General features: G+C 33.4%; 2 protein-coding genes across 2 annotated transcripts in view; both read left to right on the top strand.

Annotated features, from left to right (window-relative positions):
* LOC114349424 (transcriptional activator cubitus interruptus) overlaps window positions 1-47,503 on the top strand; it is a 660,730-nt gene extending 613,227 nt beyond the window's left edge. Inside the window, exons 3-11 of the mRNA XM_028299796.2 lie at window positions 14,708-14,806; window positions 17,695-18,056; window positions 20,846-21,076; window positions 24,843-24,992; window positions 34,946-35,110; window positions 36,658-36,949; window positions 38,395-38,688; window positions 39,602-39,990; window positions 42,713-47,503. Of these exons, the coding sequence (XP_028155597.1) occupies window positions 14,708-14,806; window positions 17,695-18,056; window positions 20,846-21,076; window positions 24,843-24,992; window positions 34,946-35,110; window positions 36,658-36,949; window positions 38,395-38,688; window positions 39,602-39,990; window positions 42,713-44,620 (3,890 nt within the window). The 3' untranslated portion in view covers window positions 44,621-47,503. The remainder of the gene's footprint in view (window positions 1-14,707; window positions 14,807-17,694; window positions 18,057-20,845; window positions 21,077-24,842; window positions 24,993-34,945; window positions 35,111-36,657; window positions 36,950-38,394; window positions 38,689-39,601; window positions 39,991-42,712) is intronic.
* Window positions 47,504-54,197: 6,694 nt separating this feature from the next.
* LOC114349422 (structural maintenance of chromosomes protein 1A) lies at window positions 54,198-121,635 on the top strand. The gene is made up of 16 exons (XM_028299795.2): window positions 54,198-54,452; window positions 62,436-62,556; window positions 64,137-64,236; window positions 67,451-67,599; window positions 71,029-71,197; window positions 75,547-76,011; window positions 76,380-76,594; window positions 79,009-79,454; window positions 83,812-84,077; window positions 89,596-89,727; window positions 93,095-93,416; window positions 98,431-98,735; window positions 106,528-106,652; window positions 109,598-109,959; window positions 113,184-113,509; window positions 120,305-121,635. Exons 1-16 carry the CDS (start codon window positions 54,341-54,343, stop codon window positions 120,365-120,367), a joined length of 3,678 nt encoding a protein of 1,225 aa, XP_028155596.1. The 5' UTR covers window positions 54,198-54,340; the 3' UTR covers window positions 120,368-121,635.
* The last annotated feature ends 261 nt before the right edge of the window (window positions 121,636-121,896 follow it).

The raw sequence follows: 121,896 nt of genomic DNA on the forward strand, positions 1-121,896 counted from the left end.
ATTTTTCTTGAATGTTTGCTGATGGTATATAGAATGCACACCCCGTACCGTCATTTTGTTTTGATGCGTCAGTATATATTTCCAGAAAATCTGGCAGATTTGCTATGCAAGCGCTTAAAGTATTTTTACTTATCAACAAATTTTCATGGTATACGGGAATATTAATTTCTAGTGGTTCCAACATATCAAAAAATTCAGATTTATCGACCGAAATAGGTCTTTTTAAAGCACTATTATGAGGACTGGTATTTCTAAAAGCCATACATAATAGAGGAGAAGGTTTTTTTGACCAATATTTGTTTGTTAAATCGTGGTTATTTAATAAAGCTATTTTATGTAACAGAGTAGGATTTTTAAAAGAAGACTTAATAATAAATTTTTCTGACAACCATTCCCTCCGCAAAAATAATGGTGGCTCTAGTGCTTCAATCCGAAGTGGTTCCACAGGCGTTGAACACATTGCACCCAAACAGAGTCTTAGAGAAGTATTTTGAATTATTTCCAATCGTTTTAGAGTGTAAGGACTGGCTGATCCATACAACGTACATCCGTAATCCAGGATGGACCTAATAAAGGCTTTGTAGAAAGTTAAACACGATTGTGGATCTGCTCCCCACCAAGTTCTTCTTATGAATTTTAAAAAATTTATACCTTTTAAACATTTTGATTCTATATTTTGTATAAATGGTTTCCAGCTAAGCTTCCTGTCGAGAATAATTCCAAGATAAGTTACCTGATTTGATACCGGGTATAGTGTACCATTTACATTAATATGATCGATATTGGGCAGATTATGTCTTGTAAAGATGGTAACATTAGATTTTTGAGGGGTTAAAGAAAAACCTAACGATTCAAATTTCAAAGTACTTAGCTGTATATGTGACGTAAGCTCAGTGATGCCTGCTTCTAATTTTTTATTCGTGTTATAAATGACAAAATCATCAGCGTACTGTATAATATTACAATTATTATTTCCATCGTGTATTTCTTTTGTAAAAATATTAAACAAAAGGGGAGAGATAACAGAACCCTGTGGTAAACCTGTGGATGATCGTCTAGGACCTATTATAGAATTGTTATTCGACCTTACATAAACTTTTCTTTGTGTGAGAAGATTACACAAGACATTGCACACTCTTGGAGGAAGATCTGCCTGAAGCAATTTTTCTCTTAACATAATGATATTAATTGCATCGTAGGCACCTTTTATGTCAAGAAAAGCAGCACCTAAGTAGTAGTTATTTGAAAAACATAACTGAATGTCTGTTGTTAAATAAGATACTGCGTCAATAGTACTAAACCCTTTTTTAAAACCAAATTGTTCCAAAGGGAAAAAAGCAGTGCTAGTCAAATGAAATTCTAACCGGTGCTTAATAATCCGTTCAAAAGTTTTCATGACACAGGATAATAAGGAAATGGGTCGATAAGATTCTGCAAGGTTGGGATTTTTCTCCGGTTTTGGGATTGGTACAACTACAACATTTTTCCATTCCTCAATGACTGCGTTGTATAACCAAATATCATTAAAAATTTCTAAAAGAAATAATTTACCGACAGTTGGTAAATTCCATATCATATCGTATGTAACTTGATCCATACCTGGAGCTGTATTCTTGGTATTTTTTAATGCAAATTGTAGTTCCGTAAATTTTAAAGGATAATTAAGTATATCATTCTTCACATCTGCATTATCTACTAAATCCTTTACTTCCTGATCTGCCGAACATGGGGTGATATTTTGCAAAAAAGTGTCTATCCATTCATAGTTGGTACATTTAGGGGAAGGTGAAGGAATTCTTTGCATCTTTTTTGCCTGTTGCCATATTTCCTTAGACGGAGTATTTTTGTTAAGTTTAGCGCAGTAGTTAACCCAGTACTCCTTAGCCTTGTTCTTTAAAAATTTTTTTGCTACTGCCATTTTTTCTTTAACATGTATATAATTTTCCATATTACTATTGTTGATATATTTTTTTAATGCTTCTTTTCTATAAAAAACGACTTTATCACAGTCACTACCCCACCAGGGCGGGGGTGGCAGTTTAGCTTTTTTGAAAGGCTTATTGATTGGGATTGAACATGCAGCGGCATATTCAATGCCTTCCATAAAATATTTATATTTATCATTTACATTTAGTAGTTGGGGTTTATTACTGAAATATATAATGTAATTTCGTTCGTATTCCATCCAGTTAGCTTTTTTAGTGTTCCATTTAGTTTTTGGTTGTATTGTATTACTAAACTGTTCCCTCAATATGTTGATTTTCATAAGAATGAGAAAATGATCCGATCCAAGAGTATCTGTCACCACGCTCCAGTTAGTTTTATCAGCGATGTCCGGAGATACTAGTGATAAGTCGACAGAAGAGTTTTGACCCGACCGAGATATTTTTGTAGGTGACCCATCATTTAAAATTACCAAATTATTTTGATTTAATGCATTTACCATATTTTTTCCAGATTGATTGATTTTATATGAGCCCCACAGATCGTGGTGCGCATTAAAATCTCCTCCAATTATTAATGTACCATTTATATTATTAAAAAGATTGGAAAAATTGTGCACAGTAACTGCGATATTTGGAGGACAATACACAGAAACACAAGTAATGGATAGATTTTTAGAAACAAAAATTTCTGCCGCACAGACTTGCATACCATCTGCTACATTATTAATAGATACTTCTTTGAATTTGATATTATTTTTTACAAGAATAGCTACACCTGTCGTACCATCTATCCTATCTTTACGCACAATAGAATATCCATAAAATGTATAAGTGACTTTTGGTTTAAACCATGTTTCTGATACCAGAGCAATATCAACATCATAATCTGATAATATTTTTACTAAGCTATGTTTATTGGATACAGCGGAACGTGCGTTCCACTGACAAATTTTCAATTGATTGAGGTTAGTATTCGTCATCGTCACATATACTTTCATTACAATTATACGCAATATTTTTAATATAATCTGCATCAATGGCTGTAAGTTCTTCAAAAGATTTTACTTCACTTAGTACTTTCTGTAAAACCGCGAAGAATCCTTTAATAAATTCATCTGACATATCAGATTCAAAATTTTCTCTTGGTGGTATATTAATAGGTTTTTCGGGTCCAAATTTAAATGGGAACATTGGAGGGGAATTTGATATTTGAATGGGAGAATTGGGTTTTCGCTTCTTGTTAACTGTTTCGATCTGAGTTGAAGCATTGCGATTTCGAGCTGTTTGTAAGGTAACAGAATTAGTTGACTGAGATGACACTGGTTGTCTAGGATATTTGATATTATGTCTTCGTGAAGGCAAAGGGGGAAACTCTTCCTCTGATAAATAAGATAGAGCTTGAAATTTATTGTTAACTTTTAATGTAGAAGCATATGATGTTTTATTTAAATTTTTTGCTTCCGTAAAAGTTAAATTCTCTTCAGCCATTTTTTTCTTTATTTCACTTTGTTTTATATGTGTTGGACATGATTTAGAGATTGATTTATGTGAATTAGTTTTACAGTAAATGCAACAATTATCCTGTGGATCCCGACATGAATGAGTTTCATCTTTTGTTTTACCACAGTTTATGCAAAGAGCCACTGTACTACGACACTGCTTCGCTACATGACCATATTTAAGACACCGGTAGCATTGGGTAACACTGTGAATATAAGGTTCAACAGGGCAAGATACCGAATTAATGAAGATGTTTGAGGGTAACATGTTACCCTCGAAGGTGACTATGACTGTTTGTCGAGGAACAAATATTGCTTCTCCATCAGAAATGACCTTTCGCTTGATTCTACGAATTTCGGTAATAGTTACGGCAGATAGAAAATTTGTAAAAAGATATTGCTCATCAAAAGAAGTATCAACATTTTTAACAACCCCCTTCCTCGATAATAAATTATTTGGTATATAAGCAATTAGATTTTCGTTTTTTAACTGTTCATTAGCTACTAGTTTATTAGCATCTTTAATTGTTTTTAATTGAACCCTTATTCTGTTTCTGCCTACTCTATCAATTCGTACAATATTCTGAACATTCAATTTCTTATGGAGCACATGGCCAACTGCCATAGGATGTAATTTTCCTATTGCAAGCTCATTATTGGTGCTTTCAATAAAAACATAGACAAAATCTGAATACAGGTTCGGTTTTTGTAGATTGAAAACCTTACTTTTTTGCTTAGTATCTGAAAGTGTCAACTTATCTGTATCAGCTGCGGTTTTACCATCTTGATTTCTGGTTGTCGTAGTGTTGTCTATGACCATATCTACATTTTCTCCTCCATTATCCACTGTTCCCCCTTTGTCAAGGGGTGGTTCATCGGCCATGTTTACACCTTATTCACCGCACTATTTGTTTATTTATTAAACGTAAATATTATTATTTTATGCTTTATAAAGTTTAAAAAGTTTTAAAGTAATTTAACCAAAATATGACCTTATTCACCGCACTATTTATTTATTTATTAAACGTAAATATTACTATTTTATGTTTTATAAAAGTTTAAAAAGTTTCAAAATAATTTAACCAAAATATCACATTTTTATTCGGATCACCTAAAATACTTATTAAGTGATAATTAGTTTCTAATGTGTATTTGATAACGGTAGGTAATTATTATTTAGCGAAAGAAATATTTTAAACACATCCGCTCACCACAGAAGTTTAAATGGTACTGAAAAAAAAAAAAAAAAAAAAAAAAAAAAAAAGGAATTATATATAACTAGTAAAAATAAATTATTTAAATACTTGACAACACACATGTTAGCAAGTTGTTCACGTACCCACTACGCTATTATATAACATGCCTGTTAGCAAAATGCTCAAATAACACGATATATTTAGAAAACGGAAAACAGCCGACTAGTTTGACCCATGTGGTAGTCGTGTTGTATCACTTTCGTAAATTTTGAAGCCAGGAAATGCGTCTTCTTCCCGGTCTCCTTTTACCATTTAACTTCCCTTGGAGAAGCAGTTTGAGAAGGCTGTAACGTTTGTGATTTCTCATTAACATGTCCTAGATATTCTAATTTTTTTGTTTTGATGGTTATGAGAATTTCACACTCTTTCCCCATTCTACGCAGGACTTCCACATTAGTAATTCGGTCAACCCAGGATATACGTAAGATGCGCCTATAACACCGCATTTCGAAAGCTTCGAGCCGATTCATAGATGCAACAATTAGTGTCCACGCTTCCATTCCGTAGAGCAGAACTGTGAATGTGTAGCATTTCAACAGACGATATTTTGTTTTTAATTATATGTCTCGACTGCTGAAAATGGGTCTCATTCTAACATATTTAGATACTGCCACATATACATATATACTGCCATTTAGCTGTTTATATCATACGTTTCTAGACCCGCAAGTGCTTGAAATTTTTTAGGATAAATAAGAATTTTTTTTAAGTTACGTTAATTTAATTTAAGTTAAGACAATTTTGAACTCTTTGTCTAATCTATTAAAATGACTCTTTATGGCTAATTTAAAACTAATTGTGTTCCGAGCGCTAATGTTTTAAATGGGGAATATTTAAAATCACTCTCATTGTGACGTCATGCGCGAACTCGTCCCAATTTCGGACTATCGTACCTGTCGTCTTTGTACAGCTGATTCCAAAAGAAACTGATACGACTCTTCAACAGAGATATGTCAAGAATAGATCTGGCTAGGGATATGCTAATATAGCTATCTTTGTCTGTCGTTCGAGTGTGAGCGTATCTACCAAGAGGTGGGAGTAATGGAACGACAGTTACACAGAGGCGGCAGCCATCATATGCTAGTGCTAGAGAGAGAAAGCTAAGCACCAGTAGAGAGAGATAGATAGACCACCGACCCGAACTGCTCCGCGTACGCTATTTTTCGGAGGTGGCCAAATCTATGTGTATAAGATCTTTGCTCTTAAAGCGTATTTTGTAGAAAATTGAGCAGTGTACTTTCTTCTTTTTCTTCTTTTTGTTTTTGATCTCGCTGCAAGGCAATTACCAGCACAATTTATAGGGGATCTTGATGTAGTCTGACTCTAAGCCATGTCAAAATCGCTGACTATGTTCTTGTAAAAAGCTTTTGATGAGGTGTGATATAATGAATATGAGTTTAATTATATTTAATTTATTATATTTTGAAGGATAAATACTTATTATTTACATATTGTCACTGTCACTGCCAAATCTTAAAATTTGTCAGATAACTTCAACCTCAAAAAATGACTGTTTGTTTATTTTATTATTTGTCTGTCATAATAAATATGTCACACCAATCATACACTGCTCAAAATGATCAAATCTTACTAAGAGTCGTACAGTTTTTTTTAAGAACCAGCTGTACCATGAGTTTGATCTACGAACGTACTGTATAGGATTGTGGGAGGGTTAGTCAGAACTGCGCCACTTCTTTTATACGAACAATAGAATTATTTTAAGAATTTTAAGAATAAACAGTAAAAACCACAATACTTAACAAATTAGAAGCATTCGAATTATGCTTATGCTTCTTTTCATGAGCATTTTTCAGTGCGTCACAAATGATAGAAAAAAAAGGTAAGTCCGTGATAATATACATTTTAGTGACATGACATTTTAGTTAAATCTGACAGTTGTCAAATTTTATTTGCAATTTGGCATAAAAACAAATCAATTCTGTTTATTGCATTTATAAAATGGTATTTTCTTTGATTTGTATAGTCTTATAAATTGTACAGATTATATTCGTAGATATATTATATAATTCGAAAATAATTTTTATTTCGATTATAGCGCCATCTGTTGACAACTAGAATAAATGTTATAAATGTCACCGACGAAATGTAATCAGCGACGTGCGTTTTTTTCTGTCACATGCAATTTAACGCGCTAGAAAGAAATCGAAAAACTGTGACGCACTGAAAGATCCTCATGAAAAAAAAAGCATACTATCGGAGTCCTAAAAGTATCGTGGGTCTCATACACTTCTAATGAAGATGTTCTTAAAATGATGAATTTAGAACGTCTGCTCATAAACATCTTAAATAAAGAGAAGAAAAAAGGAATAGGTACTTTGACCATATAATTAGAGGACCGAGTTCACCTTATAATGCAAGGAAAAGTGGAGGAAAATAGATGGATTGGCCGAAAGACAATATCAGACAATGGTGTGGTTCCACAGTAGAAGAATTATTTCGCGCAGCAGCCGATAAAAAAAAGGTTTCAGGAAATTGTAAACATGATGACGCCGATGACGGCCAACATCTGAATACGGGCACGGCACCTAAAGATTGTCGCCATTCCGCAATTGCCTATAATACGTCGAATTAACCGTTTTGACAAATTAGCGAAATTATTAACGTTTTACTTAATGACGATTTTACTTGCTTTTAACACGTTTTTTAACACGCAAGAAAACTACTGCATGTTTATCCATAATTTTGTATTTTTCACTCTTTTTCTACATGTGTTATAACAGTTAATATTTATAATTATAATCATCTTCTACTTAATACATAAATAATAATATTCAGTCCGTGAATTGTGTGAAACTGTCATATTTTTTACAATTTCTCTTGTTTAGCCCTTGGCAAGACGTTTATGTCTAATTAGTGACAGGTTTTCACACTCAGTGACTAATGACATATATTGTTAAGTAGGTACAGGCATCTTGTATTTATGTTGTTTTTTTTTAGAAAAATTGGGTTTTTGCTCAAGTTAGCTTCACCTTGTTTTCTTCCTATTTTAAAGATGTTTTTAAAAATAAGTGATTTCAGTCAAGGAACTCTAAACAAGATTTTGAAGCAAAAAGACACACTGAAAAGACAGGTTAATAAAAAACGGAAATGCTGAAAGAGAGAATGAAGAACCTCAACCAAAAACTGCCAGGAATTATTCTTCTGTTGTTCATAACTCGATTGTACAAAAACGACTGAAGAAAAATAATCAGACCGCAAAAAAACAGTTATCGATTAGTCACATGATAAAGGAATGATACGATTGGGCATAAAAATATCTGAGCTGGATTGTTGAAGATTGAAGAAGTGTTATTCCTAAATAATGGCCTTTTTTTGGGACAATAGTCCATTTACTCACGGTTTTCTTTCTGAATTTTAGAGAACCGATTGGATTGACAATGAAATTTGGCGTACACCGGACACATAGCTAACATGCCAAAAAAAAGTGATGTGACGATGTGTGGTTTTGCCCTGGGGGTGTGTATCATCCCTTTTTGGGGTGAGAAAACATACGTTCAAAATTAGTCCGGAAGTGGATAAACTGACTAATTCTAAGCAACTTTTTTTGTTCTATAGAGTTTTTTACTGTCAATACTTTTCGAGTTTTTTGCGAGTGAATATGTTAATTTTTCGACAAAACAACACGTTTTTAAACGTTTTTTTGCAAATAACTTAAAAAGTAAGTATTTTATCGAAAAAACTATTCTTAGGAAAAATATAGCTAAAATAAAAATGGTGTATGCATGAAGTCTGTAGACCCAGTAGAAACAGAGTTGTAGCTAGTAGGTTATTATTCGTCAAATTATTTCAACGTGAAATAACGAAAAAAGCACTTTTCAGGGAAAACTCTTTAGCAACCTTTTTAACCCTTTCATGGAAAAGCAACCTTTTAAAGTGTTTAAAAAAATACTTAAGAAAAGTGTTTAATTTTTTTTGTTTTTAAAAAGGTTTCTAGCATATAAGTTAGTATAGCAAGGTATGCTCAAAATAAAGTTGGTCCTTTTTTAGTAAAATAAAAAACGTGAAAATCACCCCCTAATTAGCACCCCAAATGGAATTAATCGTTACCGCTTCACAACTTAGCTTATTTACCGATGCGTAGTTTATAAATGATCCGTAAGTTTCATTGAAATTGAAATTAAAGTTGAAATTAATCGTTACTGCTTTACAATATACTTTATGTATTGTTTATATTATCTGTAAGTTTGACCGCATCAATGTGCTAATTTTTGAAAAAATTGGTTTTATGCCATTAATAAAAATGCCGTTTTTTCAAAAAACTTAAAAAGTATTAGTGATACGAGAAATATCGAAAAATAAAAAATGTAGGTTTTACTTTTCTGGACAATTTGGTATTTTTTTTTTGTTTTTATGTACAAAACCGTAGATCAAAAAAAATTAATTGGAGTAAACTTTGACGGATAAAATGAGTGGTGAAAGGGGCAAATGTCTGGGATAAAAACTTTGGGGTCACCTCAACATAATGACATTTCATTGACACGAAAACAATTTCGGAATTAATTGTGATTTGAGCGTAATATTGGATTTAAATAAATTTTCTATAAATTTTATATAATAAAATTAATAACACATTAATAATTTCTATAATTAAAATAATTATAACTACCAAAATAGCACGATTATATTCTTCTTTTTGAGGATTTCGTAGAGTACTTCAATCTTTTTATAAGCTGTTATGTGGTAAATAATGCTTGAGACTGGTATTTAAACTGCCTTTTGGTACTTAGTTAAAGAAATTCATAGTCAACATCTTCAGTTTAACATTATATGTATAAAAACGGTGACGACCCACAACTATAAACAAATAACAGTACTGATCTATCTAACACTATTTCGACATCTCACTTCTAATAACAAATACGAATGCCCGATTCTGGCCCGTGTTTTATACACATGAAAACATTGCAACATCACGAACATTTCACGGTCAAGTAATGTTTTATGTTTACTTATGTTCAGTAGCATTGGATAAGGTTAATAACATTTTTATTCAGAATTAGGCGTAAAACTTATGTTATATTAATTGTATGAGTGGTTAGTAGTCTACCACAGTTAGATTCAGATTATTAAGCTCAGTTCCAAAATTATATGGAGCTGAGAGTTCTACGACGTCATAAATTTATCATTGTTCTCGTACTTAACAAAGGAAGAAAAATATAATTAAAGTTATTCAAATTTTAATAGACTACGGAAAATTACAGAAGCATACGTTTGTGTTTTACAGCACATTTCCTACAATCCTCATAAAGCATTAAAATTAGAATAAGCGGAAGAGTATGGCTCACTAAACTGTCAAAAACATGTACAGAAAATCAGTTGATGACTATTTGCTAAATGATCCGTTGCACCGGCTTCACCGGCGCTATTTTCAGAACTAAAGAAAGGCAAGGAAAGAGATAACTGCCTTAGGCTATATTTATCCCAACTGTCTTTCGGCCAAGAAACACGTGATGTGCGTGCTAGCCTGTATGTAGACAATAATGGGACTATGAATGATTTTAAATATTTGAATACTTTTGTTTACTTTTATTAGGTAGTTCATTTTATTTTAACTGTTATTAAAATATTTCTTCTTTGCGTGTTTGGATATTTTAGTGGTGTGTGTTTAACTTTCTTAACACGTCACTACACGCACCCGCGGCAATTTACCGCAGTTCCAAAAAGTCTCAAAACACGTCACATCATTTATCCCGCCACATAAAAGGAAAAAAATAAACAACAATACTCGGAATACTAAAAGACTTTTGAAAATAGAATTTACACAATTTAATAATACGGCTTTTCAACACTATTCTCGTTTGTTTCGAGCTTCAGTCATGTGTTGTATAATCTGTGTATATTATTAATATATGTAGGTACACAGATTATACAAGATATATGATACAAGCTCGAAACAAATAAGAATCGTTGAAAAGCCCTATATAGTGGATCCCAACCCCTTTTTTCAGTGCGTCATTAATTTTGACGTCATATAAGATTTTAAGAATGTCGCAAATCATTACATGACATTTTAGTTAAATCTGACAGTTGTCAGAATATTTATATTTTTATAAACATCAATGTTTATACAAATATTTGTCAGAATATTAATATTTAAAATATTTTAATGTAAAAATAAATAAATATAATCAAATTTCACTATACAATGTCCGAATATACCAATGACATAAAATATTTATATTTACGTCGCTGAAAAATACTAACCTAGAAATTACAATTCATTTTACCCATAGAGGTATATATTAACATAGAGTGAGCCTACCTTCCGCGCTTCCTGACGACAAGATCTCATGAACTGGTTTGCGGCATCTCTTTCTAACACATTGTATCGAAAAACTAAGATTACATTAACCCATTAACGCCCAAGTTTTTTTTATTTAAAAATCTTTACTTTTAGGCTTAATTTGATGAAAATGTTAATAATTTAATCCAAAAAACAAGTTTTTTGGTTTCCTGTCTTTTCTTAAAAAAATTATATGGTGTTACCATATGGTAACGCTGGGCGCTTAAGGAATTTTTAGGATCGTTGAAAATAAAATTTTTTATTTTTTTTTTAAATATATTGATGTGATCTTGATTATTGATATGAGATAATATTCTTATATGTCATTTAATTTAATCAATGCATTAATCATAATCTAATTAATTTACCAGATCACATATCAATATGTTTTCAATCTCAGGGCGAATTATAAAATTAATTACTTACTCTCGTGGCTTCTAAGTATTTCTCAATGGTTCCTAATCGGGATAGGAAAGAAAAGAGTAAAATAATACACACATATGGGTTACAATTATAATCAAAATATTGTTTATTTTATTTAAATGGCAATCACTGCTTAATATTTGCTAGATCTTATTTTTCTTAAACATAACATTTACAAATGGGAATCTTATTTCCTTTTGGTTTCCAATTGAAAGTTTTTATTAACATTTAACTATTAGGATTTATTAGCAACAATTCTATTTAAGTTTGATGAAGCTTTTCTGATATTATTTATTATGTTCTTCAAATTTATAATGTGGTATTTAATACGAAAAACCCATACATTCATGTCCAAACAAATGAGACTGACCTTTTTCTGGTGAACTGAGAATGTCTTCACACAAGACCCGTTTCCTGCTATCCTTGGCTGCGTTCAAAACCTCGTCCTGGCTTTCAGTAATGTTCTCCTTTGAAAACTAGCTCGTATAGCTCTCGTTCCTGCTTCTGTCGTGATGCTGTATTCTACCTTTTTCGAAACTGCAATCAGCTACCGGGACACTCTTGGCTCAAGGAGGTTCTTTTACTCTCAACCTGGCCTACCTCTCGTTCCACGATAGATACTCCACACTCACGGAACTACACCGGCTTTCTCACTCTCCGCACACTACCGTCTACTACTGGCCTTCACTTCTCGACAGCTCAAAACATTCTGATCTCTATTTGTCATTCATTCCCCTACTTTCTAAATATCCCTTCCAGATTCACAAATCAACCTTCCACCACCAATTCTCATTCGCAGTATTCCTCAAAACCAATTTTTAATCTTTCTAAATATGCTTAATGGATTTCAAAAAAGAAATAGTTAATTCCCATTCTAAAATTACTTTCTACTATTTACAAAATTTAATGACCTATTCTCTATTTCAACTGAGTCTTATTTAGCATCCGGCTAATGATCGAACCTTCCGCGAACAACGATAATGACCTATTATCGATTCCAACTAAGTCTTATTTAGCATAGGCTAATGATCGAACCTTCCGCGAACAACGATAATGGTACGCGCCATTCACTTTGTTTATTCTAAGCGCATTTTCCCGAGTTTCGTTTAATCACTTCTTAAAATTAAATATAACAATTTGTTGTATACAGGTTGTTCTAAATTTATATGCCCGTGGTTGAGAAAATTGAAAATATTTTATATTAAATTGAATTCTGCTTATAATTATCAAAATTTAATTTTCAGATCAAATAGAAATATAACAATATATTTGAGAATATTTTCATCGTCTGGTGTGGTATCCTATAAAACAATTAACACACAAACCAACGTTGCATTTTTTACACATTGTTCTTCCAGATGTTGTACATCTGTCTCCAGCACATCGCCTTCTACTGCTTGATGTAACAAATGGTCGAAGCGATCAAAACGAAGATCTGGCAAGTTCTGTCTATGTAGACTAGGTCTTCCTGTATAGTGTATATAAGGGACGACTTCCATATCTTGCGAGAAGAACTTGGGCCAATTCTCTCCTAAACGATAGCAAGGATATATTTTTTTTATTTTTTTTGATATAAATGCCATGAATTATGGACTGCAACATCCAACAACCATGTTACAATTTGCCAGTACCATTTTTTACTGCAAATTGCTACTAGGTAGGTTGAAACACCTTGATCCATCCAGTCGGTACCCACCATATTTTGTTGTATTCAGCAATATAGCGAGCCCGACTTACTTGAATGTGGCCTTTTTCTTCATGAGAAAATCTTTTTACCGTGCCCAATGCTGAACCATCACAACTCGTAGATGCTATTGTAACAACAGAGTTATATTTTCATCGCACGACTGAAAAAAAAAATAAGATTATGACTCCGTAAGCGCCCACCGCAACCATATGGTAACGGCGTACTTTGACTATTCCTACCGAATTCGCTACATTTAATTGTTGATAAAATACAACAATTTATAATAAGTTGGGGTATAATAAACTTAGTTTTTTTTAAATATGCAAATATAGTTACTAGAAGACTATCAAAAATTGCTTACGCAAAACGGACGTCCATCTTTTTCTATAAATTTAAACCACACTGTCATATCATTGTCTCTCGACGGTTGAGAAAAGGCTAAAATACGAATCCGTTACGTTTTATGGGTGCCTGAATTATTCCTAGAAACGATAGTTCTCAAAATATGTGGCTAACTAATTCCATGGGCATACCGCAGAATTTTTAAAAATCATGTGTTTTACGTTACCATGTGGTAACGCTGGGCGCTAATGGGTTAAGTGTGAGTATAGGCACGGAAAGGGAGGACTACTGTCGCAGCTTTACTATGCGCAAAGTGAGTGAAACAGCACTACTCCAAATAAAAAAGATGGTGTCGGCACTTCGCTCTGAATGACACTCTCTCTATGATAATATATAACTATGATTTTACCATATGATCGATTATTTTTGTGTCAAATTATCTTTATTCGCCTCCTTGATTGGTTATCTATTTAGAGTACTGTAATCGCCAACCAATTATACATCTATAAGTAAAATCCCTTTTAATATGCAAATACCCGTCAAGGAATAGGTTCATAATTTTCTAAGTTCAATATATAATAATCACAGAGGTACGTTTTTCTGTCACTTCCAACGGTAATGCGTTAGCGTTAGAGAGAATTCGATAATCTGTGAAAAAAGGGTTTGGGACGATCTATATTTGGTTCATTTTAAGCCGCTTTAGTATAAGGCGGCAAATTGCTCACGAGGGTGTACTTGCGTAACAAACGTGGCGCGTTACGTGCAATGACGTGTTAAGGGTCTTATGTTACTGTTATATTTATATTACCTGCTATTGTATTTAGCAAGAAACCAAAGCAAATGCGTTTTTCTAATTCCTCGGAGAAGCCAAAATTTTTCCTCTTTGACCTTTGACGCTGAATCCGAATTCTTCTTATGTATCTTATCTGTAATGGTTTGCAGATTCGGCATTAATCCGTGCATGAACAGATGAAACAAAAACTAAAATATCGAAATTTTTGAAAGGTTTTATTTTGATCTTAAGTTCCTAAAACAATAGGTTATAACATCCACAAAAATGTAAAAATAAATAAATGTTATATTTGCTATTAGTATGTATTTCCATAAAATCTCTATTTGATGAAAAATCTTCAAAGAAAATTTAATTTCTTCTTTCTTCCTTCTGTCTTCAATTTTGATTTTAATTATTATTGCTTTGGAAAATAGTAAGGTACATAACGACAAGTGACTATCATTTTTATTCGTTTCAGGATTAGGCTTGAGTCCAGAATATCTGAGTGCAAGGGGTCTTACTGAGGTGCATCCTTCATCTACCTTAGGCAGTACCGAATTCCCTTTCAGTATAGATGGTAAGTAAACTGGTACTTTTAAATAGTCATTGAAATTTTTATATTATATGATTGTTGTAATGTTATATGATGTTTATAATGGCGTAAGTATATGATATCGTATGCAGATGACGCAATACTAATCTCTCAAAGTGAAGATGATCTACAACGTATGCTGCACCAATCTAACATAACCGCTAGAAAATTTATCATGTTAATTTTCCCAAAAAAAATCAAATGCATGGTTATAACAGCAAATCTACTAACTGCCGGTTTCACAAAGTAAAGTGAAGAAATAACCAGAAGTTACCCCAATATATTATAATGGGGGAACTTCTAGTTATATTTTAACCACAAGTTAACTTTAGATTATTAGTTAGAGTTAAGATTACTGTACGGTAAGAAATCTACTAAGATTTAGAGCTGGAGGATCAGACAATAGAACAAGTCATGGAGTTTTAATATCTAGCCATTACACTATTTAGCTACGGAAAGCTCGAAGCAGAAGTGGCAGAACAAGTGAATATGTAAAGCGAATAGAGCGGTAGGTTGCCTGAATGAAATAATAAGGAGAAATAAAAATATCGGAAAATAAATGAAAGGCAGAATTTACAAAACAATCATCAGACCAATAATGACATACCCTGCAAAAACACGACCTACACAGAGAAGACACTGTGGGATAGAGCTAGAAGTGCAGATATACGACGGAGATGCAAGGTAAACAACGTTAATAACTGGGTAAAAACAGAATAGTAGAATGGGACGATCACATAGGCCGAATGGACAACAAATCGACTAGTAGACCAGGGCGCATCTGTTAAAATATTAGTACATTTGGATGTTGAGAGGTGACTCATATTTTTTGCAGAAATTGCTTGAAAATAACTCATATAATAATAATTGAGTTATCCTCCCAATCAAAAAGGTCCGGAACATTGTTTAAATAATCAAAATGTCAAAAAATTAACGAAAAATTAGACTTTTTTCTTCGTTTTTTGATTATAACTTCAAAAGTATTCATTTCCGAGAAAAGTTGCGCTGACATAAAAGTTGCGTCCAGAAAAACTTTATGATATAATAAAACAATACTGTTAATTTAATTAAGATCGGTTCAATCAATTTTGCAAAATAAATTTTGCTATCAAGCTTTCGCAAAAAAAATTCATTTTTTCTAAATGTTGCAGGACTGAAAATAAAGCAGATAGCAAAATGAATTTTTTTTTACATATAGAAGAGCACTGTACCTTTCATTTGAAATTTTTAAAATTAAAATCGGTCAACTACCACGGCGTCAGGAATTTTTTTAAATAAACATTAATTTTTGGTGCTACATGCAGGACAGCGGATATTTTTGCTCTGATTGGGCATTCCAATGACCTTGATAATGATTAATAAATTTTAATTTTTAGTATATTTCAATATAAATGAATAAATTTGATTATAGCAAAATAAAAACATATACTCTGTCCTTTGAAATTACACTTTTTTGGCAAAAACTTTCTTTGTTCATATATTTTAACTTAGAGAATCAAAGATTATTATTTTTAAACATATGCAATTGTTTAAACAATATTTCACAAACAACAATCAAATTATTTTGATTTTTGTGGAATTAAAATATTAAAATACAACAAAATATAGATTAAGAAAATAATATACATTAGATAAAGATTGGACGAAATTTTGGTGGAGATCAACTTGTGTGAATCGAACACCGCTGTCCTGCGCGAAGCACCAAAAATTAATGTTAATTTAAAAAAATTCCTGACGCCGTGGTAGTTAACCGATTTTAATTTTGCAAATTGAAAATGAAAGGTACATTATTCTTCTATATGTAAAAAAAAATTTACTTGCTAACCGCTTTATTTTCAGTCCTGTATCATTTTGAAAAAATGAATTTTTTTTGCGAAACCTGGATAGCAAAATTTATTTAGCAAAATTGATTGAATCGATCTTAATGAAATTTACAGTGTTGTTTTATTTTATCATAAAATTTTTCTGGATAAAATATGAAGATCTTAGTGTAGCATAAATGGCTGAAAAACGTAAAATGCGAATACTTGTTTTTAATGGTTTTTTCGCAATAATTGCTATTTTGCAACAAGGGTGACAATTTTTAAAAGTTTTAACTATTCTTGTATTGTAGTAAAGTTAATTACGCAACTTTTATGTCAGCGCAACTTTTCTCGGAAGTGAATACTTTGGAAGTTATAAACAAAAAACAAAGAAAAAATATAATTTTTCCTTCATTTTTTGACATTCTGATTATTTAAACAATGTTCCGGACCTTATTGAGTGGGAGGATAACTCAATTATTATTATATGAGTTAATTCCAAGCAGTTTCTGCAAAAAGAAATATGAGTCACTCCTCAACGTCCATCTCAAAACAGATGCGCTATAAAATAGATGGACTATAGTAAGGACGGCGAGAGACGGTTCCCCAATAGGAAGACGATCAGTGGGAAGACCACGAAAACTATGGAATAACAACTTACTGGAAGCACATTGAAAAAACAGATATGCCTACACAAAAAGAAAAAGAAGATGATTGTCGTAGGGTCGTTATACAGGTTTATTTTCCTTTTCACTCAGTTTTGTTACTGGTTAATTTTTAGTAAATGTTTATGTTGTCAAAGAATTCAAATACTTGAGAGCAGTGATAACAGCCGAAAGCGAAACTCCCTAGATAAAATCTTTATCTCAAGATCACCCAAGAAAAAGATGGAAGAATGCCGTAAGAAAATATCTACGTAAGATGATAGTACAATAATGAGAGATTATTGCACATTGTGCAAAGATTGTGATTTTACACTAAGATAACGGTATAATATGTTTATCATTTCCTATGTCTTTGTTGAGATTATTTATTACCTGTATTATAGTATAGTGCATATTTTTTTCGTAGGTTCCAGACTCAACAGTCCGCGTCCGGGCAGCATCCGAGCTTCAAGAAAACGAGCCCTCTCGTCTTCCCCCTATTCGGATTCTTTCGATATCAACTCCATGATACGATTTTCTCCGAATTCCCTAGCCTCCATCGTCAATGGATCCAGGTCGTCGAGTGCAAGCGGCTCCTACGGCCATCTATCGGCGGGAGCCATCAGCCCGGCATTGGGGATGCATCCCATGCACCTTCAGCAGCTCCAGGCGCATTTGATGCGCAGCTCTGGATCGCTACTGCCTTTGCCTCCGGCTGCTCCACCTCCCCACCCAATGTATTCTTTGGGACACCATCCTCTTCACGTATCACACAACATAAAGACTGATGTAAGTTTTTAAAAATTATTTTAACATTAAAAGGGAAATCCATCTAGTTGGTTGTATACCATAGTTAAAATACTGAAGTAAAAGACTCTTTGTAAATGGTATATGAATTATTCTATTAAAAAATTTTCTTTAAAAATTATCCAAATTGGATTAGTAAATACATCACAGAACGAACTTTTTCGGTCGTGTCAGACTATTATCAGGTTACACCAAGTTGATTTTTTAACCAAGAGGAGTAAACTAAAAAGACAGATTCACACTCAAGAAAGTTACTAGAAAAGTCACTAAATTCATCTTCTTTTTTCGTTGATCATATTCACCTTTCGATGATAATCCATACGGGTCTACCCCAAAATCCCGACAGCCAACATCCCGACAGCCAAAATCCCGACAGCCAAAATCCCGACGTCCAAAATCCCGACACGCCAGAATCCCGACAGGCCAGAATCCCGGACACACCAAAATCCCGACAGGCCAGAATCCCGACAAATTAAAAATTCTGTCAGATCCTTAATTTATTTGAAAGTGGATATTGGTACTAGCTAAAATATAAATAAATTTCATGTTTGAAATAATACTGTAACGCAGGGGTGGGCAAAGTGCGGCCCGCGGGCCGATTGCGACCCTTTATACATTTTTTTGCGGCCCGCGCAAAAAAATATATTATTTTCATTTAAAGATTTTTTTTAAATTATTGCTAATATTAATAAATAAATATAGATAATGCAGCTATTACTTGACACTTTCGCAGCGGGTGATTTTACCGCTCGAAGAGACTCGTTCATAAATCTTCTAGTTATAATACAAAAAGAGATAATATGGTAGGTGAAAAGAGTTTGTTTTTTGGTGCATGCTCAAATCAGTGTATTCAACTTGAAATAACAGAGAAACGGTCGATTTTAGGTGTATAATGCTACCAATACCTTTTGTAGTACTTGAAAAGATCTTTAAAATGAGCAATATTAAATATCGATTACATTCAACCTAAGTGAGATAGGCTGCAAAAGTATATTTACCTCATCCACCATAATTTAAATGCATTGTTTTCCTTATAAAATACTTTTTATTACAGTATTATTTCTATGTTCAAAAAGTTGGACGGGTTTAAAATAAATGGTTTTTGAAAAACATAAGATCAAATTATAGAGCACATTTTAAATTTTCTTAAAAATCTTCATTTTTCTCCATGTAACTTGTGAATGATAAGAGATACAGTAATGAAAAATAAAAACCAAAATTTTTATCTAAAAAACCCTACATTTTTGTAAAGTATCTTGTTTTCGTATCTCTTATTATCATTTTCGAGTTATATGGAGAAAAAGGAAGATTTTTAAGAAAATTTAAAAATGCGCTCTATAATTTGATCTTATTTTTTTCAAAAACCATTCATTTTAAACCCGTCCAACTTTTTGAACATAGAAGTAAAACTATAATAAAATGTATTGTATGTACAAAAAAAAACGATGCATTTAAATTCTGGTTGATGAGGGGTTAAATATACTTCTCATTTTTTTCTTAAAATACATTAGTCATCAATTTTTTTGCAGCATATCTCGCTTAGTTTGAATGTAATCGACATTTAATATTGCTCATTTTAAAGGTCTTTTCAAGAACTACAAAAGGTATTGGTAGCATTATACACCTAAAATCGACCGTTTCTCTGTTATTTCAAGTTGAATACACCGATTTAAGCATGCACTAAAAAAAAAACAAACTCGTTACCTTCTCTTTTGTAAATTACTCTGCGAATCAAAAACATATTCCGATGTGCATCACTTTACGCTTTAACAGACAAAAAAGAAATTGGAAACAAAAGTTGTAAAAACTTTTAACGAGATTTTCTCAAAACTACTTTTTTTTAAGGCATGGACATTGTAACTCAAAAGCTACTTACTTCACAGATCCACCTGAAATTTTTCATAAATTTTCTTTAGGCATTTCGTGAGGTAACTCTGTCGAGATATTTTTTTAGGCTTATTTTTTGGTTTACGATAATAAATATGTTGATTTTTACTAGGTTTCTAGGTGATTTAAAAATCTCAAAAATCGTTAAAACTAAAAGACTCGAGAGCTTTACCTCAAGAAGAAACTCATGTTAATAAAATATTTTTAAATTTTTTGTTTCATATGATCCAATTACGAGTTCTGATGTTTATTGTAAAAATTTTTTTGAGGTGTAAAAATTTGCCACTGTTGGCCTATTTTTCAATATTTAGTCTTGAATTTTTTGAATATTCTTTAAATTATACTCACTATGTTTATTTAATTTAAAAATAAAATAATTCTACCATAGTTTCAAATTAAATTCAATAAAAAAGTGCTTGAATTATTGATTTCAAGTAAAAAGTTAAAAATACGAACATGTTAAGGTAACAAATATTGCGGCCCTCGGTAATAGACCAAGAACATTTTGTGGCCCTTTCTAAAAAAAAGTTTGCCCACCCCTGCGTGTAACGTAACAAAAATAGATGGATGGTAAGTTTGAATCACTCCTCTTGGTTAAAAAACAAACAATAGAAATAAGTAAGCCACTGTAAGTTAAAACAAAGGGGTGAAATTTTGACTGTTGAAAAAAGTAAAACAATCCGTTTTTCAAAGGTTCTCCCAGTTTGACCGATGAAGTTTTTGGATGGTCACCGCAGTCATGTCAGTTTGTAAACACCACTCTGTAGTTGCTTTTTCTTTCGGCTCTTATTGTTCTTAATGTATATTAATTTTTTAATATCAAGTTTTTTTAAGTTTTATAATACTATGATTTATTAATATTAAGTATTTTTCCTTTTTTGTAGATATTAAATGACAGAAAGAAGTCTGAAACTAGTACAATAACCCAACTTGATATCGATTCAACGAGTTCAAGAAGGCCCAAAGTAAAAAAGGAACCATCTCCGAACTCTTGTGGACAAGAGGGACAGAGTGATCCTACTGATCTCAAAGATGAACCAGGCGATTTTATAGAAACAAATTGTCACTGGAAAGACTGTTCGACTGAATTCGGGACACAAGAAGAATTAGTTAAGGTAAGTTGTTAAAGCAATCTTAAACTTGTGTAAAGATTACGTTTTGTAATTTCAATTTAAAAGAGAGTTGGAGATTAATTAAAATATGAGAACTAATAAGAAAAAAGACGTTATATCACCAATAACAACGGAAAAATGGGAAGAATATTTCAAAAAATTACTAACAGAACAAAGACCAGAATTTGTTAACATAGAAGACAACACGATAGGTATACATATAAATTCATCACCATTACAAATAAGTAAATCAGAGATGGAAGAAATAACCAAATCCCTGAAAAATGGAAAGTCCCCTGGTCCTGGTGACATCCCTGCAGAATTAGTGAAAACCGGTACAGACAAACTCCAAGAACAGCTAAGAAAACTCTTCCAAGACTGCTTAAATGGTGCCGAATTACCAAAAGAATGGAAATTATCTATCACGTCAACCATCCACAAAAAGGGCAATAAAGATCAATGTGAAAATTACAGAGGAATTGCGGTAAACAGCACAATAAGTAGGATGTATGGGAAACTTATTAAGAACAAAATAGAAAATGACTATAGAGATTACGAAACAGAGGAGCAAGCTGACTTTAGAGCTGATAGGTCCACAGTAGACCACCTGTACTCTATTACGCAAGTTATTGAGAAAAAACAGCCGTCAATAAAGAAGTTCACCTGGTATATGCAGACTTACAAAAGCATATGACAGTGTGCCCCTCAGCAAATTATGGTCAACCCTACATCAAACCAACATTAAACATGGTCTTATCAAAGCAGTCCAAAGTCTGTATAATGGAACGACTGCAAAAATTAAACTGGATCAAGGATGTCTGAGGGATTTAAGGTCACGAAAGGATTGAAGCAGGGTTGTTGTATTTCGCCTACCCTTTTTAAAATTTATCTGGAACATGCACTCAAGCTGTGGAAAAGAAAATGTAATGGCATGGGAATCCCTCTCAATGACAACACAACACTATACACCTTATGTTTCGCTGATGACCAAATTCTGATTGCTCAGGATCATGAGGACCTTTGTTACATGACCCGGAAGCTAATAGAAGAATATAACAAATGGGGTCTCGAAGTCAACATTAAGAAACCTGAAGCCATGTGTATTGGAGGAACAAAGCAGTCCATTACATTAGACGATGGGGTAGAAATTAAACACTGCGATGAATACAAGTACCTGGGCATGAAGATAACTCAAGATGGAACACTCGATGCTGCTATAAAAGACAGAAACATACAGGGTAGAAAAGCCATATCCATCATGAACGGCATTCTGTGGGACCAAACAATATCTAAAGCGAACAAACAGCTCATATTATACAATACCATACTTAAAAGTGTAATCACATATGGCAGTGAAGTTTGGCCACTGAAACAAAGCACGGAGAAAATGCTACTAGTAACAGAAATGGACTTCTGGAGAATAGCAGCAGGCAAATCAAGAAGAGATCGGATACCAAATGAGAGGATACGAGAAATGATGGGAGTCACACATACAATAATTGATGACATAAAAACAAAACAACTAGTATGGTACGGCCATGTACAGAGAATGCTAGATGACAGGATCCCTAGCAGATTTTGGCATGGACACCACAAGGGAGAAGAAAAAGAGGAAGGCCGAGAAGAAGCTGGAGGGAGGGAATTGAAAAAGAACTAGAGGAAAGAGAAATCCCTCCAGGTCTATGGTTAAACAGAGAAGAATGGCGGTTAGGAGTCGGAAGGCGTCGGAGAACGCTGTAAACCGATAGTAGTAGTAGTAATTTCAATTTGAATCGTTGATGGCTCTATGGTGTGATGAATAGTAATTATTACAGAAAATTTGTTTCTCTTTGAAGTAGTATGTTCTACACTTAGACATTGATATTACATACTGACAAAGTCACTAGTAGGATATTGGTAAGCGTTGGGTTAAGGAATAGTTTAAATTTGAGGATGAAAATTACCGAAATCATACAGCGAAAAATATAAGATTATTTTTTGCATGTGGAAAATTGAGCACCTAGTTTTTGTAACTGTTTTTAGGTAATTGCTTCTCCGTATAATTTTGTTTAGAACTTCCACACCACTGTTCGTCTAATTCACTCATTACACTTCTTCTTTTTTCACTTTTTCGTGGCTAGAGAATTTGATTCTTAAATATTCTACGGGTTGCCACAGGGCACAGGGCAGCTTCCCCCTCATGTATTTAACATTCAAACTATTTACTTATAGCTTCGATGAAGCAGATTGTAAATTAAAAAATGTAATAAAAAAATATTCTACTTTCTGGACTTGTTTTAATATTTTGTTATTACAACTAGTTTACATCTTTTTGTTTTTACTGGCATCACTAGCTTTTTGACAAATGGGGAAATTGAGTCTCTAGTCAGTGGACTTATAACAGCAATTCCAATGATTTATGTACTTCTGCTTTGTAAGTGAGTCATAAGCCATCCCTCCCAATTTTGATCAGATACGCGTATGCTTTACATACCTATTTCACTACATCATCATCATCATCAAAGTTTCTCCATGTCTCCTTGTCTTGATCTATCATCATCCAGTTCCCGCAGCTATGCTATCATCACTCCAGCGCATTGGTGGTCGTGATGATGTGTCACAACAAACGAAGCACCTCTGCTTCGTTTGTGCGCTCGCGCCCGCTGTCGCCATTCCAATATTCTTCTAATCCACCTGTCGTCCGGTGTTCTTGCCACATAGCCTGCCCATCTCTATTTCTTTTTTAGTATGTTCTACTATGTCTGTGACTTTTGTTCTTTGCCTGATGGTATTATTTGGTATTCTGTCTCTTCTTGTGATTCCTAGCCTGGCTCTCTCCATGACCTCTGGGACACTCTGGGTCACTCTTAGAGTTTCTCCTCATGCATTGTTCGTACACTTTTCTCTTAAGACATAATGGGAATATCATTTTTACATATTTTGTATCTCTGTATCTCATGTCCAAGCTGTCCATACACATGTGTTTCTAATATGATGTCGTCTATTCTGATTTTGTGCAAGCACTAAATTTGTCATTATTTGAGTTTTGCTTACGTTTATTCGGAGACCTACTGCTGATGCAACTTGTGCCATTTCTTGAAGCATACGTTTCGCCTCGTCGATGTTATCCGTGATCAGAACGATATCATCTGCGAATCTAAGATGTGTCAATCTTTCGCCATCAATATTATTAGCTCTATGATTTCAGACAATGATTTCATTGAATATTCAAAGACAGCTGTGAAATTTTTGGGCGAAATGGTGTCCCCCTGTCGAACCCCTGTGTTCACTTTAACTAACCTAACCTATTTCACCACAAATGTAGCTTATTATACGAAATTGTATATTTTTTTTGTGAATTTGGTGGCCTTGGCTGAGCCAATTAGCAAGACATTTTATTTTAAAAACAAACATTTTTTTTAATGAGAGGAATTTTTTCTGTATTTCTAACTCTAAATATATGTACGTAACAAACTAACATACATACTAGTATCTAAAAAAATACACTGTTTTGGATGTAAATATTTTTTTGTATATATTTATTTTTTTGTATATTTTTTTTATTATATTTTTAATTTGTCTTTTTTTTCTTTTTTTTTTTAATTGTTTTTTTGCTACGCTAAGACATAAACCCGATTCAACATCTAGGAGGTTTTCATCTTCTTAGTTTTTTTTCCTTTTTTTTTCTATAAATTGTATATTTGTTTTTTTTATTTATTCTTTTCTATGTCTATGTTTCATGATAAAAATTGAAAATTGAGTTGTATAATATGCTAATATATTTTTGCAGCATATCAACAATGACCATATACACGCAAATAAGAAGTCCTTTGTATGTCGATGGGAAGGTTGTTCAAGGGCAGAAAAACCATTCAAAGCTCAATACATGTTGGTGGTTCACATGCGGAGGCATACTGGAGAAAAGCCTCATAAGTGCACGGTACGTTTTACTTTTATTATTATTTACTACTATTGCATTTTGCATTGGTTACTTGAGCCACTCTCCACTCTGCATCTGAAAATACTTAGATAAGGGATAACTTTAATGTAGTAAAAGCTTTTTTGTAAAATTGTGGGTTGTGGGTTAGGCCACTTTGCATCTCGTAGCGTCAACTGTAGATGTATTGTCGGAATAAAAGATTATTCCTCTTTCTAAAGGGTATTTATTCTATCTAATAAATAGTGGAATCACTGAAGGTGGATATGAGCTATTACCTCCGATTTCGTTGAACCTCCATCGATTTGCATGAAAATTGGTGAGTGGTTAGAAGATATCTCAAGGAACAAAGGTGACATGGTGTCAACTTGCGCTTTTACCCTGGGGATGGATGCCACCCTTCTCGGGGGTGAAAATTATTTTATTAAAAATAACCCCATAATTCGATAGAGACAAATTTCAAGCAAAATTTGTTATATAAAATTATTAAAATACCTCAAAAGTTTTTGAGTTATTAAAAATCAAAGATTTTATTTTTTCTTGAGAAAAATGCATGCTTTTAACCAGTTTTTCATCAATAACTCAAAAAGTTTAAGTTTTTGCAAAAAAATTACTATTATCAAAATTGAAGCTAATAAAAAATGAAATAAACCCCTTACTAGAAAAATCTTTTAATGATAACTAAAAGTGAGTTATAGGTAATTGAATGTATATTTTTTTCGGTGAGTAAAAAACTCGTAAGTATTCAAGCTGAAATAACGGGAAATTGATGCATTTTGTAACATAATCTTATTAAAAATTTGTTAAAGTACTAAAAATATCTATTAAATGAGGCCCCGAACATGTTGATAGCGTTAAAATTTATGTTCCAAAATTTTTTCAAAATTTATCTTTTAAAAATTTTTCCAAAAAATGCTATGGTTTCTTTTTGATAACTCAGTTCGTGTTTACGATATCAGGTTCATCTAAAAACTGTTTGAAAGTTAATTCCAAGTGATATTTAAGCACGTTGAAGCTAATCTTTTAAACTCCTTACTTTTTTTTTAAATAAAAGGTTAAATGACCTCGGTTGCATGGTTCCCACAACAAAATATAAGATTTAAACGTTTCTATCTCGGTTATTTTTTACCCTATAGAAATAGTAAAACAGATAAAATATTTGGCACAGAAAAAACTAAAATGCGGTTATATATAATTTTTTACATATATTAAGTATTTTAGGAGTTATTATCAAGAGAATATGATAATTACAATAATTTTAAAAATTATGATTTTTTTAAATTATACCTTTTTTTCAAAAATTTGCATTATAAACCGGTCAAAATTATCGAAAACATTACTTATGCTAACATAAAGAAGTTCTTGTAAGGATTACTATAAATTTTAATGTTTGTGGAAATGGCGTATGTTTTATTTTTCACTTTTTCCTAAAAAATTCGAAACGGTTCTTTTATTTTCATTATAACTTGCTAAATTTTGACGCTATTACCTTGTTCTGAAGCTCATTTGATAGGTATTCCGAAGTACTTTGATAAATGTTTAGCAGGAATATTTTATACATTGCATCGTTTTCCCGTTATTTAAGCTCGAATACTTAGATTTGAGGAATCGTCGAAAAAAAATACATATTCAATTGCCAATAACTCACTTTGAACTAACATTAGTTTAGTTCTTTATGTGAGGAATGTATTCAGTTTTTTATTATCTTTAATTTCAGCACTAATAACTTTTTTGTAAACGCTTATAGTTTTTGACTTATACGTGAAAAACCGATTTAAAACATGCATTTTTTTACGAAAAGATAAAATCTTTGGTCTTTAATAACTCAAAAAGTGTTGATTTATTTTAATAACTTTATATAACAAATTTTGCTTATAATTTGTCCCTCTATCGACTTATGGTATTATTTTTAATAAAATAATTTTCACCCCCGAGAAGGGATGGCATCCACCCCCAGGGTAAAAGCGCAAGTTGGCATCATGTCACCTTTGTTCCTTGAGCTATCCTCTAATTATTCACCAATTTTCATGAAAATCGATGGGGTGTGATGGTACACGACAACCCTCACGGAATTTTCCTAATTTATTTGTTATAAGAATAAGGTCAATATTATAGTTGCAATTTGTATAATTTATTACGATAGTAGCAAAGTTCAAAGTATTCAACTCATTCGCAAGACTGCAAACACAGCACACGTCATTATTGAAATACGTATAGCATAACCATATATGGTAATACATATGGGCATTGTTTTTAATATAATAAGATATAAGTGGGAAGGTCGAGTACCTGAGACATTCATTGTTGTATCAGTGTGTTCGCTGAACTCTGCTGGCGCGTGGTCAGGGGATATAGTTACCGAGATATGGGTCACCTTGACCTATCCTAACTATAATGTCGGTCGACGTAGTTGTAACTGTACCTTTAACCTTGTAAGAATAAAGATATGTAGAAAGTTTAAGTTTGTTTGTTCGGGAGTGTCTTCGTCCAGCAACCCCCAACATCACATGGCGACCCGTGCCTTAAGTTAAAGAATGGAGTTTTCTGGTTCGCATATAGATTGAGGTATGCAGCTCTACACGTAAGATGGGAAACAACCAGAATAAAGAAAAAGAGGAACAGATCTTCATAAACCAAGCAGGCAACAGCGGAGGTGTGACAGCTGAAACCGGCGAAAACGAGAAGCTATCAATCCCGGGAGTTTTGGGAATTGTATCGTTCAGCCTGGCCATAATCATCGTCGGATGGCTACTGTATCGACGATGGAAGAAGCAGCTTCGACGCCACATCCGACAGGAAGTATCTAAATCAATGGAGATGCTGAGGTTAGACGCCCAGAATCCAGGACCAAATGCATAGACACATGAACCCATATTCGTGAGTAATTTTTCTTTTTAATACAATACAGTTTAACTGCTTATGAAGTAAGTTTGATGACTATTTTTTTTATTTTCATATTGAAATTTTGATTTTTTTTTTATTATATAATTACTCACTTACTTATTTACTGACACTTTAAATATTGACGGTTATCCAATATTATTGATCCTTTTATTTTACTTACATTTATGTTTTATTATATTATTTTATATGTTACATTTTGTTATATTTGATAAACTTAACGGCAATGATAAGCTTTACGAAGTAATTGAGACTTCGAGACACTAGGCCATATACTATTGAGTAACGTAGTCAGGCCAAGCCGAATTTATGTTCGAGGAAAGATTTCAACGTATTCTGGAAGATATAACTATATTAAATAGGAATCTCACAAAAGACACTATAGAACGAAGGAAAAATAAGCTAATCACAGATAAATGGGTGGAAAAACTCAGGACTATCACGGAACAGTTTAGGACGGTGCATAAAATATACAAAGGTGACAGCTGTAAGGCAGCAGAAGACAAATTCATTGCAGATATTATTGCAAAAATTGGAGAAAAGATCGGAAAAGTCCAAACAGAACTACGGAAAAGACAAGTTGAACATAACAACGACAAGATGGGAGAGGAATTCGAACTGAAAACAGCAGGGAACCTGATCCCTCACATAGGAAACACCGAAGAATCAATTAGAGCATTCATAGACGCAATTGAACTGTACGATGAATTTTTAGATGATGAAGGAAAACCGCAACTAACAAAGTACCTGTTGAAGGTGAAACTAACGCAAGCAGCAAAATTACGACTGAAGACCACTTACAACTCAAACGCGGCACTAATAACCGATATTAAAGAAAAGTTTCTAGTAAAACAATCTATCCCTGTTCTGTCAGCGGAGATCAACTCAGCGAAACAAGAGAATAGGTCAATAGAAAAATTTGGAAGAAGTTTAGAGGAGCTCATGGCTAAATTAACAATAGCACAAGCAGAGGGAAACAGAGATGCAGAAGAAGTGCTGGCCAAAGTAAACGAAAAAATTGCAATAAGCGTGTTTACTAACGGTTTAAAAAATGACAAGATAAAGACAATTTTGAAAGCCAAGAACTTTAGCACTTTAGCGGAAGCGATAACAAGCGCAAAGAACGAAGAATCGCTAACTCGAACGGAAACTGCAGGAATGTACCACATGAATAAAACATATAGAGGCGGAAGAAGAAATACAACAAACGGATACAAAAATAGTTTTGACAGGAGAAAAGAAGGTAACAAGACATATAATAATAGAAATACAAATGGAAACGAAGTAAGACAATATCATAACAGAGGTAGGTCTCAAAGAAACAGAGGAGCAGGACATCGTCATCGAGGGAGAAATAATAATTGGTCGCAAGGTAGAAACCCCAGCAACAGAAATTCACCAGGAGCATATTTCGCAACAGAGGAGCAGCCCCGCCAAGAGCAACCACACACAAGCACAATACAAGAAGTAGATTTTTTTCGTGGCCCATCAAATGGAGGCAGATAATTCCACAGCAAGTGGATTAAATTATATTAATGTTTATTACAGAGGAAAACGCAAAAAACTATTAATTGACACTGGCGCAACAGTCAGCGTTTTATTTGAAGAATGTTTAGATAAAAACTACACCGACATAAACAAAACCCGACGTATTAGCTTGCGAGGTGTTACCGGAAAAACTATATATACAAGGGGAACCTTATTGTGTGACCTTGAAATATTAGATAACTCAGAGAAGATAACGTTGACACAGGAATTTGCAGTTATGAAGAGTTTCACAAATAAAGTCGATGGGGTTATTGGTAGCGATTTTTTATACCAATATTTTGCTACAATAGATTACGAATCCTTAAAATTATCGTTACATGTAGAAGGAATGAGAAGAGATTTTAAAATGCTATCTATGGGAGAAATTTATACGATAATAATACCTAGGAGATGTGAAAAATTATTTTTTTTCGAGATCGGGACACACTACGGAGATTTTGTAACTATACCACAGGAGATAGCGGAAGGAATTTTCTCGGCAGGAACAGTCTCAAAACCAGTCGACGGAAAAATACCAATAAGGATATTAAATATCAATGATAGAGAAATAATTGTTAAGAATTTTAGACCGAAGGTCGAAAGATTAGACAAGTTCGACGTTTTCCACATGGGAGAATCAAAACAATCGGTGAGTCGTGCCGAAAGACTTTTGAATATAATAAACACAAAAAATTTATCGCTAGAGGAAAAAAGAGCAATAGAAAAAATATGTGTAAAATATTCCGATGTGTTTTTCTTAGAAAACGATCCATGCACAACGACGGACGTATACAAAGCAAAAATAAAATTGCAAAAAGGAGTATCACCTGCTTATACAAAACCGTATAGATTACCACACGGACAAAAAACGGAAATAAATAGACAAGTAGACAAAATGTTAAAAGACGGGATTATTGAAAATGCAATATCAGAATTCTCATCTCCACTACTTATAGTGCCAAAGAAAAACGATGAAAATGGAAACAAGAAATGGAGAGTTGTGATAGATTACAGACAACTAAACAACAAAATTGAGAATGACAGATTTCCATTACCATGCATAGAAGAAATCCTAGACGCTTTATCAGGAGCAACATATTTTTCACATTTAGATTTATACCAAGGATATTACCAAATACAACTCGATTCTAAGTCCAGACCGTACACAGCATTCGCAACCGATAGAGGTCAATATCAAATGACACGACTTCCGATGGGGTTAAAGACAAGCCCAGGATGTTTCTCACGAGCCATGACTATGGCAATGTCAGGTTTAAATTATGAAAACATGTTTATATATCTTGATGATTTGATAGTCTTTGGCAACAGTCTACAACAGCATAATCAGAATTTAGTGAAGGTATTAGAGAGACTAAGGAAAGTAAATCTGAAATTAAATCCAATTAAATGCGAGTTTATGAAAAAAGAACTATTATATTTAGGACACAAGATTTCGAATAAAGGTGTAGCACCAGATCCGGAAAAGATCACCGCATTGGAACAATATCCAATACCACAAAATGCAAAAGAAGCAAAAAGATTCGTAGCCTTTGCAAATTATTACAGAAAACATATCAATCATTTTGCAGAAATAGCCGCACCTCTAAATAGACTATCAAGGAAAAATGTAAAATTTGAGTGGACAACAGAATGCCAAAAAGCTTTTGAAAGCCTCAAGACGTCATTATCAAACCCCCCCGTAATGGAATTCCCAGATTTATCGGAGGAGAACACGTTTATTCTACGGACAGATGCATCTGGCATCGCACTAGGAGCAACTTTGTCAAACGGGAATGACAAACCGGTAGCATATGCCAGTAGAACACTTAATAAAGCGGAAATGAATTATCCTACGATAGAAAAAGAATTACTGGCAATAGTATGGAGCATTGCTAAATGGAGACATTACCTTCTACAGAAAGAATTTATTATTTTGACAGACCACCGACCATTGGTGTACCTATTTGGTATGACAAACCCTTCCAGCAGATTAACCAAATTTAGATTGAAGTTAGAAGAATACGACTTTACAATTAAATACGTGAAAGGAGCTGAAAATGTAACAGCTGACGCCTTATCACGAATAGAAGTTACATCAGAAGAACTAAAGCAACTAAATAAGGACTCAGAGAAAAGTATATTAGTGATGACGAGAGCACAAACGAAAAAGCAGGAGGAAATCACCGATTCGAAGAACGAATGGACTGATCAACCAGACGTAGTCGAATTGTTGAAATTCCCGAAAAGTGCGGTAGAGGTAAAACTGATAGACAAGGACGATTGCAAAACAATGAAGCTAGATTCGGCTGAAGAAAATACAAATAGTAGTATATTGTACAATGAAGAAGACGATATTATTTATCTGATTCGAGATTTTCGATCAACGTCTGCACTACGAGCGTCGTTGAGAAACTCGACATATCAAGAACCTCGATCAACGTCTGCGCTACGAGCATCGTTGAGAGCCTTGATTCAAATGTGCGCACAAAAGAATATAAAGGAACTAGTACTAGTAAAGAATAATAAGAATCAGCCAATTATTGAAGAGATAAGAAAGGATCCTAAAATATTTAAAGAAAGAGATATCAAAATATGTATAGTACAAGACAAACAGAATATAGCAGATGAAAAATTAAGAAGAATTATAATTAATGATTTTCACATGTTACCAACAGGAGGGCATGCCGGAATAAATAGAATGTACAAAAATATAAGGAAATATTATTTTTGGAATAGTTTACGAAAAGATATCGAGGAATTTGTGAAGAGATGCGACGATTGTCAAAGACATAAGCATTCTATCATAACCAAACAACCTCTAACTATCACATCGACTGCCACCTGCGCATTCGACACAATATTTATAGATCTAGTAGGACCATTTGAGATGGATGACAGTGGGAATAGATATATATTGACACTGCAATGTGAGCTAAGTAAATACATAGAAGGATATGTAATAAAGAACAAAGAAGCCGAAACAGTAGCCAAGGCATTGGTAGAAAATTTTATTCTGAGGTATGGAGTACCCAGAAAAATAGTCACAGACCAAGGCTCAGAGTTTATGGCAAGAACATTTAAGGAAACATGCTCATTATTGCAAATAGAGAAACTAAACTCAACAGCATATCACCACGAAACAATAGGAGCTTTAGAAAATACTCACAAACATTTAAATGCGTACCTTAGGATACAACTATCAAAATTCCCTACAAATTGGAGTACATGGGTGCAATATTTCTGTTTTTCGTATAACATTTCAGTACACTCAGCAACGGGTTATACTCCGTTCGAATTAGTGTTCGGAAAAATATGTAGACTGCCGACAAATGTTCAAAACGAAATAGAACCCCTGTATAATTTTGACGACTATCCCATGGAACTGAAATACAGACTACAAGTAGCCGCAAAGGAGGCCAGAGAAACACTAACACATACAAAACACAGCAAAAAAAAAAATATATGATGCCAAAACGAGTAAAATAACTTATAAACCAGGAGATAAGGTATTAATAAAAAAGGAGCCAAACACAAAACTTAACTGTTTGTTTTCGGGTCCATATACCGTAATTAAAGATGAAACGCCTAACGTAATTATTGAGAAAAAGGGTAAACAAGTAGTCATACATAAGAATAACGTTAAGCTGTATAATATATAAAAAGAATAAGTACTGAAAAGTGTTATAGTGTAAAAGTGTAATAATAGTCCACCATAAGACTTTTACTAGTACTTAAGGTTCAGTGTAAATATTTATATATCTCATTTTTTTTCTTTTCTCATTTTCTTTAATATGTTTGTTTAATTTTCTTATAAAGGAGAGACGTCAGTCAGCATAAATAATATAAAATAGAGATGAAAGGAAATTGTTACTGAAATTCCCTTTCATCTTTTCCCCGCCCAGAGAGATGTGATGGTACACGACAACCCTCACGGAATTTTCCTAATTTATTTGTTATAAGAATAAGGTCAATATTATAGTTGCAATTTGTATAATTTATTACGATAGTAGCAAAGTTCAAAGTATTCAACTCATTCGCAAGACTGCAAACACAGCACACGTCATTATTGAAATACGTATAGCATAACCATATATGGTAATACATATGGGCATTGTTTTTAATATAATAAGATATAAGTGGGAAGGTCGAGTACCTGAGACATTCATTGTTGTATCAGTGTGTTCGCTGAACTCTGCTGGCGCGTGGTCAGGGGATATAGTTACCGAGATATGGGTCACCTTGACCTATCCTAACTATAATGTCGGTCGACGTAGTTGTAACTGTACCTTTAACCTTGTAAGAATAAAGATATGTAGAAAGTTTAAGTTTGTTTGTTCGGGAGTGTCTTCGTCCAGCAACCCCCAACATCACAGGGGGTTCAACGAAATCGGAGGTGAAAACCTTCAGTGACTGCACTAAAAACTGATCAGATCACTTCAATACTTACACTGTTCACTACTCATAGGAAAATTGAAATTGAAGAATGAAATCGGGATAATATACTGGTGGTTAACAATTTAAATACAAAGACTGACAAATTGTGCTCATACGAGATATACTGCCTTAAATACATATAAGGTACAAAAAGCTCTTCTGGCAATAATATTTTGTATACAGAGTGGGCCAAAGAAAACAGTCCATCTCGATATTCGGCAGTATTTATTAGATTTTAGGAAATGACGAAACAGGTCGATTTTTGATCAAAGGAGGACACATTTTTACGGTACATAAATCTGTCATTTGTCAACCCCCTCCCTTCCACTTCCCCACCCCTTATTTTTAAATAGGGAATAGGGGTTGTGTGCTAGCTCATTTGAAAGGATAGTCAATTCTCTATTCAGTAATATAAACATTAACATAATTATTTATACAGGATGTCCAAGAAAAATTGTTTAAAATTAAATTAATTGACACAAAAAGAAGAATGTATGTAATTTATTTAATTCAAAATACATTCTAATGCTGTCACAAAACAGAAAAAATGTTTTTTGATAAATAAACATTACTTTTCGCTTAATTTCAATGTTCAAGCGGCCACCCATCTGCCTCTTGGTAGGTTGAATATTGAATTTAAGCAATAAACAATGTTTATTTATCAAATAAACATTTTTTTATGTTTTCTGTCAGCAGTAGAATGTATTTTGAGTTAAATAAATTACATACATTCTTCTTTTTGTGTCAATTAGTTTAATTCAAAATAATTTTTCTTGGACACCCTGTATAAATAATTATGTCTGATATTAATGTGAATATTACTGAATAGAGAATTGAATAACCTTTCAAATGAGCTAGCACACGACCCCTATTCCCTATTTAAAAATAAGGGCTGGGGGTTGTGGAAGGGAGGGGGTTGACAAATGACAGATGTATATACCTAAAAAATATGTCCCCCTTAGACCAAAAATGTGTTTCGTCATTTCCTTAAAATCTAATAAATACTACCAAATATCGAGGTGGACTGTTTTCTTTGGCCCACTCTGTATAAGTATTATCATTTATCGGTTATTAAAAATTGTTGTCTTTTATAGTTCGAAGGATGTGCAAAAGCTTACTCAAGACTGGAAAACCTCAAGACTCATCTTCGATCCCATACTGGCGAAAAACCGTATACTTGCGAATATCCTGGATGCGCTAAGGCGTTTAGCAATGCTTCTGACAGGGCTAAGCACCAGAATAGGACACATAGTAATGAGGTAAACGTCTACAAAAGTACTTCTTTAAATACCAATATGTACTACTCTTTCTTCTTATTTAACCTTCCGATGACCAACCGTTTTTTGTTACACGGATGACCAAGGGGGGGAAAATGACCCCAGGTTAAAAATGTCAAAAATGACAATTAACAAAAAAATGAAGTTTTTTTTTATTTTTTTTTTTTTAATTTTTTTTATGGCATGGACTTTATGTCATTCAGCCAGTCACAACATGAGTATTAGTGTCGTGTGTAGTGTGTATGTTGAGTAAGTGTGTTGTTACTTTGCAAAGTCGACGTCATTAGCGTAAAACTACTTGGAATTACACATAATAGACGCTATTTTACTAAAGATCAACTTGGAATATATTTTTTATTCGTAAAATATAGGGAATTTTTTTATTTCAAAATATGAGGATATCTAGAATGATATTAAAGTCAAATAAAAAAATAATGAGTTAAAAATTGAAAATACTTTTGAATTTATTAAAGAAAAACATACGCTGGGGTCACAATTTCCCCCGCTTGGTCATCCGAAGGTTAATACATTATGTACTATCATTTTTTTTATATTAAAAATTTTTTGCTTCAATTTTGATTGCTTGGCTACATTTATTTATTTTCTTTATAAAACTTTTTGTTTTAACGCTCAGCTTGAGGTATCAAGGAAATGAGATATAATGCCTCAGCGCTAAAATTGCGCGGAACCTTTTTTTAATCACATAAAATGAAACAAATTAATAAAATTGAAACATTAAAACATTAAAAGGGTAAACCCTGTAGTTGGCTGTATACCTTTGTTAAGACAACGTAGAATGAAGTAAACACTTCTGTTGTATATAGGTATATGACCTATATACAACAGAAGTGTTTACTTCATTCTACGTTGTAATAAAATTGAATTCTGGACATTTTGACTGTCTTAACGGGGTACCCTTTATATTCTCCATTTTATGTTGGTTGCTATTTGTTGTTGTTTTTTTTCTTTTCGATGCTTTGGAATCTACTCCATTCATTTCGGATTTAGTTATCAAACTTGGTCGTTCTATCTACAATACTATAATCTTTAAATTACTAAAAAAATAGTAGAAATTCAACAACGGTAATATTGTCCACGAGGAAAAATTTCCTGTAGTTGGCTGTATACCATTACAAAAACATAAAATCCTTTATAAAAGGTATATTTGTTAAAATCCCTATACAGGGCTACATCAAAGCCCTGTATGTAGCCCTTGATGTAGCCCTGTATAGGGATTTTAACAAATATACCTTTTATAAAGGATTTTATGGTAATATTGTGTTTAAAAAAAACAGACATGGCATTCATATTTTTTTAATAAAGAGGTACATCAGTATTTATTTTAACGAAATATTATTTCTGTTGCGTACTGGGTTGGGAAACTCGTAAGTAATCTCTGGAACATTTTTGTGCATGGTTAATGTCATATTTATTATGTATTAGAATAGATTGATAAGAATCTTAAATTATCTCTTCTTACATTTCAAATTTAAGCAGCTGCTAATATGTTATTATTCTTTGTTTAATAGAAACCGTATGTGTGCAAAGCGCCAGGTTGTACAAAGCGATACACGGATCCCAGTTCTCTTCGAAAACACGTCAAAACTGTTCACGGGGCCGAATTTTACGCCAGTAAGAAACACAAAGGATCAGAGCAAGGACCAGATGATGGCCCTGCTGGCTTGGACTCCAGTCCGAGAAGTGAAGACATGCAAAGTCATAAAACGACTAGTCTCAGTAGTCCCAGTATCAAATCCGAATCTGATGTCAATTCCCCTGGCCAACAACAAGGAAGTCCACTTGGAGCTACGCAGCTTGCAGGTAAGAAACAATTAATATTAATTATATTTTCTTTAAAAAATAATATTTAACGAAGCCTTGAAAGGGCAATGTGGAGTTCGAATTGGGGGAGAAACTATTAACAACATGAGATGTACAGATGACACAGCGATTATGGCTGAAAGACTTTCAATTCCGTATAGACCGAGTCACTAGAGAATTCTTCAATAACAGACTTGGCATAAAAACATCAAAGACCAAGTTACTTGTGGTTAGTAAAGACGTTGGTCCTATGCAACTCTAATTGTCAACAGTGAGTCGATTACAAAAAAAACATTTAAATACCAAGGATGTTAGATAAACGAGACACTAAATCCTGATGAAGAAATTAAAACTCGTATAAGTAGAAATATAGTGACACGCTTCATTTATTATTTTTTTAATTGCTAATTTTAAATATTAACTTTTCTCAAAACGATAGAAGACGTCTCATGTTAAATCCACATGTGTTTTCGTTCCTAATATGCAAAACCAGATTGTATAAAATTAATGGTTTTTTCAGGGAAACACAAATTCCGTAATAGATTACGATGCCAGATTGGCCACGCTCTTTATGTCAACTTCTTAAAAAGTATAGAAAGTTTCTCAGCTTTTAAAACGCCAGATTTAGTAATTTATCGCCTTTTCTGGCCACATGGTAGAACCGCATACATGATGACATAGTTGCGTTTGTGGTCTCGGCCAGTATCGTCATAGCGGGCACGCGGTGCAGTCACACCCTGGCTAAAATAACAAACCCTTACGAGATATAAACGAAGCACGCTTGTTTACCCAAAATAAATAAATATATTACTGTTCGTTGTTTTACACTTATTTTAATTTCATTTAATTGATTCCGTAAACCACCACGGAACAGAAATTTCAAGAGGGGCATTTATGAAACTTTTATCTATACTGTGCAATTCTCAGCTGAACTTACAACTAAGAATCAAGTTCCTAAAATGATATGTATATCCTATTTTATGGTATGAATGTGAAACCAGGATCATGAAGGTTAATATGATAAACAAATTAGAAGCCTTCGAGATGTGGTCATATCGTAGAATGCTCAAAATATCATGGCTTCTACGTTCTACGCATTTCAAACATATAAGTCTTAAATAAAAGGGCAGGGCGAAGGTGACTTGGCGAAGATGATAAAAAAAAGAAAACTTGAACATCTGGGGCATATAATGAGACGTAGCAGATACTGCATACTGCTAATACTCAAGGGAAAGATCGAGAGAAAAAGAGGAATTTGTATGAAGAAATATTCATGTCTCCAAAATCTTCGTTTATGGACTGCCTACGAAACTACCCACACCTAAAATTTGGGCACAGTTCTCAAAGAAGGAAAAGATATTTTCTTTTGCTTTTGCTGTAATTTCTCATATCTCATAATTTGTCTAATATTTACTCATTGTTAATATGTATTAAATTCTTTGTAGGTATTGGCTTCAACGATGATCTTCCTGGTGATATAGGAGGAACATTAGGTCCTTCCGATGACATGCCTTGGACTTACGACGCAGAGGACTTGGAAATTGATGAACTTCCTGTTGTCTTAAGAGCCATGGTGGGCATAGGAAATGAAAGGGGCGGTGTTGCTCTGGCAGAAAGAACGCCACGGGTGAGAATGAAACACCTAACGAAAGGAAAACCAACCAGCATACCTTCAATGACCGCTCAGAGGAAAAATATCGCCGACCTTAATAGACGAATTACCGACCTGAAGATGGAAGGTAAGAATTATAGTTTTTGTAACATACACAAAATACTATTTATAATTTGAATATGTACTTCTTTGTTTGAATTTCCTAGTTTAATCTGTATGGGATTAATAAAACAGTTTAATACTTTGTAAACGTTTCGACAAATTATCATTTTTAATGGACACTTTATTGTTACTAATTTATAATTTATATTGAATAAGATACCATTGCAAGTTAAAACTAAAATGGTGTACAGAAGACATAAAATAATATTCCTTAAAAGAAATAAACACTTTTATGTTTGTTTTATTGTTAATACATTTTTGATGTTTTTTAATATGACTCATCTCCAATTTACATCTTTTATTACAAGTCGATATTCTCTATTTATTCCTAATTCTTCATGTTGATATAATTACAGTTCTTACAATTTTCTTTATAAAAAACATCTCCTTGACAGTCTTTATTGATACTAGCCATGATGATAGCCATGATGATTGACTCCGAACTCATCATCAAATCAGACTAAATTTCGAGAGGTAAAGATACTGAACAGCAGGTATAACAATTAAAAGTACAATAGATTAACAATAGATTACTTTCTACCTGTAGCGGAAACTTAACCGTACCATTCAAATACAAATGACTTTGTATAAGCTTAAGATTAGGATTTTCTCAAATATCTTGATAGAACTATGCATAAAAGCTGTCTCCAGTCTTCAATATATTAGATTACAATTTAGTAAATTATTCGTTAGTGGTATATTGAACATTTGGTTTAAAGCGCACAAAAAATATCTGCATTTTGTTTTATGGAATTTTTTTGCCTGCTTTCTGAACTTAAAGAATCTCGCATGATTTATACAACAGGGAAATTTAAATAAATATTTCTTAAAATTAACGGTCAGGAAATAACAAATATTTATAGTTTTATGTATTTCAGGTAACACTACAGGTCCACCTCAGACCAAAACTCAATTGACAGATATTCAACAACGTTTGCAGCCATCAGGTGGCAATACTCAAGCTCAAATTCGTAGGGACAGTAACTCTACAGTTAGTTCGTATTATGGTAGTATGCGAAGCGCCGATATGAGTCGAAAGAGTAGTCTCGCATCACAGGCATCTAGCATGAGACCAGGAATTGCACCGGGCTCGTTTTATGATCCCATTTCAGCTGGTAGCTCTAGAAGATCAAGTCAACTGTCAAACACTGCTGCACAAGGAGGAGCTTGCATTCCACCACCACCACCTTCTCATCTTCTTGCTGGACAACTACAGAAGCTACAGAATTCGCCTAATACCGCTAATAGCAGTAATTTAGTGCTACAGGTACGTGACTTTCCTATATACCGTGTGTTTCCTTTTAAATTAGATATAGTAGTACACCCAATACATGGCAACACTGCTTTCCATACCCGAGTCGCGCGGATTTATTGAGTCATTCGACGGTCTACAGTGGCAATGCAACTCATTCTCATAAAAAATGTTGCCGATTTTAGCATTTCCATTAGTCGCGCTTCTCTAATCAAAAACTAGACATATGGTATCTTAATTACAATACGCACATCCCGAACAAAAGTGTCATAACTCAAAATTTTTTCAAACCGCATTTTACGGAAATATCATACATGATATCAAATCTACTAACCAACAAAACCGTAGCAAAGTTACTTTAAAAATTACCTCACAGATGGCGCTAAAAGCTATTTTGCTCGGAAGATGTTTCAGGAAATTTTCCGTTAAAAACAGTATCAATTCGTGATGCGTAGGCGAAACACCACTCGTTCCGAGCAAAAGCGTATTATTTCCGATTAACATTCAGTAATCGTTGCGTAAATTCGAACAAAAGTGCAGTATTTCGTGATACTCATATTTTGCATGGACGATTATGATATTCATTGATCTATTTTCCCGACAAAAGTGAATCATCTGGAATTTATCGGAATTAAGTGTTGTTTAATAGTGGTATGGTTCCGGTCAATAAAGTAATATTTCGAGTTGCTACACTTTTGCACGGAAATTTGTAAACAAAAGTGTTTAGTATATCTGTCCAATAGAGAAATTTTTCAAGTTATTACCGTTTTGCGTTTTAATTAAAAATTTTCCGAGCAAAATCGTATCATCTCAAAAAAATAATCATTAATTTAATTAAAATTAGCACAAAATTCATGATTTTCACCATTGACGTTAATGGGGCTTATACAGGGTGTCCAGAAACTCTACCGACAAACGAAGACAGGAGATTCCTCAGATAATTTTAAGACAATTTAACCCAATTCACCTAGTCCGAAAATGCTTCTTAAAGGAGCTAGAGCTCTTTGAAGATGGCGTCATGAAATTAGTTTTTCTTAAATACCTCCAGAACGCTTCTATTTAGAAAAACGAAAATTTGTATGCGTATTTACTTTTCAGAGATGAATCGATTCCATCCATTGCAAATTTCTAGTACTGGTCATAGGCGTCCGTTTTGGGTAGAGCAACGGGTATTTTATCGCATAACATTTTTGTCCTTAACTTTTATGAATTTTTGATATCGGATTATTAAATTGTGAGGTATTCTAGTACTAAAAGGTACTCTTGCTTTAAGTCGGTAGGACACACCGTTTTCTAGAAAAATCGATTTGAAAGTTTTTCGTTTTTGGAATTTAGTGTCAAAAATGCTCAAAAATTCAAGACAAAAAAGTTATGCTATAAAATAACTGTTGACCTTCCCAAAACGGACGCCTATGACCAGTACTAGAAATTCGCAATTAACGAAATCGATTTATCTCTGGAATATAAATAAATTTACCAGTTTTCGTCTTTCTAAACAGTTTTTTTTTTATTTTTTTTTTAATTTAAAAAGCGAAAAATTTTCAAATCGATTTTTCTAGAAAACGGTGTGTCCTACCGATTTAAAACAAGAGCACCTTTTAGTACTAGAATACTTCACAATTTCATAATCCAGTGTCAGAAATGCAGAAAAGTTAAAGATAAAAAAGTTATGCGTTAAAATAACCGTTGCCCTACCCAAAACGGACGCCTATGATGGATTAGATTTATATTTGGTAGATAAATACGCGTACCAATTTTTGTTTTTTTAAATAGAAGCGTTCTGGAGGTATTTAAGAAAAACTAATTACAAGATGCCATCTTCAAAGAGCTCTAGCTCCCTTAGGAAGCATTTTCGGACTAAGTGAATTGGGTTAAATTATCTTAAAATTATCTGAAGAATCTCCTGTCTTCGTTTGTCGGTAGAGTTTCTGGTCACCCTGTATATAATTAATATTGACTTGAATTTGCAAAGAAATAAATTTAAATTTTCTATTAGGTGTTAACTTAATTCCAAATAAAGTACCGTAAAATTTTTTTCCACCTACCTCTACCGAAAGTATACTTTTCCGGACCTGATTGTAGGGAGCAAAGTTGTACTTTTCCTCCCTAGGGAGGAAAATATTTTTCCTCCCTAGGGAGGAAAAGTAAAAGTGACGTCATGGTATTTCATTCATGAAATGTAACTTATTGACGCCCTGTACAATATCTATTTTCTATTACGTAAGTTTCTATACATTTTAACGTTTATTTATAAAACACTCTGTATTTTGCAGAATGGTAAAAAACAGTAAATTGTTATTTTGATTTAACAATGTTTACATTATTAATTTGACTTATATTTGACAGTTGACAGTTATATTGTACGTACTTGTTAGTTTTAGTTCTAATAAATTTTGTTGGTTAGTTATATAAATAAATTAAGTAAAAATGAAAAAATGACTTGTTATTTGAGGAAGGTGGAAAAACCATATGTATAACATGGGAGTAAAGTGCCTTTTCCTCCCTTGAATGATTACTGCCCTCCGCTACGCGTCGGGCAGTAAACTTCATTCTCGGGAGGAAAAGTAGCACTTTCCTCCCTTGTTATACAAATAGCTATTTTTGCTGCTCCTGTAAAATTATGTATTTTTGATTTACAACAGTTTTGTTCGGGATGTGCGAATAGTGATTAAACTAATAAACTTTAGCATGTTTCAAATATTGTGCTGTACATTAATGTTATTTATTTATATTTCAGACGCAGAACGTATCACTTCAACAAACAGCCATTCAGCAAACCTGGCTTTCTTCTAACCTTTCCAATATTGCATCAACGACGACAAGTACTGATGCTCGAAGAATGTCAGAACCTTGTCACACTTTAACAGATAGAAAGAGTCCGCCACCCCGGCCTGCTTCGGTGTCTTTGTCACCCCTAAAGGGCACTGTTAATTCGTCAGAACTGCACCCAAATCAAGCAGTTATACTTGACGAAGTAGGAGAAGGAGAGATGGTTGAAAACAAACTGGTTATACCCGATGAGATGGTGAGATACTTGAATCAAGTAGCTGATAATCAAAACGTTATGAGTTGGTCAGACAGTAACCAAAAGCCTTTGGGAAGTCCATCGCAAATGATACCATCACCTTCAAGTTTTACACTACCCTCTCCCCAATCTGGTATTAGTCAAATTCTGCCCTCTCCGAATAACTTAAATCAAATTATGCACTCACCTGCCAATAACTTGAATCAGATGATGCCATCTCCACCTACAAATCAAATGAATCAAATGATTAATTCTCCTTCATCAAACCTAAACCAAATGATACATTCCCCTTCATCGAACCTAAACCAGATGATGCACTCACCTGCTGCCACTAACATTAACCAAATGATGCCATCGCCGGCAGCCAATAACTTAAACCAAGTTATGCCTTCGCCTGCTCAAAATATGATGATGCCATCTCCATCAGCACCCAACTTAAATCAAATGATGCCATCACCATCAGCAGCTAATTTAAATCAGATGATGCCTTCTCCTTCAACAACAAATTTAAACCAGATGATGCCCTCTCCTTCCGCTACTAATTTAAATCAAATGATGCCATCTCCTGCAGCGACAAATCTAAACCAAATGATGCCATCACCTGCATCTGTTCGGAATCAAGTAATGCACTCGCCAGCAACTAATATAACTCCAATGATTCATTCTCCTTCTGGAAATAGTATGAAACAAATGATGCATTCCCCGGCATCTACGAATATAAATCAGATGATTCCATCTCCAAATCCAAACATGAATCATGCACCTATGTCGAATTATGTACCAAACAACTACAATATGCAAAATAATGCTATGCAACAAAATCCAATGCCTATGAGGTGTCACTCTCAAATGATGAACATGAACTGTTTCAACCGTCAAGTTACGCATGGAAATTGTTATTCTGTACAACATTGGGAAGGTTGTAGTTGTCAAAATATTGCACAACAGGACAATCATATGTGTCGTCAAATGAATGTTCAAAATAGCTTTATGGGTAATAATTCAAACCATTACTGTAATAACCACTACGGGCAAAATCATCAGAACCATTACAACTGCAACAATTATCAAACAAGTTTTAATTGCATGCCAAATATGTCCGAACCTATGGCTTCACCAGCGACAGCTACGCCTGCACCCACTGAAATAATGAGCCCACCTCAACAAGCACAAATGACGAGACCTTGCTCCCATTACACACAAAACTGTTATCCCGGTTCGCAATATCCTAATCAATGCATTCCTAACCAACACAATAGCTGCAACAACTGCAAAAAACCGGGTTATAACCAATGTTGTAACCAACAAAATACTGAGATACAATGCAATGACGTTAGCCAATCGCAAATGTCACCGGGTGTTCCAAATAATGGTGTAAATAATGGTACAAATACTGGTAATCAAACTGTCACGTTAGGTATGCGACAGGATGCTTACCTGAGAACCTTAGAATACGTACAAAATTGTCAATCGTGGGTTAATAACTCAGAGGCTGTTAGCAGTAGTACTCACCCTTTAAAAGTTGGTGAGAAGCCGAGTTCAAACATGGTAGTAAATGATATGACCTCATCTCTTAGCTCTCTGTTAGAGGAAAATAGGTTTTTACAAATGATTCAATAGTTTGTAAGATTTAAGGAATATATTTGGGAATGTGAATACAAAATTCGCCTATAGATATGCAACTATGAGATGAGTTTAAAATTGTTGAAATATTTTGTACTCACATTCTTGATTGCTTTAAGAAATGTTAAATTGGTTTGTCTTAAATAAATAAAAGTGTTTCTGTAAACACAATAATTTGACAAATATTTTTTAAAAAAATTGCTATATCTTCACGATTTGTTTTAAATCTTGTGATCTTGTTTTAAGACCAACAATGGCAACAATAATGTAAACAGTATGCTTCATCTCATCCGACAAACGATATGTTTTCTAACACTTTAATACGTCTCTAGCTGTACTTTTTGACTACCTGGTAGGTATACCGTCCCAATATTCTGTTCAAAAATATCAACCTACCTATCTCAAATATATTTTTCCGAAATTATCATTGTCATCATTGGCTCTACAACGCATAGTTGGTCTTCAGCTGTTAGTTCTCCTCACTCTCTAAGTGCCCTAGCTTCCGCAGATTGTTTATTTTGATGGACCTACCAATATTAGGTTTACTATCGACGGTAAAGCTCAAAATTATAGCGTCTACGCCAGCAGTTTATGTTCAAAAGAGTCTAAACGTTCTTCATTACTTTTTGTCATCATCCACGTTTCTGACGCTTAAGTGAGGACGGACTCGATTAGAGTTCTGTATATCAATACCTTCGTTCTTTTTGTGACTATGTTGGATGTTAAAAGTTTCTTTGATCCAAAGTATGCCCGATTGGTAAGATATATACGTCGCTCAATTTCTGCAGTTACCTACTTCATTACTTTGGTTGATTTGTGAGCCTAGATATATGAACTCTCTTACTCATTCGAAATTATATGATCCAACCGTTAGACCTTCCTTTAGTTACGTGTAGCCTTATTCTTTTTGCTCTAATGACGCAAAAGGAATGGATCTACACGTTAATATTAGTAAAACGAAGTCTATGAAATTTTCCGAAATTATATAACAAAATTCAATTTGAAAAGAGCCTGGTCAAATTTTAAACCCTGTAAGCCGAGTGATTTTTGTATTTTGATGAATACCAAATATATAAGTAGTACTGAATTAATTCCAAATTAAACTAAATTAAAAGTTCAAATTCAGTCACATCTTCAATTTTTTTATTTGGACATCGCTTTAAAACAGTTTTCATACTGTGTAAATACCTACTAAAAATTGTCTACCTATAGTCTAGCCCTAGCCTTTAGAATAAAACTGTGATAGAAAGACAAATTGAATATTCATTTACTTTTATTTTTCTTTTATCTTTACTACCAGATCATTATCCTCTTTGATTACCGCATTCATTACTTTTGATGACTGAGTAATAATATAGTCTCAAGATTTTTTTAAAAATATTTTCTGAATCACATTTCTGATCCGAAAATCTACAACTTCAATTGTTGGAATCAACTTTCTGGTGACAACCTAAATCCATGCCTTCTAAAATTTGCAAGGAAAACTAACAATAAATAAAGCAGACTAGGGGAATCTAAGATTGCATTCCATTTCAATGTTTAATTAGTTTGCTTTATTTATCGTTAGTTTTCGTTGCAAAGTTTAGAAGGCACAGAGTCTCTGATTGTAATTTTAATGACAATTTAATCTTAATTTTGATTATTAGTTTAAATCCAATTTTATCTAACTTTTGGCTAATGTGACAATTTTGCGCAAGTTTTTGTATTTTATTGATATGCGCACATTGTTAAGTACGATTTGTTTATTTTTTTATTTTCCTGAAAAATGTACGACATATCAACGTGGGGGCCATGTTTGCGCCATCCCATGTCGAATGGTAGAAGTGTTGTGGACGCAGCCAGCTGCGACTTGCTTTGATTGTAAAAATCTTTATTATCGACCTGTGTAGGGATCTGCATGGTAGCGTCTCCCGCAGGCGTGATTTGTAATTAAGACTCACTATTGTACTTGTAACCGCAAGCCATGTAACGAAGTTTTTGTGCCATCAATAAATTGTGTTTTTGTATCCTGAATTTGGCAATATTACATCCTACCAGTGCATCCATCCTCATCCACCGGCGAAGCTTGTTCGAAGAATCCTCAGTTTGACAGTCCACTGCCCTAACATTTAGGTTGTCACCAGAAAGTTGATTCCAACGATAGAGTTGTAGGTTTGCGGATCTAAGACTTCTCATTGTGTTAAATAGATGTAGCTACAGCGTCTAAAAGCGAATTATTTTGTATGATTTTGCTTACCAAGACAGTTGGTTTTCGATTTGATTCAGAGAAGACCACAGGTCTTTCTGATGATCCCAAAAAGGTGAAACGTACGAAAGAGGATGGTGATTGCATCTAAAACAGAATGAAAATATTAACTGTCTTTAATTTTCATATTTTCCGAATATTTAGGTACTGACGTGACTAGTATATTATTCTCATTATTTATAGGTAAAAATATTAAGTTCGTGTTCACAGTCTCTTCGTGATGTATGCATTTCAATTACATAATTGAAATAATAAACTCTTAGATGAAAATATATTTTTATGACAAACCAATTAATGTATATACCTTCTTAAGGTGTCAGTAGGCTGTACAAATATTGTATGAAATGTATATTGTGATATGTAAATTAAATTTTGCAATATTAATTTTTATAAAGGCTTTAAAGTTTTGTGAATATCTGAAGTGTAAGTTTAAGAATTATATTTTATGTTTTTTGTATTATTTATATCGTGTAAAGGGGTCAAATCATGATCTCAATATTTTTTGTAAGGCCACATACTGCCATATTTGTACATCTTATATATGAATATTGTTTAATATTTTTTGTAAATAAATACTTTTATGTTATATTTTGTAATTGCAAAGGAGATATATTTAATAAAGACTATGCTTAATATTTGTTTCTATTTTTAAATCAAGAAGATACCTTTCAAATACCTGACCTGGGAATTAATTTATCAGCCGACAACAATATCGAAGAATAGGTAAAGTACCAAATAATTAAAGCCAGTAGAACGGCCGGATGCCTAAACGACACAAATTGGAGAAACAAAGACATAAGAGTGGAAACAAAGGCCCGAATATACAGCGTGTCCCAAAAGTAGCGGAACGGTTGAATATTTCGCGAACCAAACATCGGATCGAAAAACTGAAGAACACGTTTTCAATAATTTTTAAAAATCTATCTAATGACACCAACCGCGATCTCCCACTCCACCTCCTGGAGGTGGGGTGGGGGGTAACTTTAAAAGCTTAAATAGAAACTTCCATTTTTTATTGCAGATTTGGATTCCTTATGTAAAAGTAGGCCATTTTTATTTAAGACATTTTTCGAATTATGGATAGATGGCGCTATAATCGGAAAAAAAATTATTGTGATACCATAGGTAAATTATAGAATCCCTCTAATATCTCGAGAAATACACTTTCAAATGAAAAACCAAAAAACGCGTTTTAATGTTTTTCAAAAACCTATCAAATAACGCCAAACATAACTCTCTACCCTACCCCACCTCAGGTGGGGTGGGGGTCAACTTTTAAATGTTAAATGGCAACCTATATTTTTATTGCAAATTTGGATTAATCGTGAAAAATTAAGCAACATTTATTTGAAACATTTTTTAGAATTGTTTGTAATGAATATTGTTATAATTATTTCATGAATCCAAATCTGCAATAAAAAATTGGGATAGCTATTTAAGATTTTAGAGTTACCCCTTACCCCACCTCCAAGTTGTGGAGTGAGGGGTCGTGTTTGATGCCATTCGATAGGTTTTTGAAAAATATTAAACACGTATTTTTTCATTTGTAAGTGTATTTTTAGAGATATTAGACCGTTTCTATTATTTACTTATGACATCAGGATAAATGGTTTTTTTATTATAGCGCCATCTGTGGATAACTCAAAACTATGTCTCAAATAAAAGTTATTTGCTTTTACGTAAGAAATCTAAATCTCAAAATAAAAACTGGGGATTTCCATTTAAGATTTCAAAGTTACCCCCTACCCCACCTCAAAGGGGTGGAATGGGGGGTCGTGTTTTTGTCATTAGATAGATTTTTGAAAATTATTAAACACGTATTTTTCAGTTTGTTGATACTATGTTTATTTCGAGAAATATTCGACTGTTCCGCTACTTTTGGGACACCCTACATAAGTCAGTTATTAGGCCAGTTATGACTTACACGGTCGGAACAAGACCAGATACAAGCAAAACACGAAGACATCTGGAAACCAACGATATGAAGATCTTAAGAAGGATTGCTGGAAAAGGATTAAAGGACAGGGTAAGAAGTGAAGAAATCAGACGCATATGTGGGGTAGACAATATAAATACCTGGGTAAAGAACAGAACAGAAGAGTGAAATTAACACATAAGCAGAATGTCTGAATCAAGGATAGAACGAATAGCATGATCAAGTCAGAATAGGCAAAAGAAGTATAGGATGCGCAAGGAAAAGATAAAACGACAATTTAGGGGCAGGATAAAAGGCACCGCGTTGAAGAAAAACAGGCAATACTGCCTATCATCATCATCATGGCATCTACACTCCTAGCGGAGTGATTGCCGCCCTTTTTGGGCTCTTCCGATTCGTTTGTCGCGGTGAATCAATCCGCATTAACATTTTGGTTTTACAATTGGTTGTGTGACTTAACATCTACAATTTTCCTCCATTCCTTTCTGTTTTTGCTTCTGGTTACTCATTCTCTGACTCCCATCTTCTTAAGGTCCTCTACTATCTGGTTCTCCCATCTAGTTTTGGTTCTTCCTCGAGGTCTGCCTGATACAGGTCTCCATTTGGAAATTTTCTTGATAACGGCTTCTGGATTCCTCCTTTCTATATGTCCCATCCATCTGAGTCTCTGTGCCTTGATAAATCTGACGATGTCTTCTCCTTTCAGAAGTTCTCTTACTTCGTGGTTCATGAGTTTTCTAAATTCATTAGTACCTAAGTTTAGTGGTCCTGCTATCCTCCGAATTATTTTCCTTTCTAAGATCCTCAATCTTTTTTCCTCTTTCTGTGTCAGACATATTACTTCAGCACCATATGTGATTACTGGTCTAATTGCTGCTTTGTAAATTTTCAGTTTTGTATTCTGGGTAATCTTCTTATCTTTGAGGAAGTTACTGTATTTCCAGTAGGTTCTGTTTCCTGCCTGGATTCTTTCATTAATTTCGATACTTCTATCATTAGTTCGAATAACTGAGACTCCAAGATATTTAAAATGTTCTAAAACTGCCTATACAAAAGAAAAATAAGAGGATACCTACTGGTGAAATACATGGACAACCGATTTCGGGCTAGTATAAAGGTATCTCCATAAGTATTAAAACTAAAATATAGTTATGGATAACATGAATTCGTTGTTCTCCTTTATTTTATTTCTTTCTTTTATTTGCCCAATATTTAATTCCACACAACATAGTAAATACTGAACAGAACCAGAAATAACAGAACCTTGTAAGGGTAAGAACAGAACAAGTGGGTCGAGGTATATAGAGGTGTAGGTCGCGGTGGATGCTACTAGTTAAGTCGCGGTCGATGTCGACAGCACATAGCAAGGATGTCATCTGCGCTGTCAGTCCAGCTAGAACCACTACCAAGTGATGTAGTTTAATGAAATTTGAATGACAAAAAGACTGTGCTTTGGCGATGTTGTGTCAGTCAAGTGATGATAGTGATGAAATGTCAGCTGTAAATAATCAGATCCTCCTTCATATTTCAAAAATTTACTGTATTTAATTACTTTAGAAATTCAAAAATAAACTGAATACAAAAAAGGGATCATATAAAAAGTATCAACTCAGATAGCGCAGGTAATGGCAACTTTGCTTCGAACGGATACCAATCACAGGGAAGCACCCTTGTAGGCTGCGCAGTAGACATTCATGTAAAACAAACTCATTTTATTTTTAAAAGCATCGATGTAAACCTCCTGGATGGCATCGCGCTAAACCTCCACCGCGACTTACCTGCTCTGTTCTCTTCCATTTACTACAATGTGTTTGTTTTACATGGATATCGACCGCGACCTCCACCTCCACCGCGACCCACTTGTTCTGTTCTTACCCTAATTCTCCTGTTATCTGAGACAAAGTGTGAGGCGGATATGAGTAATAGACAGTAATGGCTTTGGAACAGTATAAGCTCTGTATAGTTTCACAACTCTTGCCCAAAAATGTCGACACCAACAAAAAGATCTTTTCATCGCATTTATAGACTATGGGAAAGCTTTCGACAAGGTTAAACATAACATTTTCATGGAATGTCTAAAGCGAAAAGGACTCAACACAAATGATATTAACATCCCAGGCAACCAAGTGACGTCATATAACGTTGAGGAAACGTCAGTTTTTGGTGAATATAACACGTGTTTGAACATTACGTGATATAGACGTCTTTTGTAGGTGATTTTAAATACGTAAAATTAATGACGTTAAAATTACGTTTAAAAAACGTTTTAATTTCAAACAGCCTAAGTCTGACGTCACAAAATTGGGAGGAGCTTGCTTGTTTGTATTGACTCTACACAATTTCGTTTAGGTATAGATAACGCTAAATGTTCATAAGAAATTTCTCATTTATTGTTTACGTGGTTTGTGTCTTGTGTGATAAAATAAGACTTTTCATTTAGATATTTAGTTAAAGAAACGTGTAAATTAAGAGATTTTTATGTGTTTTTGCTCAGTGAGTTAGTTTAATGCAGTAATTCTTCTTGACAACTATTTGAGGTTATGTTTATTTGTTTTTAATTAAGCGTTAAATGAAGATATTAAGACAGCGTTAAATTAAGATATTAGTATGCTGGATAATTTGTTAATAAATTATTTATTAGTTTCATATATATGTTGTTTCAGTTTTGACACAGTAAGTAGGTATATAACTAGTGAAAATTCTATAATGTGAGGGCTGGTACAATCAGGCAGAATCAATGATGCTTCAAGCCTAGCGCACAAGCTATCTTAAACAATAAGTGGTAGTACTTATATCCTCGACACACGGGACGAAGACCTATATAGGTTTTATGTTATGTGTACCTATTTTTTATACTATTTTGAAACATCTGAAAGAGGTCACTTTTTGAAAGTATTAAAGAGGTGGTTTTACCGACGTGAAAAAAACGTAGATACGATTACGTTTTAAAATCGTCACAATTATGACGTCAAATCGATGAGACAAATACACGTGACTTTCAACGTCAGTACTACGTCGTAGAAACACGTCAATTGGTCATTTTTATGACGTGTCATCTACGTTATAAAAACCTCGTTTGGTTGCCTGGGATAGTGAGAAATCTCACTACCTATGTCCTGGTACACGGTTCTTAGACATTACTACGGTTGCCAAGATCGACTAACCAATGAACATTAAGGGTGCGATTACGTCACGAGTATACTGTCATTTGAATCGTAATATGATTTTTTTCGAATCCTGAGAAAACTAATAAGTATTTTAGAAAAATTTTAACGCAGAATGAAAGATTACGTTATTACCGAGGGCAGAAAGTCCCTTAGAGTAAATAAAAAGTTTATTTTGAATGCAATATTTGCAATTAAAAATCATACTCCTCTTATATTTTCAGCCCTGTAACTTATTAAAATAAACATTATAGAAGTGTGCAGAGACTTTTCAGCCCTCGGTAATAATGTAGTCTTTCATTGTGCGTTTAAATTTTTCAAAAATATTTATTAGTTTTCTCAGGATTCGAAAAAAATGAATACATTTAAAACACATTGAGAATTTTGACGTGCGTCAAAATTTTGCATTATTAACCTACTTATGTCGAAAAACATAAGTTTCATTAAATGAGGAAAGCAATGTAACTATATTGAAAAAATGGAAGAGAAAATAAAAAAGTAAAAAATTGAACGTGTTAAAGAGCAGGTAAACATAAAAATCCGCAGTAAAAAAGTGTTACACAGAAATGTTTGATATCAGCAAATACAAAAATAGTTATGGAAGAACAACAAAAACAACGTATAGTAGTTAACTAATAAAAAATAGGGAACCGTGGAAAACAACAAAATATAAATTCACAGACTCTAAAATTTAGAAAAAATTGTGGAATTAGGAGTCATATTACAGGGTGTCCCGAAAAGATTGGTCATAAATTATACCACACATTTTGGGGTCAAAAATAGTTCGATTGAACTTAACTTACCTTAGTACAAATGTGCTCATAAAAAAAGTTACAGCCCTTTGAAGTTACAAAATGTAAATCGATTTTTTTCCATATATCGAAAACTATTAGAGATTTTTTATTGAAAATGGACATGTATCATTTTTATGGCAGGAATATCTTAAAACAAAATTATAGTGAAATTTGTCCACCCCATAAAAATTTTATGGGGGATTTGTTCCCTTAAACCCCCCAAACTTTTGTGTACGTTCCAATTAATTCATTATTGTGGTACCATTAGTTAAACACAACATTTTTAAAACTTTTTTGTCTCTTAGTATTTTTTCGATAAGCCCGTTTTAATCGAGATGCTGCTTCTTTTTTAAAACATTTACATAAAAATTGTATGGGGGTTTTGTTCCTTTAAACCCCCCAAATGTCTGTGTACGTTGCAATTAAACTATTATTGTGGTACCATTAGTTAAACACAGTGTTTTTAAAACGTTTTTGCCTCTTAGTCTTTTTTTGATAAGTCACCTTTTATCGAGGTGTGGCTTCTTTTTCAAAATATACCTATTAATGTAAATTATAAATAAAATTTCAGATTATTAACAGGTCTCTATAATCGAACTTAACCATATACAAATATGTGGTGGATTCGACAAATATTCAAAATATCTCGATAAACACTGTCTTATCGAAAAAGTACTAAGAGGCAAAAAAGTTTTAAAAATATTGTGTTTAACTAATGGTGTCACAATAATAGTTTAATTGGAACGTACAGAAAAGTTTGGGGGTGTTTAAGGAAACAAAACCCCCATAAAATTTTTATGGGGTGCACAAATTCTACTTTAATTTTTATTTAAGATGCTGCTGCCATAATAATGCCACATGTCCATTTTCAATGATAAATCTCTAAGAGTTGTCGATTTATGCAAAAAAATTGATTTTCATTTTGCAATTTCAAAGGGCTGTAACTTTTTTTGTGTGCACTATTGTATATAGGTAAGTGAGGTTCAATCAACCTATTTTTGACCCCAGAATCTGTGGTATAATTTATGACCAATCTTTTCGGGACACCCTGTATAATTTGCTGTACAAAATAGAAAATGTGTAACAGATAAAAATAGATTCAAACAAATTCAAACGCAATATAATAGATTGTCATGGATTATTTGCTTATGGCAAAAAACAGAGGCGTCTATTAATTAGATAAAAACAGATATGTAGGTAAACTACAATATTAGGGGCACTATTGGAAAGAAAGCGGTGATTAAAAAATAATAAATATCAGTGTGATAAATTAATTGCCTTAAACTATAATTTAGATTTTAAATAAAAAATACACAGAATAAAATACATTATTTTATTCCCACTTCATTCATTTTTACCGCTACGATTACGATCCTCGGTTGTAGAGTCACTCCATATTTAACAATGCAAGTGTCAGCTGTCAATTTCATTTGTTTGACCACAGTACATGACAGAATGTTTGACCGCCATATTTATTGTTGTAAAACTTGTAGATGTAATTTGGTGAATTTATAATGAAATAGTTTGAATAAAACAGAGTATTATAGATTTTTAGTTAAACTATTGAATTGCCACACGATGGCTGCAAGATTGAAACATATTGAAGTGGAGAACTTCAAATCCTACAGGGGTAGGAAACTAATTGGGCCCCTCAAACCCTTCAATGCTGTTATTGGTCCAAATGGGTCAGGTATAGTAAAATTTTTAATTTTTTGAAAATAATGGCATATTTCATATGACTACTTTCAATTTTTATTGAATTTTCATCAGAATTTGTACTGGGTTTTGAGTATTGAATGTTTTACTCAATGTTTAGCTTCATCTACTCTAGTAGATAATCGTTGCTAATATAGTAGTGTACTGCCGCTATTGTGTAGGGAAATGGGAAATCGTATATTATTACGTTGACGAATTGTTCAGTAACAGTAATAAGTGGTAATAATAATAGTTTATCAGTAATATACTTTAACTATATTCAGGGCTGCTTTATCCATTAGGCAATATAGGCAGTTGCCTAGGGCGGGAAAAATACTGTACAAAAAAATATTTGTATATAAAAATTAAAATCGAATACGATTTAAGTACATCCATCAATGGAATAGAAGTGGGCATTCATTCCTAGAAAACAGACAACTTACAATCAGCTGTTTTAGTGAAACTAGGTGGTCCGCAAGGGCAGACGCAACTAAAGCGTTATACACTGGTTTTAGCAAAATAAAAAATGCGCTTTTTAATATCTCTAACGACGAATGTCAAACTGCAGCTGTGAAACATCAAGCACTTTCTATATTTGAAAAAATGGACACTTTTGAAATGGCTTTATTAGCTGTCATTTGGCAACATATTTTAGAAAGAGTGAACCTATCCAATAAAAGTATGTCCAGAGTCCTGCAATGGATCTGGGTTCTGTCATTAAAGAGCATGAAGCTCTTTCAAATTACTACCTCAATCAGAAATAATTCTGCCATTTATGAAGAGGAAGCCAAAACATTGTGCCCAAATAAAACATAAAAAATAAGAAAGAGAAAAAGAAAAATTCACTTTGACGAGAGGGCGGATGATGAACTAAACTTTTAAGCTAGTGGTGAGATGAAAATTCACACATTCTATATTATAATCGACACTCTGATTGAGACCTGAATAGACGTCTGGAATCTTATCGACTTATTTATTAACGTTTTCGTGTTATAACACATTTCCCAAAATTAAACAATGAAGAAATTATTAAAGAAGCTGAAAATCTGATACAAATTTATAAAGACTACCTAGATACATTATTCATACATGAGTGCATTCACTTAAAGGGTCATTTGGATACCACAATAAAATCACCAATTGACATATCTAAATATTTAAAGAAGAGTGGATTGAAAGATATTTTCCCTTTGCGCATTTATTTGTGCATGCCAGAAAGGCAATTTTCTAAAATGTCAAGAATTAAAAATAATTTCCAATCAAGTATGATGCAAGAACATCCTAACACAATTTGTCGATTTTGTCCATAGAAAGTGACGGAGCAAAGGCAATAAATAATTATGACGACATTATAGATGATTTTGCCAAAGATAAATCAAGAAAGAAATCTCTGATGTGATCGAACTGGAATGACAATTTTTTCTGTTATATGTATATGTTACAGTTCAAGTTGATTATCCAGTTGGAGTTGACTCCAACTAGTTGGAGTCAACTCTAACGGCTGGTTTCAGTAAAAGTTGATTATAAATATAAAATGAAGATTTATATTCAACATTTACTAGTAAAAGTAGACTCCAACTAGGAAAAGTATACTCTTCCCAATGCCATTTAGTAAAAGTTGATTCTGATTCACACAACAGCCGATTCTAGAAATTAAATGTTACTGAATATGTTCAAATTAGTCTAGGCTGTATCGTCGCCCCCGTTAGGTAAATTACTCCGATTCGAATTTTTTGCACAAACTTACTCAAAAAGAGGTCCTTATAACAAATCTACTGGGTGCCTGGCAGTACCTTGATCGATAAATTGTGGAAACAATTTTTTTAGACAAATTCACAAAAATAATTTTTTCACTTCGAACAATTTTTTTTTAGATCATTTGGGTTATTCTGAGCAAAAAAAGATATTTTGTGATTTTTCTCTAAAATTGATTGTTGTCGAGTTATACGCGATTTAAAATTTGAAAAATCCGAAAATAGCCATTTTCAAGGCTTAATAACTCGGTTAAAATCCATTATTATGAAAGTCAGAAAGTGACCAAATCAAAGTTTATAGCCCACTCTACAAGATCCAGCAGAAATTTTTGTCACTATTTTATTACTAAGCTTTATCTTTAATTATTATCAATGAGCGCTAAGTGCGTATTAGGCGGCCGTCAATGGTGAGTGCTAAAGAGATGCACCATTCCAGCCGTCCAATGGTGAATCTCACTCGCACTCACATTGACGGCCGCCTCAATACACGGTTAGCGCTCATTGTTGATAATTAAAAATAATATCTTATTAATGAAATAATGACAAAAATTTCTTAAGGATCTTATAGAGGTAGCTTTAATCTTTGATTTTTTTTAGTTTCTGACTTTCATAATATATAATATCGTATGGCATTTTTGCCTTTCGGACAGTTCCGGCGCCAATTATATTTTTAACCCGTTTCAAGTAACTAGTGTCGATGTACACTAGCCCAGGGGGACCGACTGCTTAACGTGCTCTCCGAGGCACGGTGGGACGGCTCGTGATATTATTGAAAATGAAAATGGTTTGTCTTTAGCAGGGCTCGAACCCACGTGCACTGGCGTATGAGGCCAGCGATTATGCCGTTACTCCACGGCCGCTCGCTCGACTTTCACAATAATTATCTTTAACCGAGTTATTAAACCTTGAAAATGGTTATTTTGGCGATTTTCAAATTTTAAGCCGCTAATAACTCGACAACAGTCAATTTTAGAGAAAAAAAAAGGCCCAACGGATCTAAAAAAAAAAATTTTTACGAAGTGTTTAAAATCATTGTTTATCGCCAAACTTCACTAAAATCATTCATTATTGTACTAATTTGCCCTCATTTTCGGCAGTAAAGTAACACTTTGTTGTATTGAAAGAAGAATGTTACTTTACCTGCCGCGATAATTAATCAAATTAACCGAGATTGAATGTAAGTGGTCAATGGCAGCAATCGATTATTTATTTGAGTGATATTAAAATTTATTTACTTTAATTATTAAAAATATTGTACAACATTTATCTTATTATTAATAAAATTTATGTCAAAAAGCAAAATTCTGTAGCGTTTCGCAATTATATTCATACAAAATAAATCAAAACTTTACAGATTTAGTAATTAGGTAGGTATACAATATTGATAACTATCGATTAAACATCAAAACCGGCCATCATGCAAAAGTCATCTGTCATTACTGTCATTACTGTCATACGAATTTTTTATTTCGTCTAAAATTAAAAAAATTTCCTCAAAGTTGTAAGTATGTAAGTGTTAATGTTTTTTATGATTGACGATACAATTTTGTACGCACCACCTCAATACTCTTTATGGAACGCCTCTGTTCCTTTGCTCGTAATATCAGACTCGTTCGATAAAGAGTCACTTTACTGACTGACTTTACTGAAATTGGTTAAACAATTTTTCGACCGCGGTACCGCGTGACACCCTGTGTATTTGTTATAAGGATTGTTATACGGATGTATTTCTTTGAGTAAGTTTGTACAAAAAATCGAATCAGAATAATTTACCTAACGGGGGCGACGTTACAGACTATACTAATAAATAGTTGAAACGGTCAAAACAAAGAAACGCACACTCATCAAAAATGCACTTGAGATTCTTGTATAATCAACATTTACTGAATCGATCCAGGAAGAGTCAACTCCAACTAGTAAAAGTTGATTTAAATTTTTAAAATCAACTTTTACTGCTCGTTTCAGTTAGAGTTGACTCCAACTAGTTGGAGTCAACTCTAACTGAGAATCAACTTGAACTGTAACATATACAAACATCGTAGTTTCAATCCATTTTTAGTGTATTGTTATTTAAATAAAAAATTTTGCTGCAATTTTTTTCGTAAAAATAGTACATGTTTGAAGGGCGTCAATTGACCTAAATGTGGCCCTGACTATGTTTACTCAATATATTTGATATTTCACAGCTATGAGTTTATTTTGCCTCTAGATATTTTGAGCCCTTGAGTTACCATGCATGAATTATCACAATTGTCTCTAGTTATTTTTAGCACCTAAATTACAGTGGTGAACAGTCTCAGGAATAATATATCCCAAACTGTAAAATACATACTTAGTTGTTTTTTGATTTTTTTCTTTATAACTGTATATTTGCTGGTGTTAATTTAAGCCACATTTTTATGGGTAATGAATCACCAGCAAGAGCCACACTTGTGGTGATACGAATCTTACCCTCACAACACTGTAGTCATGCCCCGATTGTGTAGGGAGTCTACTAGTGATGTAACAAATGTCGTTTTTTGAACATTCGCAAATACAAATGTGAATCCGAATATCTAATAACAAATTTTGATTTTATTAATCTAAGGTTATTTTCAAATTATTTTTTCTCTGATATTCATATTCGCAAAACATTCGCACAAATTTTGCGAATGCGAACGCAAATGCGAATATGCAAAAATATGAATATTCGTTACATCACTAGAGTCTACACTACACATATTTGCTTCAGTGACAAATATGTAGACCTTGGTGGCAGAAGCATGTCAAGTTATGTGTGGAGTGATAGTAGACAGGATTTCACAAAATTTGGCAAGATAAAGAAATAAATCATGGTAGTTTACAAAGGAGTAGAATAGAATAGAAAAAAGCTTTATTCTCAGGATTCACAAGTTACAAAAAGTGGAGTGGATTCAACAAAGAAATCGTACGACTTGCATTCAATACATCTCAAAGTATGCTAAAGATATAATATGAGAAGCTCTTTCAGTCAAACTGAAATTGCAATGACATGCATCTGTATAGCTAGTGGAGACTTTTAAAAGTTTAAAATATTTAAAAAAAGACTAAGTTTTCAATCTAATGGCATATAAAACAACATAATGTTACTCTACATCCCACCAGACTGAAAACAATGGGAACCTTCTCTGGTTACACCTCCGAGGCTTCTACAATTTGCAAGCCATAACGGATGCTGAGACTAAGGAAGATGAGGGAATTTTACAATTTATAATTCACATCCTATCTGCTCAGCGCGGTAAAGTTCCAACGAGAATGGTTCCCTTCGTACTCCAATCAGAGTAAACATGTAAATCAAAAATGAATAACCATTTTTAAGTTCGTTGCAAAACGAAAATACAGCCGCACCATATTCTAGTTCAATCAGAGAGTGCAGCAAGCACCTCTACAGGTTTTGAAACTTATTAGTCTCTCATCAGGAGGCACATATGCTGCTCTCTCTGATCCAACCAAAACATACCCCGGCGTGTAGTCACGGATTGCAACAACGAAATGGCATAGATGCCCTAGCGGCAACTGCTATCAAAAGACTAAGTTTTCAATCTAATGGCATATAAAACAACATAATGTTACTCTACATCCCACCAGACTGAAAACAATGGGAACCTTCTCTGGTTACACCTCCGAGGCTTCTACAATTTGCAAGCCATAACGGATGCTGAGACTAAGGAAGATGGGGAATTTTACAATTTATAATTCACGTCCCATCTGCTCAGTGTGGTAGTTCCAACAAGAATGGTTCCCTTCGTACTCCAATCATGTACATGTTTACTCTTGATTGGAGTACGAAGGGAACCATTCTCGTTGGAACTTTACTGCGCTGAGCAGATGGGACGTGAATTATAAATTGTAAAATTCCCTCATCTTCTTCAGAATTCCCTCATCTTCATCAGTCTCAGCATCCATTATGGCTTGCAAATTGTAGAAGCCTCGGAGGTGTAACCAGAGAAGGTTCCCATTGTTTTCAGTCTGGTGGGATGAAGAGTAACAATATGTTGTTTTATATGCCATTAGATTGAAAACTTAGTCTTTTGATAGCAGTTGCCGCTATGGCATCTATGCCATTTCGTTCGTTGCAATCCGTGACTGCATGCCAGTGTTTGTTTTGGTTGGATCAGAGAGAGCAGCATGTGTGCCTCCTGATGAGAGACTAATAAGTTTCGAAACCGGTAGAGGTGCTTGCTGCACTCTCTGATTGGACTAGAATATGGTGCGGCTGTATTTTCGTTTTGCAACGAACTTGAAAATGGTTATTCATTTTTGATTTAGAATATTTATTTAAAGTCCCCAAAACCCCAAATAAATAAGTTTATTATTTATGGGAGAAGTTTTTAGTATTACATACCTCTACATTCTCAGTTTTATCTTTATCAACCACTACATTGCATTTCCAAGCATGGCCTTCACTCTTGTTTCTATTCTCCTTGTATTTCCTTTGGGTTATTTGATTAAAGCCCACCATGTTTTAAGACTATGGAGCAAACATTGCAGCACGATTGCTGTTCTCTACAAGATGTTTCTTGTAGATAGGTTCATGATACACCGGTGCTATGACGCACTGTGCATTCCAGTGACTTTTTTTGTGGTACATCGTGGGTACCATCACCCCTGAAAGAGATAAAATGCAGTTTATTCTCTTAGCAAAAGATACATCTCATGCACAATAGACAGCTCCAACATCATGGAGCTACCATGAACATTAAAATGTATGAAAAGAAGTAGGAGCAGTGTTCTTATAGATAGAAAAAATATTACTTTGTAGTGAAGACATTACCTGAAAAAAACTATCTCTGTAACGCAAGAAATACAAAACATTCCTCTTAAGTGGAAATCAAAACGTCAAAATAAACATATTTTTAATTAAAATTGTGGTTAATTCCCAATAAAGATAGTAAATAGTTGTTAACTGTTTAAGTATTAATTATTTAATTTTGTAAAAATACCACAGTCATTTAAAAAAATATAGAGTATAATTTTTCAAATTGAAATTCAATCAATGTGGTACATATGTTGTTTAAAGATGCGATTTTTTCAGTTACTGCTAAGTTAAGCTACATCCATACCAATAGACACGTTGCACAATTTTGGTCTAAGCAACGTGTCTCAGGATGTCTCAGTAGACATGTTGGGAGACCACGCTCCGTTTCGAGACCAAAAATGGCATGTCTAAAGTCTCCCGATTGAAATGGGGACTTGATGCAACGACCTGCAACATCGGTTAAGTTTTGACAAACCCAGGAATTAAAATGTTTCTTTTTATAGAAAATATTATTAATCTTATTTTTTATTATTAATCTTACTCACCATCAGGAAATAAAAAACAATAAAACTGGGGCTTAAGAAAGAACACTATGTATTATCTGAATATTCAAGCTTTCGGAAACGTTTGTTTCCTTTTTCAAGAAATTCTACAATGCAATAAAAGAAGAAAATTAAAATGTGTATGAATGTCATATCAAAAAATAATAACTTCTTCTTTTGGTGCCTTTTCTTTTCGAATATTGGCGATCATTCCGGCTATAATTATTTTATTAACTGATGCTTTAAATATATTAGTTGTTGTGGAGAACCATTTCCTCAGGTTCTTTAACGATGATATCCTTCTTTTCCCAATTCCTCGCTTTCCGCATACTTTTAAATTATTGCGAGATGTACAGTCTGTTACTATTTTTAATTTTATGTAAATTATTTAAAAATTTTTTATAATCTAAATTTTGTTAAGTTTTGGTACAGAATAGGGCTTTTCATTCACAGTCATTTGTTTCGAGCTTCTGTCATGTGTCACATAATATTAATATATCTACATCATACGTTATTGGTATATAACAATGATACAAACTAAAGACGTATGACGTAGATATATTAATATTATGTGACACATGACAGAAGCTCGAAACAAATGGCAATCGATGAAAAGCCCTATATTAACAAACAGGCAGTCATTCCACACAAACCAATGTCCGCCAAGGTTGTTGGTGAAGGTGAGACTCAAAAATTAACATCACAGTGTGGACACTAGACGAGACAAAAATCGGTGTCTCAAGTTTAGACCGTTGCAAGGCCGTCGCTCAACATGAGCTTCAAGTGAATACGAGGCTTTATGCTTAAAGATACCACAACTAAATATTTTTTAAACAATAACATTATTATGAAAAAATATTTTTGCACTAGTCCTCAAATCAGTTATTTTTTAATTCATGTTCTAGGTAAATCTAACTTCATGGATGCCATCAGTTTTGTGATGGGGGAGAAAACACAAAGTTTACGAGTCAAAAGATTAAGTGATTTAATTCATGGTGCTGCTATCAGTAGACCTGTTTCCAGAAGGTATAATATATTTTGAACTTAAGTATATTAACACTCCATCGGACGGGCTGATAGTTAATTACACTAGCGGCCAGGTTAAGCCTATCAGAAACAAATTTCAAATATAAAGATCATTTTTTAATTTCTTTTTTCAAAAAAATCTTTTTAGATTGGATGAATTGATACTCCTTCTCATTTTCATTATATTTATTGTAGGCCATTTAACAAAAAAAAAACTATATATCAAATTATAAAGAAAAACACCTTTATAACACATAATTTTATTTATGACATTGTTTTTCATGAAAAAAGTAATCTCTATACAACAAAAGTTGCTTAAAATTAGTCGATTTATCCATTTCCGGACTTATCTCGAATGTATGTTTAAAATGTTTATTGTTCAACAAAAAAATCACGTTTTGTAACAGTTTTTCGTTTCAAACAAAAACGAGACGTATATTATAATTGAGGAAATCCCCTCAATCACTTTCACATCTCGTATAGAGAGTCTAAAGTACAATAATTCAATATCTCTACCATATATGGTGCTACATAATTAAATACATATTTGAACAGGTTAAGCCTGTGAGTGCAAACACCGCTAGAATGCAAGAAATTCAATTCTGTAACACAATTTAGGCTGTAAACTTTATTTTAAATAATAAGAAGGTATGTAGGATATAAATATCCCAACGCCATGTAATAAAATGTTATTGCTAATTTCCAAAAACTTTATGCACAATAGGCTTAGCCCGTCCAGTAGACTGTTAAGTAAGAGATTTATGTAACTATAAGAATGCAATATTTCTGTCTGGTGTGAGAATTTAAATACATATACAGTGGAACCTCCATTATCCGTCAGTGCACTGGACCAAGGGTACGACAGATAATCGAAAAGACAGTTAACAGAACATTAAATAAATTAAAAATGGGATAATACAACTCTGAAATGTTATTTGTATGTTTTGTTTGATAATATAAGGAGAATTTGTGTTTGTGTTAATATTGTCGAATTTGGTGTAAAATATTCTGAAATCTTTGTTTGTTTTACTGATGCTTCATATTTTGCAAAGGCTGAATTGCTTAAGTAAGATCATGCAATATACTTTATCGGATTCTTCTTGTCGAGAATACCACTCGATGAATGGTTGCATGTGCGATGCAGCTTCTCTAGCTTTTTTAGGCAAATCTTTGTCAGTTGCAAAAGCATCATCGACATTTCCACCGTCAAATTCAAAGTTTGGGTCAGCTTCTGAGCCTGTTTCGTCCGCATCTGTTTTGCCATTTCAACGATTTCATCATTTGTCAGCAATCGATAGCTGTTTGCGCTCTATCACAATTTAACCATTCGTTTATGTCATCTTAAGGCATTGAAAACAAAACAGTTGATTCAGCCATAACTTCATTTGTTAAAGCATTGTACATTTCAGCGTATTCCGTTTAGCTTGTCGCAATGCTAAAAAAATGAATTGATGACTTAAATTTTTTCTTATGTACTCAATACAACTTACGTAAGGACCCTGACGGTTAACAGAGGTGACAGTTAATGGAGAGATGGATAATCGAGGTTCCACTGTAATAATTAAATTAATATTTTGCAGTGCTTCAGTAACAGCAATGTTCATTATTGACGATGGCAGAGAAATGGCATTCCAGAGGTCTGTTCAGGGATCATCTTCAGAATATAGGGTTGATGGAACTGTAAGTTTAAAACATATACTGTTATTTTTTTTTAAATTAATATTTATTTTTTTATCAAGTGCAAATCAGAACAATGTTATTAAAGCCATTATAATGTTGTTTAGGCCTGCACATACATTAAAAACCTATTAACAGTATTCAATACTGTCATGCAGTATTTGAGACTGGTTTGACATTATGTGATGCTGCCATTAATAGGAACATTACGGGATCTGGAAATTAAGTTCCGATGCTGTTGGTGTAGCATCCTCAATCATTTCAGTGACTTTTTGAATGTGCATTTGACTTTGAAGTCAAATCCTATCTATTAACCCCTTCGCTGAAGATGACTCAAAAGACATCGTTCACTTGAGGCTGACGATATAAAGTAAGTCATTTGCCCGTGCCCTGCCGCAGAATCAATTATAGGAGGATTATAGTCCTCTTCATGTTTCTATTAAGGAATTTTTTGCAAAAACTTACAGGAAGGGCAACGTTTCGCAAAAACCACAAACTACCCGTTTTAAAGGGATGAAAAAGGGTGTTCAGGTGGGCAATCTTTTAAGAAAAAGTTAATCTCATAATAAACACCCCTTGATATACCAGAAAAAAAATAAAACCGGACTTGTGTCAAGCTTGCGAAGTTCAACCTCTGTTTCCTACAGTACCTACTAGGACTAAGCCACAAACTATTTTAATTATTTTGTAAAAAGTTTTCTTCTTCTCCTTTTTTTTAATAGGACTATGTACTGTTTCTTCTATTACAGTCTCTGCTGTGATCCGAAGCTCCAGCTCTCGTACCTTCGTTTTTGGGTCTTCCTATGGGTCTCTTGGTGTTGGGCTTCTGTGTCTTCGCCCATTTCGCCATACGTTCAGGGTCCATCCGATCTACGTGGTTTCTCCACATGTGCAGTCGTGCTCTTGTCCATCTCATTATGTCTTGAACGCCTAGCTTTCTCAATGTGTCTTCGTTTCGTATTCTATCTGAGTGTGATGGATCTTAGGGTTTTCATCTCTGTTATTCTCATTATTTATTTGGTCCTTCTCCAGTACGGGTCTAACACATGTCTTATAAATGCGGACTTTGCTTTCGGTGCTCATATATATTCCGCCAGATTATATCCCTCAGGAAACCAGATATTCTCGCTGCTTTCGTTGCCTGCTGTTTTGTTTCTTCCCACAGATGCCTGTCGCTAAATATTTCCACACCCAAGTATCTACAATCCATTACCTGTTCGATTATATGGTCGTCCACTATTAATTTACATTAAATAAATTTTAAAAGTCTAAAATGTTGTATTTAGTTTTGTGTGTGTTTACATTTATGACCTTGGTGTGAACTATTGGTCACATATTTATTTGAAATAAGTTTTTACAACAGATAAAAGTTCTTGATCTTTTTCGTAACTCATTCTAAAGTAAAATAGAAGTAGGTTGAATGCTCGAATATATGGAATCTATAGGTAAAAAAGGCAGGTTTCGAGCATCTAGTTTATTAAATCTGGCCCAAGTATACTTTCGCTAACTTAGCATCATCAGACACATACAATATAATAATTAAAATATTACTTTGTTGCAAATCACGTATAAATGGGTTAGGTGTGGAACTAAAATTAAGCCTCTCAGTATTTTGATTTCCTAGACGTAACATTATAGTTATAAGTTCATTGAGGTCATAATTACATCGATGAAATGGTACATGAAAAGTGTTGTCAACTGCATTTTGAGTACTGTATGTAGGAACTTTAAAACCAACCCTAGACAATAAATAATGCTATTTGCTGTACCATTTAACAAACTATACATAATTTTCAAATTATGGTGATAACGACGTTCTTCCAAGGTATTGATATTTATATATGCTCTAATTTCTTCATAACTGTAAAACCTGTTACTCCCATTAATAGCTCTAATTTTAAATCCCAAAAACCTAAGGAATTTATTTTGAACTTTTTCAATTTTTTCTGCGTAAACATTATAGTATGGTGACCAAAAACTGCAACAGTATTCCAAGTGAGGTCTAACAAGAGAACAGTATAACAATTTTAGGGTATTGGGACTTTTAAAATTATAGCAGTTTAGTTTCATGAAGCCAAGCATCTGTAATGCCTTTAAAATAATAGAATCAATATGATCTGCGAATTTTAGCGATTTGTCAAACAGTATTCCAAGATATCGTATTGTATTAACACAATCTAGTGGTGTGTTATTCAAACGGAATATACGTTCTACTTTGATAAATACTAATTTTATGGCACTTTTTGACATTTAGCTCCATTTCATTTTCTTTACACCAACCCTGTACTTTTTTTAATTGAAATTCAGATTTTCGGAATCGTCAGAACTATATTTTTGTAGATATTTTTTAAAAGATTTTGAAATCATCCGCAAACAAAAACTTACCACAGTTTATATCTGCAATATCATTTATAAATATAATAAATAATAGCCGACCCAGATGTGAACCCTGAGGGACACCAGAACTGACAACTACATCCTGAGATAGACAATCCTGGATCCTTACTACTTGGCGCCTTCCTATTAGGTAGCTTTCCAGCCATTCAAGCAGTTTCCCATTTACTCCAGCAGCTTCTAATATAACCTGTCAAATACCTTGGAGAAGTCTGTATAAATAGAATCAACTTGATACCCACCCTCCAAAGCACTTGACAACGCATCCAAATAGCAAAGAAGATTTAATTCTGATGATTTGTGTTTCTGAAAACCATATTGCTCATCTACTGGAAACAATTTGAAACATACCGAGAGGCAATCCGACACTACGCTTTCAAATTACTTAGGAATAGTACTTAATATAGAAATTGGTCTGTAATTTGTAATGTTAAATCTACTACCAGATTTATGTATTGGCGTTAAAAAAACTTAATTTCCAAGGATCAGGAAAGTGACCAGTGTACAAAGAAGAATTAAATATTTTCCACAATGGTCTTACCAGAATAAAACTGCATTTCTTTAAAACTGTTATTCCTCGACCTCATACAACAAACTAATAATAATTTTTATATTCATCTTCCATAAAATATGTAAATACACTGACTGACCTGGCGCGATTATGTCGATAAATGTGCGCTCCGGCATATAATTCCGAGCTGTAGTGGTCTGTTCTGTTGCCGACCGATTCGATCAAATGGGCTCGGACCTTTATGATGAGATTGGTCACGGTCATAGTATTTGTGTAAGAGTTGTCTTTTATTTTTAACTAAACTTGTTTTAGGTTGTTTCTTCTAATGAGTATCTTGGCGAATTGGAGAAATTAAAGATTAATGTTAAAGCCAAGAACTTTCTAGTATTTCAAGGTGCCGTTGAATCAGTAGCAATGAAAAATCCAAAAGAAATGACTGCCCTTTTTGAAGAAATTAGTGGGTAAGTGGTATTTCAAACATAGTACTATTTATTTATCTATGAGGTAGACGTAGTGTGTAGGTATTAAATAACTGTATGGACACAGTAAGACATTTTATTTTGATAAGTATCATCATGATCAATTATCATCATGTACAGTGATTGAGCGTGCTAATATCCAGCAAAATAACACTAAAGATAGAAAACATAATAATACCTTGTGGAATACAAAAGGATGAAACTAGTAGATGTGGGAAAGAACCCCGCAGAAACCTTATGGGAAATGGCTCTCTGTCAAATGCTCTGAAACTTTGGGTTCTGGTAGTCCTTGATGTGTAGAACAAAATACTCAATGGGTCCATAGCTCCAAAAAATCATGGTTTTAAGATATAAGCCTCTGAAGTTATATGAGGACGTTTGAGTTGGAATAAATTCATTTTCTCGAGAACGGGCGACTCTAGAGATAAATCCCGAATCAGGTCGATTTTTATTTTTAAATTATAATTTTTTGGCATATACATCACACTAGTGACGTCATCCGTGATGACGCAATCGATGATTTTTTAAATAAGAATAGGGATCGTGTGATAGCTCATTCGAATTTATTTGATAAATAAATATTGTTTTCGCTTAAATTCAATATTAAAGCTGCCACCCACCTGCCGCTTGGCAGTTTGAACATTTAATTTAAGCGAAAATCAATGTTTATTTTTCAAATTAACATTTTTTTTTTCTCTTTTCTGGCAGCAGTAAAATGTATTTTGCATTAAATAAATTACATACATTCTTCTTTTTGTCTCAATTAAGTTAATTAAAAACATTTTTGCACCCTGTATGAATAATTAGGTATGTTAATATTTATATTAGTGAATAGAGAATTGAATAACCTTTCGAATGAGCTATCACACGACCCCTATTCTCATTTAAAAAAATCATCGATTGCGTCATCATGCCCCAATGGATGACGTCGCTAGTGTGACGTATATGCCAAAAAATTATAATTTAAAAATAAAAATCGACCTGATTCGGGATCCAGAGTCGCCCCATTCTCGAGAAAATGAATTTATTCGAACTCAAACGTCCTCATTGTACCGGGTGTCCCAATAAGAATGGCTCTCGGCCATATCTCAGGAACCGTTTATAGGAGAGCTTTGAAATAAAAAATTTTATAACAAAAGTTGCCTCAGGAAAAGCCTGGAAATTATTTTCATAATTGTGGGACCACCGCTAGAGGGCGTAATTGAATATCAAAAATTAAAAAATCTAAATTTTACAAAATTTTCCTAACGAAGGGGCACTGGAAATCCGATCGTCGTATTCTTCATAAAATTCTACGCATATTTGATTTGACAAGTTTAGGTCTACCTTTGGAAATAAGAGGTGGGGGTGAGTGGGAACCTTGTTATGAAAAACTGGCTGCGAGTCCGGTTCTGCTTAATGAAATTTTGCAAACGTGGTTTTGCTGAAGACGGATCTTTTTCGTCAATGTAAAAGTTATGATTTCGAACCAACTTACCGAGTAATATGCCAGCTAGAAGGCGTTATTTAATTTTTTTCAGAAATCTAGTTTTCCTTGGAAAATATTAAATACAAACATGCATTTTTAATACCATATTACAAAATTAGATAAAATTAGCAACAGAATAGCGAAAACCGCATGTTAATACCTTTTTTCTATCTCGAGATATCTTACAAAACGTGTAAATTTAAAGACATAACTGTTACTGTCACCGGTAAACGAAATTCATTAAAAGTAGTGTGCTATGGAAACAAAAAAGAAACATTTTCCAGCTGTCAACGTATGTTAGGTCTTTTCAACGCTTCTCATTTGTTTCGAGCCTCGTTCATATCTCGTATATTAATATTATACACGGATTATACGGCATATGACAGAGGCTCGAACAAATGAGAAGCGTTGAAAAGCCCTATTACAAAGAAATAAAAACAACTATTTAGTGATGACATAAACGTTCAAATTTTTGCCCATCATTTTCGTTGCAAACATTTACTCTTTCAAGAGTAGATTGAACAGCAGTCTCAATTTCTGCTCTCGATATGCTTTGAATGGCGTTTAGTATTCTCTGCATGTATTATAGAGTAGTGTATGATGGGCAACAATTTGAATATTTAGGTCGTTACTAAGTAGTTCTTTTTGTTCTGTGTTATATTTAATTTTAATAGTATTGTTTCTCTTTATATTGTTGTTTTAATTAATTATATTTTTATACGTTGACATCTGCAAAATGTTATTTTGTTTTTTTCCACAGCACACTACTTTTCATTAACTTAGTTTACCGGTGATAGTAACAGTGCTGTATAAAATTTACACGTTTCTCGAGATATCTTGAGATAGAAAAAAGGTATCGACATGCGGTTTTCGCTATTCTATTTCTAATTTAATCTAATTTTATAAAGTATGATTAAAAATGCATACTTGTATTTAATATTTTCCAAAGAAAACTAGATTTCTGAAAAAAATTAAATAACGCCTCCCAGCTGGCTTATTACTTATTAGGATGGTTCAAAATTATCACGCTTACATTGAAGAAAAAGATCTGTATTCAACAAGACCCAGTTTTCAAAATTTGATTTAGCAGAACCGGACTTACAGCCATTTTTTCATAACAAGGTTCCCACTCACCCCCACCTCTTATTTGCAAAGGTAGAGTTAAACTTGTTAAACCAAATATACGCATAATTTTGTGAAGAATACAATAATCGGATTTCCAGTGCCCCTTCATTAGGAAAATTTTGTAAAATTTAGATTTTTTTATTTTTGATATTCAATTACGCCCTCTAGCGGTGGAACTATAAGTATGAAAATAATTTCCAGGCTTTTCCTGAGGCAACTTTTGTTATAAAATTTTTTATTTCAAAGCTCTACTATAAACGGTTCCTGAGATATGGCCGAGAGCCATTCTTATTGGGACACCCGGTACATATAACTTCAGAGGCTTATATCTTAAAACCATGTTTTTTTTTTTAGCTATGAGCCCATTGAGTCTTTTGTTATACACATCAAGGACTACCAGAACGCAAAGTTTCAGAGCATTTGACGGAGAGCCATTTTCCATAAGGTTTCTTCGGGGTCCTTTAGTGATAGAAACCTATAAATTTGCATTATATTCATAGTTTCCCACCCTTAGACGTATCAGAGTAGTTTAGCAACTACCACTTTGACAGTGACAGTTTTAGTTGACATACTCCTCCGAAACGTCTAAAGGTGGGAAACTCTTAATACAATGTAAATTTATACATTAAAGTGGGTTTCTGGCACAACATTTCCCACCTCCATTAGCTTCAACTCTTTTTATCCCACAACATATTATGTTTTCCATCTTTTGCATTATTTTGCCGGTTATTAGCGCGTTTATCACTGCATTGATAGTTTCAACAGATATTCACTTGAATTCTTTTGAATTTAACTAAATTGTATTTGTGACATTTCAGATCAGGATCTTTAAAAGAAGAATATTCTAGACTTCAACAGGAAATGCAGAAGGCTCAAGAAGAAATCAATTGTGCGTATCAGAAGAAAAAAGGTATCAATGCCGAGAAAAAAGAAGCAAGATTGGAAAAAGAAGAGGCAGATAAATATGCTCGATTAAAAGATGATTTGGTAAGTTTTTAGTAACTCACTACAGATACTTTGTACATTGTGTTAAATGTTAATTTAACATATTAGAAGGTTTAAACACATACCTGCTTTCTACAAAACTTTTCTCTCCCTAATTTTTCTTCTTGATGTGCCTATCCGTGACGAATGTTGGCGATCATCATGGCAATCTCCTGAACAGAAAAAGCTACACAGATGTTGTGTTGTACCAGGTTCTGAGGTTCTTTAACCAGGATGTTCTTCTTCTTCCTGGACCTCGCTTTCCAAATATTTTTCCTTACAGGATGGCTTGTAGGAGGGCATATCTGGATTCATTTCGCATAATGTGTCCAAAGTATTTCAACTTTCGAGATTTGATGGTGGTTAGTACTTCTCGGTTCTTCCCCATTCTTCTAAGGACCTCCTCATTTGTGACCCGATCAGTCCATGGGATTTTAAGAATTCTCCGATATAGCCACATCTCAAATGCTTCCAATTTTCGGCACATATCTTCGTTGAAGGTCTATGATTCAACACCATAAAAAAGGACAGAGAAGACGTAGCATCTCAGCATTCTTACTTTTATACCAAGAGAAAGGTTGTGGCTCTTGAAAAAGGATCCCCATACGGTTGAAGATTAATCTACCTTTTCCCAATTTTCCTGACTCCATTTGACCTGACTAATTTTTCGGACTCCCTCTAATTGTTCCTGACTTCCTGTAATTTTTCCCAATTCCCTCCTATTTTATCATGTCTCTCTCCCTCTCTAATTGTTCGTGACACCCTCCTATTTTATCGTGTCTCCCTCTAATTTTTCGTAAATCTCCCCTATTTTATCTTATCTCGGGATCAAACCCATTCACACACATTCACGGGAGTAAACCCATTCGCATACATGCACGGGAGTAATATAAAGGAAAAGTCAAACAATAAAGAATGCACGCAATTTTCCTCTTGTTGCCATATTCTAAATTTGAAAAATATATAGGGAATAATCAGATTTTTTGACATGTCATTCCTATTACAGCCAGCATTTCATTGGCTGGAATTAGTGACGTCATTCAGCCGTGTGATGAATTACCGAAGTTATTTTTACCGTTTGCGTTAATGTTAACATAACTATAACTATCTCCATAACTATAAAACGTAAATTAGGTGTGATGGATCATCCACCGTTATGAGATGAGTTATTTCTTAGACATTATACACGGAAGAAAATATTAAGTTGTCTAAAAAGAGAACCTTACGTACAATCAGTACAAGTTTGAGCGAGAAAGAGAATCACAAGAAGTTGGTATACCTACCCACGGCTACCGATGACCGAACAGCTGTTCGATGTTCGGTGTCGTTCGGTGGTGAATCGTAAAAGTAGATAGAAAGGACAAAGGACAGTACCCTTGGATGTTTATAAATAAAAATTTCAACTTGTATCTCTCGATTTGATTTTTGTATAATTTTTAAAATTGCATTACCCTTCTATTTTTAAATTATTAGCTTTCTTTTTCATTTTTATTATTGATTTCATTTTATTACCTACGTGTTTTTAATTGTTATCTTAGGTCTATGCTTTTGATAATTTTGTGCTGCTTTAAATTTGATTTATTAAATTAATAAAATGCCGCACAAGGTCCTGGGACAATCTGAAGCAGCGTTATACGTTAAATATTCACTTGATTTCCATCTAAAAACAAATCAAAACATAAACCTAACCTTACAATAGGGCTTTTCATTCACAGTAATTTGTTTCGAGCTTCTGTCATATGTCGTATAATCCGTGTATATTAATATTATACACAGATTATACAACATATGACAGAAGCTCGAAACAAATGACAATCAATGAAAAGCCCTATACTTAACATAACTACAGAGTTATCTCATACCTTGAGGTTTAACGTCGCGTTATAAAGTGACAGTTGATATATCAGATAACTCAAGAACTGTCAGTAAATAACGCAAGTAGTTAAGTTAAATATAATACGATACATCACACCAATTCGAGGATTATAACTTAACTACAGGATAACTTTACGTTAAAGATAACTTCGGTCATCCATCATAGGATTATTATATTTGGTGTAATTGTAAATGGTAGACTGACGTCTGTCATAATATTTTAGGTTAAATATAATGTCAAATTATTGTTTTCAAATTATATTTTATTTACATACAGTGGACTCTCTCTATAACGAACACGGATATTACGAGGTTTCTCTTATAACGGGTCCATTAGGTGTCCCATGAAATTCCTGTTGAACTGTAACCCTCTATAACGAGGCATATTTGGTTATAACGAGGAAAAACGAAACCGAATAATATGTTTTTACCTGTTTTTAGGGCTGTAATGGCTATAAATAAACACTGTAACTGCCTGTATATAAAAATTCCCAACATCTGTGTTATTATCGAGTCAAGTGCTGTAATAAACTCGTCGCCTATAATAAACTTCTTGTTTATCTGTCGATCGATATTGAATATTGTAGGACATTTACAATTTACGATGGCGAAGTCTCCCCCCATTCAGGTCGACCATCGACACTTAATAAACTACATAAGAGGCATCAACTCGTTTCAATATTATTGTTGTCTGACATAACGAGATCCGCTTATAACGAGGTAATTAATCTACCATTTCAGTTCTCGTTATAGAGGGAATCTACTGTATTTAGTTTATATTTTACCGACAGTTTATTTTTTAACCCTTTCCCTTCCCTATCGTTGATTTGGTCGATTAGGTTCGTAATACTTTTGGTAGGGGAGCAAAGTATGCTAAATGTGCAGTCACTCGAGCGCTTTGGGGTTGTGAATAGTAGGTCCTAGAACCAAAAAAAGTTAAGTTTTCCATTTTAGTGGAGACTTTCCATTTTTAATTTAATTTTCCATTTCCAACAATCGTTTTTTTTAGATCATAGCGCCATCTATCCATAATTCGAAAAATGTCTTGAATAAAAGTTGCTTATTTTTACGTAAGGAATCCAAATCTGCAATAAAAAATGGGGGCTCCCATTTAAGATTTAAAAGTAACCCTCCACCCCAGCTCTGTGGGGGGTCGTGTTTGGTGCCATTCGATAGATTTTTCAAAAATTTTGAATAAGTGTATTTTTCAGTTTTTCGATCTGATGTTCATTTGGCGAAATATCGCGGGATTCGTATTTAAAATATTAAGTTTACCCCTACCCCTCCCCGTGGGAAGTCGTGTTTGGTATCATTCGATAGATTTTTGAAAAAAAATGAGTAAGTATTTTTTAGTTTTTCGATCTATCATTCATTTCGCAAAATATTCGCTTTTTTCTTGTGAAACTTTGGGACTCGCCCATTTCCTTACGCCCCGCTCAAATCGTCAGATTTTTGAAATATACACTGTTTTGCATGTACTTAACTTACCTTATCTTAATCTGACGAGTTCGAGTTTTTCTAAGGATAGATTTTTTTTGGCCCCCCCCCCCTTAACGAACTCCCCTGAATTAAAAGCCAATATGTGGTAGAGATACATTTACAGGGTACAATGTTTCTCCCCATGTAATAATCTGACGCGCTCGAGTAACTGCAAAAATCTCCGCTACCATTTTGTTGTATGGTAGGTTTAGTTAGGCGTTAATTTTAAGAAATGTTGCTGGCTAAATAAGCATAGCTCCCAAAGGCCATAAAAGAAGAAGAAAAAAATTAACAAAAAAATTTTACATAACCTTATAGGACAACCTGACTTTGACACTTATATTACAGATGGTTATCTTTGTATCACACTCTTACGGCCGGTTTCACAAAGTAAAGTTAACTTGTGGTTAAAAGATAACCAGAGGTTCCCCCATTATAATATATTGGGATAACCTCTGGTTATCTCTTAACTTTACTTTGTGAAACCGGCCGTTACAGACAAAGGAAATAGTGTAACCGGTAGTTGCTGTTGTAAATACAAATATGTTTTTTATTAGGCAACAGCGCTTTCCTGCCAAACTTGACGGTAGCAAAAAAACTAATATACATATGAGGAAAAATTTCTTGAATTTGTTTGCCGTCAAGTTTGTACTGGTGGGTGATGATGTCATTAAATCTATGACGTGCATTCCTAATTGTTTGACTTTCAGTTTATACATTTTTAGTAAAAACTCTATCGCTTCCTTGGATTAATTTTCCTTGTGTTGATGGTATATCCACAAGTTTGACACTTACGTTTTACTTTTTTTACCCTTGAAAATGCGACATACAACTATCCCTACACATGTCAGTTGGTAGTTTAGATTTTTTTAGTTTCTTTCATAGATGGCGCTAGGAGTTATCGTTCTGTACAAACTGCGTTTTCGTTTGACATATTGTCCTAGCCTTTTATTAGATTAAGATATTTCTTGTATTTGAAATCTTTTTATTCTTTTTAGAACGACAAACTGGTTGACCATCAGCTTTTCCGCTTATTCCACAATGAAAGAGAAATGAAAAACCTCGAACAGGATCTCAAGTCCAAACAAAAAGAAGTCGATAAAATCGAAAAAAAGAAAGAGAAGCAAGAAGACATTCTCAAAGAAAAGAGGAAGGAACACGGAAAGTACAACCGAGAACTCGCGAAGATCGAACAGGATATAAGAGAAGTAGAGGTGGAGATATCGAAAAAGAAGCCTCAGTTCATTAAGGCAAAAGAAAGAGTAACTCATATGCAGAAAAAGTTGGACGGTGCTATTAAGACTTTGGATCAAGCCAGAAAAGCTCACGATGCTCATATGAATGACATTAAAAAATTGGAGGATGAATTAGCATCTGTGGAGAAAAAGAAGGATGAATACGAGACTCAAATAGCTGGTGAATCACAAAGTCAAGGAAGAGATGTGCATTTGGAAGATGCTCAGGTATTATTAAATTCAATTAATTATTTCCTGTATTAAGGGGACTTTTATTTTCTAAATTGGAAAAAAGACAACAAAATAATTAATTTAATTATACATTAATTAACTACTTAATTTGGTTGTGTTACATAATAAATAAATTTGAATATACAAATATACAAATTTTTTTTGGTGAATGATTGTAGAAAAAATCATGTATACTAATCGCATTTAATTGCCATTAAATGCTCGTTATGTAATATATTATTCCCCATATTTTGCAATTAAATATTGTTTATTTTTAAAAATATTTTATCTAAACAGAATATTTTGTTTTTTTTGCAATAATTTGATTCTTTTAGCCAAAAATATGTAGGTTTTGATCTTTTCAGGTAAGACAATACCACAGGTTGAAAGAAGAAGCTGCCAAGCGATCAGCACGATACATGCAGGAGTTGGATTCGGTCAACAGAGAACAAAAGGCAGAACAGGATCGCTTGGACAATGTTTCTAGAAGTAGAACAGATGCTGAGAACAAACACAGACAGAAACTGCACGAAAAAGAAGAGATGGAAAAGAGAATAGAAAAGTTGGCAGAACATATTAGGTATGTCTTTGTAATAAAAAATTATTATATTTTCCTTACATAAAGTTTTCATTCATGGGCAAGATAGATCTTCTTTTTCCTCTTTATAAGCAATTCTGGCAAACTATTTTAAACATGTGTATATGTTTAAAACACTTTTTGTTTAAAACGTGTTTACAACACTTAAATTAAACAAGCGTTTTTTTTTCATTGTCTTGATTAAAATAATTAATAAATAGGAAAAAATTCTCAAATATGTACATTCTAAAAACTTTTCAACATATATGTAGGATTCGTTAAAGACAATCGTAATAAAAGTCCGTGTGATGTTTAACAGTTTTAATTAATAAAATAGATAACTAAATTATAGATACTATTAAATTGACGAAATGTAAAAGTGTTTGTGTAATTGCTACTAAAATTTTACGAGTTCCCACAAAAGAAAATGTCTGAAATAATCGCGTTTATCTACTTAATATACGACCGGCTTGTCAATGTATAAGTACGTCTTAAAGCGTCTCTTTAAGCGTCTTTTTGATTATCCCAAAACACTGTCTGTCGTGGTTCTGATGTTAAAATCGACTACCATATTCTTCCCACAATAACCGAAATTGTCTTACATTACTGCTAATCTCCTCTTCTCATGGTTTAATTCGCTTTCCTGAGAACTAACCTATTAAAATTGGTTCAAAGTTGCGAATGTTATTCTTACCTAATTAGGATTCTTACTTAATTAAGATTCAAAGTAGAAGTATTTCGCACTGGCTACCGTAGTAATCCCAATTCGTTCCACCCATCTGGGCCGACGCGACGCAGGTCCATATGTGTGAGAATCTTATTCCGTGCTCGTAATAATAATTAAGAAAAAAAATATATACAGGGGAAATTAAAAATATAATGTAAAATATTTACAATTCTACATACATATTATTTATTTATTAATAACCGGAACTTAACAAAAATCGGAAAGCTTAAAACATTTTGCATACAAGAGTTAATAAATTTCTCAAAACTGTTCCAGCCTCATAGTTATCTTGTAATCTAAAATTATCAATCTGATATCTGATCAGTCACGTCATCACTGATGCAATTAAGCTCTTTAAAAATTGAAACCAACTTATCAGCTTTGACATTGCCTAGCCGATTACGTAGTTTGGAATGACAAACCGTATGTTAAGGAGAAGAGTCTTTCTATGTTGGCTGACAATGCATTAGCTGTGTGGAGCTGTTGAGCAAGTTCCAATGCTGTAGTATTTATATTTTTCATAGAACGCCACCAAGTCTCTGGTACATATTACATTCTCAATTAAATCTTTATATAATGTAAATGGTTTAAAGGGTACACATTTTGCCTGGTAATTAATAATAATTGACAATGCTCCTGGATGATAATTTATAATGGATGGATGGTAAGTTTATTTCCACTAAAGCGCTTATCAAGCAAATTTGCCAAAAAATGAGCTGGGATCAAAGCCATTTCCATACGCTCCTTCGTATCATGTATAAAAATTCGCCATTTGCATGTTTCAAATAAATACTAAACACCACAAAATAACTTACAGTAGACGTTCTTGCAATAATAGCTAACTTGCAATGCGAATTTATAAATAGTAAGTCTGGGGGTTCCACCAGTCGATAGCTCCTAATTGCAATTGGTTTTCTTATCTATTATATTAAATAAAAGTTAAAATCAAAATTATTAATATTATGTTTAAGAAAATATGATTTAAACAATGTTTTTTTCTAAGTTTTATTTGTTCAAAACCTACAATTTAAAATAAAAAACGCATGTTTAAAACAAAAAAAATGTTATTTAAAAAACATGTGTTTTAAACATGTTTTATTTGTTTGAAACATAAAATTTAAAAACAAAATAAAACATGTTTAAAACAAAAAAAAACATGTGTTTTGTATAAAATTAAAAAACATTTTTTTTTCAACCCTGATATTTTCCGCTGTCGTCCGATACTTACTCTAGCTATTTTACCACACGGGCCTCCCTGATTCTTCTTATTTGGTTATTCCATTCTTTTTTACTTTTCTATTTAGTGTACATTCGTTTATACATTGTGCATTACATTTTCTTCTAATCTCTTCACTCCTCTTTCGACCTCTCAGCATATTTCCTGTAATTCTTCTCAGTACTCTCATCTTTGCCGTTTCCAGTAGTCTTTGTCTTGTTGCTGTGTCGGGCCTTGTTTCTGATGCATATGCCTAAAAATTTACTGAATCTCGATTTGTACTTAACTATTCTAAATGGAAAATAAGCCACAATTTAACTAATAAAATAATTTTTTTAGTTAAATTGTGGCTTATCTCCCATTTAAAATAGTTAATTACAAAAATGCCACAAGGAAATAGCTTCAGAACAACATCGATTTGTACTTGACTGATAATTTTATACAAAGGCAATAATTACTTTTATTTTATTTTAGATCCAGTGATCAAGCTTTGCAAGATCAGAAGCAACTTCGAGAAGATTTACAATCTGATGTTGGATTTTCTAAGGACAGAGTTCATGAAATTCAAAAGCAATTGGAAGATGTAGCTGAGCAACTTGGTGACGCTAGAACAGATAAGCACGAAGATTCCAGGAGAAAGAAAAAACAGGAAATTGTGGAAAGATTCAAGAGTAACTACCCTGGAGTGTACGATCGAATGATAAACATGTGCCACCCCATTCACAAGCGGTATAATGTAGCTATTACAAAGAATTTGGGAAAGTATATGGACGCCATTGTTGTGGACACCGAACATACTGGCAGACAATGTATTAAATATCTCAAGGAGCAAATGTTAGAACCCGAAACTTTTCTTCCTTTGGATTATCTTCAGACTAAACCAATCAAAGAAAGGTTGAGGAATATAACTGAGCCCAAAGGTAATGAGCAATACTATTGTAACGAGTTCTTTACTTTATTATATTTTTAACACTTTATTTTAATTTAAAACACTACTTAATTTATTAGTCTTCATTTTTAACTTATTTACACACATTATTTATTTTATTAAATTTACCATTTACAATAATTTATAACACATTTTTAAGTCTTGACATTATTTGAGGGGATATGGCAAATAACTGACTACAAAAAAGCCTTTGATAGTATGGAGACGATAGCCATCTTTTATTTATTTATTTATTGACGGGATACCACCCAGTTAATTATATACATAAAATATTGCAATTATTATCTTAAGAACTAATCTTAAGGTGAAACAGTAGCGATCAACAGGTAGCGAAAACGCGTTCCAAGATTGCGGCTGTAATTTTGAATATTTTGTCGAGATATTTGGCACACGTATTCGTAATATAATAAAGAATGGCGGTACAGAGCCCAATTTGAAAAATATATTAATATGTGGAAATTACTCTGTAATTAAATACAATATTAAAAAAACGAGCCTGTACCGCCATTAAGAAGAACAAAAAAATACACTTTCCTCAAATAAACATTTTTATCCGATGCCTAGATTTTGTGTCATTTTGGAACTACTAAAATTTTTTATTTCATTAGTAGTTCCAAAATGACACAAAATCTAGGCATCGGATAAAAAAGTTTATTTGAAGAAAGTGTATTTTTTTGTTCTTCTTAATGGCGGTACAGGTTCGTTTTTTTAATATTGTATTTAATTACAGAGTAATTTCCACATATTAATATATTTTTCAAATTGGGCTCTGTACCGCCATTCTTTATTATATTACGAATACGTGTGCCAAATATCTCGAAAAAATATTCAAAATTACAGCCGCAATCTTGGAACGCGTTTTTGCTACCTGTTGATCGCTACTGTTTCCTCTTAAGAACTTTGAGATATTGTAGAATCGACTACCGATATTCCAACATGATTCAACATATATATACAGGGTGATTCATTAAGAATGTCCAATCTTTGAGATGTAGATTCTAGACCTCAAAATATTAAGATTTAACCCAAATAATTTAAATAAAATGTGGCTCGTTACTGAGTTACAGGGTGTTTTATTTAAAAATTTAATATCTATTTTTACCCAGGGCTTTAAAACTATTTGACATATCCTTGTCATACTTGGCAGAAAATATAGGTACTGTACATCCGACTAAATTATGATAAATAAACTTTTCTGGCTACTACCAGAGGCGTACGACAGGGGAAAGTGAATGGTTGACCCTTCCCAAATTCTACGCCACTGGCGAAATTGCTATTTTAGCACAATATTTCGATTTTACAATACTTTCTATGTAAGTAATATACTCTTCATTCGTAACATTAAAGTCATTAGTTTTCGAGATATTTGTAGTTGAAAATGAAACGGCATAGCTATTTTGATTAGTGTATTGTGCTCCTTCATTTTTAACTTAAAATATCTCGAAAACTAATGATGTTATTGGTACGGATGAAGAGTATATTATTTGCATAGAAAGTATTGGAGAATCCAAAAATTGCAATAAAATAGTAATTCCGCCAGTGGCGTAGAATGTGGGAAGAGGCAACCATTCACTTTCCCCTGTCGTACGCCTCTGGTACTAGCCAGAAAGTTATATTTTAGTAGGTTGTAGAGTATCTACACTATCTGCTAAGTATGATAAGGATATGTCAAATACTTTTAAAATACTGGATACAAATAGTTAATATTTATGTAATAGGGATGTTTGATTTAAAAATTTAAAAATTATTTGTACCCAGTACTTTAAAAGTATTTGAAATTGTCGTATCATACTTGCCAAAAAGTGTAGGTACTGCACACCTTACTAATTTATGTTAAATAAACGTTTCTGGCTATTACCAGAGGCGTACAGGGGAAAATGAATGGTTGAACCTTCCCAAATTCTACGCCACTGATGGAATTGCTATTTCAGCATAATTTTTAGATTCTCCAATACTTTCTATGCAAATAATATACTCTTCATTCGTATCGATAAAATCATTAGTTTTGAGATATTTGAAGTTAAAAATGAAGGGGCGCAATACATTAATCAAAATAACTGTAAAGTTTCATTGTCAACTTCAAATATCTCGAAAACTAATGACCTTAACGTTACGAATGAAGAGTATATTATTTACATAGAAAGTATTGGAAAATCGAAATATTGTGCTAAAATAGCAATTTCGCCAGTGGCGTAGAATTTGGAAAGGGTAAACCATGCACTGTCCCCTGTCGTACGCCTCTGGTAGTAACCAGAAACGTTTGTTTATCATAATTTAGTAGGGTGTACGGCAACTACACTTTCTGCAAAGTATGACAAGGATTTATGTCAAATAGTTTTAAAGTCCTGGGTAAAAATGGTTATTAAATTTTTAAATAGAACACCCTGTAACTCAGTAACGAGGCAAATTTTATATAAGTGATTTGGGTTAAATCTTAATATTTTGAGGTCTAGAATCTACAACTCAGAGATTGGACATTCTTAATGAATCACCCTGTATATGCAAATGCCACAACAGCAATAAACCTCCACACCCAAACTCAAAAAATAAAACTAAAACAGGGAATTCGACAAGGACACAACATATCACCAAAACTATTCAATGCCGTAATGCAGCATGCATTCCAGATGTTAGAATGGGAAAACAGAGGTTTGAATGTCGATGGCGAAAGGCTGAACCACCTACGATTTGCAGGTGACATAGTTCTAATAACCGATGACTTAAAGGAAGCCCACGAAATGCTGCAAGAACTACAATGAGTTTCCCAAAAAGTAGGGTTGGAAGTAAACTTTAGGAAAACTAAAATGATGACCAATTTAGTACCTAGCGGACCATTGAAACTAGAAAACTGCCATATCGAAACAGTTGACAAATACATCTATCTGGGCCACGAAATGCAAATAGGTAGAGACAACCAAACATGCGAATTATCTAAAAGAATAGTTTTAGGATGTGCAGCGTTTGGCAAACTAAGAAATGTTCAAGGAAAACATCCCAATAAAGCTAAAGCATTTAACTAGTGCGTACTTCCGATGCTCACTTATGGAACTGAAACACTGACATTGACTAAAGCATCAATAAGAAAATTACAAGTAGCACAACGAAAAATGGAAAGATCCATGCTTGGCCTTACTTTGAGAGACAGAATACGAAATGATGAGATACAGCGAAGAACTGGAGTGGAAAACATCATAAAACGCATTACGAAGTTGAAGGGGAGATGGTCAGGACACGTCGCAAGATAGAAAGACAACAGATGGACAAAGAAGATTTTAGAGTGGCAGCCAAGGGCAGACAAGCGAAGTCGTGGAAGACCACCTACCAGATGGACAGACGACATTAAAAGAATAGCGACAAACTGGATTGCAGCTGCGCAGGACAGAGAAGGGTGGAGACATCTTGAGGAGGCCTATGTCCGACAGTGGACAAATTTATCTGTGTGAGGATGATGATAACACATTTAGAAAATAATGACTAATAACGCGCACAACTAGAGTCAAAATATCAATAAATGTCTACAGTTCGATCCTCTATTAATTTATAGGTCTGGATCCCACGTATGAAAAAAAAGTTGATTAATAGTAAGCTGAAAATTTGTTAATAGCTTAATGGTGTCTAGTCGGACAAACTTTGATATATAGAAACACTGGAACAGGGTAAGTTTTAATTGTGGAACAGGTTAAAAATTTGGAACGTCAGACCACGAAAACTTCCCATGTATTTTGTCGGACAAAACTTCCAATTTATTTGTTACGCTTTCATTAAACTCTCATGCAAAAATCAGACTGCTATTTGTCACCTGTCATAATTCCTGTCATTTGACATTTTCTACGTGTTCCAGTCATTAAAATGCCCTGTTGGTGATAAATAGCAGTCTGATTTTTGCAGTACAGTTTAATGAAAGGGTAACAAATTAATTGGAAGTTCTGTCCGACAAAATACATGGGACGTTTTCGTAGTCTGACTTTTCAAATTTTTAACCTGTTCCACAGTTAAAACTTCCCCTGTTCCAGTGTTCCCATGTATCAAAGTTTGTCCGACTAGACACCCTTAAGCTATTAAAAAATTTTCAGCTTGCTATTAATCAATTTTTTTTCATACGTGGGAGCCAGACATATTAAGTACTCCCCCCGACTTTATTCTTCAATTCAGACAAGATTACGAAACACAAGTAAGCCTTCGAGAACGGTGTGGAAGGTTGTTTACTGCTACAGGTCTGGCGTTAATGTTTATTGATAAAGGGTCTGGATAGACAGTCAACTACCTAACGCTATTTTATATTCCCTTATTTTATTATTAGACATTGATTTTTTCTTTCTGTTTAACAGGTGTTAAATTAATATATGATGTCCTTCAATTCGAACCTCAAGCGATAGCCAAAGCAGTGATGTTTGCCACTAATAATGCGCTCGTCTGCGAAACGCCAGAAGATGCTATGAAAGTGGCTTATGAGCTAGGAGGAAGATTAGATGCTGTCGCTTTGGACGGAACTTACTATCAAAAGTCAGGTATTATCTCTGGAGGTAGTTTGGATCTGGCGAGAAAAGCTAAGAGATGGGACGAAAAACACATGGCTCAGTTGAAAGCTCAGAAGGTAATATTGATTATTCCTTTTTTATATAAGAAAACTTATTTCTTTTTATAATATTGTATTTAAACATTATTGAAAAGTCTATTGAAAAATATTAGGTTAATTTTTGCGCATTGTTCTACACAAGATTATATTTTTATCTAAAACCTTATCGGCTAACTCAATACTGCTAAAAAAGTTATCATGGTGTACCAGGTCCATCACTACCCTTTGTTATTGGCCTTTCTCGAGTGTGTTTCTTTTTTGCCTAAAAGTATAAATTTTATAAATGTATAAACATTTTCAATTTCTTTGTTATCCGAAAATGCAGCAGCATTGTACTCTAGTTAAATCGGAGAGTGCAGGAAGAGTCTATACCGGTTTCGGGTATTTTTTTATCCTCATCAGTAGTCCCATATCCTCTTATCTCCGATTTCACCAGGTACCCTGCTTTGGGCCTTTCCGAATTGCAAAGAACGAAATGCCGCGGATGTACTAGACACATCTACCGAAAAACAATATAAGTTATCAATTGAAGTAGGACAAAAAACGACAATAAATATCGTTTCCATACCACCAGATTGACAACAGGTGGAATACTTTCTTGGGTTGGTGATTTTCAAAAATTATAACTCATACAGGATGTCGAGAAAATTAAAATGAGGGAATTTTAAATAATTCACGTCCCATCTGCTCAGCGTGGTAAAAGTTCCAACAAGAAAGATTCCTTAGTACTCAACGAAAGAGTAAATGAATTAAAAATGTATAAACATTTTTAATTTCTTTGCAATCTGAAAATGCAGCAGAATTCTACTTAGTACTCTCATATCTGCCGTTTCCAGTAGTCTGTGTTGTTGCTGTATCAGGTCTTATTTTTAATGCATATGTCATTATTGGTGTAACACTGGCTTTATAAATTCTTATCTTCATCTCAGTGTTAATATGTCGGTTTCGCCATATAGTGTTATTAAGTCATCCGGCCAGTCTATTTGCCTTTTGTACTTGATTTCTCACTTCATGGCCCAGGTCTCCATAGCTGTACAATGTAAATCCAAGGTATTTTATTTCCATTATTTGTTACAATGCAAAAATTGACAACGAAAAAGAAGAACAACATATTGATCCTCCTGCATTGGGAGAGAGAAATCAACGAGAAGAAACAATCAGTATCTTTCTACTAATTATACAATTAACACTACACCATTTATAATATAAGTTATCAATCGAAGCAGCACAGAAAACGAAAATAAATATCGTTCCCATACCACCAGATTGACAACAGGTGTTCTTTGGTTAAAACCTCCCGTGATTTTAAAAAATTATAAATCATACAGGATGCCGAGGAAATTAAGATGAGGGAATTTTAAATAATTCACGTCCCATCTGCTCAGCGTGGTAAAAGTTCCAACAAGAAAGTTTCCTTAGTACTCAACAAAAGAGCAAATGAATTAAAAATGTATAAACATTTTCAATTTCTTTGCAATCCGAAAATGCAGCAGCAGTATACTCTAGTTAAATCGGAGAGTGCAGGAAGAGTCTATACCGGTTTCGGGTATTTTTTCACCCTCATCAGTAGTCCCATATCCTCTTCTCTCCAATTTCACCAGGTACCCTGCTTTGGGCCTTTCCGAATTGCAAAGAACGAAATTCTGCGGATGTACTAGAGACATCTACCGAAAAACAATATAAGTTATCAATCGAAGTAGCATAGAAAACGACAATAAATATCATTCCCATACCACCAGGTTGACAACAGGTGTTCTTTGGTTACAACCTCCCGTGATTTTCAAAAAGGATAAATCATACAGGATGCCGAGGAAATTAAGATGAGGTAATTTTAAATAATTCACGTCCCATCTTCTCAGCGTGGTAAAAGTTCCAACAAGAAAGATTCCTTAGTACTCAACAAAAGTGTAAATTAATTAAAAATGTATAAACATTTTCAATTTATTTGCAATCCGAAGATGCAACAGCATTAGCGCTTGTTCACATTATAAGAATTTTGATCGTGCGATGGTTAAAACCTACATAGTGGCTCGAGCAATTATATGGAATCTTTCTCCCTTTACCGCTAAAAACGTTCGGAGAAGGGAGAAAGATTCCATATGATTGCTCGAGCCACTATGTAGATTTTAACCACCGCACGATCAAAATTCTTATAATGTGAAACAGCGCTATTACTCTAGTTAAATCGGAGAGTGCAGGAAGAGTCTATACCAGTTTCGGGTATTTTTTTACACTCATCAGTAGTCCCATATCCTCTTCTCTCCGATTTCACCAGGTACCCTGCTTTGGCCTTTCCGAATTGCAAAGAACGAAATGCCGCGGATGTACTAGAGACATCTACCGAAAAACAATATAAGTTATCAATCGAAGTAGCACAGAAAACGACAATAAATATCGTTCCCATACAACCAGATTGACGACAGGTGTTCTTTGGTTACAACCTCCCGTGATTTTCAAAAATTATAAATCATACAGGATGCCGAGGAAATTTTAAATAATTCACGTTCCATCTGCTCAGCGTGGTAAAAGTTCCAACAAGAAAGATTCCTTAGTACTCAACAAAAAAGTAAATGAATTAAAAATATATAAATATTTTCAATTTCTTTGCAATCCGAAAATGCAGCTGCATTATTATACTCTAGTTAAATCGGAGAGTACAGGAAGAGTCTATACCGGTTTCGGGTATTTTTTTCCCTCATCAGTAGTCCCATATCCTCTTAAAAAAATACCCGAAACCGGTATAGACTCTTCCCGCACTCTCCGATGTAACTAGAGTATAATGCTGCTGCATTTTCGGATTGCAAAGAAATTGAAAATGTTTATACATTTTTAATTCATTTACTCTTTTGTTGAGTACTAAGGAATCTTTCTTGTTGGAACTTTTACCACGCTGAGCAGATGGGACGTGAATAATTTAAAATTCCCTCATTTTAATTTCCTCGACATCCTGTATGATTTATAATTTTTGAAAATCACCAACGAAAGAAAGTATTTCAACTGTTGTCAATCTGGTGGTATGGGAACGATATTTATTGTCGTTTTTTGTCCTACTTCAATTCATAACTTATATTGTTTTTCGGTAGATGTGTCTAGTACATCCGCGGCATATCGTTATTTGCAATTCGGAAAGGCCCAAAGCAGGGTACCTGGTGAAATCGGAGAGAAGAGGATATGGGACTACTGATGAGGATAAAAAAATACCCGAAACCGGTATAGACTCTTCCTGCACTCTCCGATTTAACTAGAGTATAATGCTGCCGCATTTTCGGATTGCAAAGAAATTGAAAATGTTTATACATTTATAAAATTTATACTTTTGTATGGGTGAAAACAATATTTTTTTACTTAAGTTTTTTTCTTTTAAATAATTTGTTTATTATATTCGTTTACAATAAGTTAAATATTGTAATTTTTTCTACTTTCTTATTTTCTTTTTTAAATCTACTTTGGCAACGCTGTGCTGAGATAGCCCTACACGACATGAAGTGGGTTGTTCGCGCTCTTTCGCTTTGCCGGCGTATATCTTCTAGCCCGTTTTAAATATATAATAAATACATGTCTCTTTGTCGCTTTCATTAAAGGCGCATACCAACCATGAGAAATTGCTCAATCGGTATACTCTGTGGTGATTTGTAGACATTTTCTCATTAAGTCAAATTCAACTGTTCGTATTTTATTTCTTGTTTTTGTCATCGGCCGTACAGGATAATATTCAGTATGCCCTGAAAGATTTTTTTAGGAACCAGTATAATAGTCTCCCGTTTTACATCGCTAAGGCGGCTTTGGGACTATAGCAGTGTAGTCTGTTATACAATCTAGGGCCTACGGTATAAAGGAAGGTAACAGGGCCACTGCTACGCTTCGACCGCCGATTATTATCCCTGGTTTTACCGAAGGTACTTATTTTATTCAGGCTGAGTCGACCTGGGGCCTATAGACATTTCAAATGTCTAGATGTTCTCGCCGGCGCTTTTTTACTATGTAGTAAAACCTCTATACTCTGGGTATTGGGATTTTTGAAGAAAAGAACTGACGAAATAGGGGGAAAATAGAAGAGAAGAGATTTAAGACACAAAGAAGAGTGGCTTAGCTCAGAAGAACAAATCACATGGGCAGAGAGACACTAAATCTCAAGTGAGTATTCGGGATATCTTCGATACACTGAATATTGGCTTTAGAGATATAAAAACAGATAGACGGGATAATGAACTGAGGGAGACAAGGAAGAAAATGAGACCTGTTAATACAAAAACTTAATACAACTAGATAAGCCCACTGGAACTAGATCAATCTAATAGGACAATAAAGAGAGAAGAAGAAGGGCGCCAACTCGGACAGCTCAGCTTCCTGGGCCCAGTATTTGAAAGCTCACTCTACTTTACTGTAGCGAAAAAGAAAGAAAAAATCTAATTTTTGGACCCAGAATTTGAACAGCTCGAGATTTTTTTGAAGTAACGAACGACAGGAACTAAATGACACTGGATACAACCACCAGAAATACAAAAAATATTAAATACTAACCTTGTCTTGCTATATTAGATACTGATAAGAGAGAATAAAACCCAACCTTACTAATAATAAATTTAGTTCTGATGGAACAGCAATTGTAAAAATTTACTTGGCTAGTGTTCCTTCCTCTTGGTTATATATGTTTCGTTCTTATTCCATATTTTTTTTTGTTCCAAATTCCGCCACTTAAAAGGTGAGAAAAATTCTCAATAGGGGCACGTCCACCTTTGTTAAAGAGTTTGACCAAACTGATTTCTCATTTCTCTGTCCATTTCCATCGATAGAAGTCATGCGCGATGCTTTCTTCTCGCTTCGCTGCGAATGTACGCAACTGGGCGATTCTCATAGGCGTCTCCAAAATGAAATTCGTAAAGGAGCAGTAAATGTAATTAATTTAAGGGCACCCAAAGTCTGAAAATTTATTTTTTTTAAGTTTTTTGCGTTATGATTGAAAATTATTCTCTGAAATCTTCTCTTTTCAACGATATATAACACATTATAGTACAAAATACCCATGGTTACGAAACTATTTATTTTCTGAACGTCTGCACTCAACTTACTGTGTACCAGTAGCTTTATAACCTATTAGAGTGTTTTATGTTTGTGCGATTTCCCGAATACTAGGTTTTTAACTTTTGATGTCAGATATCTCTGGATTCTTAGATGATATAAGGTCCAAATTTTTACAGTGGTTGTAGATAGATAATGTCTAGTCCCGCGTAAAGTTTTATTGAAAAATGTATAAAAACAAGTAAAATAAAATCCAAACTTTTTTGGGTTTTTTTTGTAAGAGTATTTTAAAAAAATTTAAAATAAATGTTTCTTTCACTCTAACTTTACAAAAATCTACGAGGGACTAAACAATGCATGTTGTTTTCAAAATAAAACAAAAATTAGGTCTCTAAGTGCTTTGGTTGAAGAGCTATGTGACATAATGTTAACATTGTCGTTAAATGGGACTTTAAGTGCCCTTAAAGGATCAGTAGCGTGACCGCTACAGTAGTATATAATAATTTTTTTTTTTTAGGAAAAACTAACGGAAGAACTTAGAGAGGCTATGAAAAAATCTCGTAAAGAGTCTGAATTAAATACTGTCGACTCACAAATCAGAGGACTTGAAACTCGTTTGAGATATAATAGAACCGACATGGAAAGCACTGTAAGTATTTTTAAACAAACTACTACTCTTATAATTTGGACTTCTTCGACTATTTCACACCCAATTTTTACTGCAGCTCGCTGATTGTAATAGAGGTTTGATATTAATCTTATATCTCGGTCGTCCAGGTTATTGTTTCTAAGAATTCTTATCAGTTTATCTTGTTTAACCTTATCAAAAACTTTCTTAGAGTATGTGAATCAAACGTAATGGTATTGATTAGTATCTAAGCATTCAATCTAGCCATACTTTGTCCATAAGTAATACTGAATTATGTTGCTATATTGGTGTTGAAAAACGCTTCAACACCTCATAAATTAAATAATCTTAGCCCCTTCATTTAGCTTGACGCCATTATGGAATATAAGGTACTTGAAAACCTAGTGGAGCTTAGAGCTTCAGTGAAAACGCGCCATCGAGTTCTATTTTACGCTAAGGTCTTCACTACATTCCAAGACTTTCCTTGACCTCTCTTATCTCGTCATCAATAAGGAATATATGGCATTAAGGCTAATTCTCTCAAAGGTTACTTTTCTCGAGAATCTCAAGGAGACTAGTTTTTTATTAGGTTCTCTCTAATGTCCATAGCTTATGACCTACGGCTATCACCTAATATCACCTTAAACTCCGGACATCCAAGCAACAATAATTTTTTTAAAAGAATTCGCTGTAAAACGAAATCAAGAGACGTTTTATATTTCAGTTGGTTCAGAGAGTCATAAACGCCCTTACTAGTTTCACTCTCATTAGAGATTTTCAGAGGGTGTATACAGGGTGAGTCACCACTAACGGGACGGACGATTACAGCGAAATGGTAAAAGATTTGAAAAAAAGTTTAAATTAGTAGTTTGTAAGTTGATAAAATCTACATTTTAAAATTACTTTGAAATATACAGGGTGTCCCAATAAATGGCGGCGTATCAAAGTTATATTTTTTCTTATGGAACACCCTATATTTTATTGAATTTTTTAATTGTCCGCAAAAAATAAGGTATAGTTTCATAAGGTTTCCCTATACCTATGTACAGAGTGTTCTGAGTTATGGTGACTTTTCTTAAAATGTAAAGTTCTAAAAGAAAGCTTATTCTCGAGTTATTTAAGAAATTATAAAAAAATTACTTTTACATTTAAATATTTGGATATTGGTTGAATGTATTTCATGATTAATTATTACACATTTATTTACAGGGTGTTCAAAATTTACAGTTTCATTATTGGATTATTCAATGTGTCATATGATTCTTATTTTAAATGGAACACCATATATATTAATAAATAATTATACTAAACAATTTTACCTCTTTCGAATGGTGTATGAATGTCCTATACCTAGGTCTCATAGTTTTTGCGTAATTTACAATTATTTAAATTCTTAATCTGTAAATCGATTTTAAAACAAAAGATGTAGTTAATTAATGTCACTGTATGGCATTGTCACCTTATGAAAGTACGGTCTGGTTTTTATATTATAATTAATGTATTCCATGATTGATTATTACACATTTATTTACAGGGTTTTCAAAATTTACAGTTTCATTATTGGATTATTTAATGTGTCATATGATGCTTATTATAAATAAAACACCATGTATATTAATGGATTATTGTACTAAGCACAGGTTCCTCTTTCGAATGGTATAGGGATGTTCTATAACTGGGAGTCATAGTTTTTGCGTAATTTACAATTTTCTTAAACGGTAAATTGATTTTAAAAATAATATTTATAGTCACTCTCGATTTTTAAACTGTACGAAATAAATGTTTGTTTACTGGAAATAATTTATCACCAAATGGGCGTTTTAATGAGTGGAACATGTAGAATATGTCAAATGACAGGAATTATGACAGGTGATAAATAGCAGTCTGATTTTTGCATGAGAGTTTAATCTCTGTTCGGAGAGTTTAAGTCTATTCTGTCGGACAAAATAAATGTGCCGTTTTCGTGTTCTGACCGTTCCAAATTTTTAATCTGTTCCACAATTAAAACTGCCCCTGTTCCAGTGTTCCCATATAACAAAGTTTATCCGACTAGACACCCTTAAGCTATTAACAAATTTTCAGCTTGCTATTAATCAACTTTTTTTTCATACGCGGGATACAGACCTATATTATGAATTAAAATACGTAAATAAACAAAGTTTTCGTTATGATAATGCTCGCATTTTCAACTTGTTTTAAACTCGATTTACAGATTAAGAATTTAAATAATTGTAAATTAGGCAAAAACTATTAGACCTAGGGATAGGACATCCATATACCATTCGAAAGAGGTGACTCCGGTTAGTATAATGGTGTATTAATATACATGATGTTCCATTTAAAATAAGCATCATATGACACATTGAATAATCCCATAATGAAACTGTAAATGTTGAACACCCTGTAAATAATTGTGTAATAATTATTCATGGAATACATTCAACCAATATCCAACTATTTAGATGTAAAAGTATTTTTTTTTATAATTTCTTAAATAACTTGAGAATAAGCCTTCTTTTAAAACTTTACATTTTAAGAAAAGTCACCATAACTCAGAACACTCTGTACATAGGTATAGGGAAGCCTTATGAAACTATACCTTATTTTTTGCGGACAATTAAAAAATTTAATAAAATACAGGCTGTTCCATAAGAAAAAATATAACTTTGATACTCCGCCATTTATTGGGATACCCTGTATATTTCAAAATAATTTTAGAATGTAGATTTTATCAACTTACAAATTACTAATTTAAAAATTTTTTCAAATCTTTTACCATTTCGCTGTAATCTTCCGTCCCGTAGAGGTGATTCACCCTGTATATGACTATCTTTGAACGAACTGAAACAAATCAAGCCTCCTAATTCCGAATCAACAACAAAATAACTCGATATGGATGCCGTAGCGACATCTACTTAAAACAATTCGAAGTTTTATTTTCGGAGAAATAAAACTTAATGAGACCAAGTTTCTGGTTACACCTTCGTAGTTTCTATTACTTGCAAACCAAGCGAATGCTGAATAAAAGAAGACACGGTGAGGTCCAAAATTTGCACCTCGCTACCTGCCTATTCAGTGTGACAAAATTCCAACGAAAACTTGGTCCAGATACTCAGTTAGGAGTAAAACTAATACAAAACAATTCGCTGTAAAACGAAATCAAGAGACGTCTCATCTTTCAGTTCGTTAAGAGAGAGTTATAAACGCCCTTACTAGTTCCACTCTTATTAGAGATCTTCAGATATGTATATGTATCTCTGAATAATTTTTTAAATTAAATGTTGTATTTATATGGGATTTAAAAAATTGCTCTCTTCTTGAACGAAATTCTTATTGATAATGCTTTATTGTAATATTACGTTTAGTAACTTTTATTTTTATTTTTTAGAAAAAGCAAATAAACATCGTAGAAAGGGAACTCGCTCGTCTAAATGAAGAGATGAAGAAACATGGTCCTCAAATTGAAGCTATCGAGAAGAGTATGCAAACTCGCGAACAACAAATCGAGGAAATCAAATTAAAGATGAACAGCGTCGAAGATGTCGTATTTTCAGATTTTTGTCGCGAAATCGGCGTTAAAAATATTAGACAGTATGAAGATAGAGAATTGAGAGCACAAGAAGAGAGAAAGAAGAAAAGATTGGAATTTGAGAAGCAAATCAATAGGATTACGAGTAATCTGGATTTCGAAAGAAGCAGAGATACACAGAGTAAGTCATTGTCATTAGTTTTATAACACTATTAAAGCTTTCAGTTATATATTTTCTATGTTTAAACCTACCTAACACTGTTGGTCCACTTTTATATGTCTGGTAGCCATTTGGCTGTGCCCCTGACTTCAGTACTATTTGTCTCCATGCTTTCCATTTGTACTAATAGTTTATTCAATTATACTTTACATACCCGGTTATTAAACCAGGAGGAGTAAACTCAAAAGAGGGATTCACACCCAATAATGTAACTAGAAAAATCACTAAATACATTTTCTTTTTTGGTTGATCATGTCGGCCTTCGACGGTAATCCATAAATATTGTATTATACTAATACGTCGCTAAAGAGTTTTAAAAACAGCTGATTTTTATACACTAAGCATCAAAATTAACGCACCACCTTAAAAATTGGACATTTTTGATGTCTTGTATTTCCTAAACCTGTTATCCGATTTGACTGATTTTTTTAGTTTGTTAAAGCTTTATTCTTCAAGAATATTGATGTAATAATATTATTGCTAAAGAGGTAAGTGTCATTGTATACCTGATGTAACAATGATAGTGTGTTTTTCCTCAAAGTTTGGAACACCCTGTGGAATATTCTAGCGTATAGAAAATATTGAAATTAAGACTCAACTGTAGCCTTAGGCTTTCTTAACATTCTGTTTTTTGATTTATTCGCTTATGTTGGATAATAAAAAAGTTGAGATACTTTAACAACTAGCAGTGTTATTCATCAATACAGGGTGTTTCTAAATAAGTGCGACAAACTTTATGGGGTAATTCTGCATGAAAAAATAATGACCGTTTGCTTTATAAACATATGTCCGCAAATGCTTTGTTTCCGAGATAAGGGATATTGAATTTTTTCTTACAAATTGACGATTTATTTATTGCTCTAAAACTGATTGCGATATGCAAATTAAATTTGGTAGGTTTTAAGAGGTAGTCATTGCGCATTTTTTGACGTACAACTAACAATTATATATTCACCATTGGCGTGCATACGGATATAAACATTTTAGATACATCCCGTATACACGCCAATGGTGAATACAAAACTCTCGATTGTATGTCAAAAAATGCGCAATAACTACCTCTTAAAACCTACCAAATTTCATTTGCATATCTCAACCGGTTTTAGAGCAATAAATAAATCGTCAGTTTGTAAGAAAAAATTCAACATCCCGTATCTAGGAAACGAAGCATTTGTGGATATATGTTTATAAAACAAACGGTCATTATTTTTTCATGCAGAATTACTCCTTAAAGTTTGTCGCACTTATTTAGAAACACTCTGTATTAATGAATATCATGGCTAGTTGTTAAAGTACCTAACTTTTTTATTATCCCACATAAGCGAATGAATCAAAAAGCAAAAGGTTAAGAAAGCCTAAGGCCACAGTTGAGTTTTAATTTCAATATTTTATATGCGCTAGAATATTCCACAAGGTATTCCAAACTTAAAGGAAAAAACACACTATAATTGTTACACCCGGTATACAATAAAACTTACCTACTTAGCAATAATATTATTACGTCGGTATTCTTGAACAATAAAGCTATAATATACTAAAGAATCACTAAAATCGGACAACAGATTTAGGAAATACGAGCCATCAAAAATGTCCCATTTTTAAGGTTATGCGTTAATTTTTATGCTTAGTGTATAAAAGCAGACTAAAAATCTAAAAATTAAAGGAATAACGCAGAAAACACAAAAAAATAGCTGATATCATTTAATTAACCTATGAAATGCCAATAGTGTCATAATTTCTTAAATGTCAATAGTGTCAAAATTTCATAACAGTAAACTTGCCTGAGGTTTACCAATTTTACAAACACACATTACGGCGCGGTTTATTTGAATTACTCCACCTGGTTTAAAAACTGAGCATAGTACATAGTAGCCATATTACTGAACAACTGATCCAGATAAAGAGATAAAATGTAGAGTCGAGAGAGCCTGCACAAAATTTTTAAAAATGAGGTCATTCTTCTCTAATGGTAACTTTCAACTTCCAAAGCGCATGATTAAATGTTACATTTGGTCAGTCCTCTTGTATGGTGTCGAACCATGGACATTAAAAATATCCACCATTAATCATTTGGAGGCCTTTGAAATGTGGCTGGACAGACGTACACTGAAAATACCATGGGCGGCTATGCTGACAAAAATGTGGCAGTAATTAAGAGAGCAAATGCTTCCCGCGAGCTGCTAGATAACATCAAATATAGAAAGATGGCCTATTTTGGACACGTAGTAAGGGGAGACCAATATAATATTCTTTAACTTATTATGATGGGTAAAATCGAAGGACGCAGAGGAATTGGTAGAAAGCAGGACTCTTGGTTGAAGAATATCAGGGAGTGGATAGGCATAAAGAAAGCCGAACAACTATTTAGAATAGCTCGAGACAGAGACAGTTTCGCCATGTTAATCGCCAACGTCAAGAGGACTTGATAGGGCACGTTAAAAAGAAGAAGTAAATAGTTGATTTCAGTTTATCAAAGCGATTATCTCTCCCTTTCATTCGTAGTAAAGAGGCGACAATATACCCCAGGAAACGAAGCCGAAAAGGCACTTGCAAAATGCACAGACTTTGCATTGTCTGTCTTAATAGAGGGTCGAAGTGTGACGTCACGGCCAACTGCGGCTATATTCAGTGTTATGATTACTTTCCAAACAAAGATTGTAAACACGTGGAAAAGTAAGGTTTTACCGAATCTCAAGACTTATTAAATTAGTATAAAATCTAAAAAAAATAAAATAAAATATAAAATCTAAAATTTCTAAAAATCAAATAAATTCTAACCTTACTTCACCCATACATACATTTTATCGCTATTTATATAAAACATCATGCTTTATTATTTACACAACCTTGTAAAATTGTTGTAGTATCTATAACAATACTTATATATTGCAAAAAACGGAAAAATTCTCTGTAAAAACTGAAAAAACAATAAAAAATACAAATTTGCCACACTAAACAACGTTTGTTTGGAAATGTTGAAATGTTTGAGTTTGAATAAATTAACAACTGTCAGTTATTATCGGTAAAATACAATAATGGCACGCGGAAAACCTACTGATCCAAAAGTGCGAGAAATCATTATTAATCAGTACCACAAGGGTAAAACAATGCGTGAAATTTCCAGTGAATTAACGGTAGCAACATCTACAGTGTTTAATATAATTAAGAAATATGGTGAAACTGCCAGTATTGATGTTCGCGGCAAAAGCTCAGGCCGTCCAAAAGCTGTTTCTCAAAGGAGTGTCAGACATTTAATCAGAATATGTAAGTCGGGAAGAAGAAATACACTACGAGAAGTAACTGCTAGATGGAATAGAGAAACTGGGATGAATGTCTCCAGAGAATGTTGTCGCAAATATATCCACAAAAGCGGTCTTAGTTTTTATAAGGTATGTTTGATAGGTTTTTATTTGCGATATAAATTTTCTATTTTTTTCTTTATTTGAATAGGCCAAAGAAAAACCATTGTTGACGGAAGCTCAGAAAAGGAATCGTTATATTTGGGCTAAATCTAAACTTTCGTGGACCAAACTTGACTGGGACAAAGTTATCTATAGCGACGAAAGCAAATTTGATGTCTGTGTGGGAGATTACCGAAAGTGTGTGATTAGGGAAAAGACAGAAGCATTCCATAAAGATTGTCTCAAAAGGACTGTAAAGTTTCCACAGGGTATCATGGTGTGGGGTTGTATGTCGGCCAAAGGGGTGGGAACTTTACATTTTATTGAAGGCATAGTAAACGCAGCCAAATATCAAGATATCCTTGAACATTCGTTTTTACCAAGTGCGTCAAGGTTATATCCATCCGGAGATTTTATCTTTCAACAGGACGGACCCTCATGCCATACGGCTAAATCTACCAAAAAATGGATGGGAGAACATGACATTAAAGTTTTGTCACATCCTTCTAGTAGCTCGGATCTTAATCCAATAGAGACACTTTGGCACAAAATGAAACAACGCCTAAGAAATAACCCTCAGTGTACTTTGCCACAACTACGTACTAAATTGCAAGAAATATGGGATAGTTTCACTCCTGAGTTCTGTGAAGGCCTAGTTGATACAATGCCTAATAGAGTTCAGGCTGTTATTCAAGCTAAGGGCGACGTTACGCCTTATTAATTTTTATTTTAATTAGTTAAAAACAGCTTGTTCCAATATTTAGTTGTCAGCGTTTTTTGATTATCTAACAATTAGTTAAATAGTAACCAACATGAAATATATAATTAAATTGTAAAAATAATTCTACACGCAAAAAAAAAGTTGTTAATTGCATATCTACAATTATTAAAAAAATTAAATAAAATAATTTCGGTAAATTGGCATTTTATTTGTAAAATAACTGCTTGTTCCAACATATAGTTGTTAGGGCTCGTATATATATTTATTTTTCTTAATATGTATGCGAGTTGGGGTGTTATGAATAGGATCGTATCCAACTTGGTGTCTATGCATTTTGACGTTGCGACCCTGACAGAAATTGTGGGGACATCTGGTGACTGTCTCAATTTGAATCAAACAAATTTTCCTATTGAGCTGACCAACTATCCCTATATAAACAATGGTTAAAGCTATGAGTACAACCAATTTATACAATAAAGAAGATAACGATGAACTGCAAGGTTTTAGTTCACATTAACTGAATAGTGAATATTTTTTTTAGTTTTTTTGTTAAGAAATTTGTTTATTATATTTGTTTGTTTATTTGTCTTTGTTTGTTTCTTTTACAAAAAATTAAATATATTTTTCTACTTGGAACAACTTACCAATTTGAACAACGGCATACGATTTTCTGACTTTGACAACCTGACAACGCTGCGATTACAAAAACATAGCTCCGCAACAAATGGGTTTGGTTACCACGCCTACTAATATCGCCATATCGTTTTAAATAAAGTTCTCCCCTTTTCTATCGTTCAAACTGCATGCCCATGTCAAATTCTTTCCTATACTGTATATGTTTTTATTTTTATAGATAACGTCAGTCGCTGGGAACGCACAGTAAATGACGAAGAAGAAAAATTGGAAGCTTGTAAGAAGCAAGAGATCAAACATAGGGACGAAATAGACAAAGATCTTCAACAAGTAGAACAGTTGAAAGCGTCTAGATTAAACAAGAAACAAGAAGTCGAAGCTGCCGATGACGAAGTGGGTAAAGCTAGAAGAGAAGTAGGTTCTGTGGCCAAAGATGTACAAGCTGCTCAGAAAGCGGTGGTTTCTTTGGAAGGAAAAATCGAAGGGAAGAAGAGTGAAAGGCATACTATCCTCATGCAGTGCAAGGTAAGAATTTTGAAACGAGGTTTGTCTTTTTAGTTTTGTATATAGCCGTTTAGAGGGCGCCACCAATAAAATTTTCCAACACAAATGTAACCTCAATCTGTTGTTGACATAAATCCAGAGTTTCATTGGGATACAACACGTCGTGAAGACACAATGAATTTTTGAAATTAGCAAGTCGGTAGAAAAATGAATCTTAGCCAAGAACATTTTCAAGCAATAATTTTTTACAATTTTCGGAGAGGATTATCCCAACAGCAATGCCTCGCTGAAATGGTTCCTGTGTTTGCAAATGAAGCGTCACACCAGTCAACTATTTTCCGCTGAGACTGCGAATTTCAACGTGATCGATCCAGTCTCACCGGCTAGGTCCATCCAAAACAGCAGTTACACAGTAAAACATTGATGCGGTTCGTCAGCTAATAAAATCGTCGCTGTGTGTAAAATACCGGGAGATTTGCATCTTTGGGCATTTCAAACACCTCGATCCAAAAGATCCTATATGAAGAACTGGGTGTTACGAAGTTTATGTTTTTGTTCCGTTGTTAGCGAATGCCGTACCCATTGTGAACACAGCTTTCTGAAACCGACAACTTAAGTCAAAATATTGCTTACACCGCCTAATGAGACGCCTAGGGCTTCTACTAAATCTCTTTATCACTCAACGGTTTTATAATACCATATCCTGTATTTTTTCTATGATTTCTGCTGTTGTTGCTGTAATTTAGATACACAGTATTGGAAATCTATTTTCGGAACATAGGTACATGCAATAAGTTAGATTCTTGTTTTGCAATTAACCAGTGTAAATTTTTAATTAATTAAATATTTAATATTTAATTCATTTGTTCGACTGCAATTAACTAAGGTGCCCCATCGGATTGCATCGTTTTCTTGCGAAGGTGCGATAGCCATCGATAAAGGGATTACAGTCGAACAAATGAGTTAATTTTAAAACATCGCGACGTTATATTGAATTTTACACTGGTTAATAATTGCAAATCAGGGACCTTAGTTCGGTGCAGTCCAACAAATGAATTAAATATGAAAAATCGCGACGTTGCAGTGGTCCAAAATCCCGAAAAGACGGCCAAAATATGAAAGCGTTTTTGATTTGCATGAAATTAGGCATCCAGGGGTTTTTGAGGTCTCTAATTACGAATCCGAAGTCTAAACTGCAAAAGACAAAATGGCGGGTTTATGTATTGTAAATATATTTAATAGCGTCGAAATTTGATAACCGGGGATTTTTGAAGTTGCTGATTACGAATACGAAATCGAAATTTCAAAAAACAAAATGGCGGATACAATCCTCCAATTTTTTATTCCAACGTTAAATTCGATTATTAATGATATGAAAGTCAAAACTAATTTTTACTTTATTTTTCAACAATACTGTACTGAAATAACTAAAGATCTACAGATATAACAACTACCTGAATGCCGCAGCATGATCTGTTTATGCTGCGTTGTTAACGGTTCATATTGAAACTCATAGCGCAGAGCGCTTGTACAAAAAATTCTCGCAAAACCAGAGGGGCAGATAGTGGCAGCTATTTTTTTTTTATTTGAAAGAGATAAATATAAGCTAAACAATGATTGTATTAACATATTGGAATACGATGGAATAAATATCTATTTGGCTATCTTAAAATTTAATTTTTTCAAAATATATACTTTCTTATTACTTAATTCGACTTAAAATCTACTACATACATCACATATACAAATATTTTGTTATTATAGGCTTTTATTATAAATGGATCCATGAATATCCTCCATTTTGCAGACTTGAATTTGCGCACTTCGTTTTCGAGATACACGCACAAGACTAATGCCCGATTTCACCAATGATACCTAAACAGTTGAGGAGCTAATTTTCATAACCCCACATGTCCACATTGGCTATTTTTTCAGGAGAGTAAAAAAACCGTTTCACCTATATTATTTCACCACAACATATTTATGTAGTATAATTATAATTCAGTATTGGTTTATGAGCTAAGAGAACTACTTACTTACTTGTGTAGAAAGTGGTATAACAAATTGAAAATTTAATATAAAAGTTGTTAGATGTGGGGTTATGCATGAAACACATATCACATGTGGGGTTATGAGCATAACAGGTTTGGATATGTGGTGTTTTGATCAAATCAATTTACTATAGTTTTAGCATAACGGGACCTCCGACGTTGAACGTTTTTTCTTATTATGAACCTACCAACTAATTGGTCCTGAAAAAGTTTTTCGGGTTTCGAATAAAGAGTCTTCCGAAATGCACGGACATCACTAGGCCGAACTACACAACATTTAAAAGCTTTATCTTTATGTAAGCAACCTATGAACACACAACCACCAGCAGGAGCAGCGTATCTCTTTTCCTTAAGAAGTTGACGCTTTGGAACTGTCTTTTGTCTTTTTCGTGATCCATAACTTGCTCTTCCAACTAATACTAATTCACTATCTAAATTACCTTCATTTAAACTCATAATTTTACTCAATTAAGCACAAACCAACATTAAATTATAACCTTCCTCTGAAACTAACCTAAGATTGTGTACTGTCAACAATAACAATCAAATCAAAACCATGTATTTAAGTCACGTGATTGGAATACTTACTTCTCTATGGATGAATAGAAAATGTGGGGTTTTGCTATAACCGTCACATATCAGATGTGGGGTATTGATTTAAACACCTACTTTTAAATTAATATTACAACTGGAAATATGGGTTTTTGATCAGCAATAACCATGACAGCCAATGCGTTTTAAAATAAGGAATTAGAAACATCTCTCCTCTAAAAAAAAATATTTATGGACATGTGGGGTTATGAAAATTAGCTCCTCAGTTGCCTTATTAAGTAATTCTTATCGATAGGAACTTCCTAAGTCAATACTTAAGAACAATAGCGTTTCACAACTAAAAGAACTGCTTATCTAGGAAATTCTTTCCTAGGTATTAATTCGGGTACGTTTGAACTATTTTTGATAAATAAAAAGAAGAATAAGATGACATTACCTTTTTCGATTATTTGCCATTATTGTTTGTTTGCCAAGTTGGTTTCAGTTTTGTACTGTTATAGTTATTTTATTTAGTAGTTAGTTATTTGTGAATTATGTTTGTTAAGTTTTATATGATATTTGTATATGTACAGTGAAATTGAGGAAGAGAAAAGAGTTGTAAATTTCAAAATTTCGAAAAATTAAAGTTAGTTGAATTGTCATTAATGAAATAATTTTAAAATAAATATCGCACACCTAGTTCAATTGTGCCACAACTGCAAAAAATTCGAATTTTGGGTTAAGGCTGTAAAATATTGCCTATATAATGCCCCATCTAATGCAATACAGCCTGAACTAAAATATTGTTTTGGGAAAGTATAAAGTAAGTTACTTCGGTATTTCACTGTAGGGTTTTTGGAGGTTTTGAAAATGCAATACGGCCATAACTGGGAGATGTGGCGATAATATACACTGCCACAATACAACCGATGTAATTCAATACGTTCAATACGGCCACAACTGCAAAAATCAAGAGAGATGTGGCGATAATATACACTGCCACAATACAACCGGTATAATTCAATACGGCCACAACTGAAAAAATCAATTGATTTTTTCATTATATTGCCGCCGTATCTCCTAAGTATTGTTTTATAAATGACTTTCTTCACAATGCAATATCGCCATAACTATCAAAACAATAATAACGTTTTATTTTTAATAAATTGTAATAAGATCCAGCCAATAAGTGTATAATTTACTACCTAAATTGTAATTTTGAAGCCAGTCACTCTCAAAATAAATTATTTACAGGGCATAACGCATTTACTACAGAACGTTTTGCTCATTTCTCGAGAATATTGTGTTTTGCACTTGTGGCACTATTGAACTAGGTGTGCGATATGTTGAAAATTGCTTCTTTTATTATTAATTTTTAATGACACACTTTTAGTGATATCATGAATGGGTTTTTGAGACACAACACTAGTTTGTTAGATAGTAGGTAGACTACATAATTTTGTCAATAGACCTGTAAAAAACTCCCAAAAGATTTTCTATATTTTCCAACACATATTATATTAATAATATAAAAGAAAATACAAAATTATAACTAATATACCTAAAATTACAGAATAACAGAAAAATTAAGGTAAGAAGCAAATTATTGACAAACGTCACAAGTACATTAGTCAAAATTGTAAAAATATAACCTGAATGTCAACGATAAGTAATACCTAAAGTTTAGGGAGATCGAAAACCGTATCCTACCGTAAGGTAATGCTTAAGCGTTTTAGACAATTCTTATCGTATGGTGAAATCCGTTTTAGAGTTAGGAAATACCTAAACCCACTTAGGTAATTCTTAAATATTTAGGTATCGTTGATGAAATCGGGCATGTGCGTGTAAAATATTCGTTATTCTTAACTGCGCGTCTGTTAAGATATAGCTCTAGGGTTGCCAACACTGAATAGGGCATAATTAGGGCATCTTTCAGAAAATGTAATAATTTCTCTAAAAGTCGATTTTTTTTACTTTTGGCCAGCTTTTTGGGATTCTGAACCACGGTGCATTGTCTTGAAATTTACACTGGTTAATTGCAAATCAAAAATTGTAATAATATTATAATAACCAAGTTTCACTAATTGGCAATATCTTTAATACATTTACTTTTGATTGAGACTGGCTGAATGACCATAGTCCAAGCCAAAAAAGAAAAAAAAAATTGTAAATCAAAGATCTAAGCGTATTGTAACATATTGCATTGAAAGTGCCTATGTTCCAAAAAACATTTCCAATTTCCAATACTGTATATAGAGTTCTGAATGATCTAAAACCTTGAATATAATATTCAGATATTAAATTTTTGTAGTCATATACGCGTTTTCTCAAAAATATGAATTTTATGTTCTACCCCAGGCTGTGGGTGAAAAAACGTGATATAATTCAGGAATTTTTGAAACCTATCAGATGTTGTAAAGGACGATGCCAGAAATAACTTCTACTAAAATGTAACCAAAAATATTGTGCGCTTTTTTTTAATTGCGATTTTCATTTGTTAAATTTGCAATTTTTATTGATTTCTAATTTTGTAGCTTAGGATATTGGTTTTAGAGAAAAATTTTTTAATAGAAAGTTGTAGTAAATTAAAAAACCTACAATTTGAGCTATGGTAAGTTTAATTTTGTTAATTGGTTATTGCAAAACAGCCTGCGAAAGGTCCAAAATGGCCGTTTTTTACAATTACATTATTTATTGTACAAATAATTTTTTTTTATTTTTTAAAGCTTTAAAATGGAGATCTTTCATTTCCAAACATAAAAAAAAATGTAAGGCCAGATTAACTAATTTGTTGCTTAGATATTATAAATTGTTTATCCCAAGAAGAGGTCAAATGTCGAAGGCTATAACTTTTTTAAAAAAATCGTAGAAAGTTGGTGAAACATCCAATCTCCTTCTAAAGATTTATATTTTCATATTCTGATGTAAATAAATGCGTTAAACATTTTTAAACCTCTAATTTTTGGGTTTGAAAATAAGGGGGCAAATTTCGTTATAAACATTTAGAGCTGAAGCGGCCCTGTACATCCTATAAGTTTGTAACTTACATATTATTGTTGCTGAAGATGAAACGAAGATTTATAAAAAAATAAAAAATTTCTACGACCAACTGAAGCCGAGATAATTTTTGGGTTTGAAAATAAGGGGGCAAATTTTGTTATAAACATTTAGAGCTGAAGCGGCCCTGTATATAATATGAGTTTCTAACTTACAGATTATTGTTGCTAAAGACGAAACGAAGATTTATAAAAAAATTAAAATTTTCTGCAACCAACTGAAGCCGAGATAATTGTTTTTTTTTTCTTAAAACCATAGTGCCTTTATTTACGAGTATAACAATTAAGAAATTATTTTACAGTCATTGACTAAAGAAAGACTTATATTATCTTAAAATAAAAAATGTTATAAAATATAATTACATTTAATTATTAAAAATTATTTTTTAAATCGGTGCTTTTGCAAGCGGCCGAATTTTGCAAATCGCCCGGCTCGCTTCAAATCCGCGCGCTCGGAAAATGACAGAAAACAATTTAATAATATTACCATTATAATATACAGTCTATTTACCACTGTATTTGTTTTTCTTGATAAAATTTTATATGTGAAAAAAGAATAGTCACTACAAGAAGAAAAAGTTTTATATTGTATATTATAGTAAGAAGTAACATTATTATTATTATATTTATATAACAATGAAAAAATTCAAAATATAGTTATATATGTCATATATATGTATCATTGTTGTAATATTATTTCTTCAGAAATGAAATTTCACATATAAAAGTTTATCAAGAAAAACAAATACAGTGGTAAATAGACTGTATATTATAATGGTAATATTATTAAATTGTTTTCTGTAAAAATTTAATACAAGTTACGTAAAAATTTTCCGACCGCGTGGATTTGAAGCGAGCAGGGCAATTTGCAAAATTCGGCCGCTCGCAAAAGCACCGATTTTAAAAATAATTTTTAATAATTAAATGTAATTGTATTTTATAATAATTTTTATTTTAGTCAATGACTGTAAAATAATTTCTTAATTGTTATAAATAAAGGCACTACGATTAAAGAAAAAAAAAACAACTATCTCGGCTTTAGTTGGTTGTAGAAAATTTTTATTTTTTTATAAATCTTCGTTTTGTCTTCAGCAACAATAATCTGTAAGTTAGAAACTCATAGGATGTACAGGGCCGCTTCAGCTCTAAATGTTTATAACGAAATTTGCCCCCTTATTTTCAAACCCAAAAATTATCTCGGCTTCAGTTGGTCGTAGAAATTTCATATTTTTTTATAAATCTTTGTTTCATCTTCAGCAACAATAATCTGTAAGTTAAAAACTCATAGGATGTACAGAGCCGCTTCAGCTCTAAATGTTTATAACGCAATTTGCCCCCTTATTTTCAAACCCAAACATTAGAGGTTTAAAAATGTTTTACGCATTTATTTGCATCAGAATATGAAAATATAACTCTTTAGAAGGAGATTAGATGTTTCACCAACTCTATACGATTTTTTTCCAAAAAGTTATGGCCTTCGACATTTGACCTCTTGGGATAAACAATTTATAATATCTAAGCAACAGACTCGTTAATCTGGCTTTACAATTTTTTTTTTATGTTTGGAATTGAAAGGTCTTCATCTTAAAGCTTTACAAAATAAAAATAAATTATTTGTACAATAAATAATGCAATTGTAAAAAACGGCCATTTTGGACCTTTCGCAGGCTGTTTTGCAATAACCAATAAACGAAATTAAACTTACCATAGCTCAAATGGTAGGTTTTTTAATTTGCTAAGAAATTTTTCTCTAAAATCAATATCCTAAGCTACAAAATTAAAAATCAATAAAAATTGCAAATTTAACAAATGAAAATCGCAATTAAAAAAAAAGCGCACAATATTTTTGGTTACATTTTAGTAGAAGTTATTCCTGGCATCGTCTTTTACAACACCTGATAGGTTTCAAAAATTCCTGAATTATATCCTGAAATCGACCTATTTTTCACCCACAGCCTGGGGTATTCATATTTTTTGACAAACCCTGTAAATGACTGTAAAATTTTATATTTGATGATTGCATTTTAGAATTTGAATATTATGCAGAACAGTTTATAAAGAGTACCTTTTTTCATAAAACTAAAAATAAAAATGTTTCCCATATAGCGCTAACTTAATTGGACACCTTGTATATACAAGTGTATGTTTTAATTGACAAAAATTATTTATTTGCAGATGGATGACATAGCTATACCTATGATAGTAGGAAACATGGAGGACATTGCTGCTGCCGATCCCTCTCAGTCTTCATCCAACGCCGAGACTAGTACCAGTGCACAACAACACGAAAAGGAAGCTAGGTAACTAATTTTTAACACTATAACTTAAAAAATAAATAAAACAAAGATTTATTAAGAATTACTTTGTGCCTCTCCTTCTTCTTAATGATCCGTGCATTTATGCGTGGGCATCCACCGTACATTGTCTTGTCAGGTGAGATGTTAGATTCAGGGGTGGGCAAATACTTTTAAGCGCGGGTCAAAATGAAATTTTCAAAATGTCTCCCGGGCCGGACAACTATACCACAGAATAGGAAACAATTGTTTACAGAATAGGAAATAATTGTTTACAGAATAGGAAACAATTGTTTACAGAATAGGAAACAATTGTTTCCTATTCTGTGTCTGTGATTATACCCATTATGTACGCTACGCACAAGCTAATGTTTTTGGTAGTTTTTTCTGCCCAAGAAATTTTTTGACAAAAATACTATAAGTATCATTTTAAAACATTTGGACAAATACATTTGACTGTTAATAATAAATAATAGTAATAATAAATTGTCATAAATTGTAATAAACACTTGGGTGTACATGCGAAAAATTTATGCCCAGTAAAATTGCAAAATTTTTAATATGGTTCATTATATTAAGCCATAACCAGGATCCAGATAAAAAATGAAATTCAGAAATTCGACCAAGAATAGAGTAATCAAGAGCAGCCTTTTTGAAGATAAAGAAATTTCTGAGTAACCAAAGATTCAATCTGCAAATCTAATATCGGATGGTAAAATGTTATGTCAAGTCAACCATCATAGACGAAATTTAAAGGAGACAAAATGATCTTGTATGGTCATGTAGAAAGAATGGACGATGACCTGCTGCCAAAACAAATTTTAAAATGGACGCCAAGAGAAAGAAGATAGGAAGGCCGAAACAATCCTGACTAGGGGGCATTCAGAAGACAATGTCGGAAAGGAACCTTCACCCTGGCGAATGCAACATCCGACGAAGCTGGCAACTGGGAACCGGAAGGCGGAGAACGCCATGAAAAACCGGGATAATAATAAAAATGTTATATCCACTCTATTCTTCTTTATTTAATTGTTCTTCTTCTTCTTGCAGTACCGTCTTCTATCGGAGGTTGGCTACCATCACAGCAATCCTAATTTTGTTGGCTGCAGCTCTGAACAATTGTATTGAACTGCACCCGTGCCACTCCCTTAAATTTTGCAACCAGGAAATCCTGGTTGGATTTATAAATTTATAAATCCTGCCACTCCCTTAAATAAACGTTCCACGTTTCTCCTTCTCGAGATTTTTCTTTGGATTATGAGCCTTAGTAGGGAGTACTTTTTCCCTCTCATTATGTGGCCTAGATATTCCAGTTTTCTCGTGTGTATGGTTTTTATGACTTCGCATTCCTTCCCCATTTTCAGCAAAATATTGGATTGTTAATGCTGACTTAATGAAAAATCTGGAAGCTTTTGAGATGTAGCTTTTTAGGAGAATTTTGAAAATACCATGGACCGATCATATTACGAACGAAATGGTGTTACACATAATGGGGAAGGACTAGAGAACTTTTTACCTTCATTACCAATGACCAATGCTTTTTAAATGCATTCATTTTTTTTAATCCTGAGAAAACTAATAAAATATTTTTGAAAAATTTAAACGCAGAATGAAAGACTACATTATTACCAAGGGCCGAAAGTCCCTTAGAATAAACAAAAAATTCCTTTTGAATGAGATATTTGAAATTAAAAAATACACTTAAGTTTCTCTTTTTTTCACCCATGTGACTTATTAAAATAAACATTATAGAAGCTTTCAGGGACTTTTCGGCCCTCAGTAATAATGTAATATTTCATTCTGCGTTTAAATTTTTCAAAAATACTCTCAGGATTCGAAAAAGAATGAATGCATTTAAAAAGCATATGCCCGAAATTTTGCGCATACGCTCTTAAAAAAATTGCTTGCAGAATTTGTAAACGGGCCGGATAAAGTAAGCAAAAAGAAAACGGGCCTGTGTTAGATAGTCAGGATTAAATAATTCTGTTTTAGCTACATTGCGAAGCATTTCATAGCTGTGGATTCCTGTCAATTGGCAAATATTACGCAGCCATGACATTTTTTTACGTCCCAGACCTCTCTTACTCTCTATCTTTCCTTCAAGTATCATTTGCTGAAAAGTGTATCGTTCTCCTTGTAATATGTGCCCCGAGTATGCAGTTTCTTACTTTTTACATAATTAAAAAGTTCCCTATCCTGCAAGCCCACTGTTCTTAATACTTCCTCATTTCTGACTCTGTCCGTCCATGATATTCTAAGCATTCGACGCAGGCACCACATTTCAAAGACTTCAAGTTTGTTAATGGACCTGATATTTAACGTCCATGCTTCCATTCCGTACAAGAGAACAGGCCAAATGTAACACTTTAGCATCTTGTATCGGAGGTATTGTATATTGTGCAATAATCTCATAAAGTATTAAAAACGACTGTTAGCAGAAAAACAATAAAAATACTCCAACTATTTTACTAATGCAAAAACTAGTTCGATTCTGTTTTGCTATGAGAACGCACTGAAAAGAGTTACAATATTTTCAGCCATGCCAGGTTTAATAGTCAATTTATCCATTTCTGGACTTATTTTAAATGAGCGTTTTTTTCACCCCCCGAGAAGGAGTGAATGTCACCCCCCAAGTAAAATCAACCAACGGCACAAGTTCAACTTTGAACTGGAGGGAAAGTAGAACCTAAATCCAAATTTTCATGCAATTGGGAGTTGACCCTGAAAATTACACTCCAAAACGGTTATTTACTGGGCTATTACCCAAAAAACGTAAACCTGTTTTCTGGTATGATCTCCATTTTACGATTTTTTGGTCAATCAACAAATCGTAAAAACGTGTTTTATCACGTGGCGTTTTATGTATGTTGCGCACTTTTTCCTGCCTAACTGTCTAATAATTTGTTTTGCACATAAAACAAAAACTATAAAACCATCGTTTTCATTTACAGAATTAAGATTGACTACAGCAGCCTAAGTGATAACCTCAAAGATCTCGAAGAAAGGGACGAAATAAAGAAGCAGGCGGACAAATTACTTAAGTCTATCCAACAATTACAAGATACGCTTACCAAAATACAAGCACCTAACATGAAAGCCATCGAGAAGCTACAACTCGCTTGTGGAAAGTTGCAATCTACCAACGAAGAATTTGAAAACTTGAGGAAACAGAACAAGAAGGCTAAAGCTGCGTTTGAAAAAATAAAACAGCAAAGATACGAGAGGTTTACAAGATGCTTTGATCATGTGTCCAACGAAATTGATAACATTTACAAGTCTCTAGCTCAGAATCAATCAGCTCAAGCATTTTTGGGTAAGTATGTTTGCATAATTAATATATTGTATAAAGAAATTAGAAATTCACAACATATCGTCATTTGATTCAAGTTTTCGTCCTAGGTCCAACTAAACTTCAGGAAGAAAGAAAATTTTTCATCCTAATACTTTCACTCTCTTACCCATAGGGTGTGGGGTCTGGTTTCTGGGGCACCCAGCCTTTCTTATCACACCTCATTACAGTAAATAAATCTGATATCAAACCATAAATTATTCATTATTCATTACGAACTATTTTTTACCAATAATTTTTCCAAAACACCTTCATACATCCATATAATTTTAAACCTTCTTAATTCAACTCGATAACTTGGTAAAAAAATCCCTAATTCAAAAACATTTTTTAGTCCTAGATGTCTACGATACATAAAAGGACCTCATACTTTTGCCCAGGTTATTAGTTCAATTAATATTCTGTCTTCACTTCCAATTTCAACACTCAGCTATCTATAATCAATTAAGTTACATATCATTATATCATATCAGTCTCCTCCTGTGACTTATACTACTTATCTTTATTTCAACACTACTTTGATATCAGACTTCTACATACTACAGACTCTCTAATTTACTCTGCCAATTAGTATTTACAATTAAACCAACAACCCCCTTTTTAATTCATAGTAAATTAAATTTTCATCAACACAGTTGGACTTATTTCAATTTTGAATAGGAACCACATTCATCAACCTATTCATAAAAATAAAACATCTTAGCAAAAATATTTTCCACTTAATTATTTGGTCCCAGATGTTCTTTAACATAAATGGATCCATTATTCGCTAATTAATTCAACTTCATTTGAATTATGTATAGATGGCTGCATACATTCTGGCTAATTCTATATTTGCATTATAAAAATCTTTTATACTCTACCTACATCTTACATAATCAAGGTACTTAAATGTAATTATAGCCACAACTTTGTTGATGTTTGTTATTACTGTTGAAAATTAAAAAAAAAGAATGTGTGTGTACTTTGTACGCACGTAAGAAGATATTCTTCTATTATATAATAGGTAATTTAAACGAAGTAAATATACTTAAAAGGTTATTTGTATTTTATTTAAAAATCAAACTAACTGTCTTATCTACCACTTTCAAAAATTTTTATTAAAACAAGCAAAAATAAAAAAAATATGAATCGCCCAGGAATTGAACCCGCAACCTTCCAATCTCAGTGCTAACGCATTTCCCACTACTCCAGCGAGGCCCTAGAAATAGACATGTACGTTTCGGATATAATTACACAACACGGCGACATATAGTGTAAAAATGTTATGCTTACATAATATTTTATTATTTTACTACAGGAAAACACAAATCCAAAAACACAAGAATTATAATAAATAATACATTTCCTAAAACCACTAATATATTCTTTTAATTACTTATTTGCACGGTTACAGATACATACATACCTATCTTGAAATATTAAAAATGAACTACATACTGTCAGAACTACATACTGTCAGTGTGCGCAGGCGCGCGGATCATGTACAATTTTACCCTCAATCGATTCGCCGCTAAAGAAGAATATCTTCAAAAATCTTTTATTACAATTAGTTGGCTGTAGTGATACAGGGTAACTTCTACGTCACGTTGTCGGTTCGATTTTTGACACCTTTCAGAAACATCACTCATTTTGCATTTAGTTGCCATTAAGTCATTGGAATGTAAACAACTCAATTTGCATCCCACGTGTTGGGAAATTCAATACAATACCTTAGGGCATTATCCTAGTTGCCATATGACCATCATAAGGCATTTTATTAAAGTCTGCACTTTTAATGCATCCATGTTATATTTAAAGGGTTTTTACCCGAATATTTTTCTTTGGTGGCTCAGCTAGCATCCAGCTTGTAAGTATAACCAACTTGCTCTAACCTTAGTCAAAATTTAAATATCAACTTTACATTCATTAAATCGGTTATACTTATTTTTAGATTTAACACTGAGGATGATTTTTTTTTATAAAATCGAAAACGTTTTGTTGTGATGTAGCCATTTAAAGGGATTTTAATAAAATTTTATACCTTTTACAAAGGATTTTTTTCCAATTTTTGTGATTGATGATATACAGCCAACTAGTCCTGTCGCCAGGGGGGGTACAACGGCCTCGTTAATTCAGATGGACTTACCCAAGTTTTTTTTATGTATTTTGACCCGTAGAACACGAATTTTTTGGGTAACAGTTGATCCGGATGTCGATAAGATTGTTATAGACCAAGAACTTGAGGAATCAAATAACAGCGATTTTTGGCAAAACAAAACAATATTTTGTATTTTTTGGGTCATTTTAAGCAAAAAATATTTCTACAAGTTTTTTAGTAGGATGCACAGTTTTCGAGATAAACGCGGTTGAACTTTGAAAAAATCGAAAAACTGCAATTTTTAAACCCGAATAACTTTTGATTAAAAAATAAAATAGCAATTCTGCTTAGCGCCTTTGAAAGTTCAAGTCAAATTATGTCGGTTTTGATTATTTGCATTGCTAAAAATTTATTGTGTTATTGTTAAACAAAGCTACAAACAACTAGTGCGTGAGTGATGTTTCTATGATTTCTCATTTAAAATCGAACGAGTAGGTAGAATAGGTACTAGTGCAATCAAGACTATTTCTACGTTACATGCGTTAAAACGCATGTAAAAGCACGGGAAACCCTACGTGTTTATAGCTTTGTTAAACAATAAAAAAATAAATTTTTACCAATGCAAATAATCAAAACCGATATAATTTGACTTAAACTTTCAAATGCGGTAAGCAGACTTGCTATTTTATTTTTTAATCAAAAGTTATTCGGGTTCAAAAATTGCAATTTTTCGATTTTTTTAAAGTTCAACCGCGTTTATCTCGAAAACTGTGCATCCTACGAAAAAACTTGTAGAAATATTTTTTACTTAAAATGGCCCAAAAAATACAAAATATTGTTTTGTTTTGCCAAAAATCGCTGTTATTTGATTCCTCAAGTTCTTGGTCTATAACAATCTTATCGACATTCGGATCAACTGTTACCCAAAAAATTCGTGTTCTACGGGTCAAAATACATAAAAAAAACTTGAGTAAGTCCATCTGAATTAACGAGGCCGTTGTACCCCCCCTGGCGACAGGACTAAACTACAGGAAAAACATTTTCGTTTCCTTGTGGATTTTTTAAATTAGAAAATATTCAACATGGCAATAATAATCTTTATTTGTAGGTGCGGAAAACCCCGAAGAACCTTACTTAGATGGTATCAACTATAATTGTGTTGCGCCCGGAAAACGGTTCCAGCCTATGTCTAACTTGTCGGGAGGAGAAAAAACAGTGGCAGCCTTAGCTTTGCTATTTGCAATCCACAGCTATCAGCCAGCCCCGTTCTTCGTTCTAGACGAGGTTGATGCTGCTTTAGATAACACAAATATTGGAAAAGTGGCCAAATACATTAGAGAAAAGACTGAGTCTCTACAGACTATTGTTATTTCGTTGAAAGAAGAGTTTTATTCACACGCTGATGCTTTAATTGGAATTTGTCCGGAGATCAAGGTTAGTTTTTTAAAATGTATTAGTATTTGTGTGCGTGCGTGCGTGTGTGTATGTAAGACTTGTCTGACAATTGAAGTGGTCGGGGCAATAAGGGACCTAAGCCTCATTTGAAAAGTTTTGAGTAAATCACGTTTACAGTTTTTGACAAAATCCTGAAATCATATTTTTATATTTTATAATGTTTACCTTAATTCCTTACATGCATAATAAATTATTAAATATATTTTTTCAAAGAAAGATACAAAATGAAAGTTGCATTTTTTAAGAAAAAATTTATTAAACAAATAAATGTGGCTTACGACCTTTTTGAAAATAACAAAATGAATCGTTCTAAAATCAAGAATATACCTACAATATTATTTTTTGTTAAAAAAAATCGGTTTCATCATCCCTGTCTACTTCCTCTGCTTCATCAACTTGGTTATAGTCTTGTTCAATGTTACTTGTACTGATTCCAATAATACTGAGATAAAACTGCTGGTTTATAAGAGGAATATATTGTAAAAGTTTCTTTATATACGGAATTTTCTTGATGCTCAGTACTATTGGTCCTCCATATATATATTTTTTAAGCTTTTTGTTGTCACCAAACTTTACAACCCTCTTACCGACATTTACTTCATCAAACGCTCCATTTAGGGTGTGTTTCATGAATATGGAATTTGGGTGTTCGCTATCGAACCAAGAAGGGACGAAGCCACCTACTAAATAAAATACTTTTTTGGTCTTAAAACGTGATATCGACAAACGAATTTAAATAGAATATTAGTGTTAATGGCTCTTTATCAATAAAAAAATTAAAACAGGTTATTTATGGCTACGTTTTACTAAAAAAGTAAATTTAATGTTATTATAACTTATTAAGACACAAGCCACATTTCCTACAGCAAGAAGGTCTCAAGCCACTAAAATGTTTACTTACCTTTTTCGGAGAAGATTCATCACTTTCACTGGAACTCGTGTGCGGAGAATATTCTCGATCCTTTACAGGATCTTAAAACTACTGCATTTTTGCTTATAAAATAATTGTTTTTCTTTCAACACTCTTCGATCACGTGTCGCCATGTTGATTTTGCAAGTCGGCAACAAGGTCGTTATAGCCTGGTGGTCACATATATTGCCTAATAGCCGTAAAACTTCGCTGGTGGCTTGAGACCATTCTTACAGAGCCAGTTTTACTAAAATCTTCAAATTTCAAAAAATGTGGCTTAGGTCCCTTATTGCCCCGAGCTCTTCACTTGTTTATTTCCATGATAATCTTATTATATAAACTTGCTTTATTTTTCTAAATGCTTGAAGAACGCTGTGTAATAAATCTTACTCAGTGTTGAAGTCAGTTCTACAAATATTCTTTTTCAAAATCCCCAAATAAAAAAATCAGGAGGATTTAGTTCTGGTGAACAAGAGGGCCACGGGTGAGCTGAAATTATTTGGAGAGGTACTGGAAAGAACCAATGAGGTTAAGTATCTAGGGGTAACCCTGGATTCGAAACTCAATTGGAATACTCATATTACCAATATAACCAATAGTACTAAGCGACTCTTCTGGAACTGCAGACGAGTTGTAGGTAAAACCTGGGGATTGAAACCAGAGGTGATATGTTGGTTGTACACATCAGTGATACGACCGACAGTTACTTATGGGTCAGTACTCTGGTGGAGAAAGACGGCTTTGCAATCTTGTGTGACCACTCTCACCACCCTACAAAGACAAGCGCTTCTAAATATAACAGGAGCCTTGAATAGTACAGGAACGGCTTCATTAGAGGCTATCACAGGTCTCCCTCCGCTGGAATTGTATATTTCGGCGGTAGCCTTTATGACCATCCTGAGGCTCAAAGCAAACAATACTTGGAGGCCAAATTATGTATTGAATAGCCACACAAACATTACTGGGACTATACTTGAGGAATACATCTTTATGATGAACTCCTCAATAACCTGGCAAAAGACAACAAAGTGTCTTTAATATGGGTGCCGGGTCATGAAGGGGTGCATGGGAACGAACGAGCAGATAAATAACGCGAAACAAGGCTCGAGAAAAACTTTTGAAGGCCCAGAACCTTTCTGTGGCATCACTAAAGATGCTATGAAAAACGAGGTTCAGAAATGGCTGATAAAGAATCATCAAAATAAATGGAGAACCACTCAAGGGCAAATCCAGACTAAAAAAATAATCAAGAATATTGATAAAAAACTCTCGAACAGTTTGATGAACCTCAATAAACGAGAGATCAAAACGGTCACTGAAATGGTGACTGGACATTGTCGTTTAAGAAATCACCTATTGGGACCGTGCAAGTTCGGCAAAGCGACCTCTATTTCTACGCTCTGTACTTATATTCGCACTTTTAATTATATTGGCCAATTATATTAGTCCTGGTTGCTGCATAATTGTCAAGGCCATAGTCCAAAAAAATAATAAGAAAAAAAATAAGATGCAGGTTATGTTATACAAACGTAAACAATTGTATGTAGTAAATAAAATTAGTTATTAAAATGCAGTACTGCAAGCAAAATACAATTAATTAAATTTACCTTCATATAATAATTGCATATCATATCAATATTGTGGAGCAATATATAATTTTTCTGCTTCAATGACAGAAGGTATGAAATATACGTCAATTTGACAATTTCATTTGACAATATGAATTATTTAAAATAGTTGCAATATTTCTCCGCGACTCGCGCACGGTCGTTTCTCGTTTCCCTTCCAAGTACTTGCACACCGCGAATACAAACTAGGTAAGGTGAATGAACCATGGTGCAGAAAGTGCGAAATGGAAGAAGAAACTGCCATACACATACTATGCTATTGCAGTGTGCTAGGTGATGTAAGGCAGAACTTCACTGGTCAAATGAGGTTTGAACCAGAAGAGATCTTAAAACTACCAATAAGAAAACTGTTGGCCTTCGTTGAGGCCACAGGACTTATTAAAGTTTAAGGAGAAGAGCAGGGTTTGGTACAAAGGTCTTATGACCAAGTGCCAGAGACTAACGAGTCTCGCCTGAGTTAAGAAGAAGAAGAAGAGGGCCACGGGCGCCTAACAGGATGATAAGTTCCAATCCACCGATTATGAAATTTCTGCATTTAAATCATTTACAACGCATTTACAATTACACCATGGATTGTATGCTTCGAAAGTTAACCGAGGAATACAAAAATTGGAGACTCACAATCAATAGCAACAAAACAGAATATCTTAGAATAAAGGACGAAGAAAGAGACCCACAACTCTCGATTAGAGATATAAAAAAAATGCGAAGAATTTAAGTACCTAGGGACAGTCATAGCGAAGGAAGGAACATCAATATGGGACATCCAGCAGAAAATACAACATGGCCGAAATGTGGTACAAACAATCAACTCGTTACTTTGGTCTCCTAAAATTAGTTTATAGACCAAAATGACAATCTACAAGTCGGTTGTAGAAGCAATTTTGGCGTACGGATCTAAATGTTGGCAAATGAAGATGAAAGAGACGAAAGAACTAGAAGTAGTAAAAATGGACTAAGAAGAGCGTGTCAGATATCCAGACATGATCCACATCCCAAATGAAGAAATAAGAAGAACAGGAAGGATTTACAATACCGCAGATTCAATAGAATCCAAACAACTTTTATGGTACGGGCATGTAATGGGAATTAATGATGAACGGTGGCCAAAACAGGCCTTAAACTATGTTCCACGGAATAGAAGAAGTAGAGGAAGGCAGTATTGGAATGGAGAGAAGGAATCAGAGAAACAATGAGAGATATAGCCATAAATGAGGAGGAATGGACCGACCGAAAAAGGTGGAGATCGAAATGCTTGATTATGGATAGGTGCTCCATTCTTGTTGGAACCAAATTGTGTTCCTTTCAGCCAAATAGTTTTCTATCATATCCCTTAATATTATAGTCCTTGGGCCCACATATAAAATTATTATTTATGACCACATATAAAATTATTATTTATGACCACACCGTCGAAACTTTTTGTACTTGTTATTTGGGTGGAGTCGGACAAATTTGAAGCTTGGCGCATTATGGTATTGGGGCGTTTGTCTGTCAAGCTGTCACGAAGTTGTCAATTTTATGCAAGAAAAAAATTTATAACCACATTGGTCATTTTATTTTAAACAATGGTTTCTATCATATAAACCGCGAAAACAATTTTGTCGGTCAAAAATATTGGGCTATATGACGCGCCGGACACGCCAAATATGTCAAATTTATGAAAATAATAAATTTTACCACATGGCTAATGGCAGCTAATCTGGAAAGCTCAACGTAGGTGGCGCTCGTGTAGTTGGAGGTCATGTCAACTTACGTCAATATTTCAAATCAATATATTTCCAAGTAAATATTGCATATTTGTTTCGCTGTGTGAATTAAACTTGAGAAAATAAAATCCCTCAATGTTGTGCTGTGCATTTGTGCTCATCGAGAACATCAGGACACAGGTTTCCCAAAGATATTCTGATGAGAAAAAAGTGGATTGTAGCAATAAGAAGGGATAAATATGTGCCGAGAATAAATGCACGTATCTGCAATAAACATTTTGTTGAAACAGACTAAGTATTGCCCCCAGATTCGACTGTAAAAAATAGAATACTTCACTATAAAATTCAGATCAAAATTTATTATAAACGCACGGAGTAAGATATGCAATTTTATATACATTCACACTGTTGCCACATCTACAATCGCTTTTTATGGAGTGAAAATGTAAAAAAATTTATATTTGAAGTAATAATATAGAAAAATGTGAAACACTACTAATTTTAAATATTTCTCAAGTTCTCAGTATTTTTTAGTGACTAAAACAACCTGACCAAACCTAACCTAGCGTCATCGAAAATAATATAAAAAAGTTAATAACTGAAAATTTTAGTCATATATTATCTTTAAAGTATGCTTTAAAATGACTAAAACATAACCTGAGCAAACCTAACCTAATCGAAAATAATATAAATAAGTTAATAACTGAAAATTAAAGTGTACCATTCAAATATTCTTTAGTGACTAAAACATAACCTGATCAAACCTAACCCTAATTTTTTCTAATTTCACCTTAAATTTAAGGTCGCCTTTCACGTATAGACAAACACCCAAATAATTATACTTAATTAAATTAACACATTCTATATTTCCATAGGGAATTATAATTTTTTTTAAATAAGACAACATTGCAGAATCAACAGCGATCACGCCATGCTTAAACCAAATTTACACCAAATGCGCAACTGTCATGGCAGCCATATTTTGAAAATATCACATTTTTAAATAAGATAAACACAAAAATTAATGCTTAGCGCATTTAATTGTGAATTTTAAATTGATAAAAAAAAGTAAGGCAGATCGCACATATCATATTATACACAGTTGTCAGACTCGTGTGGGGAGTTAATCAATACCAAATAAATACCCTCTGAGCTGTAGAAATAAAACATTGAGACGATGATTAATATAGTTTATCATTCGATAAGTGTTTCCTTTTTCCAGTAACTCTCGCATCCCTTCTCAATTCGTTTTTCAACGCACAAACAGTCTCCAAGATCCGTATATTTCGGCCACAATTTATTATTTATTAAATCGTAATCAAAAACACCATATACAAACTACACGAATAGTCAAAACTTTGACCTCCAACTACACTAGCGCCACCAGGCGGGAGCAACGGCGTACATAGGTGCCATTTTAACAGAATCTACCATAAAACATTTTTACAATAATGTGGTAACCTTGTCGGACAATTTTCACGGGGCATATGCGCAGTCGGATGCGCCGAAGATGTCAATTTCCTGGAATTTTTTTATTTAGTACCACAGATGTCATTTTTATTTTGTACTGTTTTTTACATGTGTAATGCATATTGGATCACTTGTCGGACAAAAATAATGGGTCCAAAATTTTCAAAAAAGTTTCCAAAGTTTTGCCTCTTGTCGGAATTTTTTTTGAAAATTCGAGAAAAGACACTACAGAACATTGTTTTTCATTGTTCAAGGAGTATGTATGTTTTCAGATCAAAATTTTTCCAAAATTTTCCCTTTTGTCGGAAAATTAATTTTGGATACAACTCTACGTCGCGCCCTTTGTTTTATTTAAGAATATAATTACTTGTAACATACTACTTTTGTCGGAAAAATGTTGTGAAGATAAGGAATGCACGAACCCAGCATAGTTTAAAAGTATAGTTTACCTACTAATAAAAATTAAATTTTTTGTCCGACTGTTGATTTGCCCCAATATTTTTATCGGACACTTAGATTTTTTGATTTAGAATATAATTACTTATAATCTCCTATTTTTGTCGGAAAATGGTTGTAAATAAAAAGTTCCAGGAAATTGACATCTTCGGCGCATCCGACTGCGCATATGCCCCGTGAAAATTGTCCGACAAGGTTACCACATCATTGTAAAAATGTTTTATGGTAGATTCTGTTAAAATTAGCCATGTGGTAATAAATTTATTATTTTCATAACTTTGACATAATTGTTTTCGCTGTTTATATGATAAAAACCATTGATTAAAATAAAATTACCAATGTGGTTATAAATTTTTTTCTTGCGTAAAATTGACAACTTCGTGACAGCTTGACAGACAAACGCCCCATTACCATAATGCGCCAAGCTCCAAATTTGTCCGACTCCGCTCAAATAACAAGTACAAAAAGTTTTGACGGTGTGGTCATAAATAATAATTTTATATGTGGGCCCAATGACTATTATTGACCAGCAAATTTGTTTGATCGTGTACCATGATCGTTTTTATAACAAAAAACACTAAATTACTTTAATTTGTTTCAGCCTGCGGATTGTCTAATTAGTCAGGTGCTAACGTGTGACTTAACGAAATATGACCAGTTCTGACCCGAGGAAAAGGCAGAAGAAAAGAACGATAAAAGTTTCAAAAAGAAAAAATAGTTTATTTATATTTGCATTTTTGATAAAACGTACAACGTTCATTGTTAATTTTTTAGGTTATTCGTATGAGTTCATTTTTAAAATTTAAAATTGTTTTAGATTACTATAAATAACTTGTTCAGGTAATAAGTCTAGTTAGAAAACATTACTTTGGTGACTGATTTGTAGATTTTGTACTGTGACATGTAAACATTTTGTATAAATAAACAATATGACTTAACGAAATACGACATGTTCTGGCCCGAGTAAAAGAAAACCTCAGAAAAAAAAAAGATAAAGTTTCAAAAAGAAAAAATTGTTAATTTATATTTACATTTTTGATAAAACGTCCTCGCGCTAAACTAAAAAATCATGATAATTACCTCCCTCAGGAGACTTAATTTATTCAGTTCTTCATGTTGAGTCGGACAAATTTTCGGCATGGGGGCATTTTGTAAATATACAGGTTTCTAAATGTTGGTGCGTCCGACAACTGGAGTACCCTTAAAATTTGTTAACCAATTTGACAATATTACCAAACAGTCCTGCAAAAATCATCTGTGAGGGTATACATTTTATGACTCCATAACGCAGCTGATTTTTGCAGGATTGTTTGATAAAAAATACTTACAATTTACTGGTAATATTGTTCGTCAAATTTTTAAGAGTACACACTCCAGTTATCGGAAGCACTAAAGTTTAGAAACCTCTATGTATATTTATGAAACGTCTCTCTCTTTTCCGTATTAGAAAAGTTGTCCGACTAGAGAGAAATTCACACCGAGAGTGCAGTACGGCTAAGATAGGGCAATACATTTCTAATGAGGAATAAACGCACAGGGTTGTCGGTCTTCACTAGTTGTTGATTGCTCTCTCAAGAGCGTCGCACAGGAACTGTGGCAACAATGAATGCGCATTCCTATCTTAACCATGCTGCACTCCCAGTATGAATTTCACAATAGACTTGAATAACTGAATGTCTCATGAGGGAGGTACCCATGTTTTTATAAGGGTGGGGTTCAAGCCCTACAAGGTTCATTGCTTTAGTTTATTGTTCATTTTTAGGTTATAAATAAGAGTTCATTTTTGAAAATTTAAATTATTTTAGATTAGGTACTATAAATACCTTGTTCAGGTAATAAGTCTAGTTAGCATACATTGCTTAGATCACTGATTTGTAGATTTTGTACTATAACATGTAAACATTTTCTATAAATAAACAATGTATTACTTAATTTCTATTTTTTATTTGAATAAGTCGCTAGCCAAACAATGTCCCAAGCAGGAACAACAGTACTTTTCTTTGTTTGATGTCAACTTTATTGTTTGTTCTAATACACTAGTTATTTCTTTTTTTACGGTATCATTTGACATCTTTTCTCTGTCAATAGTATCCTTGTACCCTTTTCTTCTTCTTCTTCATAGTCTTGTGTGGGTGTATATTATGCTTGTAATATACAGTGATGAGCGCGCTGTGTTGGGATACACGGCATCTC

Source organism: Diabrotica virgifera, chromosome 1 (genome assembly GCF_917563875.1).
Source record: "Diabrotica virgifera virgifera chromosome 1, PGI_DIABVI_V3a".
Classification (NCBI taxonomy): Eukaryota; Metazoa; Arthropoda; class Insecta; order Coleoptera; family Chrysomelidae; genus Diabrotica; species Diabrotica virgifera.

Excerpts from the sequence above, each read along its gene's own strand:
- LOC114349422 (XM_028299795.2), top strand. The coding sequence starts at position 54,341 with ATGGCTGCAAGATTGAAACATATTGAAGTGGAGAACTTCAAATCCTAC. Across the intron at positions 106,653-109,597 it reads CAACACGAAAAGGAAGCTAG|AATTAAGATTGACTACAGCA; the intron begins GTAACTAATTTT and ends TTTCATTTACAG. Across the intron at positions 113,510-120,304 it reads GAATTTGTCCGGAGATCAAG|CCTGCGGATTGTCTAATTAG; the intron begins GTTAGTTTTTTA and ends AATTTGTTTCAG.